We start from the raw sequence: 144,179 nt of genomic DNA, 5'->3' as shown, positions 1-144,179 counted from the left end.
CCTTTACAAGCTACGCGGTGAGAATCTGGAACTCAGCCTCTGCTCCGGACCACCCCCTCCCTCTTCCCAGTCCTTCAAAACTGACCTCAAAGTTCTCCTCCTGCAAAGACACTTCCAACCTTAATATAAACCCTCTCTATTGTCTGAAGGAAGTCTTTACATTATAGGAAATTCTGTTCTCCATGCCCGTAGAAGTGCCTTCCCAGTGTGTTCCTGTGTTTTGAGTGTCTGCCATTTATTGCACTTTTATACCTCTACTTGTACTTTGTACTCTTTTGTAACTTGCACACATGTCACTTTTCCTCTTGTAACGTATTGTTTGCTACCTCTTGTATTTTCTTTGCTTTTGATACATGCACAATTATCACCATTGCCTCATGTAACATAACGTTTGCTCTTGTTTTCAGAGTGTCTGCCATTTATTGCAGTATTTTACCTCATGTGACATCCATCAGAGAGCTGCGTGAATAATTACCTGGTAATCCCCTCAGCACAATGCAAACACCCACCCGAAATAGGTACCCAGTGAGTTCACACCGTTCGCATCGCCCTAACCTGCTCAAGGTTCATGTGACCTCAGTGACAGTCACAGCGACTGGATCACTGTTGCTCTAGGGTGTGCTGCTTCGTAGGCCTGCCCGCAAGACTGGAGATGAACTTCAGTATGGATTGTGGTGGACAGGCCTTCAAGGTTAACCCACAATTGACACCACTAGGGTACACCTGCTTGTGCTAAGACATCAAGCCTTCTAAGGTCTAGTGGGGCCTTCTACGGTCTAGCATGGGAATGTGCTCCCTCAGTACAGTGGTGTGGTGGACTGGTCATGAATGCAGAACCCAGTTCCCCAGTTCCAAATTCCACAGCTCTGGCCATAGTGCCACATCCCCACTGAACACCATACTTGCCCACTGAGAGAAACTCGCACTGCCTTCAGCTATAACCTAATTGTGCCCGCTATAAACACTTGGATGTGGCTCAATTCAAATTATGCACTTGATAAGAGTAATATGATGCCTAAAAAAAAATTAAAAAAAGCAACCACTCAAAGGGAATGCAAAGCATGTGAAATGTAAGCAGAAACAACATGGTTACCTAAACGATCTCTCACTAACTATTCAGAAACCAGCGAGTGTTTTCACCTGAAAAGTTATGGACATGACTAGAGGGCCCTGAAGGGAACCGTTTCACAGTCCATTGCTTACATCCTTAAAAAACGTAAGCAGTATGGTATAAAAAGACCACATCCATAAACACAGAGCCATGTTACACATTGTGTTTTCCAATCCACCCATCAACCAGGTATTGCAGTACCTCCAGGAATGGTGCACTCTCCCAACCTGGAAACAACAATGCTCTTCAAAGAAAGACGAGAAAATGAAAGTAGCACTTCACTGGCAAACTCTGGAAAGTGATGCTGGTGTATTTGGATGTAAAAAATAACAATCTGGCCACTTTGCAACCCCTCTGTCTTGCTATTAGTTAGGCATTTAATTCTCATATAAGAAATTCTATTTCTCTACATGCTGCTGCACTTTGGATTTGAAAAATTAAAAAGAAGGGCATTTCTCGGCATTTTTGGATCCATTTCACAGGGAAGCAACTAGAAAGACGAGCGTTTTTCAAATTTGGATCCATTTCACAGGGAAGCAACAACAGGCACACACGAACGAAGCTGAGCCTCGTGGCATGCCTGGGCATACCAAATTGCCCCCACCCTAAACCAAACCCACCGATGCAAAAATCATGCTGCTGCACTTTGGATTTGAAAAATTAAAAAGAAGGGCATTTCTCTGCATTTTTGGATCCATTTCACAGGGAAGCAACTAGAAAGACGAGTGTTTTTCAAATTTGAATCCATTTCACAGGGAAGCAACAACAGGCACACACGAACGAAGCCGAACCTCGTAGCATGCCTGGGCATACCAAAGTGCCCCCACCCTAACCCAAACCCACCGATGCAAAAAAAACCCTCCCCAGCCCCAAAACTCACCTTTACTCTCCGACGCGCAGGAAGCAAATGGCTTCCTGCACCTCGGAGAGCAAAGGGGAAACCTCCAATGACGTCAGCGCGGCTCGCACGCTGACGTCATTGATGACGCAGGGGGGCGGGGGGAGGCAGGGGAAGGTCTTCCCCTGCCTTCCCAGTAAAAAAAAAAAGATCGACCACTCACGGGGGGAGCGCCAGCGCTTCCCCCGTGGGTGGGTGCCATGACGAGCTGGACTCGTCATGGGCACAGCGCGACTGTGCTCCATGACGAGTCCAGCTCTTCATGGGCACAGAAGGGGCCATGAAATTCCAGCGTGATAGAAATGATTATCTTAACGGAAGAATCTACACCTTCTCGAAAAAATTCAATAACATTCGCCGTCAGCAACTATCTTCCTCAGCAGAGAACTCTTCACGCATTAGTGATCCAAGTGAATTGGATTTGAGTTCTGAAATAGAATTAGACCCCGAAGGAGCGGCAAGAGGCAATATGAACCGCAGAGCACCTATCCAGGAGTTCGGTTTTTTACGTCTAGAATGGATTATGAGCCTAAGACCAACCAGGCAAGATCAAACAAAGACTGCAAATCAAAAAGAAGGAGAAGGAAAGACCGGAGATGGGGTAAACACAACACAAAAAACTGCAAAATTGGCATACAGAAGGAACAGACGCAGATGATGGCACAGACTGAAACCGATAACACAGTAATCAATTTATCGATCATGGATTTAACGCCAGATGAGAAAAGGATTTTATCTTTAGGATTATCTTATTGTACAAACACGAACTTTGAGTATACCCAAACAGGATAGATGTACACCAGTTCACACGCAAGCTCAAACTGCGTAAACATTTCTTCAATACAATGAGGAATGATACAGAAAATGAGACACAAAGTACAACCGTTGCCGCTACAGGTACTCTTTCTGTGGCAGATATGAGCCTCTTGCAAGGTCTAGTAGAATTGGATCATGAAGAAACATCAAGCCAAATATCACCTTTGGAAGTGGCAATCAGATCAGATATAGACATATATGGCACCATAAGCACTCCTTTCAAACCAAGATCCCTCTTTTCTACCATGATGCCCAAAGATGGAATTGACATGTTTACTGATAAAGTAACCAAAGACCTCAAAGAACTGGCTCTCATGAGTAGCAGAGAGTTCATCAAGACCAAACACAATCAAAGGACAGAATATACCAATCTAGTGCAGAAAATCAAACAAAGAACTGATATTGTGGTGCGTTGGTCAGATAAAGGGGGCAACATAGTCCTATGGCCATTGGAGATGTATAACAAGGAAGCCATGACACAGTTGCAGGATAAAAACTGTTATTGCCGGATTAGTGCCACACACACTATTGGAGTAAAAGAAAAATTCCATGCAGCACTATATGAGTGGAAAGGTATAGGACTGATCACCAAACACGAAATGGAAGATTACCCTGTAACACCTCAGCTATACCTCATTTCTAAAATTCATAAGGACCCTCACTGCCCCCCTGGAAGACCGATCATTCCTGCCATTGGGGGACTGTTTGAAAATACTAGCAGATTCATTGACTTCTTTCTTCAGCCATATGTTCACGAACTGCCAGCCTATATCAAAGATACAGGTGATTTTCTGACAAAGATCTACGACTCTGCATGGAATGAAAATGATGTATTTATGATATTAGACGTACAAAGTCTATATACCAGCATTGCACACAGGGATGGCCTGAATGCTATGAAATTCTATCTAGGTAAAAGAGGCATAGAGTTACACCAACACACCAAAATGATGTTACAAATGGCAGAATGGTGTTTAGACAACAACATTTTCCTCTTTGATAGATTATTCTATAAACAAATACAAGGCCCAGCCATGGGTACTTGCTTCGCCCCCAGTTATGCTAATTTGCATATGGGCTGGTGGGAGGAGCAAGTACTCATGACAACACACTACAAGCCTATGTCTGAAAATGTGATGATTTACGTCAGGTACATAGACGATATATTCATTCTATGGCAAGGTACTGAAACAAGTGCTAGGAATTTTGCTAATGAAATCAATGACAACGGTTTGAACCTCACATTCACATGTACAACCAGTAAGGAGACAATTAAATTCCTGGACTTGGAACTGTACATAGAACATGACAAAATACAATCTAGGACTGTTAGAAAACCAACATCTGGCAATGCAATTTTGCATGCCAGTAGTTTTCATCCTAATAAGCTAAAAGAGAGCATACCTTATGCAGAATGTCTTAGGATGAAACGTAACTGCAGCACATCAGCAGGCCTTAGTGAAGCGACAAAAGGTCTCTTTCAGACACTGAGTAGCAGAGGTTATGACAAAGAGACGCTGTATAAGGCAGAGAAGAAGTGTGCCAACATCAAGAGGGAAGATCTTGTGGTCTCCTTCTACGCGGATGACCTCCTGGTCTTCATTAAAGATGTGGCGCACATCTCCGGGGACCTGGAGCGAGTCCTAACGGAATTTGCTGCGCTCTCGGTCTACGGGTGAACGCGGCCAAATCGTGCCTTTATCCGTTCCGCGCTGATGCTCTGGATCCCCAGTATCGCCTGGGGGGTGTGCCTGTCAAGTGGCGACCGGACACCTTCCGTTACCTGGGCATCCAAGTGTATAGGCAACCAGCTGACTTGGTGGAGGGCAACCTGGGCAGGGCGGTCACGGCTGTCAGAGCCCAGATGCGTTTTTGGGGTACCCTCCCTCTCGCGGTCACAGGGCGCATTGCCTTAGTCAAAATGGTGGCTCTGCCCAGGCTCCTCTACTATTTTGCTAACCTGCCAGTCTACATCCCGGCATCCTTCTTTGCCACCCTGGAGCGCTCACTCCGGGACTTTGTGTGTGGTACTGCATGCCACAGAGTGGCACTATCCAAGTTATACCTTCCTACGGGTCAGGGGGGCCTCGCGATGCCGTGCTTTGCGCATTATTACCTAGCAGCACAGCTACAATGGGTGGCCAGGTGGTTGGCCGATAGAGAGAGAGACGATACGGCGTCCGCGGAGCCACCTCTCCCTCTGGCGGATATCATTGCATCGTTCCACCCGACTGCCAGAGTGGTCAAGCCGGGGCCCCTCCTTGTGGCAGTGGCCTACAAATGTTATCGGCGTGCCCTTTACTTGACTTGGTTGAGTGTCCCTTACGCCCCCGCCATGCCGATTGAGGGTTCCCCTAGTAAGCGGAGGATACTACCCTCGGCGGAGCTTGCAGAATGGCACGCGGTGGATATTTGCACATTGGGGGACCTCTACCGCGATGGTGCGTTTATCCCATTTGCCCAATTGGCGGAGGAGACGGGGTTGCCAGTCGGACAATTTCTCTGTCACCGCTCTCTAATAACGACATTGGCGAGCCGGTGGGGAGCTCTTCAGGAGGAACCGGCGCAGCACCTCATGATGCAATACCTACATGTCATGGGACGGGGGAGCCATATGATACGTTGGTTCGCAGCCTCCCTGCGTACACAGGTGGCGACCGACTTGTCTCCATTGCGTCGTAAATGGGAAGCGGACTTGGACCGCCCCATGGCTGACAAAGAATGGAGTAATGCGCTAAGGGGGCCGACGCGGGTTGCCAGAAACATGCGGTTTCGCCAAATTCAATATTTCATACTACACAGAGCATATCTTACTCCCGACTCTATAAATCAGTATTTCACTTGCGCGGATGCAAGCTGCCCACGCTGCAAGGCTCTGGATGCTGGGCTGGTGCACATGTTGTGGAGCTGTCCGGAACTGGACACGTATTGGCGGACGGTGCATGGAGCATTAAGTAAATGCACTGGCCAACTGGCACCGCGGGAATGGCCGGCTTGCTTGCTGCACCTATTTCGTAGAACCCGCCCCACGAAGGTTGCCTCTCGGTTTTTCGATCTGGGTTTGGTGGTGGCTAAGCGGTTGCTCACCAAGCGCTGGAAGGCGGCTGAGCCCCCCCGAGCGCAAGCATGGCGAAGGTCCCTGCTGGTATGGGCGGGGGCGGAGGGTACGGCCCTTTTGCGGGAGGAAACGCTGGGCCTCAGGCGCACACCTATAGCGAACCAATGGGGCACACATTTGCAGATCCTGATGCAGCTAGACGGGGACGCCCTGGGACTCTGTGGGGCGCGCGTTGAGGTGGCACTCCCTGAGGAGGGGGGGAGCAGAGGTGAATATTGCGGAGGTCTTTGCTGAATCAGGGGTGTGTGGGGAAACTGCGAATTGCCATTAATGGAACTGTTTGTACCAGGGGATGGGGAACTGGTGGGGGGGTCGGGTCGGGGAGGAACCTTGGGGATCTTATGGTAACAGACCGAAACTGCTGCTGCTGTTATGCTGGGGCCCTTGTTGTTTTGCGTCTTTCCTCTTATTGTTTAATGGAACTGTTTAGACAATGGTGTTGGTTCAGAGATCCATAAGATTCATCTTTCCTAGCACACGGGTGCGGCGCTTGCTCCTGTTGTTTACCATGCTCATGATTGGGGGTGTATCATCAGATTTGCTGACTCATTGCCCGTAAGGTAATTCATGTGTACTATGTGCTATGTCTATATTAACAAAATGCCAATAAACAGATTTCATAATAATAAGAGGGAAGATCTTGTGCAATCTGTATCTCAAAAAAGCAAACAAAATGAGAAAAAAGATACAAACACATCACCCAGACTCATTACAGGGTACAACACCTACCACAATAACATACGTAAGATATTGCTCAAACATTAGCCCTTGGTTCGCAGTGACCCCGTTATAGGTGGCACTTGCATTAAACCCCCTCATACTACTTTCAGACGAGCAAAGTCTATGCGCCAAGAGCTAGTCTGCAACGCACCAGTGCTTGACAAAGGAGCCGGCTGGCTCAAACCGCAAAGGGGCTTTTTCAAATGCTTTAAATGTAAAGCATGCAGATATGGCGTGAACACCCGAAGCATTTCTTTACCACTCAGAAATACCCCATTTGAAATATGTGGTAGTTACTCTTGTAAGACGGATTTTGCGGTATATGTCCTGCGCTGCACTTGCAATAAAATGTACGTTGGTAGTACAATACACCCCGTACATGAACGGATTTTGCAACATCTGAGAGCGATTAACCATGATGATCCAGAATACCCAGTCGCAAGACACATAAACACTTTCCATGGCGGTAAAACAGAAGAACTTTCTTTTTTTGTAATTGACAATGTCCCCAAAAACATCAGAGGTGTAAATAGACAACTGTCTCTTAGAAAATTACAATCTCGTTATAAAATACTACTGGACAGTAAAATCCCAAATGGGATGAACGCGGATGAGGCCTTAAATGTACATCTTTAGGTACCAGCCGCTTGTCCTGTACCTTAACCCTGTCCGTAGCGTTAGGTTCTCACTTGCTAATTTCTTTTTAATGCTAGTTATAGGGCACTTTAACACTTTAGTTATTTTTTTTCAATTAAGATTTCTTTGATGATGATTTATTTTATTGCAGCACCGGCACATGCATATAGAGACTATTGTATTTCAGCATATTAGTTTCACGAAGACATCATTCAGGGCCCACATGGGCGATATCACCAGTCAGCTGCTTTTCTGGGAAAAACCTGTTACATACAGAGACAGTCACTAAACCTGGCGCGACCAGGGCTCCCGCATTTAGTAATTGCACTAGCATTAGGGGTACTAATTATTGCACTGTAACATGCCCTCTTGAGTGTGTTAAGTATTGGCACAATCTATATACATCGTGCACTCAGCACTATTACAAAGGTTGAACAAAGCAGCTGAAATATATTTATATATATATATTGTTTCTGACCTAATGTTCTTCATAACAATTGTATCGAATTTCAAGCGAATTTGCATGTAAGAATGAATGACGGTATCTGCTCATCACCTTTTTATGACACTTCCTTATTTGATACACTACAAAATTCCTCTTTCTTCATTTTATGTTTTCACAGCAATGATTATATATAAATCTTCATTGATATATGCATACTAATTGTTGGAACTAAGCAGGATTAGCGACAGCAACACGACAATGTTTGTATATATAGATGTGTTTCTTTTCATTTTTCATCATTATACAACAGTATGGTTGACATACCTGAAATGTTTTTTATGTCTATGATCAGTAGCCAGTTGCTGTGACAACCAGCCCAACCAGTGCCCTTGTGAAGTACATATAACTTGTCAAACGCTGAGATGCCTGATGTAGTGAGCAAGGCGGCAAGACCGCCGAAATGCGTCTATGCCATCGTAACGGAATAAATATTTTTCTTTGATTCATTTACCCACGGAGTCAGCGCCTGTTTTCTTACCCCTGACCAGGACTGGTACATATATATATATATATATATATATATATATATATATATATATATATATATATATATATATATATATATATATATATATATATATATATATATACATGTCTCGCGATGATTTTGAAGAGCGCTACATGGACGCATTATAAGTCCCAAGCGTACCTCCCAGTGGGCGACGCAGTTGCTTTACATGTGCAAAGACTCATGGTACTGGTAGTTCTGTGCAAATTAGTCCCACATGGGAGTTCTCCAAGACCCCAATTTCATAAAATATTAAAATCCAAGTGGATTGATGAGTGTCCCACCGCACATTGCAACGCGCTTCTCCACCCTCCAAGCAGGTCTCACTGTCCAGGCTAGTGACTCCACATCGGCGTCGCCACAGGTCCGCTACCGCGGCAGTGCTTCTGCCACGACCAGGCCGGCCGTTAAATGTAGAAGAAAGAGGTTGCCCATGCTCAGCGAAGCACACACAAGTGAGTATTCCATCCTTTTATTGGAGGTTGCGTTACAACAGGCAGGAGACATCCAGAGCAGTTAATTCACCTTACGCGTTTCGGGCACACGCCCTTGATCACAGGTGTCTCGCGATGATTTTGAAGAGCGCTACATGGACGCATTATAAACCCAAGCGTACCTCCCAGTGGGCGTCGCAGTTGCTTTACATGTTGTAACGCAACCTCCAATAAAAGGATGGAATACGTAGTTTATTGTAAAATAAATATATAAAAAAAATAATAATACATACATAACTTAGCATTTAAAAAACCGTACAAATTCACTGAAAAAACCATAGGTTTCACACACGTTATAGTTAGGAATTAGCATTTAAAAAACCTTGCAAATTCACTTAAAAAACCATAGGTTTCACACATGTGATAGTTAGGTGGATATTTCACTCGTAAAAAACCAATGAAATTCCCCCGTTATAGTTAGTTCAGATAACTATAACTCGCGCGCCCGCAATCCACTGCTGATGACGTCACATATTACATCACTCATGACATGGTCAGTGGCATCACTCATGACATCACTGATGACATCATCCTTGTGATAGAGTGGCGGTCGCGCGAGTTATAGTTATCTGAACTAACTATAACGGGGGAAGTTCATTGGTTTTTTACGAGTGAAATATCCACCTAACTATAACATGTGTGAAACCTATGGTTTTTTAATATATATATTACCTACTGGCGGTCGCCAGTAGGTAGTTATAGTTAGGACCCCTTTTCCATAGGAAATCTGCAACATTCTATTTTGAATAACTTTGGCGCCGGTCGATGAATCCTCGCGAATTTCTCAAAATAGGTGGGGCGCTACGCTCCGCTCCTACCCTGAAAGTCTCGGGGGGATTCGTCAAGCGGGGGCTGAGATAAAAGGGGGGTCCCAAAACGCATTTTTCCCATGCATTTTTCCATAGGACCTTTAGACAGAGCTACAGCCCGAACGGCTGAACAGAATTACTAGAAATTTGGCAGAGAGGTAGTCCCTATGTCAAGGAAGTGCCTTTTGTAGGTTTGGTGTAAATCTGTTCAGTAGATTCTGAGAAAATAGCCTTTAAATCAATATATATATCTGAGCCCGCTTACGGTACGCTTACCGTACGCTTACCGTACGCGTACGGTGGCGTGCGCGAGCGCGATTCTGATTGGCTCTTAGATCTTAGTAAACATTCGAATCGGCCGAAACCAGGAAGCGGCGTCCGCCATTTTGTCTCTCGCACTGAGTGTTATTTATCAAACATGATGCCCAAAAACATGTTACGGGCTGTTTTGACAACTCCCTCCCACATAGTCATGTTGAGGGAGTCCCCAAACATCCCCCAAGAGCAAAAACGGTTTTATTTTTTTTTCGGCAATTTCGCCGAGTACGCTTACCGTACGCTTACCGTAAGCGTACGGTAAAAAATAGAAATAAAAAAAACACTATCCACACTTACCCCACCCCCTGTGCTTTTGGTGGCCGTAGGCCACTAAATGTACAGGGCTTATTACATCAGTAAAAAAACTATATTTTGGCAACATGAAATTATAAAATCGAAATAAAAAAACCACTATCCACATTGACCCCACCCCCTGTGCTTTTGGTGGCCGAAGGCCACCAAATGTACAGGGCTTATTAAAGTTGATAAAAACCGTGCACGGAACGCACTGCGTTAAGTGGGCGCGCACGCCTCGAATGGCGTAAAGTAACTTAGCATTTAAAAAACCGTACAAATTCACTGAAAAAACCATAGGTTTCACACACGTTATAGTTAGGAATTAGCATTTAAAAAACCTTGCAAATTCACTGAAAAAACCATAGGTTTCACACATGTTATAGTTAGCGGAAATTTTACTGATAAAAAACCAATGAAATTGCCCCGTTATAGTTAGTGCTGGCAACTATAACTCACGCGACCGCAATCTTCTGCTGATGACATATGTGTCTTTATAAAAAAAAATATTTGTAATATATGTATAGCTAAAAATGTATGGAAGAAGACATGGGCAAATAAGTGTCTAAATACAGTATTAGCATCAGCAGAGGATTGCGGTCGCGTGAGTTATAGTTGCCAGCACTAACTATAACGGGGCAATTTCATTGGTTTTTTATCAGTAAAATTTCCGCTAACTATAACATGTGTGAAACCTATGGTTTTTTCAGTGAATATATATATATATATATATATATATATTGGGTAAAGGGCCTTATGAACCATTCAAAGGGCCTTGAACCGGCATCTCATAACAACAAGAAGCCTGTGTAACTGTAACTGGCCAAGTAAAGATAAGATGCTGTCAAACTTACTCCTCCCAATAATCAAACTAGTTTTTGCATTCTGAAAAAGTTGTAACCTCATTCTAAGGTCATCTGGAAGTCCAACATAGAGATCATTGTAGTAGTCCAGTCGGCTTAAAATCAGGACTTGCAGCTACAACTGTCAAGAGTGGAAGTGAATAAAAGGGAGGACCGTCTTTAATTGTTTCATTAGAAGGAAGCAGGTAGACATAAGCTTATTAATCTGATATTCAAATGAGAGTTTGCTGTCAAATAGCACACCCAGATTGCGGGCAGTAGATTCTGGCTCTCTACATTCTTTTAACAACTGTCCCCACATATAGAGGACCAGAGTGAGGGATTATCAAATATCAAAACCTCAGTTATATCTTAATCTAGTCAGAGAGAATTGGCATTCACCAGCTAGCTACCTAAATCAAACAGCCTTTAGACTCCTGGAGATGGGAAATGAGGCCCTCCATGCAGAAGATTATTTGGATATCATCTGCAGAGCCATAAAATTGAAAGGCAAAAATGGCAATCATATCTGCCAGGGAAGCAACAAATGTAAAAAGAGTGGGACTGAGAGCAGACGCATGAGGAACACCACAGGCAATATCTTTAAAATCTGCAAAAAAAGTTGCCATCTGGACTGCCTGAGTTCGATTTTCCAGAAAGCACTCAAACCATCTGGGTGGCTTGTCTCTCAGGCCAATAGCAAATAACATTTTCAGTAAAATAGCCTAAAAAAACGTATCGAAGGTGGCTGACAAACCAAGAAGGATGAGTGTCGCTGAACTTCGTCTATGAAAATTATATGGGTGTGTCAATGGTAGCTGCCATAAATACATTTTCAGTGCTAAGACAAAATATGAATCCAGATTCGTGCTTATTAAATACACAATTTCGTTCACTGTAAGAAGCTAGGTCTGTATTTACCCAGCTCGCCAGAATTTTTGAAAAAAGCTGAGGAAAAGAAATAGGTCGATAATTAGAGGAAATGCTGGCATCTAGAGTCTCTTTTTTAGGAAAGGAGTACCCAATACTGATTTACAAAAAGCAGGTACCACACCCCTCTATAAGGAGTTTTTATACATAACAGTTATCAAAGGAGAGAAAAGGGATGCTAGCTCCTTAAAACTCCTCATGGGACAAGGGTCAAGAGGAGACCATGACCAATTTATAGAGATTTTAGAGATCACCATCTCCTCTGTGATTAGTTTAAAATCTGACCAACAATTAAAAGAGTGAGCACCTTGATCCAGTCTAGCTTCAGATTCCCCTGTCGGGGTGAATGTTGATAAAATGAAAGACATTTTATTCTGAATAAATCCGCCAGTTCTGAGCAAAGCATTTGTGTTGGGGGAGCGTTGGGTAGATGCTGCATACTTTTTACCAGAGAGTTGTAGACCGCAAAAGGCTCTCTGGTTGGGTTGCTTGGTATAATAATTTTGTTATGATAATAGCTACACCTACACCTGTTAAGCTGACTGGAGTGGGAATAGCAAATCTAACCCCTCCAAATTCTAACACTTTCCCTACTGTTGCTTGGACTAAAGTGGGAACAGTAAATTTAAACCCTTCGAAGTCCAATGCTTTCCCTGCTGTTGAAAGGACTGGAGTGGGAATAGTAAATCTAACCTGTCCGAACTCCAACACTTTCCATACTGCTGTGCTGTTTGTAGTAGGAATAGTAAATCTTTCCCCTCCTAGTCCTAAATCCAACACTTTCCTTACTGTTGCAGTGCCTGGAGTGGGAACAATAGAGGTAACCCCCCTGAAGTCCCACAGTTTCCCTACTGATGCTCTGACTTGAGTAGGAATAGTAAATGTAACCCCTTCAAAGTCTAACGCTTTCTCTACTGTCGCTTAGACTGGAGTGGGAATAGTAAATTTAGCCCCTCCAAAGTCCAAGACTTTCCCTACTGTTGAGCTGACTGGAGTAGAAATAGTAAATCTAAACCCTCCTACATGCAACACTGTCCCTACTGTTGTGCTGTTTGAAGTCGGAATAACAAATTTAACCCCTCCAATGTCAAACAATTTCCCTACTCTTGCATAAATTTGAGTGGGAATAGTATATTTAATATTCCAAGACTACAATACTTTTCCTATTATTGGTCACAGATTTAAAAAAAAATATATTTTCATGTTTTAGTTTTATATTTTTTGTTCACTTTTAATTTAAAAATAAATTAATAATACTTTTGTAGTTGTGTGTTTTTTTTTAATTCTTTTATTTATTTGGTTATTTAATTAATATTTGGTTATTGAATTATTAATATTTTGTAAATTGTATTTAATATACGTGTGTGTGTTTATATAAGTATATATGTATATGTAGTTTTAAGTATTAGTGGAATTTATGCAGTTTACATTATATTAATGTTATATTAAAAAATGTTAAAGATCGATTACTTAAAACTATATGTATATTTTAAACAAATTATATTTGTGTACATTTTGGGCTATAGTAGTGTTAAATGACATTTTATTACCAATATTTCTGTACTTGCCATTATAAGTAAAGGGACATAATATTTTGGTAAAATATATTTTTGATACAATATGTGTCAAGCAATGTAGTTTACCTCAATATCATGTCAGTGTTCCCTATTGCAAATAGGACTAAAGTAAGGCAAAGTCAAAGACAGGAAGAAAACTCAAAAAGAATGTGTCAAAGTTGAACTATCTGAATTGAAAGTATGCGTAAAGCGATCTGCACTGCCCATGAACACCTAAAAGACACTGAAGAATGAAATACATGTCAAAGTCTGGAAGGCTGCCCATCTGTTAGACCTGGCATCCTTGGTGTGGTTTCCCCTGACCTTTTTGCCTTCTGACCTCCTGTCACTAACTTTACTTAGAAGTCGCTAATAAAGTGTACTGCATGTGCCCAAGACCTGTAAATTAAATGTCACTAGTGGGCCTGCAGCATTGATTGTGCCAGCCACTTAAGTAGCCCTTTAAACATGTATCAGAGCCTCTATGTGCAGTTTTAAACTGTCATGTTGGCCTGGCAAGTAAACCCTCTTGCCAGGCCCAGACCTCAATTTTTATGCATATACGTCACCCCTAAGGTAGGCCCAGGGCAGCTCAAGGGCAGGGTGCAGTGTATTTAAAAAGTTGGACATGTACTTTTAAGTTTTGCATGTCCAGGTAGTGGAAAACATTTCTTTTTTACTGCTGCAAGGCCTATTCCTTTCATAGGTTAGCATTAGGATAATCTTATGACATCTTACAAGTGTCATTTCCAATTGGGAAGAGATGAAACCCCCAAGTTTGGTGTCTCTTGAACCACAATTTAAAATCCTAACTTATGCTAAAGTTAGATTTTATATTGTAATTCTGAAACTGCTACTTTTAGAAAGTTGGCATTTTATTATTTTAGCCATTTGGTGCCTTTAGCCTATCTCTTAATACACGTCTGAGGTGGGTGGCAGCTGGGCTTTGTGCATTCCCTCCGGACAGTCACACACAAAGGGAGCTTAGGTGTGTCTCACGGGCCATCCACATTCTAATGGGCCATCCTGGGCATGATGGGATGGAAGAGCTGACACTTACACCTGAATGAGCTAGGGTCTGTCCCACACAAAGGGCTGCATACCCCTCTGTAGTGAGTCTGGAGCCAGGGCAGGGCCTCTGTGCACTTCAAAGGCCTCTCTTTGAAGTCTACCCACTTCAAAGGCACAACTGGGTATAAGCACTGGACCTCTGACACCACCAACTCAGTACACTTCTGGGCCTGTGGATACTTTACCAGGAAGAAGGACTGCTGTGCTGCTAAAAGGACTGTCACTCTGATGGACTGTGCTGGACTCCTGCTCTACTGTGCTGACCTCCTGCCTGCTGCCCTCTTGCCTGGGAGTGAGAAGGAATGGAACAGCATCTCTCTACCACTTGCCTCCTGTTGGAAGTCTCAGGGACATCCAAGACTTCACTACACTCATCAACAGCACCTGTACACTGCCATCTGAGAGTCTTGCACGCCAAGTGGTACCAATCCTGTCCTGGGCACTTGGAAGTTGGTTTGAATTGATGCAACTTCAAAAATCTGCATCACCATTGTTGTGCAGCTCAGAACTGGCGTCTCTCCTTCAACGCTGATGCATCACTGCTGCTGCCAGGATTGAGGACATCAAATCGCCAACTGCTCAGCTCGACGATGAAGCTTCGCTTATATCAGAGGAGTTTTACGACAACACATCACCAATTTGCGTGGCTCAGAACTGATGCATCATGTATATCTCTAGGATCGACACATCGCCTCCCTTGCTCCTTGCATCTCATCTTCGACATCGACTCAACCATGAACCAAGGTACTGTTTCAGCAGGTCAAGGCTGGCACCTGTATTCAACCCGCACTCCATTGCAGTCAGCCTGAACGTTTAGATTTGAGCCGGTCTAGCACGACCAGATAGCATCGGTTGGCCTTTTATGCTATTGAAACACTATATTTCATGATATTCTTTAAAAATTCATAACTCTGGTTATACTTAGTGGATTTTTGTAATTTTACTCCTGTTGTATTTTAATAAATAAACTTTTATTTTTCTAACCAGGTGTGGTATATTCATGTGTTGTGTATTCATTGTTTTACTGTATTAAGTGTTTCAAGCCTGCATGCTCTGTGCCAAGCTAGAAGGGATAAGCACAGGTTTATTTAGGGTGCAAATTTGACTTACCCTGACTAGGATTGTGGTTCCTGCTTGGACAGGGTGAATACCTCTGTTAACCAGAAACCCAATTTCTAACATTGTTGTTTAGTGGTGAGGATAGGACTTGTGTTTGTGCAGTGCCTTACAGTAATTTGGTGTACACTACCAAACCAAACCTAAGACCAATTGTAGTCAATTCTCTCGGATTGGCATTTAAAAAGTCTCTATTGTTCCTGATTGGCATTTTATATTATTTTCTAAAATCCTCTCTCTAACTGGAGGTTTGACAGCTGCACCTGCAAAAATGGACTTTAAGCTGGCCAACCTGGAAGGTTCCACTGTTGACCAGCTCAATGAATTTTGCAAGGGAGTTGCGGCAAAGAACTCCACCAGAAAGGTAGAGCTGCAAAAGGTACCGAGTGCCTGGGCAGAAGTTTGTGCTGCTTTGAATGTCGCCTCAGAGGAGGATGAGGTACTGTATCAGGATTCAGAACTAGACCAGGACTCAGAGGAGGGTCTTAGCTAAATGTGGAGTAGGGGGGCTGCATCCTTCGACAATTGGAGATTCCACCCCGGGCAGGGAGCAGTGTGTCATTCAGAGACAGAGCTGGAGGACAGGAGGGAGGAGATAAAGCTAAAATTGGAGCTTGCCAAATTAAAAATAGAGGCAGAACAAAAGAGATTGACTATGGAGGAGAGGATTGCTTTGTAGCGCTTGATTCATTAGAAGAGCCTTAAGGAGCTGGACCAAACGTTTAGGCAGGCAGAGGCCAGCAGAGATGGTGGCAGCATTTATTCATTGCCCTCTGACAGGAGGGTCCACATTTTCAAAGGTCTGGTGCATGAATTTGTGGTGGGAGACAACATGGTTAGATGGTATGAGGTTTATGATATTGCTTTGCTAATGCACAAGGTCCCTGAGGGTAGTTGGGGGAGCTAGTCTGTGGAGGCATATCCCTAGTGAGGGAAGCGACACTAGCCCTAGAGAAGGAATACAGGATATGCCCCCCCCCATGAAAGAAGCCCTGATCAGAAAGTTTGGTCTGACTCATGACATTCAGGGAAAGTCAGAAACTATCCCAACAGGCATGGGTGGATTGTGGGTAAAGGGCAGTGAAATAAAGGATTATTGGTGGCTATATAACTTGATTGAACAGGAGTACATGTTCAGTCTTTGTTTTGCTGATCTGCACAGACACCTTGTTGGCAGTATACTCACTGACCCCAGGGAGCTTGCTAAGGATTCAAACTATTGGGTCAGCACCAGGGATGACAGGAAGGTATCGGGGGAGATCACCAAATGGTGGGCAGGGTCCTCACCAGAAGACGGAGGGGGAACAAAAGCAAGGAGTTCTCTAAAGGGCCCAAAATAGTTATTTGTGTCAGGACTCCCATCTCCCTAATGAGAAGAAAAAGAAATTGTTTCCTGACAGTAGGTCTGCAGGTAAGGTAACCCCTAAGTGCTTTTATTGTCAACAGGAAGGGCACTACAAGGGAGATGCTAAGTGTTGCAAGGGGGCACAGTCCCCCACCAGTGGGGAGCCACTGGGGTTTGCTAGTGTAGTGCTTGAGAGAAGATTGTCCCAGGTAGTTTGGGGGACAGCTTCAAAGCAGATAGTCCCTAATGTGTCCCATCAAGTTGTTGTAGCTGACAACCGTGAGAGGCACTACCCAGTGGCTCTAGTTCCCTTTGAATGGGGGGGGGGTTTCAGGTTCCTTGAGGGTAGCTGTGAATCCATTCATGCCTGTGGATTGTCTGCTTGGCAATGACCTGGAGTATACCGCCTGGAAGGAGGCGGAGCACAGGTCCCACTTTGAGATGTTAAGATTGCCTGAGTGGGTGCGCCTTCCCACACGGTCCATGGCAGCCCGAGAGGGTAGTCAAGAGAACCTGGAGCCTGGAAGAATGGCCCAGGTGCCTATCAAAAAGAAGAAGGGGTGTGGGAAACCCACTCCTGAGACTCTCATGGTCCAGAAGGATGCTGACCCTGAGGGGAATGCCCCGGAACCAACATGGGAGGATGTTGCCAAACTGAGGAACCTGTCTGAGCTATCCAACTGACAGCAGGAAAGGGGTCCCACCAGGGAGGAGTTCTGCAAGGCACAGAGAGAATGCCCTTCTCTTGTGGGTCTTTGGCAGCAGGCTGAGACCCAGGCAGCTGGTGATGCCTCTGGTAAACACCTGATTTACTGGGAGAATGGTCTCCTGTATAGTGAGCCTAAGGCTCCTGAGCCTGGTGCACCCCATGTGTTGGTGGTTCCCCAGTGCTACAGGGTCTTCCTTCTGAGGCTGGTTCATGATGTACTCCTGGCAGATCATTTGGGGCAAGACATGAGCTTTGACAGGCTTGTTACCCACTTCTTTTGGCCTCAAATGAGGAAGGCCCCAGATGCGTTCAGTAGGTTCTACTTCTGTCCTACCCACCAGGTGAGTGGCATGTCAGTGGGGTAGTGCAAGGCCCACCTGCAACCTTTTCCTGTCATTGGCACTCCCTTTGAGAGGGTGGGCATCTCCATTACTGGGCCTCTGGACCCCAAGACAGCCATGGGCAACAGATTAGTTCAGGTCTTGGTGGACCATGTCACCCAATATCCAGAAGCTATCCCTCTGAGGATGATGACTGCACCTGCTGTGGCCAGGACACTAATTGAGAACTTTATCTGCTTGGGTTTCCCCAAGGAGGTGGTATCTGACCAAGGTACCATCTTTTTGTCAGGGTACATGAGGACAATGTGGAAGGAGTGCGGGATAACCTAGAAGTTGTCCACTCCTTACCACCCACAAACCAATGGGCTTGTTGAAAGGTTCAGCAGGACCCTGAAAGGCATGATTATGGGACTGCGAGAGCGCATGAGGCAAAAATGGGACATCCTTCTGCCGTGCCTTTTGTTTACTTATAGGGAGGTACCACAGAAGGGGGTTGGTTTTAGCCCCTTTGAACTTCTATTTGGGCACTATGTGAGAGGGTCTCTTGTTTGGTAAAGGAGGGCTGAGAGCAAGCTCCTGGGAGAGCCCCCCAGGATGTGTTCAGCTGCAAGATGACCCTCCGGAACCAGACAGCGTGCTTCTGGAACCTCGCACAGGAAAATCTGGAAGCCAGCCAGAGGGTATGAAATGCTGGTATGACAAGAATGCCACTCTGGTTGAGTTTCAGCCTGGCCAAAATGTGTGGGCGATGGAGCCCGTATAACCCCGGGCCCTGCAAGTCTGCTGGTTTGGGTCTTATGAGGTGAAGGAGCGCAAGAGCGATGTCACCTAGTTGGTGGATCTCAAGACTCTTAGAAACCCTTTGAGGGTCCTTCATGTCAATCTCCTAAAGCCCTACTTCGTAAAGTCCAAGCTTACCATGTTCCTGGTCACTGATGATGGGATGGAAGAGGAGAGTGAACCTCTCCCCAACCTCCTTTCTTTCAAGGAGCAGTATGGGTCAGTGTAGAGTGTCAGCCTCTACCCTAAAGTGACTCTAGACCAACATAGAGACTGCTGCCAGTTACTGGGGCAGTTTGTCTCTTTGTTCTCCCTTACCCCAGGACTCACTACATGGTGTACCCATGATATTAATACTGGAGACAGCACACCTGTAAAGAACAAAATGTACAGGCTGTCTGATAAGTTGAGAGCCAGAATAGAGGAGGAGGTCTCCAAGATACTGGCGTTGGGGGTTATTGAGCCCTCAAACAGCCCTTGGTCCAGCCCAATGTTGCTTGTTCCCAGAGCTGATAAGCTCACAGTTTGTCTTTGAGCTGCCAAGTTTCTCAGCGCATTTGACTCAACGTCTGGGTACAGGCAGATATCCTTGACCACAGGGGCTAAGGAGCGGTCTGTTTTCTCTACACCAGAAGGGCACTTCCAGTTCTGTGTCATGCCCTTCGGGTTAAAGAACGCCCCAGCCACCTTACAGAGGATGGTCAACCATGTCCTGGGTGGGTTGGAGAACTTCAGTGTCGCCTACCTAGATCACATTGCGGTCTTCATCTCTAGCTGGGAGAACCACCTATGCCACCTCAAGCAAGTGCTTCAGGCTCTGCAGAGTGCAAGTCTGACTATCAAAGCCAGAAGGTTCTCACTTCTGGGTTCAGACAGACCACATACCCCTCAGCTGGTTGATGCAGATGAGGGGTGAGAATCTAAAACTTTTGAGCTGGGCCAGCTTCCTACAGGGAATGGACTTTACAGTGGAACACCATCCTGGAACAGACCACGCCAATGCTGATGGTCTCTCCAGGTTAATCAGTCTTAGTGAAGAAAACTTCCAAGGGGTTGGGAAGCTCTCCCCACTTTCAGCTAGGGGGGACACGTGTTAGACCTGGCATCCTTAGTATGGTTTCACCTGACTTTTTTGCTCTCTGAATTCCTGTTTTGCTGACTTCATTTGTGCTGGCTTTAGAACTCTGGGCACTTTACCACTACTAACCAGTGCTAAAGTACATGTACTCACTACTTAAAACACGGTAGCATTGGCTTACCCACAATTGGCATATTTAATTTACTTATAAGTCCTGGTAAAGTGGACTACATGTGCCTAGGGCCTGTAAATTAAATGCTATTAGTGGGCCTGCAGCAATAACGGTGCCATCAACTTAAGTAGCCTATTAAACATGTCTCAGGCCGGCCACTGCGGAGCCTGTGTGTGCAGTTTTAAACTGCCATGTCAACCTGGCAAGTTAACCCTCTGGCCAGGCCCAGACCTTCCTTTTTAGTACATATAAGTCACCCTAAGTTAGCCCTGGACAGTCAAAGAGCAGGGTGCAATGTATTAAAAAAGTTGGACATGTACTTTTAAGTACATGTTCAGGTAGTGATAAACTCTTAAATTAATTTTTCACTACTGCAAGGCCTATCTCACCCATAGGTTAACATTGGTATTACCTTATTCCAGCTTACAAGTATAATTTTCCTATTGGGAAGAGATGAGACCCCCAAGTTTGGTGTCTCTGGAATCACAATTTAAAATCTTAACTTATGATGAAGTTCGATTTTAAATTGTAATTCTGAACATGCCACATTTATAAAGTTGGTATTTTGTTACTTTAGCCATTTAGTGCCTTCAGCCTGTCTCTGAATACACGTCTAGGGTGAGTGACAGCCAGGCTTTGTGCATTCCCTCCAGACAGCCACATACAAAGGGAGTTCAGGTATCATTGATAGGCTATCCATAGCCTGATGGGCCATCCTGGGCAGAATGAGAGGGAGGAGCTGAGGCATACACCTGAATGGGCTGGGGTTTGTCCCCACACAAAGGGCTGTATACCCCCCCTGTAGTGAGTCTGGAGCCAGGGCAGGAAGGGCAGGGACTCTGTGCACTTCAAGGACCTCTTGGAAGTCTCCCCACTTCAAAGGCACAACTGGGTATAAGTTATGGACGTCTGACACCACCAACTCAGTACACTTCTGGGCCTGTGGATACTCTGCCAGTGTAGGAGAGTGCCCTTTTTGACATGGTCATCCTCACTTTTTCCCCTAGTATTGATGCTTTATGACTAAAAGTGCTCTGGGTCCCTGCTACCCAGGTCCCCCGTGCCAGTCCTCTTTCCCTTCAAACAAGTAAAATGTTCAATCGTTACCCAATTGGCAAGGATGTTAGCTCCCCTGTAAGCCTCTAATAAATGGTACTCCTGGTACCTAGGACATGGGTACTATAGAGGGTCCCTAAGGGCTGCAACATATATTATGCTACCCTAGGGACCCACACACAAATTGCACACAGACTACCACTGCAGACTGCGTTAAATGGTGCAAACCATTCTGAAAACATGACATGGCACACTCCCTGTGTGCCATGCCCATGTGTACTGCGTATAATATATGTAAGTCACCCCTACAGCAGGCCTTAGAGCCCTAAGGCAAGGTTCATTATATTGTATGTGAGGGCATATCTGCATGAGCAGATTGGCCCATGTGATGTCTGGTTCCATTACTAGATATTGCAAGTGAGCAGGCAGCCATCTTACAGACATGTAGTGGGCACTGGTCATTATGAGTTATCCAGCTACATGATGGCTGCACTGAAACCAATGGTGTTTGGTATAAAACACCTTGTCTTCATAAATCAACAAGTCAGTGTTAGATTTATTACGACATGCATCCAGAGGGCAACTTAGAGGTACCTCCTGAACCCTACCAGTCCTTTAGTGTGCTGGCTGAATGGGCTATTTCAGCCTGCCACCACAGACCAGTTACTGACACCCTGCTCGGGAGAGCCAACACTCTCAGAGGTCAGAAACAATACCTTCTCCAGAGGAAGGTGATCACACCTCCTCCAGCAGGATGGCTAGTGAATTAGCACACCAAGACCAGAGGCTTCAAACTCTCTGCCACCTTTGACATGTGACCCTTGCTTCCTCCAGACCTGGAGAATGCCACTATCTACCCTAGGGCCCAGCCACTCAGTAGGCTAGACACACACCGAAGGTGGGCCACCTAAAGTGGGCACGTGAAGAAGTGTTACACCATCTTGTTTTTGGCAAAACTAGGAACTCTGGCTCAGGTTTTTGCCCACTTTCCACAGGTTGTAGTCATATAGGGAGTGTAGTCATCTGAGTGGTAGGTAGGGGTGAGCAGAGCTTGCAGAGCTGTACATAAAAACTCTGTGTGATTCTGCTGAGTTCTGCTAGCGGGCGGAGTGGGTCATTTGGTGCTAACCGATTGTGGCATTAACCTACTATTCTCCTGTTTAATGATACAATAATTAACATTAAACAGACCCTGACATGATAGGGACTGGGCATCCGGTCAGGACTGACACTTACCTTGGGTTTGTATTTCCCTCCTGCCTGTGCCTCGGATTTCTCTTGGGCTGCCGTTCCAAACTGGGACATCATTGGACGGGCGCCGCTGTGGTATTTTCGGCACTCCAGTGACAAACTGCTTCAGCCACATACCCTGAAGTAAAGGAAAGACAATTTCCCAGAAGCTGTTCAAGGTTAAGGTTCCTATTTGTTGCGTTTCAAGCCTCATTGCGATGTTGAGGCATACAGTACAGATACAGAGAAAGGGGTGCACACCGCGGTCTCACACTACAGAGAGCAGACAAACGTTGACAGCACCTGAAGCCTCTCCCATAGCTGCAGCTAGAATCTTTCCTATGCCTCCTGCGTTACACGTGTATTTATTTTGTTGTTAGTGGAATGAAATAAGTAACACGTTTTACCCAGTCGGCTGATTGGGAGATCATCACCCTAGTGTGTTCCCAGCTTCTTGGGAAAATTCACGAGATATTTCCCAACTGTGTTGTGTTCCACCCTTGATCGACCTGAAAGTAAACAACATGTTGCAACAATGAGAAAGGCCGCAGTGTGAGTGAAAACTATTTTCAGATTCTGCACTTTGCACAAAGGCTTTCTCTGTCGTTACCGCTATGGCTGCATCGCCCACAAACCCTGCATCTATGCACATGCATACTTAAAACATGTCGACAGTCACTTTAATGTGCCAATGTAACCTCTCATTCTGATAATACTTTTAAGAACATTGGGCACTCCTTTTCTCCATTTCAGAAGATGAAAGACTGTTCCAGCCCCCACCAAGATTCGAACTAGTGATTCCCAGGTCTCTCAAATATGCATTTTGACTCCTATTTTGCTTGTGAGGGGGGCTCCGAGCCCGTGCCTTGTTTTGGTGACTGCTCCGGTCTGCCCTTCTGTGTCTTGGTGTCAGGAGGAGGTGAGATAACGACAAAAAAGCGAGATGTTGTGGGTTATAAAAAGTCAGCTATTGTTTTGTAGCAAACAAATTAGTAGCAATACCCCTTATGAAAACAAACATAAAAGTGTGGTCGTATATATTAGATGGTCAGACTGTACCCGCCCATTAGATGTCACTTCTTGTAAGAGATAATGCCTGCAACATTTATGTAGAATGTGCTCTGTTGAAATACTGCTGAGTAAGGTTTGCGGTTACACTTCCCTCGTAAAAGAAAAGGGCAAACTTTATCATAATTTGTATTTATAAATGGAAATTTAGATAAATGTGTACTGCTGTTACTTTGATGATACTGTGATGGTACGTTATAAATCATGTGTTGCTCTACGCTCAGCGCTGTGAAGCAGTGGTACGGCAATCCACAGCACTTTATAAAACCTCCATATAAATCAGTGAGATTTATTTGGAGGTTTCAAAGAATGTAATTCAACTACTTCCAGACTGGACAGATGTATTTTGTTTGTGACTTTTACGAGTAAATAAATAACATGTTGAATTTTTGTGCTATATTTTTTTTGTCTCATACTCGAAGCACAGTATTCTTTACACTGATATAAAACCACGGGGGCTGGAGCGTTTGCATCCAGGATGGGATCCGCCGCGATGCAGTGTTTCTCCGGTGAATTAAAGAATGCTTGCGCTCCTCAGTGCCCAGTACATCTGCTTCTGCAGCCTGCTGCCTAATGAAATTTTAGGTATGTGCCGGTGCTGGCATGCCAGTAAATTCTGTTCTGCGGCGGTTAGCTGAGTTTTTGGTGAACTCAGCATTCCAAGTGGAGCGCAGAGTCGCTAAAGCTTCACAAACTCCTCCAATGGAGCGGTGTGTGCCACTCACCCCTAGGAGTAGGTAGCACATTGGCTACTAGCTTACACCCCCCTTAACGCACCTAAATTCAGTATTTAGCTGGCCCCTTGACACCAGGAATGCAGGTTCATCTACCTGGGAACAGAAGAAGGACAAAGAAAAGCCAACAATGCCATTTTGGTGAGTTGCAGTCTACCTGTGCCCCAGGTTGCAGTGAAGCAGCAGAGCCCAGGAAGTGGTTGAGAGGCAGACTAGTGCGGTCTCTTTCCCAACAATTTAAAAAATGATTTTTCCTACCTGTGATTGCATCATTTTTTTAATTTTACTGTCTTTGCCTTTGGTTGTTACAGTTTAAAATTGTAGTTTTAACCTGCCCGTGATTGGATACTTTATCACCTGTTTTGTGTTTAAACTTGTGGATATTCCTTGCCTGTAACAGTCTCCATTTTAACCTGTTGAATTGTAGGATCAGCAGTCTTAACTCTGTTGTTTTTTCCCTCTCATTCCCCGTGGCTATCAGTTTTTCCCTCTGTTTTTCTCCCTTGCTCTGTGCTAAGACCTGTATGTTAAGCAGTCCACCCCCGGCTTCCATTTTGTGTTACAAGTGGGTCAAAACGCACCTCCCGCTCCCCCCCTAGCAACGGGGATATTTCTACATCAGAGAGAGAACAGGGGGTGCTCTGAGACAGCAGTAATCTGCTGTTTAAGCTGTGTTTAAAAGGGACTGTGCACTTTGTTTTTTGTCCAGGAGAGGGAGTAAAGTTTTACACAAACAGTATTGTTAGAGGACAAGTATGTTAGGCTCTTACCTGCAGAAGTCCAAAGTGTTGATTGAGCCTGTCTGTCTTCTAGGAGATTTCTGGATAGAGGATCAGCTCCCAACTCTCTGGACAGCTAACCTTGTCTGAGGTCGCTGGGACCTTATATAGTCTGCTATTGGTTGGTACATGTGTACACTGATTGGTGGTTGTATCTGGTGTTTCTATTGGATTAGGGTTAGTGTCCTCATTGGTTGGGTATTTGAGGGTTCTGATTGGTTTCTGGGCCTGTGACTCAATCGCTGTAGGGTTGGGACTAGGGCTACGGTTAGGATTTCTAGTGGAAGTAAGGACTAGGGCTTCCTGTGTCATTGGTTGTTGGGACTAGGGTGGGACTAGGGCTAGGGTTAGGCATTCGATTGGAAGTATGGACTAGGGCTTCCTGTGTCATTGGTTGCTTGGACTTGGGTTGGGACTACTGGTAGGGGTAGGGCCTCTATTGGACGTAGAGATCAGGGTATTTTAAACTGATTGGGTACTTGGACTAGGGCTAAGATTGGCTGTAAAGCCTTGGTCTCCTATTGGTTCTAGATTTTAGGGCTAGTGTTGTGATTGAATAGTGTTAGGGCTAGGGTTTCCATTGGCTGAAGGGGTCACCTGATTAACAGGGCTATGAAAGCCCAAGGCTTAGTGCATCTCAGCCCGGGCATTGAGGCTAAGGGCAGAGAGGACAAGGGCAGTTGCCTGTTTGAGCCTGTTTGAGACTGGTCGGGACTAGGGCCAGAAATGCTGCCTATTTTCCCATTCAGTAATACCCAGCCCACACGATCCACATCCACAAACAGAGCAACACACTCACCACACCAAATGTACACCACACACTTACTACAAACCAACACTATGCACAAATCCATGTCTCAGCACCCACTACAAAACCAGACAAACCACACTTATGCACCCTTCTATCCAAGCTACCACACATTTCTGCCATCACCTACAAACAGTACACAACTCTATCCTATACCACAAACCAATCCACTCATCACTAACACAACCCCATTCCACACCATACTTAACTACATCCCATTCAGATACACACTCCCTACTCTAATTACTCCAAACAGACCACTTTTTATCACTAACAAACATATAATCAGCAATCCATCATTTGTCCAAACAACACCCTCCTCTTCCTTCTACCATAATAACACAAACGCACAACACATACAGTGCATGACACCATACTTTTCAACTCTTGCAACAAACCAGTCTAAGACAAACGCTCTTACCTCTACTTCATTCCCTCCTACACAACACATACACTTTACTCATAAACACATCACCACCCCTTCTAACTTACAACCTCCTCTCACAAACAATACTATATAAACAAATCCATTGCATGAAGCAAATACACCTGCACCTCTTTTCACTACTCCTCAAAAACAAAACATATCAAGCACACCAACACAACAAGATCTTCCAAGCGCAATACTGCATAATACTTACCATCACAAAATACAAACATACACCCACCTTTCAAACCACACAAAGGAACAAACACCAATACCAAGCTTTTTCTCTTCCACCACACCTAACACAGATACAGCACCACATCAACTCTCTTCCAAACGCCTCTCATCCATTGGACAATTTAGAATCTTACTACAAGACTCACATGCTGCACCACCACCCCTGACTCATACACCTGCCGCCCTAAACACACGCAAACAATATAAGCGACGTGTCACACCTCACAACTTTGCTTCCCCATGTCTACTGTACAACTATGTTACACCACGCAAACAACACAGCACACCAACTTACTCTCAAACACCATCTCCACCACCTACACACCCATCAAAATGCCTTCTTAGCATGCTGGATGTGGAACATGATACAGAAGAGCTACACAATTGCTATCTAACACAGCTAATACCAGCACTAAAAACACAGCTGCTATAAAACCCACACAAATACTAATCACTCACTATCACTAAAGCCCATTCTCTAAACTGTCTACTAATAAATTCTCGATCCCTCCCTAAAAACAAATAGCACATCTACGACCTTCTCACCGATGCAAAACCAGACATACTATTTGTAACTGAATCATGGTTAGGAGTTGATATGGCTCCAGTCCTGCATGAAGCCATTCCTCTAGGCTATCAAACGATCACCCAGTAGTATAGGCAAAAAAGGAGGTGGTCTAGCTGTTGTGTTCAGGCAAACATTACATATCACTAAAGTTGATGACATCAACATAAAGAATTGTGAGGCTCTTCACACCAGATGCATTCCTACACCGTCTTCCTCCTATAACTTCCTGCTCCTTCACAAACCTCCACCTAGCAAGGCGACATTCCCAGACGCACTTCTAGACACAGTTTCAAACCTGATAACAATACACTCCAACCTATGCATTCTGGGTGACCTCAACATTTGGTTTTGACAAACCCCATTTGACCCATCCAAAAAACAATAATCATTGGCCTAGACGCACTAAACCTGCATCAGATTGTTCATAAACCCACACACACATCACTGGACATATCCTATATGTTATTTTTGCTAATACCGAACTAGTTACCTTTCAAACTATAACTCTAGTCACATAGTCAGACCACCACTTGCTTGTGTTCTAACATAAAACAACACTAAGCGACTCACCTAAAACTAACTTACATCCAGCCACCTATCGACCGTGGAACAAACTCCATTTGGAACACTTAGAAACACAACTAACATGCAGTAAAAATCTGGAAACAATACATTCTGTTAAAAAACTATATGAGTGGTTACAGGAAGCTTTTGACATCCTGATACCACTCAAAACCACACAACAGAACAAAAGAAAAAAAGCACCTTGAAGAAACCTAGAGATGAAAGACATAAAAAAACAAATTAGAAAGCTGCAACATACCTGGCTCAAAACACACGCCAAACAAGACAAACTTCACCCACAGAAAAGTAACAGATTATACAAATCAGCTATCAAAAAAGCTAAGAAAGGGTATTATTCAGACATAATTCAAAATGCTAAATGAGCAAATAAAGAATTCTATAAAATACGCAATGAATTTCACAAACCAAATTACCTGGAAGGAACTTGTTCTGTTACTCAAGATTTCACAGACAAACTGGCAAATCATTACACTGACAAAGCAGACATGTTGGACTCGTACTTAAAACAGAGACAAAGCACCAGCACTAACCCTTTGACAAAACAACAATCCAAGAATACTTAACCCAGCCTCTCCGTTCCTTCCAACACAACTCACACGATGAATTTATGGCCCTGGTCAAAGCAAGCAGGCCTGCCGGCAGCCCTTCTGACCCGTGTCCACCACAAACTTTCAAGACGATTCTTTTAACAACCTCTGCTGCCACTCCAGTAAGAAGAATCATCAACGATTCCTTAACTACCTGAATATTTCCAGAACAACTCAAAAAGTCATACATATGCCCTTTACTGAAGAAAACAAACTTGGACCCGCTGAACCCTGACAATTACAGACCCATTACAAATGGACCTTTCCTGGGCAAACTGATAGAAAGAGCAGCGTTCGCCCAGATGTCACAATTCATTGAAGAGAATGACGTACTTTCAGACTTCCAAACAGGTTTCTGTCCGGGAAGAGGCACAGAATCTGCACTCCTTGCCGTCTGAGATGTCCTGAAGAACACAGTAGACCGCAAAGGGGTTGCTGCGCTTCTCGTCTTGGACCTCTCAGCTGCCTTTGACACGGTTGACCATGACACTCTGAAACAAAGACTTTATGAAGGCAGCATAGAGGGGACTGCTCTAGACTGGATCGCGTCCTACCTTCGAAACAGAACTAATGTCATCCATACCCCACCTTTTTCATCCAAACCATACTCCACAAAAGCAGGGGTCCCTCAAGGCTCTATCATCTCGCCCATGCTTTTCAACATCTACATGAAGTCAATACCAGTACTGATCAATCAATTTCACCTCACGTGCTATAAACTATGCAGATGACACACAAATACTCCTTCAACTGGAATTCCCCAAAGATATTGGAAACTCCTACATTTTCAGTTGTCTCAGAGCCGTGGATCAGTGGATGACTTGGAGCCACCTCAAATTGAATGCTTCCAAAACGGAAATATTCACGTGTGGCGATTGGAAACATTATGACCCACTTGCCGCCTGGCCTGATGAACTAGGATCACCACCTAAAGTATGGAAGGAAGTAAGAAACCTCAGAATGAACATGAACTCCAAGTTGTCGAAGAATGCCCAAGTGGACAAACTAGCAAGATCAAGCTTTGTCACTATAAAAATGCTGCAACATATTTTCCCTCATTTGGGATTTCCACACAAGGTCCAAGCTACCATCTCCCTTGTTCTGCCCAAACTCGATTACGCCAATAGCCTTTACCATGGATCACCTTTAACGACCATGAAAAGACTACAATGGATTCAGAACTCGGCTGCCAGACTACACTTGCATATCAAACCGCGAGACCACATCTCAACTGCCTTGAAAGTCCTGCATTGGTTACCGGTTGCCAGAAGATCCTTGTTCAAGCTTCTTTGTATCACCCACAAAGCAATACATGGAATGGGACCGCTCTTCATCAGAAAATAAATCACCAAATACATTCAACAAAGGAACCTCCACTCTAAAATGACACCTCGCCTCAAAATCCCAACATACAAGAAAAAAAACGTGGGTGGCACATCCTTCTCTGTTCAAGCAGCCAAACTATGGAACTCTTTACCCCCCAACATAAGGTCCACGGACAGCCACCTTATCTTCAGAAAACTGCTCAAGAATTGTCTCTTCCCCACATCAGCACCATACGCAAACAGAAATTTACAGCATATCCCTCTGTATATAATTATTTATTTTCACTATAAATATGTACCTATCTTTGTGTATTGCTTTTCTATGAACAAGTAGAATAATTATGTTAAAAAAATAATAATAAAGTACAATAAAACACGAAAACTGAAGTTTATCTGGTGCATCTTTGATCTACATGTACTTCTTCCATTTTGCATCTATGTACCTTCCATGTACTTGTTACTTTCCTCCTGAAAAGCATATTCAATGCACTCCCCTATTTCTCATCTTGTACCTCTATCAATATCTTTAATCTACATATACCTACCCCCTTTCTGCATCTATATACTTTCAATGTACTTATGGATCTATATATGTATCACTTTCTTCTAATTAAGCATATCCAATGCACTAGCCTATTTCTCACCCTATACTTCTCTCAATATATCTTCTAACCCAACTTTCTGAATCATCTCAAACTTCTTTCTACTACTCTTTCCAATGCACTACCCTATTTTGTCACCCTATATATCTATCAATATATCCTCTACACACTCTCTCTCAATTATCCCAAACCCCATACCACTACTATGATCCCAAAATAACCCTTTCTAGACTCTCCCTTACTCTACCCCTCCTTGCATCATCTGACACCTCTTTTACTATACCGATCCCGAAAACAAACCGTTATAAACTCTTCCCTCTGAATCTTCCCCTCCACAACCCCTTTTTACTCACCCAAAAGCCTCCTCCTACTGCTATGACCTCCAAAGAAAAAAGAAACAATTAATATCCTTCACTCTCCTATCCCTCCACTATCCTTTTCCATCAAAATAACAGACTAACATTTCACTTCTCAAATTTCATATTCCACTGTACTAATTCACCACTAATACTGTATGGGTCCCAGAGTAGCATACTACTCACCAAAAAGCACTTCAACACTTCATCAGAGATAAGCAAGCGCTATATAAATGCAAAACTTTTTCCCTCTTTTATCCTTCCGCTACCTTTCTCTATCCAACTGAATAACACATCTACCACTCAAACTACTTTCATATTTCACTATGCTAATTTTCAACACTAATCCTTAATGGGTTCCGGAGTAGCATGCTACTTGCTAATCAAGCACTTCAACATTAGGGTTACAAGCGCTATATAAATTTAAAGTTTTTCCCTTTTCTACCCCTCCCCAACCCTTCTCAATCCAAATAACTGACTAACATATCAACCACTCAAATTACTTTCATATTTCACTATACTAACTCAACACTAATCCTTATGGGTAGTGTGCTACTTACCAAAAAAAGGGAAAAAAGCATTTTAAACCCCATCTGGGGTAGCAAGCACTATATAAATACAAACCTCTTTCCCTCTTCTATCCTGCTACTACCCTTCTATATCCAAATAACTGAATAACATATCCACCACTCAAATTTCTTCATATTTCACTATACTAATTTTCAACACTAATCCTTTTGTGGGGTCTGGAGTAGCGTGCTAGTCACCAGAAAAGCACTTCAACACCCCTTCAGGGGTAACAAGTGCTATAGGAATGCAAACCTTTCTCCCCCTTATATCCCTCTGCTATCCTTCTCACTCCAAATAACTGACTAATATCCACCACTCAAATTACTTTCATATTTCACAATACTAACTCAACACTAATCCTTATGGGTTCCAGAGTAGTGTGCTACTTACCAAAAAAGAAATGAAAAAAAGTGCTTCAAACCCCATCAGAGGTAGCAAGCGCTATATAAATACAAACCTCTTTCCCTATTCTATCTTGCTGCTACCCTTCTCTATCCAAATAACTGAATAAGATATCCACCACTCAAATTTCTTCATATTTCACTTTACTAATTTTCAACACTAATCTCCTTTTATGGGTTCTGGAGTAGCGTGCTACTCACCAGAAAAGTGCTTCAACACCCCTTCAGGGGTAACAAGCGCTATATGAATGCAAACCATTCTCCCCCTTATATCCCTCTCCTATCCTTCTCACTCCAAATACCTGACTACTATCCACCACTCAAATTACTTTCATATTTCACCATACTAATTCACCACTAATCCTTTATGGGCTTCCGGAGTAGCATGTACTGCCCAAACATCCCAACAAAAAAATGGCGCTTCAACACCCCATCAGTGGTAACAAGCGCTATGTGTATACAAACCTTTTTTCCTCTTCTATCCTTCCGTTATCCCTTTGAATCCAAATAAATGACTAACCTATCCACCACTTTAATTACTTTCTTATTTCACTATACTAATTCAACACTAATCCTTTATGTGTCCCGGAGTAGCGTGCTACTCACCTAAAAATCACGTTGACGCCTCGTTAGGGGTAGTAAACACTCTATAAATGCAAATACAATACAATACAATCTTGTTTTCTCTCCCTTTCCAGGTCGCCGACTCCAGCGACATATCGGACAAAACACTTCTGCACCTGAGCCCCCTGGCCATGGTCCACGTAAACCAACTGTGTCTTCATGCTCCAGAAACCCTCAAGAGCCGAGCCTCCCTTTGGGTTCTGTTAGACTTGTCTCCCAGTTCCCACTTGCAGCCTTTCATTTTGCAGGTACTTCTCCAACTACCAACACAACCAGCACCTCTGTACCTGGACATACCAGGGCAGATAAAACCAAACTGTTGGTGGTTGCTTGGACCTTGTCCTCTAAGCCCCTTAAATCCAGGAAAAGAACCTTGTAAACCGTTTACATGTATTTTTATGCAGTGAATGTTTCTCTCATAGGATAACATTACCAAGTTTGAGGCATATAACTCAAAAAACGGCATTCAACTATATTTTCTATTACTATAAAAATTCCAATCTCAGAAAGTACTTACCTGTTCCAGGTGATCTTGGTGTCTAAAATTATAGAAAGATCTGGTTGTATGACATTACCACACCTTCCTTCACAACACGTACTTCTACCACGCATTTACATTCATTCGCACTAGATACACCTTCACCACGCATTCCACTACCACGCATACTTTTACCACGCTTGCTTCCTCTGAAAAATTCTATCACAGTGTAACACTGCCACCTACTGTTCAAAATGTATACATTAACTCTTAATACATTTTTTAATTCCATTTGTTCTGGACACATTTGTTAGTATTTGAACATGTTATGTTTTTGGGAAGAGACCCCCAAACCACCTTGTTTAATTATACTCAAATGCGTGGTTTCGTCTTGCGTTGTAAAGACTTGCATGCTAACAGTCTTTATGATCTAAAACATGTGTGGAAAATTTACTACACAGTAAAAACTTCAGAGTGAAGGCTGTTTCCCGAAAAATCTGTGTTATGTTTCTAAATTGGTCTACAATTTCTTTTTGAGTGTGTTTCATTTATTGACTCTGTGTGTACAACAAATGCTCAACATGCCTCTCTAATAAGACTAAGCTGCTCGTCCACACTATCACTAGAAGAGCTCTTGGGTTTATTAAAGTTAGCCCCTATAAACCAATAACGGGCTTCTGGACTATTTGCATGGTGTACCCCTACTTTTGGTACACTACGTAAATAGCCAGCTTCCTACAGCTAGGAAGAAGGACTGCTGTGCTGCTGAAAAGACTGTTACTTGGCTGGACTCTGCTGGACTCCTGCTCTACTGTGCTGACCTGCTGTCAGCTGCCCTCTTGCCTGGGGGTGAGAAGGACTGGACCTGATCTCTCCACTACTTGAACCTAGAGTTCCTCAAAACAGCTTCTGGAGTCTGCCATCTGGGAGTCTTGCACTGCAAAAGTGGTGCTAATAAAGTCCTGGTCCCTTGGAAGTGGGTTTGAAGTGCTGCAACTGCAAAAACCCACACATCGCTGTCATTGCACGACTTGGAACCGGCGCATCTCCTTTAATGCTGACTCATTGTTGCTGCTGCAGGATCGAGGTCATTGCATCGCTGACTGCTTGGATCAATGCTGAAGCATCGCCTACATGAGAGAGGCTTGCTGCCGATGTATCTCCGATTTGGGCGGCTCGGAACTGAACTCCTGGATCGATGCCGATGCATTGCTCCTCGCATTTCATCCTCAACGTTGATGCAACCCAAAACCAAGTCAGTGGGCAAAGTCTGGTCCCTGTATCCAACCGGCACTCCATCGTGGTCAGTCTGAACTTCTGGATTTGACCCTTTCTATTGCGACCAGATTGCCCTGGTTGGCGATTTATGCTTTTAAGCACTACATTTCAAGATATTCTTTAAAAATTCACAACTCTGGCTTCACTGATTAGATTTTTGATGTTTTGGTCTTGTTTTGTTGAATACATTAATTTCTATTCTTCTAACCAGGTGAGGTATATTTATGTATGGTGTTATCACTGTTTTCCTGTATTAAGTGTTGCACAAATACTTTACATCTTGCCTCTTAAGTTAAGCCTGACTGCTCTGTGCCAATCTACCAGGGGGGACCGCAGGTTAATTTAGGGTGTATATCTGACTTACCCTAACTAGGTTTGTTGTTCCTGCTTGGACAGGGTGCATAACTCTGCCAACCAGAAATCCAATTTATAGAACCACCAATACTTAAAAACGTTGAAGCCGGAAAGGGAATTAATCTCTGCCCGAAATATTGAAGCTTCAAAGACGTACAACTGGCCAAAATCAGATTTTACATTTAATTAACAACATGGAGAGGGCACCCTCTCAGCCAGTATAGCATTTGATCCGGTGGATGCTGTAGCTCAACATGGACTGACCGACGTGCTCCAGACAGCAGGTTTTTTCGCGCTGCATCCCGCCTGGGGATGCTGTACTTCTTTACCTCTGAGATGACTAGACAGATTAAAAAAAATAAGTTTTGCCTTGAAGAAGCCCTGGGCTGCCGGCCACTGGGTGAAACACATATCGGCTGTTTGTTGCTCTCACCTGCATTCTAAAAAATAATAAGCCAAAGGATCAGATTGCAACGATCATTTTGCTATATTTTGCATACTGAAGAATAATATTACAACAACAGACTGTGCCATTTCGTGTCTCCGGCACGCTATTTGTACTTTGGGGATTACATCAACCCTGAGACTCAAGATAATTCATGTAGGCCCATGTTTATCCACTCTGTGTGAACATTAACTCCATATTAGGTGGTTCCTTGGTGAAACCACCGCTTCGGGATGTGCCATAGCCACAATTGGGTCCTGACTAGTTGTGCGTGAACCCTGATAGCACCCACTACCTCCTATACCTAATTAACATGGACTGAGTCTGATCGAGGAGGCAGCAGGAAAGGAGCATGGTCTTGTGCCGCTAAGCACCTGGAATCAAACAATTTACAGGGTGGTGTGAGACGGTGGATGTGGCTGCATTTGCTAGATGCCAGGCTTGAAGCATGAAGGACCGTGCACCATGAGGCCAAAAGAGCCCTTCTCTGCAATCCAAGAGCATCTGTCAGGCATGCTGTACAGGAGAGAAGCATAGTGGAGAACAGGGATCGATCCACTTGCTGGCTGATAGATAGGAGGGATGGTGTGGCCAAATGGCCTGGAATACCACAAGCATGGAGCCTGGGTCAGCAGCAAAGTGAGGTGGTATTGGCCCAGAAGAAAGATATAATAGGTGAAGTGGCGGGCCTTTCCTCTGCCCCTGCCTCCATGGGCAATAACAAATTTGTAAAAGCCTAAAACGGAAAGTAAGCAGCAGGGTGAGGAGTTGGTCAGGCAGAGCGGCCTGGCATATGGAGATCCCAAAATCTTGGCTGGCAGTAAGGTGCCTTACCCCTCGCCAGCCTTTGTAGGTAATACATACATGCCAATAGACACAATTCAGACTTTATTTTGACTGTCTCTCGCCTGGAATTGCCTCTGCTTCAATAGAATGCAATGGGTGAAATACATCCTCCCAATAATGATTTTTTTTAAATCTCCAAACTTCTAAAATGTTGACATGTATAATGAAAGGTTGAAAATCCCAAACAATATAAGCTAGTGTAAGTGAATGAATTTCGATTTCAACCAGCAATTGGTGAGAAAAGACGTGTACAATTCTCTGCCTTAGTGGATACAAATGAAAAACCAAATTGCTTGAGAAGTGTAAAACCTGATATAAACAGTCTGACAATCCAAGAAAAACCGTTATGTTAAAGAACAAAACAAGCAAACACAAAGCAACTCTATCATGCAGTATACAGTGGTGAAGAATACAATGCAGAGAAATACGTGGCAAATGCACCTCCAAAATAGCCTAAAGGAAGTAGAAGCTCAAGAGGTGCTCTAGAAACAAAATTAAACTCAGGATCAATTGAAGTTAATTTCATTGTAAAAACTAGGCTAAGTCTAAACCGAAGAGGTAAAAACCCCAATAACAGAAATGAAGCTGCTGAGGGATAACATACAACAATGTAATTGTTAACCAGGACACTTGTGGACAGGGCAGAACGTGCAGAACGGTGCTCTAGAAGCGATTCCTTGGCTTCCAGGAATGGGCAGAGGGACCATCCCTAGAGCAATAGATTCTCTAAAAACTGAACCACAGGGACCTTCAATGCTAAACTTGGGCCAGGGGGTGTTGGTGGGGCCAACTGGCACCCATTTTTGGGGACCTGTGCTTATTTTTCTGCACCTGACATTTATTTACCAAGAGCATGAGAAGGAAAAACAAACAAAGTAGTAAGGAGGAGGAAGAGAAAGATGGGAAAAACTTCACAAATGGATAAAACAGGGACCGACGAGTGAGATAAAGGGGCAAGGAGTGTCTTGTACTGGATTAAGATGGTTTGAGGTTAATTCAGCACTATGCAGCCTTGGTATTCTGTGAGCTAACATTTAACTGCACCAGACTCAGGCTTCCAGCCTTTCAAGCAGAGCTCTGGGCATGGACACTCATTCTTTTACATATTAAGCACTGCCCCATACTTTCCTCAATGTTCACTGTGGAAAGAGTACACAGAAAGCCTCCCCCCCCCAAGTACTGCCAACAGCTCCTCCCAGAGCTTTGATAGGGAGATACGTCAAAAACTGGGACAGGGTTTCATTCTTCAAATGGTTAGAAAATCAAATGCATTCTATTATGAAAATAAAATAATTGCCATCATTGGAAGTTGGGCAGGGCCGGACTGGGAACCACAACCGGCCCTGGCAAAGTGCTCGGCCGCCCCACCCCGGGTTGCTGCCGAGCTCTTTGCCAGTGCCGTTTTTCCGCCGATTTTGTTACAGGGCCGATTTTGCAGCTACGCTGCAAAATCGGCCCTGTAACAGAAACGGCCCCCAGGGGCCCAAAAGCGGCCCCCACACGTGCGGCACACCAGGGGATTGCCCGGTGCCCGCTACAGCCAGTCCGGCCCTGAAGTTGGGTTACTACTGGTAGAGGGGGTGAAACCCTACTCAAGCAGAAGCCACAGTTTCTGTCAGGGTGAAGTTCAAAGCAAAACCCAAAAGAACCTGTGATTAGCCCTCTGGGAGTTTGGAACAAAAGCAGTCAGACTTAACTTAGAAGAAATGTGTAAAGTATTGTATTTTATTTATTTATTCATTTATTGATATAGCGCAAACTTGACCTAAGGGCTTCAGAGCACTTCACAGTGTTTGCATAGTAGCAATTAAGTAATGTGCAAATTGGGGTAGGCATACAGACATATTGGCAGTAGTAAGTGAAACATATGAAGGGTTTAAGATCAGTAGATGATATATTTTTGAGGTAGAAACATCATATAGGAATACATATTGTTTTAACAGCGCCTTGTAGCAGTACATATTGGAGTAGGCCTAAAAATATAATGGCAGCATGTAAGCGAAACATATGAAGACATTAGGATCCATCGCTGATACGTTTTTGAGGTAGAAACAGCATATGTGTGTGTGTGTGTGAGAGAGTGTGTGTGTGTGAGAGAGTGTGTGTGAGTGTGCGTGTGCGTGCGTGTGTGTGTGTGTGTGTGTGTGTGTATATATAAATATATATATATTACCTACTGGCGGTCGCCAGTAGGTAGTTATAGTTAGAACCTAGTTTCTATAGGAAAAGAGTTTGTTGATTTGCCAATAACTTTGGCGTCCTTTGACGAATCTTCACAAAATTCTCCCCCAAAAACGTCTCTCCAGGTCAGCTCCTATCCTGAAACTGTGGGGGTGATTTGTCAAGCGGGGCTCAGAAATAAGTGCGGTCCCAAAACGCAGTTTCCCCATGTTAATTTCTATAGGAAATTTTGAGACAGGCTACAGCTTGAACTGCTGAATGGAATTACCCCAAATTTGGCAAAAAGGTAGTGCTTGATTCAGAAAGTGACCTTTTTTTTTAAATGGTGTAAATCCGTTCAGCAGTTGCTGAGAAATTCAAAAAATAAAAGTTTTGATGTCGATGGCCGCGGTGGATTCGCAAACTCTCCCGACCACGAGCTTTATTCTAATTGGCTGTCAACACTGAAAACCAGGAAGTGTTGGCAGCCATCTTGTGACTCAGTAGAACCAAGTCACAAGAAAACAGTGAAAAAAATGTTTAAAAACAAGAAAAGGGGGCAGGGTAGAAACACCCTGACCCCCTAGGCCTGCTCAGGTGGTCCCACAAGGACCCCCAGGGGCTTGCTTAAAATTATGTGCGGGCGGGCACTCGGCCCTCCCACAGCCCCGGGGACCACTATCCCCTGAGGCTTCCTTTTTAATGTTGGGGGCCTCCAAGTCCCTCCCAAGCCCTGGGGACCACCACCCCCGGGGCTTTTATTAATTATTCGCAGGGGACACACGGTTCCCCTGCTGCCCCGGGGAACGCCACCCCTGAGGCTTTTTTAATAAAATAAACGGACCTGTGAGGGGGGTCTCGAGCCCCCCCAAACACCTCGGGTACCACCACCTCCCTGGGGCACTAATATGCAAATGAGGGGGTCCGTTACGGACCCCTGAGCCCCGGGGACCACCACCTCCCTGGAGCTGTGCACTTGGTGGGAGGGGGGCCACGCAGCCCCCCTCCCTCCTGCAGTGTCCTGGGGTGCCCACCCCCGGGACACTGCTGTTTGCTATGGCAGGGCAGGAGCCGTGCGGTTCCCGCCCTGTCATAGCACACTGGTTTGTATCTTGTAAGCGAGAGCAGGTTTCCTGCTCTCGCTTGCAAAATCGAAACCAAATTGGTTTTCCACAAAGGGAGCTGCATGTTATCAGCTCGCCTTGTGGAAAAGCAATGCCGGCTCCCGCAGGAGGTGGGGAGCCTGCGGGAACGTGGTGGAATTGGGGTCCCCCCACGGTCCCCAACAGATAGGGCCAGCCGGGAGATGGGGTCCCCGGGGCCAGAAGTGGCCTGGGTGGTGGGCTACGCGGCCCCCTCCCCTAAAAAAGAAGAAAAGAAAGGCAGGCCGGCCCGGGGGATGGGACCCCTGGGGCCATAAAAATAAATTTTAAAAAGAATGGGCAGGCCCTGGGGGATGGGATCCCTGGGGCCAGAAGTGGCCCGGGAGGGGGCCACGTGGCCCCATTCACACAAAAAATAAATAAAGGCCGGCCTTGGGGGATGGGGTCCCCGGGGCCAATAGAGGCCTCAGGAGGGGGGGCCATGCAGCCCCCCTTCATAAAAAAATAAATGTGGGCATGCCCCGGGCTGGAATCGGCCATGGTAGAGGGGCCACGTGGCCCCCTTCCCAGTCAGATTTTTTAAAAAATGTTTTAAAAGGGGTCAGGCCCTAGGCGATGGGGTCCCCAGGGCCTCAAAAAAGTAAAATGAAGCGGGGCCACACAGCCCCCCCCCCCCCCTTCTAAAAAAATAAATAAAAAAATAGATCGGCATCGTGCCGGAGGTCCTGCCCCCTCCCAGCAACATTCTGCAAACACGCCCTGTGGCGCGTTTTAAGTTGGGGAATTAATTCCCCTTCAATACTGGGGTCCCTGGGGGCCAACTAGCCCTCCAGGTACCTCCATTATGCACTGCAGGGCTGCCTTGCAGAGAGGTGGTCCGAGACCACGCTCTTTTTACACCTCTCCGCAACGCAGCTCTGTGACACTTGCTGGAGGTACCTGGTGGGCTAGTTAAACCCCAGGGACCCTCAGGACTCAAGGGGATTTAATCCCCCAATTTACAATGCGCCAGGCGGCGCGTTTGCACAGTGGTGCTGGGAGGGGGTGTGGCCTGATTTGACAAGTGTGCAAACGTGCCCTGTGGTGCATTTTAAATTGAAGGATTAAGTCTCCGTCAATCCTAAGGGTCCTTGGGGAACAACTAGCCCACCAGGTACCTCCAGTAAGCGCCTGGGAGCTGCGCTGCAGAGTGGTGGTCCAATGCCACGCCCCTTTTTTACACCACTCTACAACGCAACTCTGTGGCACTTACTGGAGGTAGCTGGTGGGCTAGTTGGCCCTCAGGGATCCTCAGGATTCAAGGAGACTTAATCACCCAACTTACAACATGCCACAGGGCGCGTTTGCACACTTGTCACATCAGGCCCCGCTCCCCTCCCTGCACCACAGTGCAAACGTGCCCTGTGGCACATTTTAAGTTGGGGGATTAATTCCCCTTCAATCCTGAGGGTCCCTGGGGGCCAACTAGTCCACCAGGAACCTCTTGTAAATGCCACAGGGGTGCGTTGCAGGGAGGTGCTCCGAGGCCACGCCCCTTTTTACACCACTCTGCAAATGCAGCTTCTGGTGCACTGCTGGTGGGGCGATGAGGTCCTCTTGTGTCCTGAGGACCTCAAGACACAAGTGGACTTCATCCTCTGTGCAGCAGTGTGCCAGAAGCCACGTTTGCAGTGTGGTGTAAAAAGGAGTGTGGCCTCAGAACACCTCTCTGAGGGCTACTTGGCCACCAGGGACCTTCAAGATTCAAGGGGACTTAATAGGGATGTAATAGTTAGAAATTAGCATTTAAAAAACCCTTGAAATTCACTGAAAAAACCATAGGTTTCAGGTACGTTACAGTTAGAAATTAACATTTAAAAAACCTTAGAATTTCACTGAAAAAACCATAGGTTTCAGGGACATTATAGTTAGCTGGACATTTCACTCTTACAAAATCATAGAAATTCCACAGTTATAGTTAGTTCAGCTAACTATAACTCGCGCCCCCGCAATGCACTGCTGATGACGTCAAATATTACAAAATTCATGACATGGTCAGTGACATCACTTATGACATCACTGATGACATCATCCATGTGATAATCTGAAGCACCTCCTCACACCCTACTATAACCATTCATACACCTACTCTACAATACAGACTACCATTTTTGAAACCATAGACACACCAATACCAGTTACTACATACCCACTCAATGATTCCTAGGTCTTCACACACATCCACTCATTCACCCATACAGTCACTCATACATGCAGTCACTCATTAATACAACACTATCACATGTACTCGCTGCAGGATCCAAGCAGAGCCGCCCCTGTGACACATGGCGGGAGTGCGGTACGGGTGGCCTGGAGGCTGCTTTGTTGATGGTTAGTGCGGTGTTCATTGGCTCCTTCTGCAAAGAACTTTTACTAAAGACACTGCGGCAGACGCCCCACTTGGGTTTTATAAATTATAATTGGACTGCAATACCCAGAATGCTACAGCTAATTAATCTCACCTGAGGCAGACTTCCTGTTAAAAATAAAAGGTGGACACTTCCTTGCAGCCCATCTGTTTGCCGCATTGTTTCTTAAGTGATCCATGAGGAAGGGAGAATTCCCGAAACGCGTCGGATCAGTGGCATCGAGGGGGCATGTGTGCTGAGTGCCGCTTACCTGACAAGAGCCTTTATCCTTTCTGCCCATGAGTGCCAGCCACGTGGGTTCTTTCTTTTTTCAAAATAATATGTGGTCATAACCCGGCCACGGTGTGGCACCGCTGCAGGATCCAAGCAGAGCCGCCCCTGTGACACATGGCGGGAGTGCGGTGCGGATGGCCTGGAGGCTGCTTTGTTGATGGTTAGTGCGGTCTTCATTGGCTCCTTCTGCAAATAACTTTTACTAAAGACACTGCGGCAGACGCCCCACTTGGTTTTTATAAATTATAATTGGACTGCAATACCCAGAATGCTACAGCTAATAATCTCACCTGAGGCAGACTTCCTTTTAAAAATAAAAGGTGGACACTTCCTTGCAGCCCATTTGTTTGCCGCATTGTTTCTTAAGTGATCCATGAGGAAGGGAGAATTCCCGAAACGCGTTGGATCAGTGGCATCGAGGGGGCATGTGTGCTGAGTGCCGCTTACCTGACAAGAGCCTTTATCCTTTCTGCCTGTGAGTGCCAGCCACGTGGGTTCTTTCTTTTTTCAAAATATATATATATATATTATCTACTGACAGTCGCCAGTAGATAGTTATAGTTAAGACCTATTTTCCATAGGAAATCCGCAACATTCTATTGGGAATATCTTGCCAATAGACACACTTCAGACTTTATTTTGGCTGTCTCTTGCCTGGAATTGCCTCTGCTTCAATAGAATGCAATGGGTGAAATACATCCTCCCAATAATGATTTTTTTTAAATCTCCAAACTTCTAAAATGTTGACATGTATAATGAAAGGTTGAAAATCCCAAACAATATAAGCTAGTGTAAGTGAATGAATTTCGATTTCAACCAGCAATTGGTGAGAAAAGACGTGTACAATTCTCTGCCTTAGTGGATACAAATGAAAAACCAAATTGCTTGAGAAGTGTAAAACCTGATATAAACAGTCTGACAATCCAAGAAAAACCGTTATGGTAAAGAACAAAACAAGCAAACACAAAGCAACTCTATCATGCAGTATACAGTGGTGAAGAATACAATGCAGAGAAATACGTGGCAAATGCACCTCCAAAATAGCCTAAAGGAAGTAGAAGCTCAAGAGGTGCTCTAGAAACAAAATTAAACTCAGGATCAATTGAAGTTAATTTCATTGTAAAAACTAGGCTAAGTCTAAACGGAAGAGGTAAATATCCCAATAACAGAAATGAAGCTGCTGAGGGATAACATACAACAATGTATTTGTTAACCAGGACACTTGTGGACAGGGCAGAACGTGCAGAACGGTGCTCTAGAAGCGATTCCTTGGCTTCCAGGAATGGGCAGAGGGACCATCACTAGAGCAATAGATTCTCTAAAAACTGAACCACAGGGACCTTCAATGCTTAACTTGGGCCAGGGGGTGTTGGGGCCAACTGGCACCCATTTTTGGGGACCTGTGCTTATTTTTCTGCATCTGACATTTATTTACCAGGAGCAGGAGAAGGAAAAACAAAAAAGTAGTAAGGAGGAGGAAGAGAAAGATGGAAACAACTTCACAAATGGATAAAACAGGGACCGACGAGTGAGATAAAGGGGCAAGGAGTGTCTTGTACTGGATTAAGATGGTTTGAGGTTAATTCAGCACTATGCAGCCTTGGTATTCTGTGAGCTAACATTTAACTGCACCAGACTCAGGCTTCCAGCCTTCCAAGCAGAGCTCTGGGTATGGACACTCATTCTTTTACATATTAAGCACTGCCCCATACTTTCCTCAATGTTCACTGTGGAAAGAGTACACAGAAAGCCTCCCCCCCCCCCAAGTACTGCCAACAGCTACTCCCAGAGCTTTGATAGGGAGATACGTCAACAACTGGGACAGGGTTTCATTCTTCAAATGGTTAGAAAATCAAATGCATTCTATTATGAAAATAAAATAATTGCCATCATTGGAAGTTGGGCAGGGCCGGACTGGGAACCACAACCGGCCCTGGCAAAGTGCTCGGCCGCCCCACCCCGGGTTGCTGCCGAGCTCTTTGCCAGTGCCGTTTTTCTGCCGATTTTGTTACAGGGCCGATTTTGCAGCTGCGCTGCAACACCGGCCTTGTAACAGAAACGGCCCCCAGGGGCCCAAAAGCAGCCCCCACACGTGCGGCGCACCGGGGATTGCCCGGTGCCCGCTACAGCCAGTCCGGCCCTGAAGTTGGGTTACTACTGGTAGAGTGGGGTAAAACCCTACTCAAGCAGAAGCCACAGATTTCTGTCAGGGTGAAGTTCAAAGCAAAACCCAAAAGAACCTGTGCTTAGCCCTCTGGGCGTTTGGAACAAAAGCAGTCAGACTTAACTTAGAAGAAATGTGTAAAGTATTGTATTTTATTTATTTATTCATTTATTCATATAGCGCAAACTTGACCTAAGGGCTTCAGAGCACTTCACAGTGTTTGCATAATAGCAATTAAGTAATAAGCAAATTGGGGTAGGCATACAGACATATTGGCAGTAGTAAGTGAAACATATGAAGGGTTTAGGATCAGTAGATGATATATTTTTGAGGTAGAAACATCATATAGAAATACATATTGTTTTAACAGCGCCTTGTAGCAGTACATATTGGAGTAGGCCTAAAAATATGATGGCAGCATGTAAGCGAAACATAGGAAGACATTAGGATCCATCGCTGATACGTTTTTGAGGTAGAAACAGCATATGTGTGTGTGTGTGTGAGAGAGAGTGTGTGTGTGTGAGAGAGTGTGTGTGAGTGTGAGTGTGAGTGTGCGTGTGTGTGTGCGTGTGAGTGTGCGTGTGCGTGTGCGTGTGTGTGTGTGTGTGTGTGTGTGTGTATTTAGATATATATATATATATATTACCTACTGGCGGTCGCCAGTAGGTAGTTATAGTTAGAACCTAGTTTCCATAGGAAAAGAGTTTGTTGATTTGCCAATAATTTTGGCGTCCTTTGACGAATCTTCACAAAATTCTCCCCCAAAAACGTCTCTCCAGGTCAGCTCCTATCCTGAAACTATGGGGGTGGTTTGTCAAGCGGGGCTGAGAAAAAAGTGGGTTCCCAAAACGCGGTTTCCCCATGTTAATTTCTATAGGAAATTTTGAGACAGGCTACAGCTTGAACTGCTGAATGGAATTACCCCAAATTTGGCAAAAAGGTAGTGCTTGATTCAGAAAGTGACCTTTTTTTTTAAATGGTGTAAATCCGTTTAGCAGTTGCTGAGAAATTCAAAAAATAAAAGTTTTGATATCTATGGCCGGGGTGGATTCGCAAACTCTCCCGACCACGAGCTTTATTCTAATTGGCTGTCAACACTCCAAACCAGGAAGTGTTGGCAGCCATCTTGTGACTCAGTAGAACCAAGTCACAAGAAAACAGTGAAAAAAATGTTTAAAAACAAGAAAAGGGGGCAGGGTAGAAACACCCTGACCCCCTAGGCCTGCTCAGGGGGTCCCACAAGGACCCCCAGGGGCTTGCTTAAAATTGTGTGCGGGCAGGCACTCGGCCCTCCCACGGCCCCAGGGACTGCTATCCCCGGGGGCTTCCTTTTTAATGTGTGGGGGCCTCCAAGTCCCTCCCCAGCCCTGGGGACCACCACCCCTGGGGATTTTATTAATTATTCGCGGGGGACACACGGTTCCCCTGCTGCCCCGGGGAACAGCACCCCTGAGGCTTTTTAAATAAAATAAACGGACCTGTGTGGGGGGGCTCCAGCCCCCCCAAACACCTCGGGTACCACCACCTCCCCGGGGCACTAGTATGCAAATGCGGGGGTCCGTTACGGACCACCGAGCCCCGGGGACCACCACCTCCCCAGAGCTGTGCACTAGGTGGGAGGGGGGCCACGCAGCCCCCCTCCCTCCTGCAGTGTCCTGGGGTGCCCACCCCCGGGACACTGCTGTTTGCTATGGTAGGGCAGGAGCCATGCGGTTCCCGCCCTGTCATAACACACTGGTTTGTATCTTGTAAGCGAGAGCAGGTTTCCTGCTCTCGCTTGCAAAATCGAAAGCAAATTGGTTTTCCACAAAGGGAGCTGCATGTTATCAGCTCCCCTTGTGGAAAAGCAATGCCGGCTCCCGCAGGAGGCGGGGAGCCTGCGGGAACGTGGGGGAATTGGGGTCCCCCCACCGTCCCCAACAGATAGAGCCAGCCCGGGGGATGGGTTCCCCGGGGCCAGAAGTGGCCCGGGTGGTGGGCTAAGTGGCCCCCCTCCCCTAAAAAAAAGAAAAGAAAGGCAGGCCGGCCCGGGGGATGGGACCCCTGGGGCCATGAAAATAAATTTAAAAAAGAATGGCCAGGCCCTGGGGGATGGGATCCCTGGGGCCAGAAGTGGCCCGGGAGGGGGGCCACGTGGCCCCATTCACACAAAAAATAAATAAAGGCCGGCCTTGGGGGATGGGGTCCCCGGGGCCAATAGAGGCCTCAGGAGGGGGGGCCATGCAGCCCCCCTTCATAAAAAAATAAATGTGGGCATGCCCCGGGCTGGAATCGGCCATGGTAGAGGGGCCACGTGGCCCCCTTCCCAGTCAGATTTTTTAAAAAATGTTTTAAAAGGGGTCAGGCCCTAGGCGATGGGGTCCCCAGGGCCTCAAAAAAGTAAAATGAAGCGGGGCCACACAGCCCCCCCCCCCCCTTCTAAAAAAAAAAAAAAAAAAATAGATCCGCATCGTGCCGGAGGTCCTGCCCCCTCCCAGCAACATTCTGCAAACACGCCCTGTGGCGCGTTTTAAGTTGGGGAATTAATTCCCCTTCAATACTGGGGTCCCTGGGGGCCAACTAGCCCTCCAGGTACCTCCATTATGCACTGCAGGGCTGCCTTGCAGAGAGGTGGTCCGAGACCACGCTCTTTTTACACCTCTCCGCAACGCAGCTCTGTGACACTTGCTGGAGGTACCTGGTGGGCTAGTTAAACCCCAGGGACCCTCAGGACTCAAGGGGATTTAATCCCCCAATTTACAATGCGCCAGGCGGCGCGTTTGCACAGTGGTGCTGGGAGGGGGTGTGGCCTGATTTGACAAGTGTGCAAACGTGCCCTGTGGTGCATTTTAAATTGAAGGATTAAGTCTCCGTCAATCCTAAGGGTCCTTGGGGAACAACTAGCCCACCAGGTACCTCCAGTAAGCGCCTGGGAGCTGCGCTGCAGAGTGGTGGTCCAATGCCACGCCCCTTTTTTACACCACTCTACAACGCAACTCTGTGGCACTTACTGGAGGTAGCTGGTGGGCTAGTTGGCCCTCAGGGATCCTCAGGATTCAAGGAGACTTAATCACCCAACTTACAACATGCCACAGGGCGCGTTTGCACACTTGTCACATCAGGCCCCGCTCCCCTCCCTGCACCACAGTGCAAACGTGCCCTGTGGCACATTTTAAGTTGGGGGATTAATTCCCCTTCAATCCTGAGGGTCCCTGGGGGCCAACTAGTCCACCAGGAACCTCTTGTAAATGCCACAGGGGTGCGTTGCAGGGAGGTGCTCCGAGGCCACGCCCCTTTTTACACCACTCTGCAAATGCAGCTTCTGGTGCACTGCTGGTGGGGCGATGAGGTCCTCTTGTGTCCTGAGGACCTCAAGACACAAGTGGACTTCATCCTCTGTGCAGCAGTGTGCCAGAAGCCACGTTTGCAGTGTGGTGTAAAAAGGAGTGTGGCCTCAGAACACCTCTCTGAGGGCTACTTGGCCACCAGGGACCTTCAAGATTCAAGGGGACTTAATAGGGATGTAATAGTTAGAAATTAGCATTTAAAAAACCCTTGAAATTCACTGAAAAAACCATAGGTTTCAGGTACGTTACAGTTAGAAATTAACATTTAAAAAACCTTAGAATTTCACTGAAAAAACCATAGGTTTCAGGGACATTATAGTTAGCTGGACATTTCACTCTTACAAAATCATAGAAATTCCACAGTTATAGTTAGTTCAGCTAACTATAACTCGCGCCCCCGCAATGCACTGCTGATGACGTCAAATATTACAAAATTCATGACATGGTCAGTGACATCACTTATGACATCACTGATGACATCATCCATGTGATAATCTGAAGCACCTCCTCACACCCTACTATAACCATTCATACACCTACTCTACAATACAGACTACCATTTTTGAAACCATAGACACACCAATACCAGTTACTACATACCCACTCAATGATTCCTAGGTCTTCACACACATCCACTCATTCACCCATACAGTCACTCATACATGCAGTCACTCATTAATACAACACTATCACATGTACTCGCTGCAGGATCCAAGCAGAGCCGCCCCTGTGACACATGGCGGGAGTGCGGTACGGGTGGCCTGGAGGCTGATTTGTTGATGGTTAGTGCGGTGTTCATTGGCTCCTTCTGCAAAGAACTTTTACTAAAGACACTGCGGCAGACGCCCCACTTGGGTTTTATAAATTATAATTGGACTGCAATACCCAGAATGCTACAGCTAATTAATCTCACCTGAGGCAGACTTCCTGTTAAAAATAAAAGGTGGACACTTCCTTGCAGCCCATCTGTTTGCCGCATTGTTTCTTAAGTGATCCATGAGGAAGGGAGAATTCCCGAAACGCGTCGGATCAGTGGCATCGAGGGGGCATGTGTGCTGAGTGCCGCTTACCTGACAAGAGCCTTTATCCTTTCTGCCCATGAGTGCCAGCCACGTGGGTTCTTTCTTTTTTCAAAATAATATGTGGTCATAACCTGGCCACGGTGTGGCACCGCTGCAGGATCCAAGCAGAGCCGCCCCTGTGACACATGGCGGGAGTGCGGTGCGGATGGCCTGGAGGCTGCTTTGTTGATGGTTAGTGCGGTCTTCATTGGCTCCTTCTGCAAATAACTTTTACTAAAGACACTGCGGCAGACGCCCCACTTGGTTTTTATAAATTATAATTGGACTGCAATACCCAGAATGCTACAGCTAATAATCTCACCTGAGGCAGACTTCCTTTTAAAAATAAAAGGTGGACACTTCCTTGCAGCCCATTTGTTTGCCGCATTGTTTCTTAAGTGATCCATGAGGAAGGGAGAATTCCCGAAACGCGTTGGATCAGTGGCATCGAGGGGGCATGTGTGCTGAGTGCCGCTTACCTGACAAGAGCCTTTATCCTTTCTGCCTGTGAGTGCCAGCCACGTGGGTTCTTTCTTTTTTCAAAATATATATATATATATTATCTACTGACAGTCGCCAGTAGATAGTTATAGTTAAGACCTATTTTCCATAGGAAATCCGCAACATTCTATTGGGAATATCTTGCCAATAGACACACTTCAGACTTTATTTTGGCTGTCTCTTGCCTGGAATTGCCTCTGCTTCAATAGAATGCAATGGGTGAAATACATCCTCCCAATAATGATTTTTTTTAAATCTCCAAACTTCTAAAATGTTGACATGTATAATGAAAGGTTGAAAATCCCAAACAATATAAGCTAGTGTAAGTGAATGAATTTCGATTTCAACCAGCAATTGGTGAGAAAAGACGTGTACAATTCTCTGCCTTAGTGGATACAAATGAAAAACCAAATTGCTTGAGAAGTGTAAAACCTGATATAAACAGTCTGACAATCCAAGAAAAACCGTTATGGTAAAGAACAAAACAAGCAAACACAAAGCAACTCTATCATGCAGTATACAGTGGTGAAGAATACAATGCAGAGAAATACGTGGCAAATGCACCTCCAAAATAGCCTAAAGGAAGTAGAAGCTCAAGAGGTGCTCTAGAAACAAAATTAAACTCAGGATCAATTGAAGTTAATTTCATTGTAAAAACTAGGCTAAGTCTAAACGGAAGAGGTAAATATCCCAATAACAGAAATGAAGCTGCTGAGGGATAACATACAACAATGTATTTGTTAACCAGGACACTTGTGGACAGGGCAGAACGTGCAGAACGGTGCTCTAGAAGCGATTCCTTGGCTTCCAGGAATGGGCAGAGGGACCATCACTAGAGCAATAGATTCTCTAAAAACTGAACCACAGGGACCTTCAATGCTTAACTTGGGCCAGGGGGTGTTGGGGCCAACTGGCACCCATTTTTGGGGACCTGTGCTTATTTTTCTGCATCTGACATTTATTTACCAGGAGCAGGAGAAGGAAAAACAAAAAAGTAGTAAGGAGGAGGAAGAGAAAGATGGAAACAACTTCACAAATGGATAAAAAAGGGACCGACGAGTGAGATAAAGGGGCAAGGAGTGTCTTGTACTGGATTAAGATGGTTTGAGGTTAATTCAGCACTATGCAGCCTTGGTATTCTGTGAGCTAACATTTAACTGCACCAGACTCAGGCTTCCAGCCTTCCAAGCAGAGCTCTGGGTATGGACACTCATTCTTTTACATATTAAGCACTGCCCCATACTTTCCTCAATGTTCACTGTGGAAAGAGTACACAGAAAGCCTCCCCCCCCCCCAAGTACTGCCAACAGCTACTCCCAGAGCTTTGATAGGGAGATACGTCAACAACTGGGACAGGGTTTCATTCTTCAAATGGTTAGAAAATCAAATGCATTCTATTATGAAAATAAAATAATTGCCATCATTGGAAGTTGGGCAGGGCCGGACTGGGAACCACAACCGGCCCTGGCAAAGTGCTCGGCCGCCCCACCCCGGGTTGCTGCCGAGCTCTTTGCCAGTGCCGTTTTTCTGCCGATTTTGTTACAGGGCCGATTTTGCAGCTGCGCTGCAACACCGGCCTTGTAACAGAAACGGCCCCCAGGGGCCCAAAAGCAGCCCCCACACGTGCGGCGCACCGGGGATTGCCCGGTGCCCGCTACAGCCAGTCCGGCCCTGAAGTTGGGTTACTACTGGTAGAGTGGGGTAAAACCCTACTCAAGCAGAAGCCACAGATTTCTGTCAGGGTGAAGTTCAAAGCAAAACCCAAAAGAACCTGTGCTTAGCCCTCTGGGCGTTTGGAACAAAAGCAGTCAGACTTAACTTAGAAGAAATGTGTAAAGTATTGTATTTTATTTATTTATTCATTTATTCATATAGCGCAAACTTGACCTAAGGGCTTCAGAGCACTTCACAGTGTTTGCATAATAGCAATTAAGTAATAAGCAAATTGGGGTAGGCATACAGACATATTGGCAGTAGTAAGTGAAACATATGAAGGGTTTAGGATCAGTAGATGATATATTTTTGAGGTAGAAACATCATATAGAAATACATATTGTTTTAACAGCGCCTTGTAGCAGTACATATTGGAGTAGGCCTAAAAATATGATGGCAGCATGTAAGCGAAACATAGGAAGACATTAGGATCCATCGCTGATACGTTTTTGAGGTAGAAACAGCATATGTGTGTGTGTGTGTGAGAGAGAGTGTGTGTGTGTGAGAGAGTGTGTGTGAGTGTGAGTGTGAGTGTGCGTGTGTGTGTGCGTGTGAGTGTGCGTGTGCGTGTGCGTGTGCGTGTGTGTGTGTGTGTGTGTGTATTTAGATATATATATATATATATTACCTACTGGCGGTCGCCAGTAGGTAGTTATAGTTAGAACCTAGTTTCCATAGGAAAAGAGTTTGTTGATTTGCCAATAATTTTGGCGTCCTTTGACGAATCTTCACAAAATTCTCCCCCAAAAACGTCTCTCCAGGTCAGCTCCTATCCTGAAACTATGGGGGTGGTTTGTCAAGCGGGGCTGAGAAAAAAGTGGGTTCCCAAAACGCGGTTTCCCCATGTTAATTTCTATAGGAAATTTTGAGACAGACTACAGCTTGAACTGCTGAATGGAATTACCCCAAATTTGGCAAAAAGGTAGTGCTTGATTCAGAAAGTGACCTTTTTTTTTAAATGGTGTAAATCCGTTTAGCAGTTGCTGAGAAATTCAAAAAATAAAAGTTTTGATATCTATGGCCGGGGTGGATTCGCAAACTCTCCCGACCACGAGCTTTATTCTAATTGGCTGTCAACACTCCAAACCAGGAAGTGTTGGCAGCCATCTTGTGACTCAGTAGAACCAAGTCACAAGAAAACAGTGAAAAAAATGTTTAAAAACAAGAAAAGGGGGCAGGGTAGAAACACCCTGACCCCCTAGGCCTGCTCAGGGGGTCCCACAAGGACCCCCAGGGGCTTGCTTAAAATTGTGTGCGGGCAGGTACTCGGCCCTCCCACGGCCCCAGGGACTGCTATCCCCGGGGGCTTCCTTTTTAATGTGTGGGGGCCTCCAAGTCCCTCCCCAGCCCTGGGGACCACCACCCCTGGGGATTTTATTAATTATTCGCGGGGGACACACGGTTCCCCTGCTGCCCCGGGGAACAGCACCCCTGAGGCTTTTTAAATAAAATAAACGGACCTGTGTGGGGGGGCTCCAGCCCCCCCAAACACCTCGGGTACCACCACCTCCCCGGGGCACTAGTATGCAAATGCGGGGGTCCGTTACGGACCACCGAGCCCCGGGGACCACCACCTCCCCAGAGCTGTGCACTAGGTGGGAGGGGGGCCACGCAGCCCCCCTCCCTCCTGCAGTGTCCTGGGGTGCCCACCCCCGGGACACTGCTGTTTGCTATGGTAGGGCAGGAGCCATGCGGTTCCCGCCCTGTCATAACACACTGGTTTGTATCTTGTAAGCGAGAGCAGGTTTCCTGCTCTCGCTTGCAAAATCGAAAGCAAATTGGTTTTCCACAAAGGGAGCTGCATGTTATCAGCTCCCCTTGTGGAAAAGCAATGCCGGCTCCCGCAGGAGGCGGGGAGCCTGCGGGAACGTGGGGGAATTGGGGTCCCCCCACCGTCCCCAACAGATAGAGCCAGCCCGGGGGATGGGTTCCCCGGGGCCAGAAGTGGCCCGGGTGGTGGGCTAAGTGGCCCCCCTCCCCTAAAAAAAAGAAAAGAAAGGCAGGCCGGCCCGGGGGATGGGACCCCTGGGGCCATGAAAATAAATTTAAAAAAGAATGGCCAGGCCCTGGGGGATGGGATCCCTGGGGCCAGAAGTGGCCCGGGAGGGGGGCCACGTGGCCCCATTCACACAAAAAATAAATAAAGGCCGGCCTTGGGGGATGGGGTCCCCGGGGCCAATAGAGGCCTCAGGAGGGGGGGCCATGCAGCCCCCCTTCATAAAAAAATAAATGTGGGCATGCCCCGGGCTGGAATCGGCCATGGTAGAGGGGCCACGTGGCCCCCTTCCCAGTCAGATTTTTTAAAAAATGTTTTAAAAGGGGTCAGGCCCTAGGCGATGGGGTCCCCAGGGCCTCAAAAAAGTAAAATGAAGCGGGGCCACACAGCCCCCCCCCCCCCCCTTCTAAAAAAAAAAAAAAAAAAATAGATCCGCATCGTGCCGGAGGTCCTGCCCCCTCCCAGCAACATTCTGCAAACACGCCCTGTGGCGCGTTTTAAGTTGGGGAATTAATTCCCCTTCAATACTGGGGTCCCTGGGGGCCAACTAGCCCTCCAGGTACCTCCATTATGCACTGCAGGGCTGCCTTGCAGAGAGGTGGTCCGAGACCACGCTCTTTTTACACCTCTCCGCAACGCAGCTCTGTGACACTTGCTGGAGGTACCTGGTGGGCTAGTTAAACCCCAGGGACCCTCAGGACTCAAGGGGATTTAATCCCCCAATTTACAATGCGCCAGGCGGCGCGTTTGCACAGTGGTGCTGGGAGGGGGTGTGGCCTGATTTGACAAGTGTGCAAACGTGCCCTGTGGTGCATTTTAAATTGAAGGATTAAGTCTCCGTCAATCCTAAGGGTCCTTGGGGAACAACTAGCCCACCAGGTACCTCCAGTAAGCGCCTGGGAGCTGCGCTGCAGAGTGGTGGTCCAATGCCACGCCCCTTTTTTACACCACTCTACAACGCAACTCTGTGGCACTTACTGGAGGTAGCTGGTGGGCTAGTTGGCCCTCAGGGATCCTCAGGATTCAAGGAGACTTAATCACCCAACTTACAACATGCCACAGGGCGCGTTTGCACACTTGTCACATCAGGCCCCGCTCCCCTCCCTGCACCACAGTGCAAACGTGCCCTGTGGCACATTTTAAGTTGGGGGATTAATTCCCCTTCAATCCTGAGGGTCCCTGGGGGCCAACTAGTCCACCAGGAACCTCTTGTAAATGCCACAGGGGTGCGTTGCAGGGAGGTGCTCCGAGGCCACGCCCCTTTTTACACCACTCTGCAAATGCAGCTTCTGGTGCACTGCTGGTGGGGCGATGAGGTCCTCTTGTGTCCTGAGGACCTCAAGACACAAGTGGACTTCATCCTCTGTGCAGCAGTGTGCCAGAAGCCACGTTTGCAGTGTGGTGTAAAAAGGAGTGTGGCCTCAGAACACCTCTCTGAGGGCTACTTGGCCACCAGGGACCTTCAAGATTCAAGGGGACTTAATAGGGATGTAATAGTTAGAAATTAGCATTTAAAAAACCCTTGAAATTCACTGAAAAAACCATAGGTTTCAGGTACGTTACAGTTAGAAATTAACATTTAAAAAACCTTAGAATTTCACTGAAAAAACCATAGGTTTCAGGGACATTATAGTTAGCTGGACATTTCACTCTTACAAAATCATAGAAATTCCACAGTTATAGTTAGTTCAGCTAACTATAACTCGCGCCCCCGCAATGCACTGCTGATGACGTCAAATATTACAAAATTCATGACATGGTCAGTGACATCACTTATGACATCACTGATGACATCATCCATGTGATAATCTGAAGCACCTCCTCACACCCTACTATAACCATTCATACACCTACTCTACAATACAGACTACCATTTTTGAAACCATAGACACACCAATACCAGTTACTACATACCCACTCAATGATTCCTAGGTCTTCACACACATCCACTCATTCACCCATACAGTCACTCATACATGCAGTCACTCATTAATACAACACTATCACATGTACTCGCTGCAGGATCCAAGCAGAGCCGCCCCTGTGACACATGGCGGGAGTGCGGTACGGGTGGCCTGGAGGCTGCTTTGTTGATGGTTAGTGCGGTGTTCATTGGCTCCTTCTGCAAAGAACTTTTACTAAAGACACTGCGGCAGACGCCCCACTTGGGTTTTATAAATTATAATTGGACTGCAATACCCAGAATGCTACAGCTAATTAATCTCACCTGAGGCAGACTTCCTGTTAAAAATAAAAGGTGGACACTTCCTTGCAGCCCATCTGTTTGCCGCATTGTTTCTTAAGTGATCCATGAGGAAGGGAGAATTCCCGAAACGCGTCGGATCAGTGGCATCGAGGGGGCATGTGTGCTGAGTGCCGCTTACCTGACAAGAGCCTTTATCCTTTCTGCCCATGAGTGCCAGCCACGTGGGTTCTTTCTTTTTTCAAAATAATATGTGGTCATAACCTGGCCACGGTGTGGCACCGCTGCAGGATCCAAGCAGAGCCGCCCCTGTGAGACATGGCGGGAGTGCGGTGCGGATGGCCTGGAGGCTGCTTTGTTGATGGTTAGTGCGGTCTTCATTGGCTCCTTCTGCAAATAACTTTTACTAAAGACACTGCGGCAGACGCCCCACTTGGTTTTTATAAATTATAATTGGACTGCAATACCCAGAATGCTACAGCTAATAATCTCACCTGAGGCAGACTTCCTTTTAAAAATAAAAGGTGGACACTTCCTTGCAGCCCATTTGTTTGCCGCATTGTTTCTTAAGTGATCCATGAGGAAGGGAGAATTCCCGAAACGCGTTGGATCAGTGGCATCGAGGGGGCATGTGTGCTGAGTGCCGCTTACCTGACAAGAGCCTTTATCCTTTCTGCCTGTGAGTGCCAGCCACGTGGGTTCTTTCTTTTTTCAAAATATATATATATATATTATCTACTGACAGTCGCCAGTAGATAGTTATAGTTAAGACCTATTTTCCATAGGAAATCCGCAACATTCTATTGGGAATATCTTGCCAATAGACACACTTCAGACTTTATTTTGGCTGTCTCTTGCCTGGAATTGCCTCTGCTTCAATAGAATGCAATGGGTGAAATACATCCTCCCAATAATGATTTTTTTTAAATCTCCAAACTTCTAAAATGTTGACATGTATAATGAAAGGTTGAAAATCCCAAACAATATAAGCTAGTGTAAGTGAATGAATTTCGATTTCAACCAGCAATTGGTGAGAAAAGACGTGTACAATTCTCTGCCTTAGTGGATACAAATGAAAAACCAAATTGCTTGAGAAGTGTAAAACCTGATATAAACAGTCTGACAATCCAAGAAAAACCGTTATGGTAAAGAACAAAACAAGCAAACACAAAGCAACTCTATCATGCAGTATACAGTGGTGAAGAATACAATGCAGAGAAATACGTGGCAAATGCACCTCCAAAATAGCCTAAAGGAAGTAGAAGCTCAAGAGGTGCTCTAGAAACAAAATTAAACTCAGGATCAATTGAAGTTAATTTCATTGTAAAAACTAGGCTAAGTCTAAACGGAAGAGGTAAATATCCCAATAACAGAAATGAAGCTGCTGAGGGATAACATACAACAATGTATTTGTTAACCAGGACACTTGTGGACAGGGCAGAACGTGCAGAACGGTGCTCTAGAAGCGATTCCTTGGCTTCCAGGAATGGGCAGAGGGACCATCACTAGAGCAATAGATTCTCTAAAAACTGAACCACAGGGACCTTCAATGCTTAACTTGGGCCAGGGGGTGTTGGGGCCAACTGGCACCCATTTTTGGGGACCTGTGCTTATTTTTCTGCATCTGACATTTATTTACCAGGAGCAGGAGAAGGAAAAACAAAAAAGTAGTAAGGAGGAGGAAGAGAAAGATGGAAACAACTTCACAAATGGATAAAAAAGGGACCGACGAGTGAGATAAAGGGGCAAGGAGTGTCTTGTACTGGATTAAGATGGTTTGAGGTTAATTCAGCACTATGCAGCCTTGGTATTCTGTGAGCTAACATTTAACTGCACCAGACTCAGGCTTCCAGCCTTCCAAGCAGAGCTCTGGGTATGGACACTCATTCTTTTACATATTAAGCACTGCCCCATACTTTCCTCAATGTTCACTGTGGAAAGAGTACACAGAAAGCCTCCCCCCCCCCCAAGTACTGCCAACAGCTACTCCCAGAGCTTTGATAGGGAGATACGTCAACAACTGGGACAGGGTTTCATTCTTCAAATGGTTAGAAAATCAAATGCATTCTATTATGAAAATAAAATAATTGCCATCATTGGAAGTTGGGCAGGGCCGGACTGGGAACCACAACCGGCCCTGGCAAAGTGCTCGGCCGCCCCACCCCGGGTTGCTGCCGAGCTCTTTGCCAGTGCCGTTTTTCTGCCGATTTTGTTACAGGGCCGATTTTGCAGCTGCGCTGCAACACCGGCCTTGTAACAGAAACGGCCCCCAGGGGCCCAAAAGCAGCCCCCACACGTGCGGCGCACCGGGGATTGCCCGGTGCCCGCTACAGCCAGTCCGGCCCTGAAGTTGGGTTACTACTGGTAGAGTGGGGTAAAACCCTACTCAAGCAGAAGCCACAGATTTCTGTCAGGGTGAAGTTCAAAGCAAAACCCAAAAGAACCTGTGCTTAGCCCTCTGGGCGTTTGGAACAAAAGCAGTCAGACTTAACTTAGAAGAAATGTGTAAAGTATTGTATTTTATTTATTTATTCATTTATTCATATAGCGCAAACTTGACCTAAGGGCTTCAGAGCACTTCACAGTGTTTGCATAATAGCAATTAAGTAATAAGCAAATTGGGGTAGGCATACAGACATATTGGCAGTAGTAAGTGAAACATATGAAGGGTTTAGGATCAGTAGATGATATATTTTTGAGGTAGAAACATCATATAGAAATACATATTGTTTTAACAGCGCCTTGTAGCAGTACATATTGGAGTAGGCCTAAAAATATGATGGCAGCATGTAAGCGAAACATAGGAAGACATTAGGATCCATCGCTGATACGTTTTTGAGGTAGAAACAGCATATGTGTGTGTGTGTGTGAGAGAGAGTGTGTGTGTGTGAGAGAGTGTGTGTGAGTGTGAGTGTGAGTGTGCGTGTGTGTGTGCGTGTGAGTGTGCGTGTGCGTGTGTGTGTGTGTGTGTGTGTGTGTGTATTTAGATATATATATATATATATTACCTACTGGCGGTCGCCAGTAGGTAGTTATAGTTAGAACCTAGTTTCCATAGGAAAAGAGTTTGTTGATTTGCCAATAATTTTGGCGTCCTTTGACGAATCTTCACAAAATTCTCCCCCAAAAACGTCTCTCCAGGTCAGCTCCTATCCTGAAACTATGGGGGTGGTTTGTCAAGCGGGGCTGAGAAAAAAGTGGGTTCCCAAAACGCGGTTTCCCCATGTTAATTTCTATAGGAAATTTTGAGACAGGCTACAGCTTGAACTGCTGAATGGAATTACCCCAAATTTGGCAAAAAGGTAGTGCTTGATTCAGAAAGTGACCTTTTTTTTTAAATGGTGTAAATCCGTTTAGCAGTTGCTGAGAAATTCAAAAAATAAAAGTTTTGATATCTATGGCCGGGGTGGATTCGCAAACTCTCCCGACCACGAGCTTTATTCTAATTGGCTGTCAACACTCCAAACCAGGAAGTGTTGGCAGCCATCTTGTGACTCAGTAGAACCAAGTCACAAGAAAACAGTGAAAAAAATGTTTAAAAACAAGAAAAGGGGGTAGGGTAGAAACACCCTGACCCCCTAGGCCTGCTCAGGGGGTCCCACAAGGACCCCCAGGGGCTTGCTTAAAATTGTGTGCGGGCAGGCACTCGGCCCTCCCACGGCCCCAGGGACTGCTATCCCCGGGGGCTTCCTTTTTAATGTGTGGGGGCCTCCAAGTCCCTCCCAAGCCCTGGGGACCACCACCCCTGGGGATTTTATTAATTATTCGCGGGGGACACACGGTTCCCCTGCTGCCCCGGGGAACAGCACCCCTGAGGCTTTTTAAATAAAATAAACGGACCTGTGTGGGGGGGCTCCAGCCCCCCCAAACACCTCGGGTACCACCACCTCCCCGGGGCACTAGTATGCAAATGCGGGGGTCCGTTACGGACCACCGAGCCCCGGGGACCACCACCTCCCCAGAGCTGTGCACTAGGTGGGAGGGGGGCCACGCAGCCCCCCTCCCTCCTGCAGTGTCCTGGGGTGCCCACCCCCGGGACACTGCTGTTTGCTATGGTAGGGCAGGAGCCATGCGGTTCCCGCCCTGTCATAACACACTGGTTTGTATCTTGTAAGCGAGAGCAGGTTTCCTGCTCTCGCTTGCAAAATCGAAAGCAAATTGGTTTTCCACAAAGGGAACTGCATGTTATCAGCTCCCCTTGTGGAAAAGCAATGCCGGCTCCCGCAGGAGGCGGGGAGCCTGCGGGAACGTGGGGGAATTGGGGTCCCCCCACCGTCCCCAACAGATAGGGCCAGCCCGGGGGATGGGTTCCCCGGGGCCAGAAGTGGCCCGGGTGGTGGGCTAAGTGGCCCCCCTCCCCTAAAAAAAAGAAAAGAAAGGCAGGCCGGCCCGGGGGATGGGACCCCTGGGGCCATGAAAATAAATTTAAAAAAGAATGGCCAGGCCCTGGGGGATGGGATCCCCGGGGCCAATAGAGGCCTCAGGAGGGGGGGCCATGCAGCCCCCCTTCATAAAAAAATAAATGTGGGCATGCCCCGGGCTGGAATCGGCCATGGTAGAGGGGCCACGTGGCCCCCTTCCCAGTCAGATTTTTTAAAAAATGTTTTAAAAGGGGTCAGGCCCTAGGCGATGGGGTCCCCAGGGCCTCAAAAAAGTAAAATGAAGCGGGGCCACACAGCCCCCCCCCCCCTTCTAAAAAAAAAAATAAAAAAATAGATCGGCATCGTGCCGGAGGTCCTGCCCCCTCCCAGCAACATTCTGCAAACACGCCCTGTGGCGCGTTTTAAGTTGGGGAATTAATTCCCCTTCAATACTGGGGTCCCTGGGGGCCAACTAGCCCTCCAGGTACCTCCATTATGCACTGCAGGGCTGCCTTGCAGAGAGGTGGTCCGAGACCACGCTCTTTTTACACCTCTCCGCAACGCAGCTCTGTGACACTTGCTGGAGGTACCTGGTGGGCTAGTTAAACCCCAGGGACCCTCAGGACTCAAGGGGATTTAATCCCCCAATTTACAATGCGCCAGGCGGCGCGTTTGCACAGTGGTGCTGGGAGGGGGTGTGGCCTGATTTGACAAGTGTGCAAACGTGCCCTGTGGTGCATTTTAAATTGAAGGATTAAGTCTCCGTCAATCCTAAGGGTCCTTGGGGAACAACTAGCCCACCAGGTACCTCCAGTAAGCGCCTGAGAGCTGCGCTGCAGAGTGGTGGTCCAATGCCACGCCCCTTTTTTACACCACTCTACAACGCAACTCTGTGGCACTTACTGGAGGTAGCTGGTGGGCTAGTTGGCCCTCAGGGATCCTCAGGATTCAAGGAGACTTAATCACCCAACTTACAACATGCCACAGGGCGCGTTTGCACACTTGTCACATCAGGCCCCGCTCCCCTCCCTGCACCACAGTGCAAACGTGCCCTGTGGCACATTTTAAGTTGGGGGATTAATTCCCCTTCAATCCTGAGGGTCCCTGGGGGCCAACTAGTCCACCAGGAACCTCTTGTAAATGCCACAGGGGTGCGTTGCAGGGAGGTGCTCCGAGGCCACGCCCCTTTTTACACCACTCTGCAAATGCAGCTTCTGGTGCACTGCTGGTGGGGCGATGAGGTCCTCTTGTGTCCTGAGGACCTCAAGACACAAGTGGACTTCATCCTCTGTGCAGCAGTGTGCCAGAAGCCACGTTTGCAGTGTGGTGTAAAAAGGAGTGTGGCCTCAGAACACCTCTCTGAGGGCTACTTGGCCACCAGGGACCTTCAAGATTCAAGGGGACTTAATAGGGATGTAATAGTTAGAAATTAGCATTTAAAAAACCCTTGAAATTCACTGAAAAAACCATAGGTTTCAGGTACGTTACAGTTAGAAATTAACATTTAAAAAACCTTAGAATTTCACTGAAAAAACCATAGGTTTCAGGGACATTATAGTTAGCTGGACATTTCACTCTTACAAAATCATAGAAATTCCACAGTTATAGTTAGTTCAGCTAACTATAACTCGCGCCCCCGCAATGCACTGCTGATGACGTCAAATATTACAAAATTCATGACATGGTCAGTGACATCACTTATGACATCACTGATGACATCATCCATGTGATAATCTGAAGCACCTCCTCACACCCTACTATAACCATTCATACACCTACTCTACAATACAGACTACCATTTTTGAAACCATAGACACACCAATACCAGTTACTACATACCCACTCAATGATTCCTAGGTCTTCACACACATCCACTCATTCACCCATACAGTCACTCATACATGCAGTCACTCATTAATACAACACTATCACATGTACTCGCTGCAGGATCCAAGCAGAGCCGCCCCTGTGACACATGGCGGGAGTGCGGTACGGGTGGCCTGGAGGCTGCTTTGTTGATGGTTAGTGCGGTGTTCATTGGCTCCTTCTGCAAAGAACTTTTACTAAAGACACTGCGGCAGACGCCCCACTTGGGTTTTATAAATTATAATTGGACTGCAATACCCAGAATGCTACAGCTAATTAATCTCACCTGAGGCAGACTTCCTGTTAAAAATAAAAGGTGGACACTTCCTTGCAGCCCATCTGTTTGCCGCATTGTTTCTTAAGTGATCCATGAGGAAGGGAGAATTCCCGAAACGCGTCGGATCAGTGGCATCGAGGGGGCATGTGTGCTGAGTGCCGCTTACCTGACAAGAGCCTTTATCCTTTCTGCCCATGAGTGCCAGCCACGTGGGTTCTTTCTTTTTTCAAAATAATATGTGGTCATAACCCGGCCACGGTGTGGCACCGCTGCAGGATCCAAGCAGAGCCGCCCCTGTGACACATGGCGGGAGTGCGGTGCGGATGGCCTGGAGGCTGCTTTGTTGATGGTTAGTGCGGTCTTCATTGGCTCCTTCTGCAAATAACTTTTACTAAAGACACTGCGGCAGACGCCCCACTTGGTTTTTATAAATTATAATTGGACTGCAATACCCAGAATGCTACAGCTAATAATCTCACCTGAGGCAGACTTCCTTTTAAAAATAAAAGGTGGACACTTCCTTGCAGCCCATTTGTTTGCCGCATTGTTTCTTAAGTGATCCATGAGGAAGGGAGAATTCCCGAAACGCGTTGGATCAGTGGCATCGAGGGGGCATGTGTGCTGAGTGCCGCTTACCTGACAAGAGCCTTTATCCTTTCTGCCTGTGAGTGCCAGCCACGTGGGTTCTTTCTTTTTTCAAAATATATATATATATATATTATCTACTGACAGTCGCCAGTAGATAGTTATAGTTAAGACCTATTTTCCATAGGAAATCCGCAACATTCTATTGGGAATATCTTGCCAATAGACACACTTCAGACTTTATTTTGGCTGTCTCTTGCCTGGAATTGCCTCTGCTTCAATAGAATGCAATGGGTGAAATACATCCTCCCAATAATGATTTTTTTTAAATCTCCAAACTTCTAAAATGTTGACATGTATAATGAAAGGTTGAAAATCCCAAACAATATAAGCTAGTGTAAGTGAATGAATTTCGATTTCAACCAGCAATTGGTGAGAAAAGACGTGTACAATTCTCTGCCTTAGTGGATACAAATGAAAAACCAAATTGCTTGAGAAGTGTAAAACCTGATATAAACAGTCTGACAATCCAAGAAAAACCGTTATGGTAAAGAACAAAACAAGCAAACACAAAGCAACTCTATCATGCAGTATACAGTGGTGAAGAATACAATGCAGAGAAATACGTGGCAAATGCACCTCCAAAATAGCCTAAAGGAAGTAGAAGCTCAAGAGGTGCTCTAGAAACAAAATTAAACTCAGGATCAATTGAAGTTAATTTCATTGTAAAAACTAGGCTAAGTCTAAACGGAAGAGGTAAATATCCCAATAACAGAAATGAAGCTGCTGAGGGATAACATACAACAATGTATTTGTTAACCAGGACACTTGTGGACAGGGCAGAACGTGCAGAACGGTGCTCTAGAAGCGATTCCTTGGCTTCCAGGAATGGGCAGAGGGACCATCACTAGAGCAATAGATTCTCTAAAAACTGAACCACAGGGACCTTCAATGCTTAACTTGGGCCAGGGGGTGTTGGGGCCAACTGGCACCCATTTTTGGGGACCTGTGCTTATTTTTCTGCATCTGACATTTATTTACCAGGAGCAGGAGAAGGAAAAACAAAAAAGTAGTAAGGAGGAGGAAGAGAAAGATGGAAACAACTTCACAAATGGATAAAACAGGGACCGACAAGTGAGATAAAGGGGCAAGGAGTGTCTTGTACTGGATTAAGATGGTTTGAGGTTAATTCAGCACTATGCAGCCTTGGTATTCTGTGAGCTAACATTTAACTGCACCAGACTCAGGCTTCCAGCCTTCCAAGCAGAGCTCTGGGTATGGACACTCATTCTTTTACATATTAAGCACTGCCCCATACTTTCCTCAATGTTCACTGTGGAAAGAGTACACAGAAAGCCTCCCCCCCCCCCAAGTACTGCCAACAGCTACTCCCAGAGCTTTGATAGGGAGATACGTCAACAACTGGGACAGGGTTTCATTCTTCAAATGGTTAGAAAATCAAATGCATTCTATTATGAAAATAAAATAATTGCCATCATTGGAAGTTGGGCAGGGCCGGACTGGGAACCACAACCGGCCCTGGCAAAGTGCTCGGCCGCCCCACCCCGGGTTGCTGCCGAGCTCTTTGCCAGTGCCGTTTTTCTGCCGATTTTGTTACAGGGCCGATTTTGCAGCTGCGCTGCAACACCGGCCTTGTAACAGAAACGGCCCCCAGGGGCCCAAAAGCAGCCCCCACACGTGCGGCGCACCGGGGATTGCCCGGTGACCGCTACAGCCAGTCCGGCCCTGAAGTTGGGTTACTACTGGTAGAGTGGGGTAAAACCCTACTCAAGCAGAAGCCACAGATTTCTGTCAGGGTGAAGTTCAAAGCAAAACCCAAAAGAACCTGTGCTTAGCCCTCTGGGCGTTTGGAACAAAAGCAGTCAGACTTAACTTAGAAGAAATGTGTAAAGTATTGTATTTTATTTATTTATTCATTTATTCATATAGCGCAAACTTGACCTAAGGGCTTCAGAGCACTTCACAGTGTTTGCATAATAGCAATTAAGTAATAAGCAAATTGGGGTAGGCATACAGACATATTGGCAGTAGTAAGTGAAACATATGAAGGGTTTAGGATCAGTAGATGATATATTTTTGAGGTAGAAACATCATATAGAAATACATATTGTTTTAACAGCGCCTTGTAGCAGTACATATTGGAGTAGGCCTAAAAATATAATGGCAGCATGTAAGCGAAACATAGGAAGACATTAGGATCCATCGCTGATACGTTTTTGAGGTAGAAACAGCATATGTGTGTGTGTGTGTGAGAGAGAGTGTGTGTGTGTGTGTGTGAGAGAGTGTGTGTGAGTGTGAGTGTGAGTGTGCGTGTGTGTGTGCGTGTGAGTGTGCGTGTGCGTGTGTGTGTGTGTGTGTGTGTGTGTATTTAGATATATATATATATATATTACCTACTGGCGGTCGCCAGTAGGTAGTTATAGTTAGAACCTAGTTTCCATAGGAAAAGAGTTTGTTGATTTGCCAATAATTTTGGCGTCCTTTGACGAATCTTCACAAAATTCTCCCCCAAAAACGTCTCTCCAGGTCAGCTCCTATCCTGAAACTATGGGGGTGGTTTGTCAAGCGGGGCTGAGAAAAAAGTGGGTTCCCAAAACGCGGTTTCCCCATGTTAATTTCTATAGGAAATTTTGAGACAGGCTACAGCTTGAACTGCTGAATGGAATTACCCCAAATTTGGCAAAAAGGTAGTGCTTGATTCAGAAAGTGACCTTTTTTTTTAAATGGTGTAAATCCGTTTAGCAGTTGCTGAGAAATTCAAAAAATAAAAGTTTTGATATCTATGGCCGGGGTGGATTCGCAAACTCTCCCGACCACGAGCTTTATTCTAATTGGCTGTCAACACTCCAAACCAGGTAGTGTTGGCAGCCATCTTGTGACTCAGTAGAACCAAGTCACAAGAAAACAGTGAAAAAAATGTTTAAAAACAAGAAAAGGGGGCAGGGTAGAAACACCCTGACCCCCTAGGCCTGCTCAGGGGGTCCCACAAGGACCCCCAGGGGCTTGCTTAAAATTGTGTGCGGGCAGGCACTCGGCCCTCCCACGGCCCCAGGGACTGCTATCCCCGGGGGCTTCCTTTTTAATGTGTGGGGGCCTCCAAGTCCCTCCCAAGCCCTGGGGACCACCACCCCTGGGGATTTTATTAATTATTCGCGGGGGACACACGGTTCCCCTGCTGCCCCGGGGAACAGCACCCCTGAGGCTTTTTAAATAAAATAAACGGACCTGTGTGGGGGGGCTCCAGCCCCCCCAAACACCTCGGGTACCACCACCTCCCCGGGGCACTAGTATGCAAATGCGGGGGTCCGTTACGGACCACCGAGCCCCGGGGACCACCACCTCCCCAGAGCTGTGCACTAGGTGGGAGGGGGGCCACGCAGCCCCCCTCCCTCCTGCAGTGTCCTGGGGTGCCCACCCCCGGGACACTGCTGTTTGCTATGGTAGGGCAGGAGCCATGCGGTTCCCGCCCTGTCATAACACACTGGTTTGTATCTTGTAAGCGAGAGCAGGTTTCCTGCTCTCGCTTGCAAAATCGAAAGCAAATTGGTTTTCCACAAAGGGAGCTGCATGTTATCAGCTCCCCTTGTGGAAAAGCAATGCCGGCTCCCGCAGGAGGCGGGGAGCCTGCGGGAACGTGGGGGAATTGGGGTCCCCCCACCGTCCCCAACAGATAGGGCCAGCCCGGGGGATGGGTTCCCTGGGGCCAGAAGTGGCCCGGGTGGTGGGCTAAGTGGCCCCCCTCCCCTAAAAAAAAGAAAAGAAAGGCAGGCCGGCCCGGGGGATGGGACCCCTGGGGCCATGAAAATAAATTTAAAAAAGAATGGCCAGGCCCTGGGGGATGGGATCCCTGGGGCCAGAAGTGGCCCGGGAGGGGGGCCACGTGGCCCCATTCACACAAAAAATAAATAAAGGCCGGCCTTGGGGGATGGGGTCCCCGGGGCCAATAGAGGCCTCAGGAGGGGGGGCCATGCAGCCCCCTTCCCATTCAGATTTTTAAACAAATTTTTTAAAAGGGGTCAGGCCCTAGGGGATGGGGTCCCCAGGGCCCAAAAAAAGTAAAAAGAAGGGGGGCCACAAAGCCCCCCTTCTAAAAGAGAAATAAAAAAATAGATTGGCATCGTGCCGGAGGTCCCGCCCCCTCCCTGCACCACAGTGCAAACGTGCCCTGTGGTGTGTTTTAAGTTGGGGAATTAATTCCCCTTCAACACTGGGGGTCCCAGGTGAAGGACTGGGCTATTCTAAGGCCCAGCGGTGCCAGGGGACAACACCTGAAACCTTCGTGGGTTACCTGTTCCGGCGTACAAAACACAGAGACACGGGACACTTTTGGCGGCGTCAAAGATCAGCGTTTATTACTGCAGGGATACAGAAGTCGCAAGAAGTACACAACGTGTAGGTTCTGGGAGACTGCTTCAAATTGTACAAGTGGATCGCTCCTTTTATACACATTTTCGTCATTGCACAACATGACGAACAAAGGTTACAACTCAGTTCCCACAATAAACTTCAAGAGGGTCACATTCATGTTTCAGAAACCCGGAACATAATTACATCAGCATTGCCGGTTCCCAACTGTAAAAGCACACTATCCCCACATTAAGCACATTCCATTCTGGCTGTAAACGAATTAGGAGAAAGGACAGGAACAGATGCAAAGGAAGAACAAGGATGCACAACAGATTGGAAAAGAGTGTAAAGAGCAATATCGGAAACTCGATTGCAGGATCAAAGGACTCGTGCCTAATGCATGCATGACTGAAACAATACACCGGCACGGCAAGATGACCCTCGAGCGGAGCCATCTGCCTTTGCCGTGTCATCCCCCTCATCATAAAGACACCTTCAAAGGAACACGTGTCCTCCATGAAAGCTCGGGAATCCCAGGGTCACGACGCGGACAACGTCCGTTCGCTGGCTACTTGAGGGCAAGAAACAAAATGGATGCCGTATCTAAGATGGAACCCGTGGGTTCAGATGGACATACCCAGAAATGAGATGAACCGTACATAGTAGCGTAGCGAAAACGCGTACACCCACTAAACTCGTCATTTGCGGTTCGTAGATACCAAACTCGTCCATATTCGAACACACCCAAAAAGTGCCATTACGATTCTCACAGAACCTCAGACGCTCCTTTTTCCCTCATGTAGGCAAGCACTAGTCGATATCAGAATCGATTTCGATATTCATCAAATCGTTTAGTTGTTGCTGGAACATCATTCTATCCATCAATGTCTCCTTGGTAACAGATGGCCGTCTTATACACGTTGTGGCACAAAGACCACATAAGGCAGGACCACACTGCACACAAAGACAACACGTGAACAAAAACTCTACAACAACCCCTATGATCATCAGAATCTTCCAACCCCAAGTTGATATCAGGCCCCAAAACCATCCTAGAAGTGTCCAACCACCTTCGTCCACGTGTATGGACTCGGAGATCTTATGTAACTTCGAGATGGCTTGGTAAACAGTTGGAGCGTTGTCAGGGATGAAAATGCAACAACTCGAATGGATCACTTTGCACACACCACCTCTATCTGCTAGAACAACATCTAGAACCATACGGTTCTGCAACATCATAAGTCTATCCGCCTGAAGTTCTGCTGTTAGATTACCAAGAGCACTCGCAGTTATGTTAGCAGTCGACTCTACCACACGGGTCAACTGTCTCAGGTTCCTACTATTAACCATAGGTCCCCAAAACGACAAGAAACCCTTAAAGAAGTCTCCTGCTTCTTGACCGGCAGTGTCTTCTTTACTAATAACGCCTCTCACAACTCTAGTCTTGTGATAGTCTGAGGCAACTGTGAAAGTCGGTGGCAAAAGATTTGCAATATAACAGGTACCCGAGAAGTCACGGGGCAACCATGTATATGCACGCTCATAACATACGAAATAGGTACCCTTGGCAGTCAGGAAAACAGGGGAAGAGAGCGTTGGTAAAACATACGTATCAGTACAAGCACTTTCCCCAAGTTGTGCTCTCGGATTTCGACCAAGACCTTTCAAGCAGAAGTTACCGAGGTGAGGTACGATCCATATTGGAGACGAGCTCCTAAGTTGTCTATCACCCACTGACATACTATACTCAGCCTTACTCAGATCTTTATAGGCTTGCACCTCTTCCTCTGGAATAAGCGATGCATCAAAAATATCTCTATCTAAATCAGCAATCGCTATCGCCAAAGGCTTGTGGTACGGACCAGGACCAAAGTTTGCAGAACGTGGCTCTCGACTGGGGTTGGAATCTAGTGCACTACGGAACTTAGTTTGGAATGCTCGAGCGGACCTTTGGGAGCTATAAGGGAGAACCAAGTACGGAATACCCCTATCCATGGTATGTGGCATTAACCCGCACACCCAACAATTGGTAGTATTCACCACCAACTGATGCTGATGTAGGAGTTGAACGAAGGAATTATTCATGAATTCCGCACGCCTAACCTGTTCATGTTGGGGCAGAGGATGAAAGGAATGTGGAGAAACAGTGGTGACAGCACTTAATTTAGGAGAAAAAGTAGGTGAAATGGAAGGCAATAACGATTGTATTCCAAAATACACTCCACCCACCAACAGCATAGATACAGTCAGAAACAGCAGGAATACCTGAAACAAAAAACATTTAGTTCGTATAATCTTATGCAATTTTGATCTTTGCGCCGACATCCTTTCTTCTTCCAACAGCTTAGAGAATGCCATCCTCTAAAAACCGTCCGTGACGTCCTTGACGCACTTCGTTCTGAGTAGCGATTATCAATTCCCAGGAGTTCCCAGGAGTCGACAAAAGTAACCAACCTAGTGTCAGGAACCTGCTAAACAGAAAGGAGTACCCGCACGGCCCTACGGTTAACCCGGATGATAGGTTTCCCTAAACAAACACTCAACTTAATAAAAATCTCTCAGCTGTAAAGAGTACACATAAAAAGAAACTCAAAAATCAGAAAAGGATGTAATTGTTCATAATGTTCGTGGCAACAATAAAGGAAAAGATGAGGGAAAATGTATTAGTCTTTGTTACGTGGGCGAAGAAAATATCGATTTCTTCCAGATCGAGTCTGCTCCTCAAATAATTGTTCAACTGGTGTAACAGTGTTCAGTCGATCAGATGACAATGCAGACCTTGAGTTCTCCAAAACTGATGACTCAACAGATGTGTCTGGCTGCGATGAATTGTCTCTTACAGGTTGAGCATCACTGAACGGCACAAAGCATAGTGGGGTCTCAGTTTCCGTTGCCGCAATACCAGTTCTCACCCAACTGTCTACTGGTAAAGGGATCGGGACTTTCTTGGTATGAGTGGCGTGAACCCAGTTCTTTCTGCTTTCCAACCGAACTGCAGTCCTTGTCGCCAGTAGCACTTGGTAGGGTCCCACGAATCTCGGCTCCAGGTTACGCTTTCTGCCGAAATTACGGGTAACAACCCAGTCACCCGGTTGAAGCCGATGTCCAGGACCCTCTGTCTGTGCCGGTAAAGCTTCAAAGACCTGTTGATGAATTAACCTTAGTTTAGCAGTCAGATCATGAAGATAATCAATTAACATTGGATACTCAAGACTGTCAAAGGCCTTAGGCCTCGGACTCCTCAAATGTTTGCAGGGCGGCCGAACACAATCTCATATTCGCTGAGCCCTACTCGAGAGTGCACAGTCGCTCTGGTCGATAAGAGAGCCAGAGGCAAGGCATCGGGCCATGACAAACCAGTCGTAGCTTGTATCTTTGCAAGTTTCAGAGTACCATTGTACCCCTCAACCAAACCCGTTGCCTGGGGATGATTGGCGCTATGGAATTTCTGTCGAATTCCAAGGCCCTTACACACACTCTGCATCACACTTCCCACAAACTCGCTTCCATTATCTGACCACACAATCCGTGGCATTCCATACCGAGGAAAGTATTCCTTCAGTAGGACTTTCGCGGTGGACAGGGCAGTATTGTCCTTAAGAGGATAGGCCTCGATCCATCTGGAGAACGCACAGACCACAACCAAAACATACTTCAGATTGTTGCATCTCTCCATATGGATGAAGTCCAGTTGGATAACCTCAAAGGGACAGGCAGGAGGAGCAAAATGACCAGGTGGAGTGGGGGTGCCCTTGCCAGGATTATGCATCAAACACACCATACAACTCTTAACCACTCTCTCGGCACATTTAGCAATACCATCGTTCTTCCATACAGGGGACAATAACTTACATATACCTTTCGCACTAATGTGTGACAAACCATGAGCCATAGTCACAACAGCTAGCACATATGCATCCGGTAACATCCACCTCTGATATTCTGACAAGTCAACCCAACATCCATGCGTGTCTAACTTCCCCGTGCTTTCTTTCCACTTAATCTTTTCAGTTTCAGTGGCCTCATTCTGAATTGCTTTCACGCTCTCAACAGTGTCTTCACACATACCAGTCTCCGTCGGCCACCTCACTGAACTCGTAACATACATTCGGGTTGCAAGGTTCTTAGCCGTTTCTTTAGCAATCTCATCCGCAAATGCATTACCACGACCAACGTCATCCGTAACCTTTCGATGCGCACTACATTTAATGATCGCCACTTGTTTAGGCAATGTAAGTGCATCCAAAAGATCGCTCACGAGCTCTCCGTGTTGGATCTTCGCACCATGCGATGTCATAAATCCTCTTTCTCTCCACAGTCGACCAAAACTATGTGCAACACCAAATGCATACTGACTGTCGGTAAACACATTCACTCGCTTTCCCTTAGATAAAACACACGCTCTTGTCAGCGCAATCAATTCTGCCGCTTGCGCTGAGTTTTGGCTCAATCTCGCAGTTTCCACAACCGTGTTCAATGTCACTACAGCATACGCAGTCGTCACATCACCATTCGGCAACTTAAAACATGAACCATCAACATACAAAGTGCCATCGGGATCTGTCAATGGAGTGTTTTTCAGGTCCACACGACCCTTCGTTTCTTCCTCAGTTCGTAAATAACAATCATGTGGTGGTACATCATCTGATTCCATATTAATCGGCAACAATGTCGCCGGATTCAGCACATTACAACGCTTGATCTGTATATGACTTGCCAAAAGCGTCAACTCATATCCGGACAACCTTGCACTCGTCAGATGTTGAGTCTTTGTCCGATGCATGCGGAACCATCACTATGAGCATATTATCCATGACCAGACCTGCGGATTGTCGAATAGACACCGCAGCTGCCGCTGTCGCTCTCAAGCAACTTGGCAACGCTCTAGCTACCGGGTCTAAGGTCGAGGAAAAGTATGCACATGGACGCTGCTTACCACCAAATTGTTGCGTCAAAACACTCAACGCACAACCTTCTCTCTCGTGAACGTATAATGTAAACGGCTTACTGTAATCAGGAGTACCTAACACAGGAGCCGAACACAACGCATCACGCAGTTCAGAAAAACTTTTCTGACATTCTTCCGTCCATGGCAAAGGAGTCGAAACATCCTTGCACGTGAGAGCTATCAATGGCTTCGCTAACAGTGAAAAATTCGGAATCCACTGCCTGCAGTATGACGTGATACCTAGAAAGGCACGCACATCTCTCTGAGTTGTTGGCACAGTCATTCGAGCAATTGCTGCGATTCTTTCAGGGGTCACCCGTCTTCCCGCCTTTGACAATAAGTGACCTAAATAGGTTACTTCTTGACAACAATATTGTAATTTAGAAGGTGACACTTTGTGATGTAGGTCACATAGATGCTGTAACAGTGATACTGTAGCAGTTCTGCAAATCTGTTCAGTGTCAGCAGCTACTAACAGATCATCAACGTACTGAATCAAGGCCGCACCAGCCGGTAACACAAACGCATCAAGTTGACTCTTAAGAGCTTGGCTGTAGATCGATGGACTCTCACAGTAGCCCTGAGGTGCGCGTTTGAACCTGAAGCTGCGACCACCTAATGAGAAACCAAATAGATCTCTGCTTTCCTCAGCAATTGGAATGCTAAAGAAGGCATTCTTCAGATCAATTACCGAAAACAATGACGCAGAGGCTGGAATCAGAGTCAGCAAAGCCGTAATGTCAGGCACCACAGGAAACTGTGGAATAACAATTTCATTTACCTCCCGTAAATCAATAACAAAACGATACACAGGGGGCTTGGATGGATCAGTTCGTTTCAAAATAGGTAACACAGGACTATTACACACATTACCCCGAGTTTCTTCAATAACATCTTTATCGATCAAATCATAAATGATCGCTAATAATGCTCGTTCTCCATCAAGGGAGATACGATACTGGGGAATGCGTGGCAGTCGCACGTTGGATTTCAATTGAACAACATAAGGTGGTATATCCAGCAGGCCCACATCATTGGGACCTGTTGCCCACAAAGACTCAGGAAGAGAACTCAATTCCGGTGGGAGCTTATCAGTCGACAAGTACATGGGAGAGATCACTCTCTGACCCAACGTAAGCTCCACTCCCGCAGGAGAACAGTACAAAGTCGCATATAACCGCTTCAACAAATCCAGGCCCAAAAGATTCTCACCACACCCAGTAGTCAAAATCAAAGGAGCATCTAACTCACAAGACCCAATTGTAAGAGGCAAAGGGCTAGAAACTGGATTGCTAACGGGGGCGCCAGAGAATCCAACGGAAACATTAGTTAAGCCAGACAAAGGCGCGCCAGGGAGTTTCGAATGCATGATGGAACTTTTAGCTGCACCAGTGTCCAACAGAAAAGGCTCAATTACGCCCGATGTGGCAACTGCGACATAAGGCCCTCTCTGATCAACCGGAACTGATACTACTCCCCTTCTTTGTCCAAGGCTGTCCTAGTAACTACCGTCAGCATCAGCATCATGCTCGACATAATAGTCGTCCACATGATACTGTGCAGATCTACCAGACGATGGATCGTGCCAATCAAAGCAATTTTGCGAGTCTGATGAAGTGGCAAAACGCTCAGTCTGATTCTGAGTAACACCACGACCTCTACCACGTGATGCCTGTTGAGGACCACTACGACCTCCTCGAGCCGAAACACCATTGTTGCGGTCGCGCAAAACTGGACAATTAAACTTCAGATGGCCCTCACCCCTACAATATGCGCATTGATTATACCCCAACGCAGAGCGAAGTGGAGAAGAGGTGGTACGCAACTGTGATCTCGAAAACTGCGATTGTAATCGATGTGGCTGTTGCGAGTCATTTTGATTCGAGCGCGGAGGATACGCTTGCTGCAGCAAGACCTTAGTTTTAAGATCTTTTGTTTTCTTATCTGCGCGCTCGCTTTCTTCCTTCTCTCTATTTTCGTAGTACTGGGCCGTGGCTAATATCTGAGCAGTGGTAGAAATGGCCCATGAACTTTCGGAATTCTTCAACTTGCTGCTTAGTTCAGGCAACAGAATCGACACGAATTTATCAACGAACAAACGCTGACCTCCCTCAGAACTCATATCCTGACCACTATGATCGATAAATGCCTCCTCAAATCTCGTAAAGAAATCGGAGACACTCTTGTCCTTCTTTTGTTTGCACGCAGACAATTTGTCCCAATTAACGCGTATTGCTGGCATAAGTGTCTTCATAAGAGTAATTATCCTCTGGGGCAGATTCTCAATGATCTGTTCAGGTTTAGCCCCACCGATTTGCCGTCCGTCAGCCGCCGCAAGAGCAGCCCAATCACCGCCTAACTCAGCTACGTGATTCTCTTGACGGATTTTCGCCCAAATCGGTTGAGGCACTACATTACCAAACAACATGTCAATATCGGCAAGGTTCATAATAGTAGCATCCACTAATTGGGACAACTCCTTGTAATAACCTGCAGGATTCTTGCGGGGGTCAGGCAAAGTCTGCTTTACCTGCAAAACTTCTGATCGCTTCCACGGGAGGTGTATCCAGACTCTCTGAAAGTGTGGTAGAACAGCAGGATTAGCAGCAGGATCACCTGGCATCCATACTGGGGGAACTTCCCGCATAGGATACTGACCAGGTTGAGCCAACCGCTCCTCAGTGTCGTCCTTAAACAATGTGCGAGGTTGCACTGTAAATCGAAAAGATAACAACCGCTCTAAAGCACGGCGAACATTATCGCCCACAATCATACCAGTCGAAAACTGATTCCGAAGCTCAGTCATCTCGGGCGGTACATTGTCAACCTCCTCATTATCCCACTCTTCTCTCAAGAACTTACACATTTCCTCGAACACGAATCTTTGTGTGGGCTCATTGAATTGGGAAAATGTCTCAAAAACTATACGCGAAGTGTACTTCGCAGGATGCCTAATCCATTTACGCGCCATTTTCACTAACGACTCACGTTCCCTACCATCAGGAATTTGACTGCGCCTCTGAGCGACATCAGAAAGATCAGACCCGAGTATTGGTCCGAAAAGTGGAGAATAGAGATTAGCGACAGCATTAAATATACGACTACGAACAGAAGGAGAAGAAGAAGGAAGCACAGGAGCAACGACATTAGGAGTAAACGCAGAAATAGTAGCGGTAGTCGGGATAACGGGAGTAGTAGCAAGATGGGGCTGATGAGACACTGACAAAGGGGCAGTAGGAAAAAGAGCGGGCAAAGGAGGATGAATAATTTGTGGCACAAGAGGATTTGGAAGAACAGGAGGAGCGACGGGCTGACCAGCAGCCGCCAGAACAACAGGTTGAGGAACAGGAGGAATCGCAGGACCCACAGTATCTGGTGCATAAGGAGGTGGTGATTTCAATAGATAAGACAGTATGGGATCTTCTATCGCGTCTTCTCCCGTCTTATCAGAACTAGACTGTAAAACCGGATAACATTTATCCACCGCCATATGATGCAGTCTAGCCGAAACTTCCTGCTCCTTCTCATCTTTGTCTCGCTGATACTGTTCTGCATTTTGCATCACCGTTATAACACCTTCTATCTTATTTTTCTTCAGTTGTTTGATTTCTTTCTGCTTGGCCTCTTTACGCCATAACCGAAAGGAATCAAACATGGCCGGCCTAACCTTCTTTTTAAACAATTTAGCTTCAAGATTATCCAATATTGTAGTTTCGAAACTACCATGTGATGGCCAACTAAGAACACCATCGTTTTTAGTATAACGAATCCAATAGTCATTGTATACAATAGGACCTACTCCATGACGACTATAGAGCTCATAAATTGGAGTTCCAACTGGAGGTATCGGACATGAATCCTCCAATCGGGAATCCGTGCTGCAACATTTAAGAAAACCAAACAAAGTACTACGGCCAGGCATCGTGCACACTAACCAAGTTTACAAACTTCAAGGGCTATCGAAGTACGATGTCCTCGCAAAAAATGCAAGACCCTCGGTTTTGGCAATTGCAATCGTCAAATAAACCCAACAACTAAGAACCAACAAATAAGAGCCACAAATGCAATGGAACCATGCAAACAACCAAGTTTAACCAAGAACTCTGGGAGCGACCCACAAATACTTAACTGAAAGAGCAATGGCGTCACCAGGAAGGCCCGTCTATCGTCTCGCCATACAAAGGACTACGCCAGGCGCCAAAACAGGTCGACAGTCAGGGCATCAGTCCGTCGCAGCCGTCAGGAGGCGGGAATCTTCGCGGGAAAAGTCTTCGGGCCACTTATTTCGACAACTGGATCGATGAAGCGGGGTGCACCTTCCCTCGGAGATTTCACACGAAGTTCCTCACGATCGTCAGGCTTCGGACCGGTACCGCTGATGTCGCCCCACGTTGGGCGCCAACTGAAGGACTGGGCTATTCTAAGGCCCAGCGGTGCCAGGGGACAACACCTGAAACCTTCGTGGGTTACCTGTTCCGGCGTACAAAACACAGAGACACGGGACACTTCCGGCGGCGTCAAAGATCAGCGTTTATTACTGCAGGGATACCGAAGTCGCAAGAAGTACACAACGTGTAGGTTCTGGGAGACTGCTTCAAATTGTACAAGTGGATCGCTCCTTTTATACACATTTTCGTCATTGCACAACATGACGAACAAAGGTTACAACTCAGTTCCCACAATAAACTTCAAGAGGGTCGCATTCATGTTTCAGAAACCCGGAACATAATTACATCAGCATTGCCGGTTCCCAACTGTAAAAGCACACTATCCCCACATTAAGCACATTCCATTCTGGCTGTAAACGAATTAGGAGAAAGGACAGGAACAGATGCAAAGGAAGAACAAGGATGCACAACAGATTGGAAAAGAGTGTAAAGAGCAATATTGGAAACTCGATTGCAGGATCAAAGGACTCGTGCCTAATGCATGCATGACTGAAACAATACACCGGCACGTCAAGATGACCCTCGAGCGGAGCCATCTGCCTTTGCCGTGTCATCCCCCTCATCATAAAGACACCTTCAAAGGAACACGTGTCCTCCATGAAAGCTCGGGAATCCCAGGGTCACGACGCGGACAACGTCCGTTCGCTGGCTACTTGAGGGCAAGAAACAAAATGGATGCCGTATCTAAGATGGAACCCGTGGGTTCAGATGGACATACCCAGAAATGAGATGAACCGTACATAGTAGCGTAGCGAAAACGCGTACACCCACTAAACTCGTCATTTGCGGTTCGTAGATACCAAACTCGTCCATATTCGAACACACCCAAAAAGTGCCATTACGATTCTCACAGAACCTCACAGGGGGCCAACTAGCCCACCAGGTACCTCCATTATGCACTGCAGGGCTGCCTTGCAGAGAGGTGGTCTGAGACCACGCCCTTTTTACACCTCTCTGCAACGCAGCTCTGTGGCACTTGCTGGAGGTACCTGGTGGGCTAGTTAAACCCCAGGGACCCTCAGGACTCAAGGGGATTTAATCCCCCAATTTACAATGCGCCAGGGGGCGCGTTTGCACAGTGGTGCTGGGAGGGGGCGTGGCCTGATTTGACAAGTGTGCAAACGTGCCCTGTGGCGCGTTTTAAATTGAAGGATTAAGTCCCCTTCAATCCTAAGGGTCCTTGGGGACCAACTAGCCCACCAGGTACCTCCAGTAAGCACCTGGGAGCTGCGTTGCAGAGTGGTGGTCCAATGCCATGCCCCCTTTTTCCACCACTCTGCAACGCAGCTCTGTGGCGCTTACTGGAGGTAGCTGGTGGGCTAGTTGGCCCTCAGGGACCCTCAGGATTGAAGGAGACTTAATCACCCAACTTACAACATGCCACAGGGCGCGTTTGCACACTTGTCACATCAGGCCCCGCTCCCCTCCCTGCACCACAGTGCAAACGTGCCCTGTGGCACATTTTAAGTTGGGGGATTAATTCCCCTTCAATCCTGAGGGTCCCTGGGGGCCAACTAGTCCACCAGGTACCTCTTGTGAATGCCACAGGGGTGCTTTGCAGGGAGGTGCTCCGAGGCCACGCCCCTTTTTACACCACTATGCAAATGCAGCTTCTGGTGCACTGCTGGTGGGGCGATGAGGTCCTCTTGTGTCCTGAGGACCTCAAGACACAAGTGGACTTCATCCTCTGTGCAGCAGTGTGCCAGAAGCCACGTTTGCAGTGTGGTGTAAAAAGGGGTGTGGCCTCAGAACACCTCTCTGAGGGCTACTTGGCCACCAGGGACCTTCAGGATTCAAGGGGACTTAATAGGGATGTCATAGTTAGAAATTAGCATTTAAAAAACCCTTGAAATTCACTGAAAAAACCATAGGTTTCAGGTACGTTACAGTTAGAAATTAACATTTAAAAAACCTTAGAAATTCACTGAAAAAACCATAGGTTTCAGGGACATTATAGTTAGCTGGACATTTCACTCTTACAAAATCATAGAAATTCCACAGTTATAGTTAGGTCAGCTAACTATAACTCGCGCCCCCGCAATGCACTGCTGATGACGTCACATATTACAAAATTCATGACATGGTCAGTGACATCACTGATGACATCACTGATTACATCATCCACGTGATAATCTGAAGCACCTCCTCACACCCCAATATAACCATTCATACACCTACTCTACAATACAGACTACCATTTTTGAAACCATAGACACACCAATACCAGTTACTACATACCCACTCAATGATTCCTAGGTCTTCACACACATCCACTCATTCACCCATACAGTCACTCATACATGCAGTCACTCATTAATACAACACTATCACATGTACTCGCTGCAGGATCCAAGCAGAGCCGCCCCTGTGACACATGGCGGGAGTGTGGTACGGGTGACCTGGAGGCTGCTTTGTTGATGGTTAGTGCAGTGTTCATTGGCTCCTTCTGCAAAGAACTTTTACTAAAGACACTGCGGCAGACGCCTCACTTGGGTTTTACAAATTATAATTAGACTGCAATACCCAGAATGCTACAGCTAATTAATCTCACCTGAGGGAGACTTGCACTGTAAATCGAAAAGATAACAACCGCTCTAAAGCACGGCGAACATTATCGCCCACAATCATACCAGTCGAAAACTGATTCCGAAGCTCAGTCATCTCGGGCGGTACATTGTCAACCTCCTCATTATCCCACTCTTCTCTCAAGAACTTACACATTTCCTCGAACACGAATCTTTGTGTGGGCTCATTGAATTGGGAAAATGTCTCAAAAACTATACGCGAAGTGTACTTCGCAGGATGCCTAATCCATTTACGCGCCATTTTCACTAACGACTCACGTTCCCTACCATCAGGAATTTGACTGCGCCTCTGAGCGACATCAGAAAGATCAGACCCGAGTATTGGTCCGAAAAGTGGAGAATAGAGATTAGCGACAGCATTAAATATACGACTACGAACAGAAGGAGAAGAAGAAGGAAGCACAGGAGCAACGACATTAGGAGTAAACGCAGAAATAGTAGCGGTAGTCGGGATAACGGGAGTAGTAGCAAGATGGGGCTGATGAGACACTGACAAAGGGGCAGTAGGAAAAAGAGCGGGCAAAGGAGGATGAATAATTTGTGGCACAAGAGGATTTGGAAGAACAGGAGGAGCGACGGGCTGACCAGCAGCCGCCAGAACAACAGGTTGAGGAACAGGAGGAATCGCAGGACCCACAGTATCTGGTGCATAAGGAGGTGGTGATTTCAATAGATAAGACAGTATGGGATCTTCTATCGCGTCTTCTCCCGTCTTATCAGAACTAGACGGTAAAACCGGATAACATTTATCCACCGCCATATGATGCAGTCTAGCCGAAACTTCCTGCTCCTTCTCATCTTTGTCTCGCTGATACTGTTCTGCATTTTGCATCACCGTTATAACACCTTCTATCTTATTTTTCTTCAGTTGTTTGATTTCTTTCTGCTTGGCCTCTTTACGCCATAACCGAAAGGAATCAAACATGGCCGGCCTAACCTTCTTTTTAAACAATTTAGCTTCAAGATTATCCAATATTGTAGTTTCGAAACTACCATGTGATGGCCAACTAAGAACACCATCGTTTTTAGTATAACGAATCCAATAGTCATTGTATACAATAGGACCTACTCCATGACGACTATAGAGCTCATAAATTGGAGTTCCAACTGGAGGTATCGGACATGAATCCTCCAATCGGGAATCCGTGCTGCAACATTTAAGAAAACCAAACAAAGTACTACGGCCAGGCATCGTGCACACTAACCGAGTTTACAAACTTCAAGGGCTATCGAAGTACGATGTCCTCGCAAAAAATGCAAGACCCTCGGTTTTGGCAATTGCAATCGTCAAATAAACCCAACAACTAAGAACCAACAAATAAGAGCCACAAATGCAATGGAACCATGCAAACAACCAAGTTTAACCAAGAACTCTGGGAGCGACCCACAAATACTTAACTGAAAGAGCAATGGCGTCACCAGGAAGGCCCGTCTATCGTCTCGCCATACAAAGGACTACGCCAGGCGCCAAAACAGGTCGACAGTCAGGGCATCAGTCCGTCGCAGCCGTCAGGAGGCGGAAATCTTCGCGGGAAAAGTCTTCGGGCCACTTATTTCGACAACTGGATCGATGAAGCGGGGTGCACCTTCCCTCGGAGATTTCACACGAAGTTCCTCACGATCGTCAGGCTTCGGACCGGTACCGCTGATGTCGCCCCACATTGGGCGCCAACTGAAGGACTGGGCTATTCTAAGGCCCAGCGGTGCCAGGGGACAACACCTGAAACCTTCGTGGGTTACCTGTTCCGGCGTACAAAACACAGAGACACGGGACACTTCCGGCGGCGTCAAAGATCAGCGTTTATTACTGCAGGGATACCGAAGTCGCAAGAAGTACACAACGTGTAGGTTCTGGGAGACTGCTTCAAATTGTACAAGTGGATCGCTCCTTTTATACACATTTTCGTCATTGCACAACATGACGAACAAAGGTTACAACTCAGTTCCCACAATAAACTTCAAGAGGGTCGCATTCATGTTTCAGAAACCCGGAACATAATTACATCAGCATTGCCGGTTCCCAACTGTAAAAGCACACTATCCCCACATTAAGCACATTCCATTCTGGCTGTAAACGAATTAGGAGAAAGGACAGGAACAGATGAAAAGGAAGAACAAGGATGCACAACAGATTGGAAAAGAGTGTAAAGAGCAATATTGGAAACTCGATTGCAGGATCAAAGGACTCGTGCCTAATGCATGCATGACTGAAACAATACACCGGCACGTCAAGATGACCCTCGAGCGGAGCCATCTGCCTTTGCCGTGTCATCCCCCTCATCATAAAGACACCTTCAAAGGAACACGTGTCCTCCATGAAAGCTCGGGAATCCCAGGATCACGACGCGGACAACGTCCGTTCGCTGGCTACTTGAGGGCAAGAAACAAAATGGATGCCGTATCTAAGATGGAACCCGTGGGTTCAGATGGACATACCCAGAAATGAGATGAACCGTACATAGTAGCGTAGCGAAAACGCGTACACCCACTAAACTCGTCATTTGCGGTTCGTAGATACCAAACTCGTCCATATTCGAACACACCCAAAAAGTGCCATTACGATTCTCACGGAACCTCACAGGGGGCCAACTAGCCCACCAGGTACCTCCATTATGCACTGCAGGGCTGCCTTGCAGAGAGGTGGTCTGAGACCACGCCCTTTTTACACCTCTCTGCAACGCAGCTCTGTGGCACTTGCTGGAGGTACCTGGTGGGCTAGTTAAACCCCAGGGACCCTCAGGACTCAAGGGGATTTAATCCCCCAATTTACAATGCGCCAGGGGGCGCGTTTGCACAGTGGTGCTGGGAGGGGGCGTGGCCTGATTTGACAAGTGTGCAAACGTGCCCTGTGGCGCGTTTTAAATTGAAGGATTAAGTCCCCTTCAATCCTAAGGGTCCTTGGGGACCAACTAGCCCACCAGGTACCTCCAGTAAGCACCTGGGAGCTGCGTTGCAGAGTGGTGGTCCAATGCCATGCCCCCTTTTTCCACCACTCTGCAACGCAGCTCTGTGGCGCTTACTGGAGGTAGCTGGTGGGCTAGTTGGCCCTCAGGGACCCTCAGGATTGAAGGAGACTTAATCACCCAACTTACAACATGCCACAGGGCGCGTTTGCACACTTGTCACATCAGGCCCCGCTCCCCTCCCTGCACCACAGTGCAAACGTGCCCTGTGGCACATTTTAAGTTGGGGGATTAATTCCCCTTCAATCCTGAGGGTCCCTGGGGGCCAACTAGTCCACCAGGTACCTCTTGTGAATGCCACAGGGGTGCTTTGCAGGGAGGTGCTCCGAGGCCACGCCCCTTTTTACACCACTATGCAACTGCAGCTTCTGGTGCACTGCTGGTGGGGCGATGAGGTCCTCTTGTGTCCTGAGGACCTCAAGACACAAGTGGACTTCATCCTCTGTGCAGCAGTGTGCCAGAAGCCACGTTTGCAGTGTGGTGTAAAAAGGGGTGTGGCCTCAGAACACCTCTCTGAGGGCTACTTGGCCACCAGGGACCTTCAGGATTCAAGGGGACTTAATAGGGATGTCATAGTTAGAAATTAGCATTTAAAAAACCCTTGAAATTCACTGAAAAAACCATAGGTTTCAGGTACGTTACAGTTAGAAATTAACATTTAAAAAACCTTAGAAATTCACTGAAAAAACCATAGGTTTCAGGGACATTATAGTTAGCTGGACATTTCACTCTTACAAAATCATAGAAATTCCACAGTTATAGTTAGGTCAGCTAACTATAACTCGCGCCCCCGCAATGCACTGCTGATGACGTCACATATTACAAAATTCATGACATGGTCAGTGACATCACTGATGACATCACTGATTACATCATCCACGTGATAATCTGAAGCACCTCCTCACACCCTAATATAACCATTCATACACCTACTCTACAATACAGACTACCATTTTTGAAACCATAGACACACCAATACCAGTTACTACATACCCACTCAATGATTCCTAGGTCTTCACACACATCCACTCATTCACCCATACAGTCACTCATACATGCAGTCACTCATTAATACAACACTATCACATGTACTCGCTGCAGGATCCAAGCAGAGCCGCCCCTGTGACACATGGCGGGAGTGTGGTACGGGTGACCTGGAGGCTGCTTTGTTGATGGTTAGTGCAGTGTTCATTGGCTCCTTCTGCAAAGAACTTTTACTAAAGACACTGCGGCAGACGCCTCACTTGGGTTTTACAAATTATAATTAGACTGCAATACCCAGAATGCTACAGCTAATTAATCTCACCTGAGGGAGACTTCCTGTTAAAAATAAAAGGTGGACACTTCCTTGCAGCCCATCTGTTTGCCGCATTGTTTCTTAAGTGATCCATGAGGAAGGGAGAAATCCCGAAACGCGTCGGATTAGTGGCATCGAGGGGGCATGTGTGCTGAGTGCCGCTTACTTGACAAGAGCCTTTATCCTTTCTGCCCGTGAGTGCCAGCCACGTGGGTTCTTTCTTTTTTCAGAATAATATGTGGTCATAACCCGGCCACGGCGTGGCACCGCTGCAGGATCCAAGCAGAGCCGCCCCTGTGACACATGGCGGGAGTGCGGTGAGGATGGCCTGGAGGCTGCTTTGTTGATGGTTAGTGCGGTGTTCATTGGCTCGTTCTGCAAATAACTTTTACTAAAGACACTGCGGCAGACGCCCCACTTGGGTTTTATAAACTATAATTGGACTGCAATACCCAGAATGCTACAGCTAATTAATCTCACCTGAGGCAGACTTCCTTTTAAAAATAAAAGGTGGACACTTCCTTGCAGCCCATTTGTTTGCCACATTGTTTCTTAAGTGATCCATGAGGAAGGGAGAATTCCCGAAACGCGTTGGATCAGTGGCATCGAGGGGGCGTGTGTGCTGAGTGCCCCTTACCTGACAAGAGCCTTTATCCTTTCTGCCCGTGAGTGCCAGCCACGTGGGTTCTTTCTTTTTTCATAATATATATATATATTATCTACTGGCGGTCGCCAGTAGATAGTTATAGTTAGGACCTATTTTCCATAGGAAATCCGCAAAATGTTTTGGGGAATATCTTCGGCGCCGATTGACGAATCTTAGCAAAATTTTCCAAACTTTTGGCCCAGCTCCGCTCCGCTCCTACCCTGAACGTTTTGCGGTGATCCGTGAAGCGGGGGCCGAGAAAAAAGGGGGGTCCCTAAACGCGTTTTCCCCATGAAATTTCCCATAGGATCTGTTGTCGCAGCTACAGCCCGAACCGCTGAACGGAATGACACCAAATTTGGCAATGAGGTAGTCCTCAGTTCGGACTCGTGCCTTTTGCATATTTGGTGTGAATCTGTTCAGTAGTTCCTGAGGAAATTAGGGTAAAAAAGTGTTAGACCTGTCAGCCCTTTGGGTGGTCCCTCCTCATCATTATTTATTTTGTCCCACTTTTGCCTCAAACCCTGTTTGAATTTTTCCTTTTTGGGAACCACCAGACTTTTTCGTGTTGCTACAGATTCAGGGAGCCATTTTAGCTACCCCTGAAACTTCTGTCTGAGGGCCTGGAGCACAAAATGGTGGCCACCTGTGACATCACCAGCATCCACTGGAACCTACCAGCACCTTCCAGAACATTCCAGGAGATTCCAGAACTCTGTGACAGTTGGAGACCGTTTAGAATGTTGGGAGGATAAGAGAGGCAGTTGGCAGTTGGAGCTGGCAGTTGGCACCTGACTGGTGAAGAGAGAGGAGCACAACAGCGAAGGAGGAAGGAGTGAAGCAGCAGGGGTGGAAACTTGTGCCTGGAGTGGGGTCCATAAACCCACCCTTGATACTTGTCCCTACTGATGGATCCCAGCCTATAGCCCTGTGTGGGAAGAAGACAGAAGAAAACCATCCTAAGGACCTGGACAGCAGGAACAGGCCTTAGAACCAAGAAAACAGCAAGATTCTGACCTGAGAACTGGTTTCCCTGGAGTCCGGCGTCGAGTAGCCTGAAGACCTGGAGCCCGAGGTGGAGAAGCGGCGCTGACTGAAGTAGCAGACGTCGTACCCGGAGCCGCCTGAGGTCGTGAGAGGGCGCCGACGGGGGTCGAGAGGAATACCAGCGGTCGAGGAGGAAGTGAACCGAGGTCGAGCGAGCGGCGTCATCGGAGGAGTGAAGTCCGCCCTCCGGAGTCGTCGGAGACCGAGGTAGAGGAGCACCGGAGGTCGGGAGTGAGGATCGCACTCCGGAGTCGCCCGGAGCCTGTGAGGAGGAGCACCGGAGGTCGGGGGTGAGGATCGCACCCCGGAGTCGCCGGAAGTCGACATCGAGGCCAGGCCGGCCGACGTCATCGGAGCCGAGAGCGCCATCGGACCGGAGCCGCCCGAAGTCGACATCGTGAAGAGACTGCCCGACGCCGTCGAATCGGAGGTCGAGATCGAACCGAGGCCACCGACATCGGACCGGAACCGCCTGCCGGCGTCGTCAAAGAACTGACATTGTGCCGAGGCCGCCGAGACCGAACCGGAACCGCCTCACGGCGTCGACACGACTCCAGCGGCGTCGGAACATCAGAAAAAGGGCAGTAAGTGGAGTAGAGGGCGCCTAAGGCCCTGCGGAGACCTGAGAGACTGCTCTAAGGGGCTAGGGAGGTGCTGAAACCAACCTGACTGTGCAAGGGGTGAACTGGGACTAACCTAGAGAGGTTGTGTGGAGAAGGAAAGCCAAGGCATTGGTATTTCCCCCCTTTGATCTACCTCAGTTTAGGCCTCAGCCTTGTCCCAGCCAGGGAGTAGCCTCCCCCTCAAGCCTTCCACAACCCTACAAGCTGTGCCTGGGCCAAATCAGCCCTTAAGAAGTGAAGTGTCATCTGATTATATGAGGGGTGCTGTATACTTGTAATTATTTATTGGGGATACTGTATTTATTGAATTTTTATCTATTTATTGCTGCACTATATTTATAGGTCCACAGGACTGGATGGTGTACAATATTTATTGGTACAGTATTTATTGCCTCAAAGTATTTAATTGTCTGTATATATTGCACTTGTATTTATGCCCTGTTATTTATGATCACCCCTATTTATTTCATCAAACAGCAAATATTTATTTGACCTGCACTATTTAAGATTTGTAAATTGTGATTGACTTATTTATTTTTCCAATCAGCAACTAAGAGAAAAAGATAAAGAAGAATATTTTCATAATTTTTACGGTGTAGAGTCGTTTTTGGAACGGATGCACGCATGGTTATTGTATGGGTATATTGTATGCTTAGCACTGCGCCTGTTTCCTGACCACTCGAGCCAAGCTACCACAGTGTGTTCGGGGAGTCCACCACCACCCTGCGGAGTGGGAGTGGGCTGTTTCCAACAAAAAGTTAGTGATATCTATGGCCGCGGAGGATCCGCGGACCGTACCCGCACCGTAAGTGCATCCTCCCTGAATGGAGCGCGCACCCTCCCGATCGCACGCTGAATGCTAATTGGCTGTCGAGCGTCTCTCTACATTCGAAACCAGGAACTGTTGGCGGCCGTTTTCTGCCTCGGTAGAAGCGAGGCTGAAGATGGAAGGGGAATAAGTGTGTAAAAGATATAAAGGGGGCAGAGTAGAAATACTCTGACCCTCTACATCTGCTTAGGGGGTCCCAAAAGGACCCCCTGTGGCCCCCCTTTTTTTTAAAAACAAAAGCGGCGAATGCGCGCACAGTGCGCGCATTCTATCGCGTTGGATGAACGGATTCTCTCGCGGTGGGTTCGCAGATCCAAGGAAAAAAAAATGAAATTGTTGGGAGATAAAGATTAGGCTTAAGTGTTTTGTTCTTGAGTGGCTCTAAAAAGAGCCGTTGTGTTCATTGAGAGTTTTTGGTACTTATAAGTAAGTACCTATCCAGAGTCTAAAGTTGTTGAGGAAGACTCTGTTTCCTTCATCAGTAAAGTGTACTCCATCTCTCCTATACATCTCTTGCATATGAAAGTGCAGATTGTTACTGTAAATGGACCCCATTCTGTAGTCTCGGAGAAAAGCAGAAACAGATTTATTCACATGTTTCCTAGCTTCTCAATCTGTGGACAAAAATGATCGGACCAGTTCCATTTCTTCCTTTGGCATATGTTAGAATACACAAAGGCAGTTTTAGGGAAAAGTGAAATCAGTTGTGCAAAGGTGTCCTTCATAAGCATTTCCAGACCTACCCCAGTCAAAGTGCATAGGTCATTGCCACCACAGTGCACTATTATGAGGTCAGGGTGTTGGATTTGCATGAAGGATTTCACCAATGGCATCAATTGGTGCCACTTTAACCCTCTCTGTCCAATCCATTTAATGTCTACATTTGGCAAACCCAGGTCTTTGTGAATGCCTTTGTTTTCTGCATACCTTTGGCTCCAGAAAATGTAGCTGTGTCCCACAATCCACACTGTAAGCATCTTGTAAGGAGGTCTGGATGCACTCAGATGGTCTCTGTAAATGAAATGGCAGTTTGGAAAGTAAGATGTTTCTAAAATGGTGGCTAAGATGCAATTTTGAAAAAAGACAAGAAATCATTGGTTGTTTGACAACCTTCTACACTGAAAGGTAGGGTGCATATTTCTGTTTTTTAAACGCATGATTCTTATTGGTTAAAAAAAGTGCATGAAAGGAACATTATATATGATAAGCTGATATGTTGAGAAGTCAAGCACACTTGCTGTTTTGATTAGCAACATTGTGTGTGCTGAACTTGTGACCTGTGTGCTCAGTACAGTGTTCCATGGCCTGTTTCTATGGTAACGGGCAGAAGGCAGATTGGGGGAAAGGTTGAAGTTTATGTCATTTGGAAAGGGTTGAAATGTTTAACCAATAGAAATGTGTGTTTGCTTTTGAATTTATGTGGGAAGGAATGTGATTTGATGTTTACATGTATATGTGTGGAAAATGAGAGGGAAACTTTGCCATTCTTTGGTTCTGCACAGTGCAGAGATTCTGTATTAGAAAAGCTGGTGTGTGACTGATATCTGGTGTGTGACTGATATACTTCTTAATCTACAAAACATCTTGAAAGGTGAGTTATTTAATTGTGAGGGGATGTATGTAGACTATTTTTATTTTAATCAGACTAATGTATTTTTTCTGCTAAAGTGTAGGGAGTATTTTTTTTCTCTACAATCTTATTGACAGTGTGTGTGCATGTGGAAACCATTTTGTGATAAGGATTTGTGTTTTTTCATGTGTTTGTAGACAGATAACTATGCAGTTCTTATATTTTGGTAGATTTAGAAACCACTTATTGTTTATGAATTTGTGAAATGAGTTATGTTTCTGCAGTAAAATGTAGTACTCCTTGTAGATGAAGAAATGTGTTTTGGTATAGTGCAAGGGATAGTGTTGTTTGTCTGGAATCACACACAGAGCCTGTGTGCATTTGGGAACCACTGTGGAAAAGCGTTTGGTAACATCGTGCATTTGCTGACAGATAACTGTTTTGAAACCCGTCATGTTGTCAAGTTTTAGTTGCATTAGAAGACCGTTATGGCTTATGCTTTCATTAAATGAGTTAGGTATTGACAGTAAAGTGTAGTCGTGAAATATGTAGATTGGGTGCAGTTCCCTTACCACTTCCAGTGTAGTGAATGAGTTTTGGTAAACTCCTAGGGATACTGGTGCTTGTCTAGAATCACATTGTGAGTCTTTGTGCATTTGGGAACCACTGTGAAAGAAGCGTTTGGTAACATTGTGTATTTGCTGACAGAAAACTGTTTTAAAACTTGTCATGTTGTCAAGTTTTAGTAGCATTAGAAGCCAGTCTTTGCTTATGTGTTGATTAAATGAGTCAGGCATTGACACTAAAGAGCAGTCGTGAAATATGTAGATTGTGTGCAGTTCCCTTATCACTTCCAGTGAAGTGAATGAGTTTTGGTAAACTCCTAGGAATGCTGGTGCTTGTCTAGAATCACACTGTGAGTCTGTGTGCATTTGGGTAAGGATTGTGAGAGAAGCATTTGGTAACATCGTTTATTTACTGGCAGATAACTGTTTTAAAACCTGTCATATTGTCAAGTTTTAGTAGCATTAGAAGCCAGTCTTTGCTTATGTGTTGATTAAATGAGTCAGGCACTGACACTAAAGTGTAGTCGTGAAATATGTCGATTGTGTGCAGTTCCTTTACCAGTTCCAGTGTAGTGAATGAGTTTTGGTAAACTCCTAGGGATAGTGGTGCTTGTCTAGAATCACACTGTGAGTCTGTGTGCATTTGGGAACCACTGTCAGAGAAGCGTTTGGTAACATCGTGCTTTTGCTGACAGAAAACTGTTTTGAAATCTGTCATGTTGTGAAGTTGTAGTAGCATTAGAAGCCAGTCTTTGCTTATATGTTGATTAAATGATTCATGCCTTGACACTGATGTGCTGTACTTAAATATGTAGATTGTGTGCAGTCCCCTTACCCCTTCCACAGTAGTGAATGAGTTTTGGTAAAGTCCTAGGATAGTGTTGATTGTCTAAAATCACACTGTGAGTCTGTGTGCATTTGGGAACCACTGTCAGAGAAGCGTTTGGTAACATCGTGCATTTGCTGATAGAAAACGGTTTTGAAACCTGTCATGTTGTCAAGTTTTAGTAGCATTAGAAGCCAGTCTTTGCTAATGTGTTGATTAAATGAGTCAGGCATTGACACTAAAGGGTAGTCGTGAAATATGTAGATTGTGTGCAGTTCCCTTACCTCTTCCACTTTAGTGAATGAGTTTTGGTAAACTCCTAGGGATAGTGGTGCTTGTCTAGAATCACACTGTGAGTCTGTGTGCATTTGGGAACCACTGTCAGAGAAGCGTTTGGTAACATCGTGCATTTGCTGACAGAAAACTGTTTTGAAACCTGTCATGTTGTCAAGTTTTAGTAGTATTACAAGCCAGTCTTTGCTTATGTGTTCATTAACCCCTTCGATGCGGCGCCGATTCCCGCTCAGCGCTGACCGTTTCTTGCGCGGGCGTGGTCATGACGGAACGGTTCCGTCATGAGCACAGCTCAACCGACGCTCATGACGGAACCGTTCCGTCATGAGCGCCGAAGGGGTTAAATGAGTCAACATAATATAAACAATGGTTCCATAGGGAAACAATTAATTTCAATCGCAATAAATCAAAAACCACAGCATTTATAAATCAATTGAATAATCAATATTAAACAAAGGATCACAATTTTAGATACAACAATTTATTCTTTGTGTTTTCAGTTAAGTATCAACTCATTCAAAGATAAACAAAATCCTATACAAGGAATGAAAAAAGGCTGTATATACAATATTTTTGAAAAACGACGCAGTGACCAAGTGAATAAAGTGACTTAGTGCAATGGGTGAACGTGTAGATATTTACAGTATATGCACGTATTTTCTAAATAAAACCAAAATATATACAAAATTTCTTATTATGAAAAGTCCTCAGCTTCCTCGTGGATATGTAATAAACCTTGTAAAGCACATGTCCTATTTTTTTGTTATAAACAAGGAAATCCGATTCATAAGGGACTGTAGAACCGTCGACGGTTCGACCCTACATCAAACAATAGTTGTAAATAGTCATATCGGGTCTTCTTCAGGACACAGGAGGTGTATAACAGCCTAAGGTGTAGGTGATGGTACAGATGACCCCACAAATATCACAGTTGCCACTTGTAGTCAATCAAAGGGGAACGGGCTCGTAAAGGGTCTTGGCTGCATTGGGGTTCCTCTTAATCTAGCAGGTTAATATCTTCTTTGTTCTCTCTGTCTTTATTCTTATCGCTTCAATTAGCGGGACTTTCTTTGAAATACTGGCTTCAAAGTTGAAACTTTGCGTATACCACTTCAAAAATAGACGCAGCCATCAGGACACGAATTCAACTGATGCTCTTCGGTTATTTCTCTCACTCAATGGGGTTCAATTTATTTGAAGCAGCAAGGCTTATGTGTTGATTAAATGAGTCAGGCATTGACACTAAAGTGTAGTCGTGAAATATGTAGATTGTGTGCAGTTCCCTTACCTCTTCTACTGTAGTGAATGAGTTTTGGTAAACTCCTAGGGATAGTGGTGCTTGTCTAGAATCACACTGTGAGTCTGTGTGCATTTGGGAACCACTGTCAGAGAAACGTTTGGTAACATCGTGCATTTGCTGACAGAAAACTGTTTTGAAACCTGTCATGTTGTCAAGTTTTAGTAGCATTAGAAGCCAGTCTTTGCTTATGTGTTGATTAAATGAGTCAGGCATTGACACTAAAGTGTAGTCGTGAAATATGTAGATTGTGTGCAGTTCCCTTATCACTTCCACTGTAATGAATGAGTTTTGGTAAACTCCTAGGGATAGTGGTGCTTGTCTAGAATCACACTGTGAGTCTGTGTGCATTTGGGAACCACTGTCAGAAAAGCGTTTGGTAACATTGTGCATTTGCTGACAGAAAACTGTTTTGAAACCTGTCATGTTGTCAAGTTTTAGTAGCATTAGAAGTCAGTCTTTGCTTATGCGTTGATAAAATGAGTCATGCTTTGACACTAAAGTACGCTACCATGTAGTATTGTCTTTACTGCCCCAGAACTGAAAATGTAATATGTTTACCCAGGCACTGTCCTAGAAGTAGTCTGATGATTTAGTCAGTTTCTAAGTACTTATGTTGTGAACCATTCATTACCAAATAGACTGCTTCAAATGTCCATGCAGTATGCATGTAGTTCTCTAACCACCAACACAGTTGTTTTTCACACCTTCAATTCTCTAGACAGTTTCCATACACTTCCAGGAAACACCCTATCACTCTCTTTGTAGTCTTCTAGTGACCCATTCAGCACCATGTAGTAATTCGTTCACTGTGCCAAAACCCAAACATTTATAAATTCACCAAGACACTCTCTTTCCAGTACTCTAATGATTCAGTTACTGTCTAAGTATTCATGCACTGAGCCAGGACTTAGCACATGGACTGCTTCAAACCCCTATGCACTATGCATGCCGTCTTTTAACCACCTAGAGATTTGTCTTTTATACTTTCAATTCCCTAGTCAATATCCATATAGTCCAGCAAACATCTTGTCACTCCCTTTGCAGTCTTTTGTGACCTTTTTAGTACCAAGTGCTAATTCATTCCCTGTGCGAAAAGTCTACCAGTTATAAATTCATCCAGGCAGTCTCCTTGCTGTAGTCTAATCATTCAGTCAGTACCCAAGTACTCATGCAGTGAGTCGGGCCTTAGCACATGGACTGCTTTAAATGCCTATCCAGTATGCATTCAGTTCTCTAATGAGCTACACAGTTGTCTTTCGCAGCTTAAATTCCCCAGTTAGTATTCACACACTTCTAGCAAACACCCTGTTACTCACCCAGTGTGTCTCTTTTTAGTACTTTAATCATTCAGTTAGTTAGCATGAAGTCTTTATGGGCCATATGTAGGAAGCCCAATACCGGTCGGTAACCGCCGATTTCCGGTAATTATCCCGTTACCGACCGGTATTCAAGCTTTTGGTATGTAGGGGGCACATTTCAGGATTCGGTAATTTACCGAATCGGTAAAATTACTGAATCGGTAATTTTACCGATTCGGTAAATACCGAATCCTGAAATGATATGTAGGGGGAGTGTGTGGATGTTGTGGGGATTCGTTATTTACCACCAACTAAAAGTTGGTGGTAAATGACGAATAGCTGGAAAAAAGCATTTCTTTGCACTTTGAAGTGTGCAATGTGGCAGACATACATGCCCTTAGGGCATGTATGTGTGAAACATGTGCACACATGCAGGAATCAGGGGTGCAACAGGGTGTCACTGTGACACCCTGCCACCCTTGATTGTGCTTCCCCCATTACCGAATCGGTATTTACCGATTCGGTAATGGTAACTGGCTTCCCATTGATTCCTATGGGCCTCCTGGCCCATAGGAATCAATGGGAAGCCAGTTACCATTACCGAATCGGTAAATACCGATTCTAAATTACCGATTCTAAATTCTAAATTCTAAATTCTAAATTCTAAATTACCGATTCTAAATTACCGACCCATTCCGATTCGGTAAAAATTACCGATGGATTACCTACATAGCATTTACCACTTTATAAATACTGAATCGGTAAAATTCGGTATTTATGAAGTGGTAAATGTTAGGCTACCTACATAAGGCCCTAAGTGAGGTAGGCTTTAGGGCATGAACTGCTTCAAAGTAGTATGCATTATGTATGTAGTGTTTTAATCATCGTCACACTTGTGGTTCAGGGCTATAGTTTTTTAGTCTGTTTTTATATAAAATGTGTATGTACAGTAATGGAATATTGTAAATTTGAAAGTTATTAATATACATTTATTGTAGAGAATGCTGCAACTTCAAATAATTTTTTAAATAAGAAAAAAAATCTAAATAAGAGGAAAAGTAAAAAAGCAAATTTTCAGTCAAAGGAGATAAAGTATGGTAAAAGAAGACAAAATCAGTATAAGGAATTACGCAAAAAAATATTTTACAAGAGAGTAGTGCATAATTTGCTGAAAGATGTAAATAAATATAAAAAGAGAGCTTTATTTTATAAAAAGAAGAAGCATATTGAAAGCATTGTGGAAAAGGCTTTTGAAGTAAAAAGGAAACTGTTTATTTTAGTGTTAAAGTGTTAAACAGAATTCGATCACTAGATAAATCAATATATGTAATGAAGGCCAAAAGTAGTAGGAAAAGAGTTATGAAAAAAAAAAACTGTGATTTTTTTGGGGAGAATGGAAACACAGTTCTAGTTCAGAGCCTTTTTTTAATGAAGAGAGTTATTCACTAAGTGAAAAATTATTGTATGCAGTTGACACCAGTGGTAGAGGTTATGAGGTTAGTGATGGTTGTCCAATGGAGAAAGAGAAAATGGTTGAAAGAAATGCAGAAGAAGTGATAGCTGATGAAGTTTTAGGGAGACGTGCTAAAAACCCTGTGTACACTTGGGATTGCAGTAGTGTTTGTAGTGTACGACAGGAATCTATTGAAAAATTATGTCGTTTTTTACGAGTCTATACTAAAAAAAGTGTAAAACAAAAGATTAAGCTGTTGCAAGGACTAGACCCTTGCAGAGTGAGAAAACATACTGGTTTGCAAGGTCATTCTCTGGCTTGTCTTTCTAGGAAAATTTGTGAAAGTGTTTTTCACCATTTCAGAATGCTGGCAGTACATCATACTCAAATGCGGAAGTTAGTGAGAAGGTTGTATTATGCAAAAAGTCCAGCACTAAAGTTAAGTGAGTTGAACAGTGCTCTTTTGCATGGGTCAGTTTCAGATGTGAAGCAGGTCTGTGAGGATATTGAGTTTTGTTACTTTGGGCCTCAGCAAGAGAGTGAAGAAACTGACACATTAGTAGAACAAAATGTTGAAGACAATGTAGAACCTGTAATTACAGAACAATTTGAGGATGAAATGACAAAGTTTAAGGTAATTTCAGGTGAAAGACCAAATGTTTCTTGTATTTGTTGTCGGCGAAGTCACTATAAAAATCAGACTAGGGGTGTCAATCTGTATTTAAAAAGTGAAATAGAAGATAATGATAAGTGGATGGAATTTGCAACTTATTTGTTGGTAGAGGATTGTTTTGATTTGGGATGTGAGCAGTGTATTTGCAAATATTGTTATAATAAATTAGATGTGAATAAAATGCCTGCTAGAGCTGTTCATAATAATCTAGAGTTGGTTGCTATTCCTCCAGAGCTGATAGATTTAAATACGTATGAGTCTATTCTGATACAATGTGTTCACCCATTTCAGGCTATTGTTCGTATGGAGCCCAAAACAAGTAAATTACCTCCATCTGAGTTGCAAAGAGGATTGAAAGGAAGAGTTGTGTATTTACCATTAGATTTAAGGGAAAATGTTGAAACTATTGGTGTAGATCATGCAGAAAATGAGCCACTAGTCATTCTAGTTAATGGTGTTCCTTTTAAGAATAAGAAATTCTGGCAAGAGTTAGTGGATGTTAGAAAAGTGCAAAAGGCATCATTGTATCTGATAAAAAATAATGAGTACTATAGAAATGTTGCCATTACCACATTAACTATGCTTGTTTGTTTCGACGCTAGCCATGATTTACCAATTAGCGACGTGGTGTTGATAGATTTATTGATTTTACCATCACAACTCTCTTTCTGTTCGTGCATATCTTGCGCCGTGTATTATCACGGATTAGCGTGGCTTTCCTTCTGTAATTTTAAACCAACAATTGCAGTCACAGGAGCCCTTCTAATTTTTCTTGGCAGTTTATAGAGTTTGACACTAGGGTAGAAGGCAAGGTGCATTTTTGTTATAATGAAGTGACCCGAAGACTCATGTACCTTTATTTTTTCTTTAGGTCCTTACTCACTTGGGCTACTCACCCCTGTGTAACTCGTCCAATTAGTGACCATTACATGTTTTTTTCCCGTACAGCCGGGACGGAATTATAACCGGCGGAGAGGTGAGCCGGTGTTTTCCTACTTTGCATTAACTGTAGTTTCTAGGCTATAGATTGTATTTATGCTTCACTGAGGTCTACACTTTTCTCCTATATGTCTAGATCCACTTACTGTTCACGTTGCGCCTGATGGTAAGATTCAGTAATTCCGTTTGACTTCCCCTCTATATGATCGGATTGTGTTCACACTTCTTTTTATCTGTCCACTACTATGTTTTTTTGTCTTTTCCTCATCCTCCATTCTCTTTTTCTTTTTCCCTTAAGAACCATATGCACTCTCTAGGATTGGCCCTTTTAGTCATGAGACGTTTTTAACTTGCTGTATCCGAATGAGTATTTAAGCTCATGTTTCACTAATAAATTTTGAATCCTTTTTTTCGGGCAATTTATGATCCTCAAGTATTCTTAAGATATATTCCTCTATGTACTGATTTGTAATTATTTATGTGTTCTCATGCAGATCTTTTCCACTGATTAATACTAGTTCTGAAATCTTTATGTCATATCCCTTGCTTTTGGGGTCTTTCCTTGGATCTGTCACAAAAATCCTTTTAATTTGGGTGACTGCGGTCGGTCACGGTGTCTGACGCTTATTATGCGACTTGTTTCCATGAGACATGCTGTAAATGTTGTGTGTCTACAACATATCTTTGTGTGTTTTTTTTAGCCCTGAAGAAGTCGTGGGTCTTACACCCGGACGAAACACGTGTTGGCTGGGCAACGGAATCATATTAAACCAAGAAAAAGAAACGTGTTGGATTTCTGTAATTTGTGTCTATACTGCTGTTCTTACCATTACTTCCTGTATTGATACAGTACTTACTCGTAACGTGTGCATGGGCATTCTATGTTGTTTCCTATTTTAGACTCCGGTCTACTGGAGGGGTTTAGGGTTTGTTTTCCCCTCGTCCTATTTGCACCGTTTTACTCTTCAGCTCCAAACCTCTACGTATACATTGTGGGCGCCATCGCATACCGTAAAACCTAAAACCCTGCATTAGTATTTCTGTACTATAGAAATGTGTTTGTTGGAGAAGAAGCAATAGATTTAGCAGAAGATAGTGAAACATTAAGTGGACAAATTGAAAAAGTGGACATGTCCAGATGTGAAGAGATCTATGAACATTACAGTGCACATCCACTTCATTCCAAAGAGGTGATGGGGAATACAATTGAGTTGTTTCAAATGAAAAAAGCAACAGGAAGTCCCATGAGTGTATGGGAAGAGAGTTTGGAAGCTCGTTGTTTCCCACAGTTGTTTCCAACACGAAAAGGTGGACGATATGATGAACGTCCTGTGCAGATTCCTGCATCTGAATATCGGACAACAAGATTATATGCAGATTATCCAAGATTTCGACAATGTATCCATTATATGTTTCATCTTCTGTTTCAATGTGACTTGTCTGGACTTTCATATGCAGTAAATCACGTTTTAAAAACTGGAATGCATCTGCAAAATGTAACTGCAAAGGATTTTATGGATAAAGTGCATCAGAGAGATGATCATTTAGAATCTCAGTTGATTAATCTGATGGCATGTCAGCGTGGGACTAATGAATATTGGTACCGTCGACATGGAGAACTGAATTGCATGCTACGGAACTTGGGAACTCCTACATGGTTTGTTACACTAAGCTGTGCTGAGTATGCTTGGGATGATTTACTTGAATTTCTTTGAGAGGCAAATTCCAATATAAATAATATTGAATTCAAGACACCTGGAGAATTGTGCTCTTTGGATCCTGTCAATGTATGCAGATATTTCAATCATAGATTTGAAGCTATGATGTCTTTCATCTGCAATAAAAAGAATCCTCCTCTTGGAGAAGTTGTAGATTTCTTTTGGAGAAAGGAGTATCAAGGAAGAGGTGCTCCTCACATACATATGTTGTTATGGGTCAAGGATGCCCCCAAATTTGGAATAGATTCAGATGAAAGTGTTTTGTCTTTCATTGAAGATTATGCTAAATGTGCTGTATCAAATAGCAGAGAAGACAAAAACTTAAAAGAACAAGTCTTACGATTTCAAAGCCATAGGTGTGGAAAATACTGTCGACGAAAGTACAAGTCAAAGGATAAGTTCTATACCAAATGTCGTTTTGGATTTCCACGTCCTGTATTAGCCAAAGGAAGAGTGAACAGTTTCATGTCAGCTGTACGACATACCATCACAAGAAAGTCTCCGAAAAACACCTACAACTTAAGAAGAAGCGAAGAATCAAAATTCATAAATGACTACAACCCAGTTATTTTATCCATGTGGAACACTAACATGGATATTCCGTATGTTGCGGACAATTCTATTGCTGTTGCTCTATATGTAACGTCTTACATTACTAAATCAGAAAAGACTGAATTGAAAGAAATGTGGGAAGAGATTGCTCACGAGAAGAGTCTAAGTAAGAAATTATACAGTTTCAGTTTGAAAATTTTATCGCATCGTGAAATTGGAGCATATGAGTGTTCAGATCGGTTATCATCTGCAAGTCTATATTCCAAAAGTAGAAGAATCGTTTGGGTGAGTCTAGGTCTTGCAGGAATGCGAAATCGGGTACTGAAATCTGTTCAAGAAATTGAATATTTAGCAGAAAATGACCCTGAAAGTACAGATATTTTGAAAACCAATATGTTGGACACATACTATCCAAAGAGTAGTCATCATCTTGAGAAAATGTGTCTCTATGAAGTGTTGCAAAACTACACTTTTAAACGGAATATTACAGAGAACATCAACGATGGAAAATATGGAGTGATTGGTTCTGAAGGATGTCTGGTGAAACAAAGGAAAGGAAATTTAATTAATCACAGAAAACTGAGTTGCGACACTGCTGACAAAAGGGAATTTTACTATTTAGCCCTTTTGCAAATGTTCAAACCATGGCGTTCTGAACTGGAATGACTTGGAGATTTTCCCAGCTATGAAGATTCATTTAATGCTTGTAAAGATAGCATACAATGCAGTGCTTTCACAAATTATGTGAAAATGTTGAATGATGAAATTGATCAAGAAGCTACAATTGCAGCTGAGATTGCTAGAGACAGTTCTCAAGACAGTCAAATTTCTGCTGCACTGAGTCAAGATCCACTTGGACACAATTGTTGAAAATGAAGCAGCGATTGCCATGAATGAGGTGGAAACAGCAATGTATCAAGCACAAGAAGATGCAATACAGTTAGGAAACTTGGAAGAGCAACTAAATGTTGAACAGAAACAAATATATCAGCAAGTGAAAGAGCAGATTGACCATGGATTACTTCATGAAAAGAAAGACTGCTCATGTACATCATTTCAACCTATCCGAATGTATGTGAGTGGTCAAGCTGGAACAGGAAAGAGTTGCTTAATTAAAGTAATTACAAGTTATCTGCAAAAAACAACTGAGTGGCATTTGTCTCGTGTTGTCACTGCTCCAACTGGGTTGGCAGCACATAACATTAAAGGAATTACTTTACATCTTTTACTAATGCTGCCAGTAGAGCATGAGAACAAATTGGAATACCACAAGCTATCTGGAGAAGCTTGTTGTGAAGTTTCAAGAGTGCTGAAGAAAATGAAACTTCTCATTATTGATGAGGTGAGCATGGTTTCAAACTTGATGCTTGACTTTGTGCATTTAAGAATGCAGCAAGGGGGGAGGAGCCTAGCGCTTGACCAAGATGGCCGCGTGAGCTTTGAGCTCCCGAGACCCACGCGCCCTCCGTCGACTATCCTGTCTTCAATCCTGTTTTATATGCACGGCATCTTGCAGATGACTCGTTATGGAGGAGATTGATGCTGCCCGAGTTCGGATCGCCCACCGGGAACCGGAGTTGTGCACGGCGGAAGATTGAGGCCTATCTCCGAGGGATGCCAGGGGCTGGCGTTGGCAGGATGCCCGACCTCTAATTGAACAACAGCGGCCAGGCGAGGTGTGAACTGTCGGACGGAGGACCCCGTCCTTTCACTTTCACTTTCTCGCCCATTGTCTGCCTTGGCCCGGGAGTGCTCTCGGCTGCTTTATTATCCTCTGGACGCTCTGCGCCCTACCCTGGCTGGCTATTGCAGATCTGACTTCTCCTGCTCCCTCTACCTGAGAGAGGGCCGTCTTTTTGCACCGGACTGCTTGGCGCCAGACATGTCGGGTAAAGCAGAGGTGGATCGGCTGAAACCCAAGGCTACCAGGCGGGGAGCCTATACTCAAGCCAATAATATGGATCGGTATGCCCAGCAGAAGGGGTCGACTGGTGGATCGAGCCAGTCGCTGGATGGACAGAAGACTGCCTCACCTCCGGCCTCGGAGCTCTCGTTGCAGGATGTCATGGGCGCGCTCGAAGGGATGCAGGCTTCGATTGGGAGACAGTTTGATGCCCTGGCGCACAAAGTGGATACCATCTTGGTGGATGTTAACCTGATCCGCGCGGATTTGGGCAAAACTAATGAACGGGTTAAAACCCTTGATCTCAAGACCACGGGCCTCGCTGATGATGTCTCGGAACTTCAGACTGAGGTTCGTAAGCTGCGGGCCGAGAGTGACCTCTCCGCCCGTAGGCTCGAGGACTTTGAGAGCCGGGCCAGGCGCAACAACGTGCGCATTATCGGGGTCCCGGAATCCTCGGACGAGATTTCTGTAGACCTTCTCGTGGAGGACTTGGTGCTTAACCATCTGAAGCCTAAGGGCCTTGGGAAGTTTTTCGCAGTTGAGCGAGCTCACAGAGTGCCGGGTGGGAGGCCCAAGGTGGGAGCTCCACCGAGACCGATTGTCGCCAGGCTCTTTCACTTCCGAGATCGGGACGCTATCCTGAAAGCATCGCGGGTGACGGGCCCGGTCCCTTTTCAGAACGCGTCGGTGAGTTTCTATCCTGACTTCACCCAGCTGGTGCAAAAGCAAAGGCAGAGTTTCCTGGGGGTGAAGAGACGGCTTCGGGAGAGGGACCTGAAGTATGCCATGCTTTTCCCTGCCAGATTACGTGTGGTGTATGAAGACCGAACTTTCTTCTTTGAGTCGCCTGCTATGGCCGGTGAATGGCTGGACGCTTTGCCCCGACGACGGACTGGCGAGGATGCTGCCGCAGACGGGGACAGTGGCGGGATGGGCAGGGTTGATGCCTTTGGAGCCGGACTGACTTGATTTGGTTCCGGATGATGACTTAAACTGATTGCAGTACAATACGGAGGGTTGCGGGAGGACGATGGGAGCTCTTTCCTCCCTCAGGGTACTTTTTGTAGATTTGGGTTTTGGTAGGGCGACAGGCACACTGCAAGTTGGGGGGGCTTTGTAAGCTGCAGCAGGGGTGCAGGGTGGGGGGATAGTTGGGATTTTGGGTTTGTTGTTGGGGGGTTTGTCTTTGCAAGGCGTAGTAATCATTGTCAGGATTGTTCCATGGTGGCTCTTCGGGTGTGGGGTGGGCCTCTTGGTGTGTGGGGATGGGGGTAGGGGTTTAAACGTTCTTAGCTGGAATGTTAATGGTTTGGGGGATCGCATTAAGCGGGGGGTAGTCTTGCAGTTCTTGAAACGGTCTTTGCCGGATGTCGTCCTACTGCAGGAGACACACCTTATAGGTAATACTTGCCATGCTCTTAATAGGAAAGGTTACAAATTCATAGCTCACTCGGGATTCTCCTCCGGCTCCAGGGGTGTGGGCATCCTAGTTAGAGCTTCACTACCGTTCGAGGTGAACTCCACCATTGTTGATGCTAGGGGGAGGTTTGTGGCGGTGGCGGGGAGGTGGGAAGGAAGAACACTGGTTTTGGTTTCGGTCTATGTCCCTCCTGCCCTGCAGGCCTCCACGTTTACAGATCTGGGTAGGGCCTTGTTGGACCTCCCGGAGGGTATGCTAGTGGTGGGGGGTGATTTCAATGCTGTCGGCTCTGGGCTGCTGGATAGGTACCCGCCCAGGGACACCGGGGGGGCTCAGAAGTGGCTTCCAGACTTTCTAGACACACTCGGCCTGGTAGACTGCTGGAGGCTCCGGCACCCCACACAGAGCCAATACACCTTCACCTCCGGGGCGCATGGTAGCCTCTCTAGGATTGATTACCTGCTCACTCTGGCTGCGCACGCTTCATTGGTATCTGAGGCCAGGCATATGGCGCGGGGCATATCTGATCATTCGCCAGTGTGGGTACGGTTGGATGACGGGCGCGAGGGAGGGGGCAGGGTTGCTCCTATTAACCCCTGGTACTTTCGTGACCCCAAGATGCGCAGTGCGCTGTTGAAGACAGTTGATCACTTTTTTAAGGACAACCAGGGGTCCGTTGACTCGGCCGTGTCGTTGTGGGAAGCATTTAAGACCGTGCTGAGAGGAGAGGCCCTCTCCTTGGTAGTGGCAGCCAAGCGGCGGAGAGATGGCGAGGTTATGCAGGTTGAGGAGGAGATCGCGGCTTTAGAGGTGGCCCTGGAGGGGGAGGTTACAGAGGCCTCACTGCATGAGCTGAGCTTGAAGCAAGCCGAATATAAGGACCTGGTGACGAATGCTGCCAAGACCCTCAGTAGGGAACAGCAGGGCCGCCTGTATGATGTTGGTGATAAGGCCGGGAAGCTCCTAGCTTGGCTGGACAAAAAAGAACGGGTTAATAGAGTGGTGCCGGAGCTGACGAGAGAGGGGGGAGAGGTGGTTGTTGACCCTGAGGGGATAGTACAGTGTTTTTCGGATTATTTCCGTATGGTTTATGCCTCAGTTTCGGATAGGCCGACCGAGGACTCGCTTGACCTCCTGCGGGACATCGCTCTGCCCTGCCTTTCTGACGTAGATAGAGATGACCTCGATGGAGACATAACGGTCGATGAGGTGGCGGGTGCCATCCGTGCGCTGAACTCGGGCAAGGCCTCAGGCCCTAATGGTTTGCCGATTGACTTGTATAAGCTGTTCCCGGATAGGGTTGCCCCTCACCTGCGCGCCATGTTTGTGGAGGCGCGGGGGGCGGGTCCCTTCCGTTGGATCAGAGACTGGCGACGATTGTTGTAATACACAAGGAGGGTAAACCCCGAGATAAGTGTGCCTCCTATCGGCCAATATCACTCCTTAATGCTGAGCCGAAAATTCTGGCTAAAATTCTGGCAGGCCGCTTGGTCAGGGTGCTCGGAGACTTGATCCATCCGGATCAATCCGGCTTTATCCGGCACCGTAACACTGCGTTGAACCTTCGGCGCCTCCATGGAGTGATTGCCAGGGCGGGCACGCTCCGAGAACCAGCTATTGTGGCATCTCTTGATGCCACGATGGCTTTTGATACGGTGGAATGGGCATATCTGTGGGCTGTGCTTGCCAAGTTCGGCTTTGGCCCTGGTTTTTTGAGCTGGGTGAGGTTGCTTTATGAGGGCCCCCTTGCGAGTGTTGTGGTAAACGGGCGGGCGTCGACTCCGTTCCAGCTTGGGAGGGGAACTCGGCAGGGGTGCCCCCTGTCGCCTTTGTTGTTCGCCCTTGCCCTCGAGCCGTTGGCGGCGTGGATACGCTGGCATCCGGATATACGTGGACTTAGGTGGTCGCCCGAGCACGAGGACCGTATATCGCTCTATGCCGATGACATCCTGTTATATCTCGCCTCGCCCAAGAACTCGCTTATAGTGGTTTGTGACGTTCTGATGTCCTTTGGCAGGAACTCGGGTCTCGTCATCAATTGGAGTAAATCGTCTTTGTATGTTTTGAGCGGCGAGGTTCCGCCTGTCCCGCGAACGTGTTCGATCCGGATCGCCCAGCAGGGCTTTGTGTACCTGGGGATTTTTATCTCCACTGACTCCACCCTGCGGTATGAGAGAAACCTGCTCCCCCCACTGGCGCGTTTGCGGCGGGATGTTGCGGGCTGGCGGAAGCTGCCACTCTCCCTCGTTGGGCGCGCCGCCTTGTTTAAAATGATGTCTCTCCCCCGGTTCCTCTACGCCTTGCAGAATACCCTTGATTGGGTACCGGCCAGTTACTTCCGGGAGGTTGAAAGCCTCCAACGATTGTTGTTGTGGGATGGACGGCCGCGCATAGCGATTGCTAAGTTGACGCTTCCGTGGTACGACGGGGGTATTGCGCTTCCGGACATTCGACGCTATTATTGGGCCACCCAGTTGAGCGCGATTAATCATGGTTTTTATGGTCCGGCTCTAAGCCCCGGCTATGCCATGGACCGATGGTTGCTGCGCGGCGGTAATTATCATAGAGCGTTGTACTCTCGGGCGCTGGATTCGTCCCTCACGGGGCCCACTGGGGTGGCGGTGCGCGTGTGGAGGTTGGCGACTGACTCGCTGGGCTGGAAGGATAGGCTCACCCTAGCTACCCCGTTGTTTGAATCTGAAAAATTGGGGAGGCTCTGGCATACGAAAGGTTTTGATAAATGGGACTTGATTGGAATCTCCAGGGTTGGAGATTTGCTGATTAAGGGGAGGGTGAAGTCCTTTGAAGAGCTGCAGCAGGAGTATGAGTTGGGGAAATCCGAGTTCTTCCGCTATGTCCAAGTGCGTCATGCCCTACGGTCAGTCCTCGTAGACAGTGAGAAGGTTCCTGAGTCCTCTCCATTGGAGGATCGGATCCTCGACGGCCATATGCCAGAGAGTACGATTTCTCTCATATATAAGAAATTGATAAATGTTCGGGCGGACCTGCTGTTGGGGCTGAGGGACCAGTGGACTAGGGACGGACTCGAACTGGATGACGAGGATTGGCAGTCTGCGGTCTCCTCTCCTAAGGAGGTCGCGATCCCATCACGTCTGAGGCTGGTGCAGCTCAAAATACTCCACAGAACCTATGTTACGGGGCCAAGGCTGGTTCATATGGGATTTTCTGAGGAGGGTTTATGTAGGAGGGGCTGCGGTATGGTGGGTACCTTTATGCATATCATTTGGGAATGTGGCGTTATCATGGAATTCTGGAGGAGAGTCCATACGGTGATGGGGGAGGTGACGGGCATTGTTATGCAGCCGGAGGCGCGGTGCTGTCTTCTGAATGTTTGGGGGCCTACCGATCACGATGAGGCACAGACCCTGTGGGTGACTCTGGGTAATATGGTGGCTAAGCGAGACATTGCGCGCCTGTGGGGCTCTGCGGGTCCCCCCACATTGACTGCGTGGAAAGAAAACATGGACTGGAGTATGCTAAGGGAAAAGACAGTATATTGTGCTAGAGGGCGCCCCCGGAAGTGGCACGCCATTTGGGGGCGGTGGAACCAGTATAGGGGGGGCATATGTCTTGCCCCTGATTTGGATCCCCCCGATGAACAGCTCTCTCCTTAACATTCTTTCCAGCTTTTGTATATGTATCTGATTGTTAGTTGACTTTTTGGGCCTCTGCTTTTCCCCCTTTTTCCTCTTAACACAGTATTGTGACTGTTAGACGAGGGGGGTCTGCTCTCCCCTGAGGGGCAATCACCAGTGGTACTCAGTGTCCTTCGCCTTGCTGGGGTTTTGTGTGAGTTTGTGTTTATTTAAAACAGAACCTTTTCTGCTTCTCCTTCTATGCACTGTGGACGTTTCTTTGTTCTGCTTTTTCAAAGCTGCCGAACCTCCGGGATGTCGGCTGAATAGCTGTGTCCATGTTTTTGACGAATAAAGGTTTTTCAAAAAAAAAAAAAAAAAAAAAAAGAATGCAGCAAATTCTTAAAACAGAGTATGACGTATTATTTGGAGGAAAACACGTCATAGTTTTTGGAGATCTACTGCAACTGACACCGGTAAAAGGACAACCGATATTTAAAACACTTGCCCATGAAGATACTAGAAAGTCTCTTGGCAGTGTTGGTAATGTGAACATTTGGAGTAATTTTGAATACAAAGAACTGACAACAAATATGCGACAGGCAAATGATGCTGAATATGGAAGTATTCTTCAAGATATAAGAATTGGAATTCTTTCAAAAAAAGGGAAAGAAGCTTTGGAGAGTCGATTACTTTGCAATGTCTTTCCAAATGAAAATGCAGTTGCTGCAAAACTGTGCATGGAAATTGCTAAAAATAAGTCAGTGATTTGCTTAATGCCAACACTGCGTGAGTGTTCAGTATTCAACGATGAATTATTAAAATTGGAAAATGAAGAAATTGTCAAAATGGAAGCCATCGATAAAATACTACATGAAGGAATCACTATTATTTTAACGGGTAAGTTGAGATCAAAACTAGATTGTTTAGAAAAAAAAATCTAAAACTGCTGTTTGGAAAAGACACTGTATGTGTGTGTAAACTGTCGGGTAATTTTAAGGCGTAATTTGGATGTAGAGAAAGGTTTAGTTAATGGTGCAATGGGCTAAGTGGTGGATTTTGTGAATTATCAGAAAAAAGAAGGAATTGAATTTTTAAAAATTAAATTTGATCAGATTGATGAAGTTAAAGAAATTGGTCGTTGTTCTGGTCGTTTTTTGCTTGTTAAAGATTTATATGTCCGTAGGAAACAATTTCCATTTTCTCTGGCATATGCAGTGACTATTCACAAATCTCAAGGATTAAGTGTAGACAGTGCATTGGTGAACATTGGATCTACTGTATTTAAAGAGGGTATGTCATATGTTGCTTTGTCGCGAGTCAGAACATTATCTGGTTTGTTTTTGATTGATTTTGATGAGACAAAGGTTACTGCAGATGCAAACTGTGTAAAAGAGTATGCTAGGTTAAGAAGGGTGTATGCTCCAAATTTAGGTCAATATCCTGTATTTGAAAAGCGTGTGGTTGGTCGAAAAAGAAGGTTAGAGAATATCTGTTCTGAAGGTATCAAGAAAAGAAAAGAACAAGATAATGTTGTGATTGCAGGTAAAAAGAAATTGGACACTGTTGAAGAGATTGTTGGTTATCAGTTTGAAAATAGTTCTGGTGTCAACTGCTATGCTAATGTAGTGGTCAATGTTGTTTTTTTATCTTAAAGATTTGCAAGAGGAAATTATGGAGAATCGGCAAAAAAGATTTTGTTCTCTGTTGCACTCTGTTTATGAAAAATTGACAACAGATAGAAGTACAATACAATCTGTTTCAGATGTTCGTAGTCTTTTGGATGTGTGTTCTGGTTCTACACAATTTACACAAAATATCCAACAAGATGCTCAGGAATTTTTAATGTATATGCTTACCATTTTTGAAAATAAAGGTGTAGAAATAGAATTTTTTTTTGGGCCTTTCTTACAAATGGGAACATCATTGTGAAAATTGCACGTATACATGTAGCACCAATGTAGACACTGAGAGATTTCTGTATTTAACATTACCAGACTGTAAATCAGTGGCTTTCAATAAATTAGTGAAAGGTGCAATTCAAAACATGGAGTGTAGCCAATGTAAATCAGAAATGTTATCCACATTATTGTTAACAAAATATGGAAAATACATAATTTTAATGATGCAACGTTGTACAGCTGATGGAAAAAAATTGGATACTTTAATAAAACAATTTGTAGCAGCACAAATATCAATATCAGGAAGGACTTTTGTAGCAATTGCAATAATTTTCCATGATGGTCCTTCCACCACATCTGGACAAAGTGACAAAGGCTGGACACTTTGTAATGATGTCTAGTTGGTTTTCAAACAACGTTTGCCTAGGGAATTACAAAATTCCTACCTAATATTTTTGAAGCCAAAGTTTTAGGAAGCTAATTCACTCTCTGAGGAATTTATTATTATAATTTAATAGAACAACCATTGGACAGTTTACATAAAGAAGAAGTGCAAAAATACCATTTGGCCTCAAGGAAAGGTATATTTTCGCATTATGGCCTTTTTGGTGGTCATTTATTCGGTGATGATTTTAATGTGGCAACATTTACAGTTTTTATAAATTAAAGTTATAAAATTTTGTAATCTGTAAGCATTTCATGTATGTATGATTTGTATTTTCTGGTATCTTTTAACAATCTTTCTGATTGTTTTTTTTTTGCCCGCTGTTAAGTGATGAGTACCATTGAAATCACTATTTCGAGTGAAATTCAATATATTCTGAGAACAGCAAAAAAGGCAAAAAAAATACTTTGTGGAAATTATGTTGTGTTGTAAAAAATGTATTATTATATGTTATAATTTTTATTTTATTTTCTTTCACAGATCCACATTTTTAAATGAGCAATTTTTAAGAATTTATATTTTAATGAAAAATAGGCAAAAATGAATTTTTTATTCCTATTACTGTGAAGGTAAGTTTAACTAAGTCTCAATATGCAGAATGAAGAGGCCTGCAAGAATCTACAAAGTTGAAACATGTTTCTTAAAACACTTTGTTTATGTAGTATTGAAATCTAACCATAATCAGATATCAAGTGACCTGCAAAAAAAGAGATTTGAGGGGTTCATAATATTTAATCTTTTTAGCTGTTGAAGGACCGCAATCATTTCAATCATTCTTCTTTGAACATCTTTGCAGTCAAAATTCTGTGCTTACCTTCTATCATTCGCAAGGAAATTTAAAAACGGAAATATGTCACTTTTTGTAACATAGTTATTGTGTAAGATACACTTTCATATTTTCAAAGAGAGGAAAAGGCACTCTGTGCACTTTTTATACTCCATGAAAATATAACCTCATCATGCAGACAACTTTCGGTTGAAAGGGTGTTCTATAAGTGTTGTGCATGATTGCACTTAATACTCATAGAACAAGACGCATGTCTAGATTTATTAGAGATCGTAAATCTCGATATGTGTGTGAATGGTGCACCATTCTACAATTGGTGTAGGAAAGCACAACAAAGAGAATTGTTTTAATTTCTCCACATTTTTATATCTTCAATGCATGCTGAAATGTTCAGCATACATTGAAGGAGAAAAATTCATTTTCTCATTGTTTTTCTACAGGAAGACACACCTTCCTGTACAAAAACAAACAGCACATGACACAGATATCCTGTTGTGCAAGGGTGCCTGTGTCGCCACATGGCTGCAGTTTAAGCAGCCGTGCAGAGAGAAGCATAGATTTGCAACATATTTATGTACATATGTTGCATCCCTGTGCTTTGGAAGTACTACAGCACACTACAATTAAAGAGGTTACTGTGTGATGCTGCAGCACTTCCTTATAGTTCTGCACTTATACATTCACCATACGCTACTAATGCATTCATTCAGTCAATTACATACTACACATACATTCATCTAAAATTTCACACACTAACACAGAAAATTAGCTCGTTTTTTAAACCAGGAAAGTTAGTTCTTACAAGAACTTTTTTCTTTTCTTCTTTCTTCTTTTATGTTTTTTTGGGGGTTTTCTGAACAATTTTGTGATTTTTTTGGTTTTTCTGAAAGAAAAAACAAAAAACAATACAGGAGAAACCAAACAATGATCTTCAGGGAACAGTAAATAAAATATGACTTTCCTGCCGGCGGCAGATGAGGTCGATTGACTGCTCGCCATAGCACAAAGTCTTATTGCACTTAGTGCAGAGCACTTTTAAAAACTGAAATTGAGGACGGATGTCCAAGGTTTGGTCTGAGGGATGCACTCTTGACGTGCTCGGCTGCGATGAGGTGGATGGCGCAGGAGCAGGAGTATCTGTCATCCGTCGGAACTCTTCACGTGCAAGATTGTTTGGATGAAGGCTCCTCATGTGCTTCATCATACTTGCCGTGCCACAATAGTATTTCTTGGTAGGATCCCCTCTCGATAAGACTCTTTTGCAAATCTTACATGTGACCAAGGTGGCATTGGTCTTATTCTGTCCTTCGGGAAAAGTAAAAAATTTCCACACCACTGAAGCAAAACGTTTTTTGTGTGGTTCCTCCGGCAAAGATTCATCCTCAGAGGTTTGAGGTGATGCAGGTGATGCCTGCTGCCCTGAAGCCATTTTTGGTTGCAAAAAGTTAGAACTAAGTGTATACTTAGTCTAAAAAAATCTTCTTCTCTCCAAAGAGATGGTTCTCCAAAGAAGCTCAAAGAAGAATGATTGAAATGGGTGGGGTCTTTCAATAGTTAGAAGAGGAAGTGTAATGAACCAATCAAATCTCTTTTTCTGCAGGTCACATGGGATCCGCGCACCGTGCGCTTACGCAGCACGCACCCAGCGCGCATCCGTGAAATTGAATTAAAAAGAAATATAGGATTAGATGTCAAAATATATTAGTTTTTAAGACTAGTTTAGAGTTTGTCTTCAATTAATATTCACACGCAATACATAAATATTTTTTTTTTAATGTTAAATACTTCGCGGGATCCCCGGACCTACCGCATCACGGACGCATATGACGCATCGCAGAAGCGCGTAGACGTTGCGTTACGTACATCGAATGTATCGCGTATAGGCTGGGAGTCGCGTACCGATCGCATAGCGATCGCGCACTAAACACGGACCCAACGCATACCATGCGCAGATGCTATCGCATACGGATCGTGAACGGTGCGCTTAGGGTGCGCGGATCCAAAAACGTTGAAAAAAATATATATCTGAAATAAAGTTTTGCACTTATAGTTAAAAAAATATTTTGAAAAATATAAAAAAATATGTTTGAAAAACCCATTAAGTTTAAATAATATTTTGTAATTTTTAAAAGAATTAATTGAAGAAATATGTTTAAAAGATGGTGATAAAAAAGCATTAAAAATAATTAATGAAATTGACACACTGAATTTGAAAAATATACAAATCCAATCAAAATCATTAAACATGATATCTTTAGAGATAAGTTATAGATAGGAATTAGCATTTAAAAAACCTTTGAAATTCAGTGAAAAAACCATAGGTTTCATGCACGTTATAGTTAGGAATGGGCATTTAAAAAACCTTTGAAATTCACTGAAAAAACCAAAGGTTTCAGGGGCGTTATAGTTAGGAATTGGCATTTAAAAAACCTTTGAAATTCACTGAAAAAACCATAGATTTCATGCATGTTATAGTTAGGAATTGGCATTTAAAAAACCTTAGAAATTCACTGAAAAAACCATAGGTTTCAGGGGCGTTATAGTTAGCTGGCCATTTCCCTCGTTCAAAACCCTAGAAATTCCCCTGTTATAGTTAGTTCAGCTAACTATAACTCGCGCACCCGCAATGCACTGCTAATGACGTCACATATTACATCACTCATGACATGGTCAGTGACATCACTGATGACATCACTGATGACATCTCAAATGACATCACTGATGACATCACTGATGATGTCATCTATGTGATAAATTAGTACACCTTCTCACACCCTAATATAACTTTTGATACACCAACTCAAAATTTCAGACGGCCATTTTGAAGACCATAGATACTCCAATACCAATAACTACATACCCACTCATTGACTCTTAGATCTACATGCACCTCCACTCACTCACCTGTACAGTCACTCATACTTAAGGTCACTCCGTACAAGACTATCATATGCATTTATACACATATATAGACCCTCATACACTGCCAATCATCCATTGAGGTACTGACACACCTAGTCAGTTGTGCAAATAATTAAATACAGGCCAATTGACTCACCTATACAGTTAAACACACTCAAGTTCACTTACTCATAAAAATCCTAAAAAAAATTGACACTCTTATTCAATTACTAGTACAAGCACACACTCATCCATACAGCCAGTCCCGCAATCACACACTCTCACATATAGATAGTTATTTACTCCTATACACATATACACTGTGTTTCACATATGTAGTTACTGTCACATGTACAACTGAGATATACATTCAATCACTAACACCCTTACATACACTCACCCAACCATACAGTCCATCACAGTTGCACTCTTAAAAGCATGTACCCATAGAATCACCCACTCACACATCTATGCACGGACTCACACACACCCCACCCACACATACACTCAGGCACCCATACAGATACTCAGACAACCAATCAATAACCCATAGAGACACTCATATTGCTATTCACAAAATCATGCAGCCGTTTATACACCAACAGATAGACAGATACAGACATTCACACAGTTTAGTCACTAGTCTGCAGTAAGATACATTTAATTACTCACTTATAGAGTCAGTTACGCACCTAGAAAATCACCCATTCACACACTTGTACACCCACTTATTCTTCAATAGGCCTTTCCCTATATATATTAAACATATTAAAACTGTTCAGAAACACATACTCAATGGATGACATCATCAGTGATGTCATCAGTGATGTCATTTGAGATGTCATCAGTGATATCACTGACCATGTCATGAGTGATGTAATATGTGACATCATCAGCAGTGCATTGCGGGGGCGCGAGTTATAGTTAGCTGAACTAACTATAACAGGGGAATATCTAGGGTTTTGTACGATGGAAATGTCCAGCTAACTATAACACCCCTGAAACCTATGTTTTTTTCAGTGAATATATATATATATATATATATATATATATATATATATATATATATATATATATATATATGTATATATATATATATATATATATATATATATCAGCTCCGAACTCATCTCCCGAAGGAAACAAGACGACCGCACACAATTTCAAGGGGTAAATTCGGTTTATTTCATCCCCCAAAAAAAGCGGGACAGGACGCGTTTCGGCGTTGCGCCTTTCTCCACTGGGAGTGGGAACGGGGTAAAAAGTGCATTTAAATAATCCAAGAAACATAGAAACAAGACAGCGATCTTAGCTGATGCGAGTATAGAGAAGGGACTAATACATTGTTACATCTCTCAGCGCCATCTTGAAATAAACGTAATAATTCAGAAGCCTGCCAAATAAATCATATGCGTATACATGTTTGCATTTTTGCGATCACTACATGATTAGCTCTGTATGAGTACTCGTTATAAATCATTATATAATAAGAAGAAACTTAATGAAAGTGTATGTATATACATATTTACATTTTGTGAATTCACTGCGTTATTAGGCTCTGTATGAGCATTTTACTAAATCCCATCATTTGTGCTGGAAAACAAATATTATGTTGAAACATGAAGGTTCATTGCAACATCATTAAATAATAAAGACAGAAGATGTCAACCAATATGAGAAAGCTCATTAATCTTCCCATGGCAACCTCATATATCTATAATTTTCAGATTATTGTTCAGTTCTGGCTGAAGAAATTAAAGAAACTGTCTAAAACAAATATCTCATTCCATTATCCAGGGTACACACATTGGTTGATTTCAATCTTATAAAGACCAGCTACTGGTTCAGGGTTTACGCAGTGTATATACGAAAAAAGGGGGGAAGACGGATAGTCAGAATAACCAACTCTACAAATTTGAGCCCTGTATGGACAGTTCGAAGCATAAGATATTGTCAAAATCTTAGACCTGTATAATTCATTCACTGATAATATTGTAATTGGAAGCTAATTGTATATCCATAATTAAACATTTGTTAAAAATGTGGTAGATTCACACAGCAGATCGCTATTTTATACCAACAAACTCATTAACAGGGAAGCATCAAATTCCACGGGCAGTAAATTATAACCTATCCTAAATGGATCGCTAGCTTCTCTTCTGTATTCAATGCTAAAGGGTCTTTTGTCTGTAAATCGACTATATATCGAGATTCTAGCCTACGTAATTTGAGCTCTCTATTGCCTCCCCGTCCATGTGCAGGTATGTGATCTATAAAGAAAAACCTCAGAAATGTTCTGTCACTTTGATGGAACTGGGCAAAATGTCTCGCCACAGGGTATGTGAAATCACGTTTATCTATGGCTCTAGCATGTTCCAGGATCCTGCGTTTGGCTGGATGTATTGTACTCCCTATGTAGCTCTTATTACAAGGGCAGACTATATATATATATATATATATATATTCACTGAAAAAAACCATAGGTTTCAGGCACGTTATAGTTAGAAAATAGCATTTAAAAAACCTTAGAAATTCACTGGAAAAAAACATAGGTTTTAGGGAAAGTTACAGTTAGTTGGACATTTCACTCATACGAAACCATAGAAATTCCCCCGTTATAATTAGTTCAGCTAACTATAACTCGCGCCCCCGCAATGCACTACTGATGACGTCACATATCACATCACTCATGACATGGTCAGAGACATCACTGATGACATCACTGATGACATCTCAAATGACATCACTGATGACATCACTGATGACATCATCCAGTGACTGTGTGTTTCTGTAAAGTTTAAATATGTTTAATATATATAGGGAAAGGCGTATTGAAGAATGAGTGGGTGTATAAGTGTCTGAATGGTTGATTTAGTAGGTGTGTGACTGACTCTATAAGTGAGTGATTAAACGTATCTTACTGAATGCATGGGTTAGTGACTAAACTGTGTGAATGTCTGTATCCGTCTGTCTATTGGTGTGTAAGTGGCTGCATGGGTTTGTGATAAGCTACATGACTGTCTATATGGGTTATTGATTGGTTGTCTGACTATCTGTATCGGTGCCTGAGTGTTTGTGTGTGTGGGGTGTGTGTGCATAGATATGTGAGTGGGTGATTCACTGGGTGCATGGTTTCAAGAAGCATCTGTGATGGACTGTATGGGTGGGTGAGTGTGTGTATGGGTGTGTTAGTGAGTGAATGTATATCTCATTAGTAAATGTGTGAGTATGCGAAAGGCAGTATATATGTGTGTTAGAGTATATAAATGGCTATAAGTGAGAGTGTGTGTTTAAGAGAGTACCTGTATGAATGAGTGTATGCTTGTATCAGTGATTGCATAAGAGCGTAAGAATGTGCTAGTATTTGTATGAGTAAGTGATCTGGTGTGTGTATAACTGTATAGGTGAGTAAATGAGAGTGTGATTAATTATTTGCATGACTGACTAGGTGTGTGAGTACCTCTATGGATGAGTGGTGGTGTGTGAGTGTCTATATAGATGTATGAGTGCATATGATAGTCCTGTACTGAGTGACCATAAGTATGAGTGATTGTATGGGTGAATGAGTGGATGTGTGTGCAGACCTAAGAATCAGTGAGTGGGTATGTCGATATTAGTGTTGGAGTGCCATTGGTTTTAATAATGGCCGTCTGTAATTTAGAGTGGGTGTATCAAAGGTTATATTAGGGTGTGAGAAGATGCATCAATTTATCACATGGATGATGTCATCAGTGATGTCATTTGAGATGTCATCAGTGATGTCATAAGTGATGTCACTGACCATGTCATGAGTTATGTAATATGTGACATCATCAGCAGTGCATTGCGGGGGCGCGAGTTATAGTTAGATGAACTAATTATAACGGGGGAATGTCTATGGTTTTGTACGAGTGAAATGTCCAACTAACTATAACTTTCCCTAAAACCTATGGTTTTTTCAGTGAATTTCTAAGGTTTTTTAAATACTAATTTCTAACTATAACGTGCCTGAAACCTATGGTTTTTTCAGTGAACTTCAAAGGTTTTTTAAATGCTAGTTTCTAACTATGCCTACAGAGGTAGGACATTTGATGAAAGAAGAAACAACGCATAGAAAGGAAAAAAAGAAATGCAGAAAGAAGCAACAGGAGTCCAAAAAGACGAAGAAAATTGCAGGAAGAAGTAAGGCGTTCAGAAAGAACCAACAGAGGAGCAGAAAGAGGCCTTGTTGCAAAATCATCCTGTGCCCACAACTTTTTCAGACGGGTACTGGTGGTAACTGACTAACCAGGCCTAGAGCCAGTGCTATGCTAAAAGACACTTAGAATACAGTGAAAACACCTACATACACTAGGGAACACTATGCGTTGGGGTACCCCTGTGATTAGCGTGACCTCCTCTGTAAGACCCTAGTACATAATAGGTTAGGGGGATTAAACCTACCTCTTAAAATGCACCACGGGGTGCATTTGCACACTGGTGAAGGGAGGGGGGCCGTTTTAAGTTAGGGGATAAAGTCCCCTTGAATCCTAAGGGTCCCTGGGGTCCAACTAGCCCACCAGGTACCTCCAGTAAGTGCCACAGAGCTGCATTGCAGAGCGGTGTAAAAAGGGGCATGGACTGGACCACCTCTCTGCAACGCAGCGCAGTGGCACTTACTGGAAACACCTGGTGAGCTAGTTGTCCCCAGAGGCCCTCAGAATTAAAGAGGGATTAATTCCCCAACTTTAAACGCGCCACAGGGCGTGTTTGCACACATCACCTCAAGCCCTGTCCCCTCCCTTCACCACTGTGTAAACACGCCCTGTGGCCGTTTTAAGTTGGGAGATTAAGTCCCCTTGAATCCTGAGGGTCCCTGGGGTCCAACAAGCTCACTAGGTACCTCGAGTAAGCGCCACAGAGCTGCGTTGCACAGAGGTGTAAAAAGGGGTGCGGCCTGAACCACCTCTCTGCAATGCAGGCCTGTGGCGCTTACTGGAGGTACCTGGTGGCCTAGTTGGCCCCAGAGGCCCTCAGGATTAAAGGGGACTTAATTCCCCAACTTAAAACGCACCCCAGGACGTGTTTGCACACATCACCTCTGGCCCCGCCCCCTCCCTTTACCACTGTGTAAAGGCACCCTGTGGCACGTTTTAAGTTGGGGGATAAAGTCGCCTTGAATCCTGAGGGTCCCTGGGGTCCAACTAGCCCACCAGGTACCTCCAGTAAGCGCCACAGAGCTGTGTTGCAGAGAGGTGTAGAAAGGGGCGTGGCCTGGACCACCTCTCTGTAATGCAGGACTGTGGCACTTACTGGAGGTACCTGGCGGGCTAGTTGGCCCCCAGGAGCCCTCAGGATTGAAGGGGAATTAATTCTCCAACTTAAAACGCGCCACAGGGCATTTTTGCACACATGTTACCTTAGGCCACGCCCCCTCCCTTCACCACTATGCAAACGAGCTCTGTGGCGCATTTTAATAAGTTGGGGGCTAAAGTCCCCTGAATCCTGAGGGTCCCTGGGGACCAACTAGCCCACGCAGTACCTACAGTAAACGCCACAGGGCTGCGTTGCAGAGAGGTGTGAAAAGGGGCATGGCCTGGACCACCTCTCAGCAACGCAGCCCTGTGGCGCTTACTGGAGGTACCTGGTGGGCTAGTTGGCCCCCAGGGACCCACAGTATTGAAGGGGAATTAATTCCCAATTTAAAATGCGCCACAGGGCGCGTTTGCAGAGTGTTGCTCGGAGGGGGCGGGGCCTCTGGCATGATCGCAGCTTTTTTTTTTTCTAGAAGGGGGGCTGTGTGTCCCCCCTTCTTTTCCCTTTTTGTGGGCCTTGGGGACCCCATCCCCCGGGGCCTGACCCCTTTAAGAAAAAACAAAAAATGAACGGGAAGGGGGCCGCTTGGGCCCCCCTCCCGTGGCCAATTCTGGCCCCGGGGACCCCATCCTCCGGGGCATAGCCACATTTTGATTATTTTTTTTATGTGGGGGGGCTGCGTGGCCCCCCTCCTGAGGCCTCGATTGGCCCCGGGGACCCCATCCCCCTGGGCCGGCCTTTTTTTATTATTATTAATTTATTTTTATTTTGGGGAGGGGCCACGTGGCCTCCCTCCCTGGCCACTTCTGGCCCCGGAGACCCCAACCCCGAGGCCTGGCCACTCGTTGGGGACCGTGGGGGGAGCCCCAATGCCCCCACGGTCCCTGCCGGCTCCCCGCGTCCTGCGGGAGCCAGCATTGCTTTTCCACATGGGGAGCTGCTAACATGCAGCTCCCTGTGTGGAAAAGCAATCTGGTTTGGATTTTGGAAGAGAGAGCAGGTTCCCTGCTCTCTCTTCCAAAATCCAAACCAGTGTTTGCTATGGGTTTTTTTTTTTTTTATCATCACACACAGGAAGTATCTTTAGCGAGATTAGGCCCTGGTGGGACCCTATTCATTTATCTTATCGTACGACAATCAACTCAGTAAGACTCTCATTCTTTCTTCTATTTCTCTTCTGTTAAGATATTCACTAGATAATTACTGGTCTGGTTATTGTATTTTCTTGTTTTTTCAGTTCCATTATTTCCTATACTCTATTGCTTTTCATACTTCTTTTTTCCCTTGTTCACTTATCACTGGTCTCACCTTGGTTATCATAGCACTTTGCTCTATTCTATTCACATTTGCACTTATTTCTCGGGTTTCTCTCTCTAGCCTGCGATCTTAAATGGAGGTTGGCTCTGACAGCACTTTTTTGTTATTAGAACAATATTATGTGAAGGAGCTCAGTGTTTTTTAGAAAAAATATAAAACAATTATGTTTATTTTTGTCCTTTATATGATATGTTTGTATATTTATAGGATAAAAGATATTGTGGCTCTCCTGATGAAGGCGCTCTGCTAGCGTCGAAACGCGCGTTGAGAACATCTCGGCCTCAGCCACTTTTGTTTGCTTTCTTATATTTGTATTTTGCTATTTATTGTACTATGTATGTGATTTGGTTCATTATTTGTGATGTATTGTCCATTTTGTCTGACATTTTTTGAATCGTACTTCTCAATGCAAAATTGTCTATCATCAATTTATTATCATTAATTCTATGCAATCTACACATAATAAAATGTATATATGTTTTTATTAATATTATGTACACTGTGTCCCCTTCTGCATTATTAGCATTTACTATTGCCTAATTTAGACTGCCTAGGTGTTTAAGTTCATATTGCCATGCTCGCCCTGTCATAGCAAACAGCAGTGTCCCGGGGGTGGGCACCCCGGGACACTGCTGTTTGCTTGCCCCCTTTTCCTGTTTTGCGCATTTTTTTTTCTGTTTTCTTGTGCCTCGGTTCTACTGAGGCACAAGATGGCTGCCAACACTTCCTGGTTTGGAGTGTTGACAGCCAATTAGCATGAAGCTTGTGATCAGGAGGGTGCGCGGATCCACCGCGGCCATAGATATCACTATCTTTATTTCTTAATTTCTCAAAAACTACTGAACGGATTTACACCATATTTAAAAAGGTCGCTATCTGAGCCAAGCAGTACCTTTTTGCCAAATTTGGTGTAATTCTGCTCAGCAGTTTTTGCTATAACCGTGTCTAAACTTTCCTATGGGAAATTGATTTTTTTAACTCTATTGTTTTATTCTCTCAGGAACTACTGAATGGATTTACACCATTTTTAAAAAAAGGTCTCTTTCTGAGCCAAGGGCTACCTTTTTGCAAAATTTGGTGTAATTCCGTTCAGCAGTTCAGGCTGTAGCCTGTTCCAAAATTTCCTATGGGAAATAACATGGAGAAAACATGTTTTGGGACCCCCATTTTTCTCGGCCTCCGCTTGACAAATCACCCCCAACCTTTCAGGATAGGAGCTGACCAGAGCGCCCCACCAGTTTTGAAAATTTCACGAAGATTTGTCACTCAGCGCCAAAGTTATTCGGAAAAGAATGTTACAAATTTCCTAAGGATAATAGGTCTTAACTATAACTACCTACTGGTGACCGCCAGTACGTAATATATATATATAATTTTGAACAGCGCATAGTAGAAATAGCACAATGCTGCACTGGGGATAAGAAAACATATATAATAACCATATTATAACAGTGGGTTGCAGCGGGCCGGTCGGAAGCTTTAGGAGGATGGGTTCCAGTATTTGTTGAGGAGAAGATGCTTCAAATGCTTCTTGAAGTGGTGGAAAGATTGATTGTCGCATAAGTCTTGAGGTAGCGTGTTCCAGATTCTGGGAGCATTTCCGGAAAGGGAGGAGGAGCGAGATTTTGCTTTCTTGAATTATGGCGGTATTAGGAGAAGACTCTTTGAGCTTTGTAGCAGTCTCTTTTGTCTAGCTTTTGATAGTTTATTTGAGAGGTATATTGGTTTATTCGTGTGGAGAGCTTCATGAGTAATGAATGCAGTTTTGAATATAGCTCTTGCCTCGCTTGGAAGCAAGTTGAGCTGCTTGAGAGCTGGAGTGATGTGGTCATATTGTATTTCTCTGATAGGAGCATGGCCGCCACGTGTTGCATTCAGAGGGGTTAGGTATGTTTTTGAGAAGCCCGTAATCGTTGCATTACCATAGTCCAGGTTGGGGAGGATGATGGCTTGCACCACAGTCTTTAGGTCCTCAATGGGTATGAAGGGTTTTACTCTTTTTTTTGCTGGTTCAGGATGTAGAAGGCGCTTTTTGCATAGCCATTTCATATGCCCCTTCATGCTTAAGTGGCTGTCGGGTGTGATTACCAGGGGTTTGACAGAGTTAGAGAAGGACAGTTGGCATGTTTAGAGCAGTGTTGAGCCAGCTAGCTATGGGAAAGGATTTTTCTTTGGATTGGATGAGGAGGAGTTCTGTTTTGCTGGGGTTGAGTTTGAGGTGGTTGCTGCTTAGCCAGGATTGAACTGTGTGTAGAGTGCTTTTTAGGTGCTAGATGTCTCTGACTGATGAGATTTATATGTAGAGTTGGGTGTCAGCCACATAGAGGTGATAGGCAATTTTAGCTTGTTTCAGGGTCACTGTGAGAGGTTCCATGTAGAGGCTGATTATGGCCAGAGACAGGGTTGACACTTGAGGGAGTGGCGCTGAAATTCAGATTTCGTTATTAAGTTTGGTTAGCTATGTGCACTTGTTTAGGAAAGAGGCAAACCACTGAAGAACAGTTCTGGTGACTAGGAGGATGTCAGGGTTGACAGGTCCAGGAGGACTCGGAGGCATGCCTGTCCTGCATCCAGAGATGAGTGAAGATCAGCTACGATTGTTCAATATAGCAGTCTCTGTACTGCAGCCTTACCTTGAACCTCGACTGAAAGGTGTTGTGTAAGTTGTATTTTTCAATGTGGGTGTTGGGTTGTGTATGCACACACTTTTCGATGGGTTCGATGAGGAGAGGTAGGTTAGTTATGTGGCTGCAATTATTAAGGTAATTTGTATTGGCATCCGTTTTTTTAATGAGTGGGGTTACTTGGCCTAGTTTGAGGGGATCCAGCATGGAGTCACTTGATAGGAAGGAGTTTATGATTTTTGCCCATATAGGGGGGATAATATGACTGAGCTTTTTTATAAGTGTCGCTGGGAGGTGGTCAGAGATGTACACCGTTAGTTTCTTGTTCGCAAGTATTTTGGGGACTTCTTCAAAGACATTGTTGAATTCAGACCAGGGAGCATTGTTTTTCAGTTGCAGGGAGTTGATGTTGGAGAGCTGTGTTGATGAGGAGGGGAGCTGTGTTGATCAGAGGGGGAGACAGCCTGCATTTGGAGGAGGGGTTTCGAGTGGGCCCATTCCACAGGGGACAAATTCTTCACAATGTTTGGTCAAGTTGCTAAGTTGCTAATTGCGTGTTGAGGTAAAGAGGATGTTTGGTGCCTGATAATGTTGAATAATTATTTGGGTATGTTCTTGGACCGGACCAGTTGTTCTTGGAAAATTGAGACATTTTCTCTGAAGATACGTTTTTTTTATTTCTGGCGTACAGCCCCGAGGATCGAGAGATTAGATTCCGATGGTTGTTGTCTCCAGATTCTTTCAGCTAAACGCAATAGGTGCCTTTCGTTGTTGAGGTTGCTATTGAACCAGGATCTTAAGGGGGTACTTCTTGTGGAATTGTGATGACCAAGAGTACGGAGCAGTGGTCGGACAATGTTTTGGGTAAGTGCCTTATATCTCGTGTCCATGATGTAACCTCCTCTGTTCCCACCCAGTAGTCAATTCGAGACCAACTATTATGGATCATAGAAGCATGTGTGGCCTCTCTATGCTGTGGGTATCACAACCTCCAGATATCCACCATTTTAGATTCAGACATAATATCTCGAAGCACATTTACAGCCTTTTTGTGTGGTTCTCTGGATGTGCCTGACCTATCCAGGTGTTCATTTAAGGAAAGATTGAGGTCTCCACCCCACAATAACGTCATTTCAGGTAGACTATTTATCATGCGCCAAATCGAATTATAGAATTCATGGTCATCACCATTTGGCCCGTATGTATTTATTATACTTATACGCTGCCCTCTAATATGTCCAGTTATGATAATGTAGCGACCAAAATTATCAGTTATTGTGATATCTATGTGAAATCCCGTCCCCTTCTTCACCATTATGAGCACACCTCTAGAGTAGGTGGAGTATGCTGAGCTTATTACCGTTTCTGCCCATCTGTTCCCCACCATACATTTGTGTGTTGGGTCTAAGTGAGACTCCTGCAACAGAGCAATATCTATTTAGAGTCTATCCAGATATGCAAAAACCTGTCATATCTTTTTCGGGTTGTTAAGTCCCCTGACGGTCCACGTTAAAGGATTAAGATGCGCTTTCTGTAGTCTATCTATGGTCCTTGGTGTGATTTATACACATGGTTTGTTCAAGCACATTACATGGAATGGTGTTGCTGAAGTTGACCATAACTTGCCTGAAGACGCAGTCAGCATTATTAGCACTCGTTAGAGTGGCAGTATATTTCAATCTCTGTAAGCTGCAAAACTATCCCCGAACCCAACCCCCCACCCACTTTGGCATCCCAATCACGCCAAAGACATACCCCATAGAACAGTTTCAACATAACAGGAAACTCTGTTTGGGAGCACCCTCATGGGGGGTTCCGCCGATTGAACGCGTCACCATCCAGCGGTGTGGATGGGGTCGGGTACTACGTGAGGAATCGAGTGCATATTGTGACATACAGTAAACACTCAGATGACAAGAAACATCAATTCATTGGCAACTCATAGGCGTATAACGTACCTCAGAGCCACAGGTCTATCTTAGCCATACATCATTTTACTGCTCTTTCTCGTGCGCACTTCTCATGATGCAACAAGAAAACAGTGTTTAGCATAACTTACCAACTATGTCAGCTGTTACTGAGACATGCGACTTTGATTTCTACAGCCCCTCCTAATATCCTATATCTAACAAATCTTCAAGTGAGCACAGAGTAGCTGTAATGCAACATCTCATCCACCGCTCTCCTAAGTATCAATAGCATAGCTATGCACAAAGGTACTTCTCGTGAGTAGCTGCAGGATTACTTCCGGGAATGAAAGGTATTGGGGAAAGCCCCCTGTCCTACCACCCGTTGAAGGGAACACACATTCCACCTGGTCCACCCCACTCAGATGAGGAAACCCCCGCCAATGTGACAGGGTGTCCACCCACTCAAAGGAGAGAGTTACGTGTCCCCATTTCCGGATCCAGGTGTGTGATCCACTGTCTGAAGTCTATTTGCAAGGATCCTCTGGGTGGGGCAGCACAGCAGCCATCTCGCCGTGCCAACATCAATGTTCTTTGCAGTAATGATTTAGTCCCGCAATTCAAGTAGGAAGTCTTGGTCAGATCTATCCTCTCATACTTCAGTCAGAATCCTGATCTGGTGCAGTATGACTGTGCGCCTTCTGCTTAGTGCTGATCTTTTTAATAAAGTCCTGCGCAGTTTTTGACGTCTGAAAAAAATTCACCCATCCATCATATGCTATCCGCAGTTTGGCAGGGTATAGCATTGCATACTCAATGCCCATTTCTCGGAGTTTCGATTTGGTTGGGTTGAATTCCTTACGCGCCGTCTGCACCGCCATGGTGAAGTCCGGGTAGAAGGATAGGCTATTTCCCTGATAATGAATTTGCTGTTTCTCCCTAGCCATCCGTAAAATTACATTGCGGTCCCTGTAATTTAGAACCCTGGCTACTATGGGCCATGGTAGGGCACCTGGTGGTGGCCTGGGTGCCAGTGCCCTGTGGTTCCTCTCTATTATCAATACCATGGAGAAACGGCTGTCTCCAAACACCTCTCGCAACATGTCTTCTACATACGTTTCCATCTTGCCCGTGGTTGTACTTTCGGGAACTCCCGCGATTTGGACGTTATTGCGGCGTGATCTCGCCTCTAAATACTCAGTCTTATATTTGATAACTTCCAGGATTTTCTCCATGTTCGCGCATTTCCGTGTCGTGCCACGAGATTCATCCTCCACCGCCGTGATGCGATCTTTTGCTGCGTCCAGGCGCTCACCCTGCTTGTCTAATTTAGTAGAAATACTATCCACTCGCTGAGTGAGTGAGTCTAGTTTTCCGTTGATCGCCTGGAGGCTTTGTTGTATGGCTTGCAGAGCGATTTCCATAGTTTTGTTCACTGATTGGTCTGGTTCTAACTCTGTGTCTGATTGCGCAGTCGCACCTTTTGTAGTACATTTGGCGTCAAAGTTTAGCTTCGACTGCTGCTGGTCCTGCTTTCCCATGATGAGGACAATTAATGCAGATTACATAGCACCAGTTTGCTTGTCTACCTGCTTCTACCCATCTGGAAGACTATTACGTGATAGATATGGGCTTCGTCGCGGCTTCACACCCCAGTATGTATGCAGTAGTCCACCGCTTGAGCCCACCTGAAATTGCCTGCGTCTCGCCTGTAGTTCAGGGGCAGAAGCACAAATCAGCCATGCCGCCTCAGGTCTCTAAGGCGCCAATATGCGCATTATATCTGGCAGTGCCAGGGAGGTGATTGGTCTTCCTTATAGTGTGCCATGGCGCTCCTTCCTTCCACAGGCGTCAGCAGGGCCGTGAACCCCAGGCCGCCTCTTCATTTTGGGATTAGTCATCTGGAGAAGCCAGCCAGCAGACACCATGAATCCCAGCCAGTATTTGCTGAGCAATGGGCGCTATGACACCCCCCTCTCCTAGCACAGACTCACGATGGCTCGGGCGCACCTTTGCTATTGGGCCAGTCTGGGACAGACGAGCGCGACAGGATCGCGGCAGCCACGGCGCTTCCCGCGTCAGCATTCGCCGGAGATTATCACGTTATTCACAGCAGGGCGCCCTCCGCGTGGTCACGTAATGTACAGTGGTGCGCTGCTCTCCCCCAGCACAAAGTGACTCTCCCCCTGTAAGCACCATCAGAGTCCGCCCTCAATTATCGCTTCTGGCCGTATAGTGCATCACTGCAGTCTGCAGGGTCCGCCATTTTACTATTCCTCTGCACAAGCCAGTATACCAGTACGCGTAGCTCCCCGGGGGCCTCTGCTCGCATTCCGCCGCTGTCACAGGCACTTATAAATGTCTCACCCGCTGCATGAATGGAGATTCTGGCCTTTCCTGCCACCGGGGAGCCGCGTAGATTCCAGTATCCACTCCGTATGGTCTACACACCGGGCGCCACCATTTTACTGTCGCCACGTTGACTCGCCGCTTCACCCCTTCTCCAGTAATCTACACACCTCTGCCTGTCTTCGTTCACCCACCGGGCCACAGCAGTCACATTCCGCCGTTCATGCCTCTAGATTCCGCACCGCATAACACCCGGTATGTTGTTTTAAAACTCCAGCTTTTTCCCCGACCGGCGGAGCTGCTTCAATAAGCGGCCATATCGCAGCGCGCCCTCTACCGCCCCCTAGTAACATTTGTTAATATAGTTTATCATCCATTCGACCAGATACATCATCAAAAATATTTGGTCCAAAAATAACATAGAAAACAACAATCAAAGTGCTAAAAAGGTTACTGTGTCGGTGCAGTGTTTCAGTGGCTCCTTTATCATTATTCTACCTTCTTCAGGACCAATAACTGGATATTAAGATAGTGTTTCTCTGGGGATATTGTATATAATATTAAGTGTTCTGTCTTATCTGAATAAAAACAATGACACTGTGTAACAATAAATCTTAAGGGGTGTAGTACAGAGTATCGTGTCTGAGTATTTGGTGTTAAATTGCTGCAATAAGGTCTATAAAACTCGAATAATGTAAAGAATCTACACTTAATAAGTAGAATATAAGGAGACACCTGCTTCTAACATGGTGGTATAAGGACAAGAACAGGCAGGCTAAAAAGATAAGGGTACGGATTGGTGTTCTGCTTGGGTTTTTGGATCAGATAGAACCAGCTCATCAGAGCCTCACTAACCCAGCCAGAACGTTACCCCCTCCCTAGAACCTATTTACAATCCTACAACCACATATATCTATCACCTAAGGACAGGGGATTCCTACTATGCATACCAAGATCTCATAAGTGGCGGCCTCGCGGTCCCATACGAACCCAGACCTCTCTGCCCATACGACAGTATCACAAGTGGCGGCCTCGCGGTCCCATACGAACCCAGACCTCTCTGCCCATAAGACAGTATCAGCACAATCGGCGGCCTCGCGATCCCCTACGAATCCAGACCTCTCTGCCCATACGACAGTATCACAAGTGGCGGCCTCGCGGTCCCATACGAACCCAGACCTCTCTGCCCATACGACAGTATCAGCACAATCGGCGGCCTCGTGATCCCCTACGAATCCAGACCTCTCTGCCCATACGACAGTATCACAAGTGGCGGCCTCGCGGTCCCATACGAACCCAGACCTCTCTGCCCATACAACAGTATCAGCACAATCGGCGGCCTCGCGATCCCCTACGAATCCAGACCTCTCTGCCCATACGACAGTATCACAAGTGGCGGCCTCGCGGTCCCATACGAACCCAGACCTCTCTACCCAGACGGCAGTCTCATACGACAGTTCATCCTATGATCACCATAACATACAAAAAGGGAATCAGTCTCACTATTCATCAGATCACACAAGGATTACCAGTTCGGGCATAGCCTGTTCTCAGGTTTGAGGGGCTCCTCTTTCCCTTATTCAGTTACCACTTACCTGATCAGGGTTAACATCTGTTCATGTAGCCGCAGCTGACTAGAAGAATAGGCTACCCTCTTATACAAGAACACACAGCACATGTTGGTTCACTACAAACTGGATACTTTATTACTCATTGCACATACAATCACATAACATTACGATATAACACATAACCTGCAAAGAAAAGTGAAAGATTAAGTTGTACACTCTAATAAGAAAGGGTCGACATCACCTTAGTAGTATGTAGCCTGCACTCAGTGGTCATCTAGGCTCCCTTCTCGTCTATGCCTCGGCTCGCCTGGAATCACCCTTCTCCGAGTCACTGGGACCTCTTCCTTATCGGCTACTCTCTCCTCTCTGGTTATTCTGTTAGGAAAGCATCTGTCTCTCAGTTCTTCTCCGCCTTCAAGATGGCGTCTGTCTTCCCTGGAATAAGTAGTAGCTTTACTGCTAACGGCTAGATGCCGCCTACGGACTGAACTTGTAACTGCCTCAGACTTTCACTAATATAGAGGTGCATTTCCTCATGGAAAATTCCGGCCCGTAACCTGCCGCCCACCAAATTCTTGTACCTCCCCGTACCAAGGACACGTTCCCAGCCGGCCGGCCTGATGTAGTGTCTTCGGCATGAAGAAAAATACAATCCTTCGATAAGGGCCGGCCTGAACCGGTTCTCTCCAAGCGAATAACACCTCATAACTAAAACATCACATTTGACCTAGAAGCATCCCAAGCTGCCGGAGCAGAAAGAAAGATGGAGTCTCTCCCGTTTGAGGCCTACCAGGCCTGCATTCAGCACGGCTCCATGAAATACCCTCACTACAGGACAGGTTATCCCTAATACTAACGAATCTATCCCCTAGGCTATATGTGCAAGCCCTGATCTATGGGGAAGAGCACAGAATCACGTCGAAGTGCCTAGTAAATAGGCTCCATCCACTACTCTAACCCTTAGGCTTGAATGGTAAGAGACTGAAGTCACATTCAATCACCTGTTAATACAAGAAGACCGGGAAAATCGAGCAGAACATTTCACCCTTGACTTCAGTCTATTATACATTCATTAAACAGAACTAACATCTGTGGAAGAATAATATGAAACAAGACTAACTGATCTATGTCTAGTACCAGGTGTGCAGAATTGAAGTAATGAAGGAATACACTGAATAAAGCAACAGATAGAAATCAAAATGCCGATAGCAATCAGAATACCTCCTAATATTTGACGTAACATATGCAAATCAGGTAACCAATTAAAGAGCCAGTCAAACCAGCCCTGGTCTATGTGTTTTCTAACTTCTTCTGTCAAGTCATGTAATTTGTCAATGTGAACCTGAATGGATTTTGTATGATCCGACAGGTTAAAACAATAAAGACCCTCAAAATCAAAACAATCGTGTCCATGTTTAAGCAAAAGATAATCAATAGCCGCTCGATTTTGTAAGATAGCCCTTCGTTCACCCTGGGCGTCTAATAGCATGTCAGACAGGATTGTAGAAGTATTATTGATGGATTTTACCATCCAGCAGGCCATTTTCCCAATAGATTTGGCATTATAAACTGCCAAAGCAGGAACACCAACAATTGAAATAGCCAGGCTAAGGTATTCAGACTTGGAATATAAATGCAAAGATGAGTCACAATCCTCTTGTAACCTCACTGTATCTCGGATCACACGAGAGTTGGCATTCGGATGTGAGGAAAACATGAGTAGGCTCAGTCTAGTAATGGCACAAGGGCCTCCAGAAATATTTGCGGGGATATATGGCCAGGAAGTATTACCACATGAGAAAAGCCATCCGGCAGGTAGTAACATCGTGCGATAGTGACTGGGGGTAACTACCATACTCTTACAAGTCATGTTGTTCTGAACAGAAGTACATGTTTTCGGTGTCCTTTGAAAGCACAAAGTTCGTTCATGAGCGGTGAATGAGGTGGCACCTTTCAATTTTAAACGCATACATTCAGAAATCGCACTAGGATCACAAGTAAGGAAAAAACATAAATCGCCTTGTGTGATATTATAGGTAACTATTTGGGACTGGACAGGCGGTATCGGGTCTGACAGTACAGTACACAAGGGGCAATACTCATGGGCAGCGAAATCGCCCAGAAGAACATTGGGACGAGCATTTGTTATATTAAAAATATGAGTCAGGGTCTCCAATGAAGCAGGGACAGCAACCAAACAGGTTGCCAATATATCAGTTACCGATCTCATCGGTGTCAAGCAGAAATGAGGGGTCTTCGTCACTTGCTTGGCCAATGTAACCCAAAAGTTTGGCGACGAATCCCACGCAGCGAAGGAACGCGACACTCGGGTTTTCAACTCATCCCGGGTTGATGGGATCCCTCCTCTCTCGTCGCACCAGCCCGAAAACAGTCCGACGCCGACACATCCTGCAGCAACAATCCAAAGAATGATCTGAAAGAGAATCAAATACAGGCATTATTCATTCTCGTAAGTAACATTTGTCAGCCGGGACTGCTTCCCAGCTATCTTTCCCTGGTCTCATAACTAAAATGGTGTTATCTTGACCGGTTGCAATGACCTCTGCTTGTTCAGGGGGATTCTTAGGCGACTGCACCCAAACTCTGGCCCCAGGATTATCTGTAGAGCCAAAACCTTTCTGGCCTCGTACAGTTAGCAACGTTGGGGCAGTGCCTTTTACCATCTCACCACTGAAGACAGGCATTATTAGCAATTGAGCCACTCGGTCAGTTTTATGTATCAGTAAGTCAACCTCACTGCTATTCAGCAGGAGCACCTTAATCTCTCCCTGATAATCACTATCAATGATTCCTCCAAGCACCTGAATGCCTTTTACAGCCAGCCCCGATCTAGGGGCGATTAATCCGAAATTTCCAGGTGGTATCTGAACACCAACACCTGTCTCAATGATGACTCGATCTTTACTTTTTATAATGGTGTCATCCATGGCATGCAAGTCTAAACCTGCCGATCCTGGGGTCGCTCTGCATGGAGCCAAAGCTCCGGGAGTAATCTCCCAGTACATCACAGTCTCTCTGATCTCGTTAGGTTTAGCATCAACATTCGGAGGAAACAAACGCATAAGTGGGGATTCAGCATTTAGAAAAGGACGGTTATTCAAAATCAATAGCGCTTGAGGCAAAAAATCTCGCCAATTCTTATACTTGTCATCTGTTAATTTGCGAAGTTGGTCTTTTAGCAGGCCATTCAACCTCTCCACAAGACCCGAGGCCTGTGGATAATATGGTATATGAAATACCCATTCAATATTGTTTTCCACACAGAATTCCTGTACCAATCTTCCACGAAAATGGGATGCATTATCAGATTGAATTTGGAATGGCACACCATAATACATCATAATCAATTCCAATGTTTTAATAGTATTCAATTGGGTAGCTTGCTTACAGGGAAGGGCCACCAACAGGCCACTGTATGTATCAACAATGGTGCAAACATATTGACAATTCCTACTCATAGGAAGTGGACCAATGTAATCAATCTGCCAAATTTAAGCGGGCAATTTCCCGCGATGTAAATGACCTTTAACAATTTGGGGCACTTTGCGCTGCCTGATATGCTGACAAATGGGACAATGTAGAATAACATTTTTAATTAAATCTAGGGGAATATAAATTCCTCGATCAGCAGCCCACCTGCTAGTGGCTTTCTCTCCAAAGTGTCCTGCTTTCTGGTGGGCCCATTTCGCCAATCCCGCAATATCAGAATCTTGCGTGTCCACCACTGCCTCAGCAATTTTAGATTTCTCATCTGCAATATTATGAAAGAATTTGTCAAGAGAGTCTATCGGGGTATGAGCATCCACATGGAAGATTGTAACAGTACTCTGTGGGAGCATTTCCCAAATCTCCTGCCATAATTCTTTTCCCCACAATTCCTTGGAATGGATTTTCCAACTATGGGAATGCCAAGTCGGTAACCAAACTGCCAGTCCATTGGCAGTAGACCAAGAATCGGTAAAAATATGACATGTGCCAGGTAACTCTTGTTTCAGAACTTGATAAACAGCATAGAGTTCAGCATATTGACTGCTCTTACCCTCACCAGTTGTACTCAGCAATTTTTGTGTGATCGGATTATAGGACACTGCCTTCCAATGCCGTTTCGTCCCTATGAACCTTGCTGAACCATCCGTAAACCAGACATGGTTTCTGTCCTCTGCAGACAAATCATCAAAAGGTTTACCCCACTTAACAGGAGACTCCTGTACTAAGGGTACGGAACATTCACTCTCAGTTTCAGTTGATGGCGCCCGTGCCACCTGCTCATGCAAAGATGCAACTCCTTTTTGTCCCACACGTGCCCTGTCTTGTATATACCATTTCCATTTAATCACACTCGCCTCTTGAGCGTGTCCAATTCGGTGACTTTTCGGCGAACTCATAACCCACTGCATGATAGGAATTTCAGGTCGCAAAACTATATCATGTCCCAAAGTCAATTGCTCGGTATCCACCAGAGCCCAATAACATGCAAGTAGCTGTTTCTCAAAAGGTGTATAACGCTCACCAGCATCAGGTAACTTTTTGGTCCAGAAACCTAACGGTACTCTACTCTGACCTTGTTTCTGCCACAAACTCCAATTCGCATAAAGGCCTTGTACAGACACATTCAAATCCACATCACCATCACATACAGGCCATAAATCCAGAGCATGCTGAATTGCTTCTTTTGCCAGACTGAACGCATCTTGCTGTGGTTTACCCCATTCAAATATATTCTTTTTACGAGTGACCTGGTACAAAGGGGCCAATGTTTGACTCAAATGAGGAATATGCTGGCGCCAAAATCCAAACAAACCAATGAAGCTTTGGGCTTCTTTCCTATTTCTCGGTATTGCAAAATCAAGAATTTTCTGTTTAACCTGAGGGATCACTTCTCGGTGCCCTTCATGCCAATTAATACCCACAAATTTCACAGCCTGGGATGGACCTTGTAATTTATCCGGGTTGATTTCCCAACCTTTCTCACGCAAGCACTCAATGACTCTATCCAATTGGGTCTGAACTTCTTCTTGTGATTCACCTTGGATCAAAATATCATCAATATAGTGACATATCTGAATTTGTGGATGAACTGGTACCTTAGCCAGATGCTCTGCCACCAGCCGGTGACATATCGTAGGACTATGCACATAGCCCTGAGGAAGACTTCTAAACGTCATCTGACGCCCGTTCCACGTAAAACTGAATTGTTCCTGACACTCAGGGGCAATCGGAATCGAAAAGAAAGCATTAGCGTTTTCAATGGATGCATACCATGTACCTGGATGTTTCTGGATTCTTTCAATTAGGGTAATAACATCCGGTACTGCAACAGTCAAAGAGGGTGTGTGTCTATTCAATTCTCGATAATCAACAGTCATGCGCCAAGAATTATCACTCTTACGTACAGGCCAAACAGGATTAATCCAAGCAGAAGTAACTGGGGTTATAACTCCTGCATCCACCAACTCCTGAATAGTGGTACTAATCTCTTCATGACCACCTGGAATACGATACTGCTTCTGACGAACCACTTTTGTCGCCTGGGGAACTTTTATGGGGGGCATTCTTAAACGACCAACCCGTACAGGCCTGGACGATATATAATGTTTAGTTCCAAATTGGTAACATCCATCATCTAAGTGCAAAGTCATTCCTTTCAAAATATCAATTCCAATTATGAATTCTAAGAGTGGCACCACTAATACAGAGTATTCTTTTCTAGGAATTCTACCTATTCTCATTTCAAGTAAGGTTTGAACTGCGGGAGTTTCCTTTCCACCTAATCCAGTAATTGTAAAAGGCTGACCTTTAAACTTCTTTGATTTTCCATGAATAAGAGTGGCCTCCGCTCCTGTATCTACCAATGCTCGGGCCCTTTGGATATTACGATGTCTCCAATAAATATCAATATCTACATAGGGTCTATTATCTCTGTGAGCCCATCTGTGTACTGGAGCTTGACCTATTTCCTAGTCCTTTTTATTGTGTTCTGTGTACCAGGATAAATCAGGATAAAGACTCTCACGGTTCCTAGGTATCGATACCTCCTGTTCATATCCATCTCCATTACGAAATGGATTACTGTTCCCTGCATTGTACTGCGGGTTTCGATCGGCCAATATGTGTCGATCCTCTCTCCTTCTCAACTCAGGGGATTGATCCCTATCATCTCTACGTCTGCTGTTAACATAATCATCTCTCCCCCTCTCTCTTTCCCCCTCTCTCTCCCTGTCTCTCTCACGACGGGGGGACAAATCACGCGCATAACGGCGATCATCACGACGATCAGAGCGCCCACGGCGGTCGTCATCACCGCTACCGTCAGAAAAACCACGATCACACTCAGTTGTCCGAACACGTCGGGCACCCTCCTTTCGATCCAAGCCACGTTTGCGAAACATTTCCCACAAACGAGAAGTAGTCTCACCATCAATGTCCTCCTTACGCACACCATCAGCCAGAAGAGCAAGAAACATATCACGTCTAGTAAATTTATTTTCACCAGGAGTACGAGTGTCAGGCCGGGACTGCCGTTCAGGTTTAAACCACTCACCCAAGTCACCGAGTTGGCGTACCGATTCCAGCACCACAGATAACATGTTACCAGTCTGATTAATCAATAAAGTCATCATGACCTGCTTATAAGCAACAGGGGAAGAACGAATAATACGATTCCGCACAGAAGATGTCAAGAAAGCATCAAGCAACCGGTCAGCAGTATTCAGAAAAATTGCCGTTTTCATCACCTCCTCTTTGAGACGTTGCGCAGCATCGCGCAAAGTATACCACGGTTTGTCATTCACAGGCCAGTCAGACTCAGTAGGATATTTTTTATTACAACCCTCAGTCGCCAATTGAAGCAAAGAAATTTGACCACCACCATTAAAGTTACGAAAATGATCCTGTACAGTAGAATCCGAACTCAAGGAACAAAACTTCAAACAATCGCCAGCATCCAACATAATGCCAGCAGCGCCCAGTTCATAAAGGCGCACCATCCATGTGAGCAAGGGCTCACCAACTCGCTGCCGAAATCGCTGCAAAATATCACTAATTTCTTGTTGAGTAAAATCCTGCAAAGAGTCTAAAGCAATACCATTCGGAGCACCGGGAGCCTGCTGCACCTTCCGTCGAAAAACTGGATGCGCCGAGACCGCGGGATGAGCATCACAAGGAGCTCGACCAGTACACGTAGAGGAACAATCAGTGGAAGAAGCATCGACCCCGCTCGAAGGACGAGCGCAATCACGGGGTGCACCATCAGAGGCGCAAGAAGCAGATTTACAAGCACGGCCGGAGCGAGAGGACTCGCGCTTGGCAGACTCCTCACCCAAGGAAGGAGAATCACTCGAGTTCCAGATATTACCATCCCATTCATCAGGATTCCAATCCAGTCCGGCTTTCGCCACGACCAGACGCACCTTCCGCGTCGAAACCCGACCACGCCGATTCTTGTATTTATAACGAGCAATTCGCACAGCCGCTCTCTCGGCAATAGTTTGGTACGTCTCAAGTTTGTCAGCAAGCAACTTATTTTGACACCGCAACAAAGTATGAGCATTCTGAATTTCAACAAAGTTCGCTTCCAAATCCTTATGCAAGTTCTGCAACTTCAACAACCTCTCATGGAGGATCCTGTACGCAGACAGAACAATCCAACCTCTGCGCCCTAAAACGGGAAGCTCATCACCCTTAGATACCGGCGCCTTCTGTAAGCAAGTAATCACATTAGCCGGCTCCGCCAGCTCCAAAAAAGAATTCCAATTCTCACTCAAACCAGTAGAATCAGCCCACTCACGGGCTAAGGCTTCATAAGGCGTTGAATCCCAGCCGGGAATATCAACGGGCAACTTAAAAGTAGATTTCGACTTTCTAGAAAACATCTTTGAAAAGAAAGAAAAAGAGAAGAAAAGAAAAAAAAAAAAAAAAAAGAGAAAAGAAAACTACACGCAGGTATATACAAATAATATAGAAACAAAACCACGCACACGCCGAAGACAAACACAATACAACCACAACGCACACAGGTTTCGTAAACGGTTCGTGACGCCAAATGTTCTGCTTGGGTTTTCGGATCAGAAAGAACCCGCTCATCAGAGCCTCACTAACCCAGCCAGAACGTTACCCCCTCCCTAGAACCTATTTACAATCCTACAACCACATATATCTATCACCTAAGGACAGGGGATTCCTACTATGCATACCAAGATCTCATAAGTGGCGGCCTCGCGGTCCCATACGAACCCAGACCTCTCTGCCCATACGACAGTATCACAAGTGGCGGCCTCGCGGTCCCATACGAACCCAGACCTCTCTGCCCATACGACAGTATCAGCACAATCGGCGGCCTCGCGATCCCCTACGAATCCAGACCTCTCTGCCCATACGACAGTATCACAAGTGGCAGCCTCGCGGTCCCATACGAACCCAGACCTCTCTGCCCATACGACAGTATCAGCACAATCGGCGGCCTCGCGATCCCCTACGAATCCAGACCTCTCTGCCCATACGACAGTATCACAAGTGGCGGCCTCGCGGTCCCATACGAACCCAGACCTCTCTGCCCATACGACAGTATCAGCACAATCGGCGGCCTCGCGATCCCCTACGAATCCAGACGTCTCTGCCCATACGACAGTATCACAAGTGGCGGCCTCGCGGTCCCATACGAACCCAGACGTCTCTGCCCATACGACAGTATCAGCACAATCGGCGGCCTCGCGATCCCCTACGAATCCAGACCTCTCTGCCCATACGACAGTATCACAAGTGGCGGCCTCGCGGTCCCATACGAACCCAGACCTCTCTACCCAGACGGCAGTCTCATACGACAGTTCATCCTATGATCACCATAACATACAAAAAGGGAATCAGTCTCACTATTCATCAGATCACACAAGGATTACCAGTTCGGGCATAGCCTGTTCTCAGGTTTGAGGGGCTCCTCTTTCCCTTATTCAGTTACCATTTACCTGATCAGGGTTAACATCTGTTCATGTAGCCGCAGCTGACTAGAAGAATAGGCTACCCTCTTATACAAGAACACACAGCACATGTTGGTTCACCACAAACTGGATACTTTATTACTCATTGCACATACAATCACATAACATTACGATATAACACATAACCTGCAAAGAAAAGTGAAAGATTAAGTTGTACACTCTAATAAGAAAGGGTCGACATCACCTTAGTAGTATGTAGCCTGCACTCAGTGGTCATCTAGGCTCCCTTCTCGTCTATGCCTCGGCTCGCCTGGAATCACCCTTCTCCGAGTCACTGGGACCTCTTCCTTATCGGCTACTCTCTCCTCTCTGGTTATTCTGTTAGGAAAGCATCTGTCTCTCAGTTCTTCTCCGCCTTCAAGATGGCGTCTGTCTTCCCTGGAATAAGTAGTAGCGTTACTGCTAACGGCTAGATGCCGCCTACGGACTGAACTTGTAACTGCCTCAGACTTTCACTAATATAGAGGTGCATTTCCTCATGGAAAATTCCGGCCCGTAACCTGCCGCCCACCAAATTCTTGTACCTCCCCGTACCAAGGACACGTTCCCAGCCGGCCGGCCTGATGTAGTGTCTTCGGCATGAAGAAAAATACAATCCTTCGATAAGGGCCGGCCTGAACCGGTTCTCTCCAAGCGAATAACACCTCATAACTAAAACATCACATTTGACCTAGAAGCATCCCAAGCTGCCGGAGCAGAAAGAAAGATGGAGTCTCTCCCGTTTGAGGCATTCAGCACGGCTCCATGAAATACCCTCACTACAGGACAGGTTATCCCTAATACTAACGAATCTATCCCCTAGGCTATATGTGCAAGCCCTGATCTATGGGGAAGAGCACAGAATCACGTCGAAGTGCCTAGTAAATAGGCTCCATCCACTACTCTAACCCTTAGGCTTGAATGGTAAGAGACTGAAGTCACATTCAATCACCTGTTAATACAAGAAGACCGGGAAAATCGAGCAGAACATTTGGATAGATAGGGGACCAATGGGATACCACAAACACAAGACCAGTAACACAAGAACATGAAGGCTAAATAGGTATGGGTAAGGTTTGGTTAGATAAGGGACCAATGGGAAAGTATCTTCCTGTGTAAATCAAGGATAGCAATAGGTCTCAGTTTTTCAAAATCAAGGAACAATGGTTTGCGTTCCTGATAGACCCTGATTTTAACAAGGTGAGCTCTAATTAGACAAAAATGATATCCAAGTAAGTAGCTCTTAACAGAGTACCAATGTAAATATGATTATATATGGTTTTAGAAACACAGGGCACCAAATTGGCAGCCTGCAAGATCTGTGTTGGATGAAAAACAAGTGTATACAACAAACGGTGTGAACCGCGCCGAACAGACAGGTGAGAATTTTTGTGATAAGCCAGACATAGGAAAATGTATAGTGCCTCTAAGGTAGAGAGCACATTAAAAATGAGAAACGGCCTTTACAACGCGGCTTCAAGCACGCACCCGGTTCCCCACAAGCTAAGCAAAGCTTGCCTTAACCACACATTTAAATAAAGACCTGTCCCTTTCTGCTTGACTTTGCATGCCACTTTAAGATGGCAATAGATTTGCCTCACGGTTGCCTTGGCTCCTCTTACACACGTCAAGCTTACATACTGGCTTCAGGTCTAGCACAGGAGTCTCAAAGACTTCCGTATATGGTAAACACCCGGCTCCTGTCTCCAATACCTTTGCAGACTTTTTGCCGGAAAAAGAGGAACCGAATTGTAAACTTCAACAGGTAAGATGTGGCTGAATCTAGATGTGATAACCATAGTATTTAGCATATGAGTGGGCCTAGCTAAAAGTAATAACAGCCAGGTATTATGTTATTTTTATTATGGGGCACTTTTTGATGCCCCACTATGAGACGAGGTTTTCAATAGAACCACTGATTATGGGGCTAGCCCAGCCTGGTATATCCGATCATGATATTTAGGCTCTGACACAATTTTTCTTCTTTTTCACTGGACGCCAACTCATATTGTGAGACTTACTAGGGAATACATATACACTTCCCTCTTTTTAACATAGAATGGCATATAAAAACTATTGTAACTACGATATGGACAGTTATCAGTAACAGCGTTTGCTGGTTCCTAATAATAGGAAATGAAAACTAGGCTCTTTAAATAAACTATGAACATTAAGAGCTACTTGGATTCTTGTTCCTGAGTACCCCTTTAAGCTGGTCACAATGGAGGTTTTCCATACCGTATGTATATACACACTGTATTTTATCGTCTTCCGGTACTCTTACTCGCTAAAAAAAAGTCCTCTCCATCTACCACGATATTCATTATCTAAACCTGCTAATTTGATCTGAACTCTAAGAATGGTGGAACTTACACAGCGCTGCTCTGGAGAAATGCTGGCTATTTTATTTAAACCGATTGTTGGTCAAAACTGCTGAATTTTGTAACAATTTAAACTGCTGAATAGTTATTTTAAATAACTCAAAAATCCATTGAATTTATTTTCTGCTGCTATTGTTGGGGAAAGCATATCCTTTAGGGCTGTAGCAAACCGCATCCATAGAGAGATAGTGTTACCCCTCCCTATCGTCGAGTGAAGGGGGAGCTGCTGGAGGTTGGCGCTCTAGTTGTTAGCTGTCCACATCTTCATATGGCAGCTGGGCTGCGGACGTGCAGGTGAGAGCATTGCTCTGGGGAAACGCTGGTTATTTTATGAAAACCGATTGTTGGTCAAAACATCTGAATAATAATAATTTTATAACAATTTTAACTGACAAATAACAATGTTAAGTAACTTGAAAATCCATTGGTTTAATTTTCTGCTGCTATTGTTGGGGGAAGCATATCCTTTAGGGCTGTAACAAACCGCAGCTATAGAAAGGTAGTGTTACCCCTCCCTATCATAGAGTGCAAGAGAGCTCCCAGAGGTTGGCGCTCTAGTTGTTAGCCATCCGTGTCTTTATGTGGCGGCTGGGGTGTGGGTGCACAGGCACACCAAAGGCAAGCCTGTCTATGCCTGTCGGTGCCCAAACTGAACCAGGGGCCAGGAACCATGCCCAAATTGGCCCCAAACAAGGTAAATACACAGCCAATCAGATGCTATTGCTCAAGCTACCTCCTGAGTTATGCTGCGCCCCTTTACTGAGAGTGGATAACCTGGGAGAGGGACATGAGGTATGTGCAACAGTGTAACTATGCACTAAAAATGCAGAAAAGACAGACTATAACAAAACAACCCGTACAAGTTAAAAATGAATTCTGGAAGCTGGGTTTAATTAACAGGAGATTTCTTATAAGACATAAAATAGAGATAAGGATCTTGCTGGAAGAGGGAGATTTGGATGTCTTGTTCATCAAGGAAACCTGGCCTAATGATAGTTCGACCCTGGATATTTTAATAGCCCTTCCACAGGGTTCCAAATACACAGACAGGACGGTATAGGAAAATTGGGAGTGGTATTGCCATTCCATTAAAGGAGTTCAAATGCGTTATTACTCCTCTTCGTATATATCAGATTGTGAGAGCTTTCAATTTGCCATCTCATTCTCCCCTATATGGACCTTTTCGGGAGCCTTAATCTATAGACCTCGAGGCACAAGCGCAAATTTTACAGATAATTTGGCGGACATTCTAGCTAGCCTAGCCATGAAGAAAACGCACATCACTGTCTTAGGTGACCTTAATATACTTCTCGACAAATCTAACATTCCTTACATTAAAAAATTGTTGCAGGCACCAGAGGCGATGCAATTAATACAACACGTAGCCTTCCCATCCCACTTGAAAGGGCATATCCTTGATCCTATATTTTCTAATCATCCTAAGATTCAAGTCTCCGCTCCAGTCCCTTTGCCATGGTCAGACCATCATTTTATTTCTTTCACGTTAACTAATACAGGCGCCCAAGAACATTCCAATATCACCCCCAATCCAGTGCAGAGTTGGTCTAAACTTTTCCCAGAAACATAGATTAAAATCCTATAAACCTCATCTCCAATTCTAAAAAGAAACTTACATGAGGTGTACACTTATTGGGAAAACTGGATCACTCAGTCACTGGATTAGTGTATTCCAAAAATTGGGACAAAGCCTGAACCAAATACTAAAAGAGCCCTTTGGTTTAACAGCCATCTAGTCTCCCTAAGGAAAGACTGTAAGAAACTGGAAAGGAAATGGAGCACTGATTACGACTCATCTTTAAAATTCACATATAAATCGACCATAAGGCTGTACCACAATGAAATTAAAAATCAACAGGTTCAATTTTTGGAGGAGAGGATAAACCAGGCTACAAATTCCCTTAAGAAACTTTTTAAGGTTGTCAAAGCTTTGACAACCCTAAACCAGGACACCATCCTCCCAGAATCCTCCAAGAAAAGATGCAATGTGATAGCGGTTTTCTTCCAGAAAAAGGTCATAGACATTTGCAACTCATTTCAAGGTGGTATTGGGGCAGATCAAATTCAAGCAGTATACTTTATGGTGACTCCAACTTTATCTGATTTAACTTCCTTTCCCCCTCTGAATGATGATACTGCATGGGCCCTTTTGAATAAAACGAAATATGGATCTCCTTCAGATCTGGCACCCTCCCCCCCCATGTTCTATCTAAAGGCATGGAGGCCATCCCCCCATTGTCAGTCAAAATTCTCAATTACTCATTAGAGTCAGGATTTGTCCCAAATATTTGGAAATATTCAATCATCACACTGCTGCTCAAGAATCCACATCTAGACCCGACATTGCTGAATAATTACTGTCTTATCTCACTGCTACCTTTCGTAGGAAAACTCCTAGAGAAATATGTAACCCAGGTGTTGTCTGATTTTTAGAAGACAATCATTGTCTTCACCCTACACAGATGGGCTTTCGGGCTCATCATAGCACAGAATCCGCCCTCCTGGTGGTTACTGAGGATCTCAAAAGCACACTTGACCAAGGTGGTCCAGCTACAGTTTTACACTTGGATCTGATCTCTGCTTTTGATACTGATCACGTCATCCAGTTAAACTGGCTCAGGGAGGTGAGGATCCAGGAAAAAGCCGGGGTGTGGCTCACATCCTTTTTAAATGATAGATCCTTTCAAGTCATGGAATCCATGTGTTTTTTCGAAAGTATGTCATCGGTATGTGGAGTGCCACAGGCCTCATCACTCAGCCCTACTCTATTTAATATTTACATGCGGCCACTGTCAGAAATTGTCCAGGAGTTCGGCCTGTCCATAGTTTCCTATGCAGACAACACGCAGCTGGTGGTCTCCTTTGACAATGGTGCAAATCTAGAACACCAACAACTGGCACCTTGTTTGGATAAAGTGGCTAACTAGATGACCAACTGCTGCTTGAAACAAAACGGTGATAAGACAAAGCTGATGATTCTAGGGAACAATGCTGTCCCCAGGTCTCTGCCTAGTTGGCCAAGTAGTATGGGAACCTCTCCAGTCTCCAATTCTTCTATTAAGAATTTTGGAATATGGATGAACAAAGCACTGACAATGGGCGAACAAGCAAAAAAGCTAGTGGGCACTTGTTCTGGACTACTTAGAATGATCAGGAAGGTCCTCGAGCTCATTACGGAGAGATTAAGGAAAACGGTAATCCAATCCATGGTAGTCTCCCCCCTTGATTATGGTAACTTCCTTTACCTGGGTTCTCAGAAATCTGTTATTAAGCGACTCCAAACTGTGCAGAATGCGGCAGCTAGGCTTCTTTGCAAAACTCCAAAGCAAGAAGCAGTAAGGAAGCACTTGAGACAGCTTCATTGGCTTCCTGTTGATGCTAGGATCAAATTCAAGGCCCTTTGCCTGACACATAAAGCAATAACAGAGGCCCCCCTAAAATAGAGGCCTGCTTCTGCCACATGTCTACACTAGAAGTCTAAGATCGTGCCAAGAATGCTTTCTTAGAACTACAAGAATTAAGAAACCAAGATGGGGTGGCAGATCTTTTACACATCTGGTCCCTAAACTTTGGAATGCCCTGCCCCGCGAATTAAGACTGTCAGATGAGGAATCTAGATTCAGGAAAAAGCCTAAGATATGGCTATTTCCCCAGTAACCTAACAGGCATGGTTCCCCGCCGCAGTGCTGGGAAACCCTCGAGCAGCACTGCACTTTATAAAACCTCTACCGAAGTAACTATATGATTCTAACTTAGTTAGAACCCTGCAAAGAAAAAACATAGGGCTTTACTAGATATATTAGTAAATATGATCAAGAAGACTTAATACCAATAGTGCATCTCTCCCTTATATCCCTTTATTAGGAAACTAAGCGTAGAGACACAGTTAAGGGTAAAAACATAGGACAATAGGGGAGAGGAGTTGGCCTAACAGCTAGGGCGCTTGAGCTCGGACCTGGGGAACAGGGTAGTAAGAATAACTAGAAGGGAGAACCTGCGCGAAGGACGGGACGTGGTGAGGTAAGTTGGGCAGGGGTTGGGGGTAGGTTTTAGTGAGGGGCCGGTTTTAAGGCACAGGTCGGGGGGATGAGGGGGGGAGGTTTTAAGGTCGGGGTTGGTATTAGGACTCAGGGCAAGGGGCTGAGATCGGGGGAGGTTTTAAGGTAGGAGGCAAAGTTTTAGGGCTCAGGGCAAGGGGGAAGTTTTCAGAGCAGGGGGATCAAGGTAGGTGGAGTCATGATAGTTTAAGGTTTGAGGGGTGGGGTCTTTTTTAGGACTCAGAGGGTAGGGTTATAGGGCATGGGCCAGAATATTAGGACTCAGGGCGGAGGGGCTGCAGTTTGAACTTTACCACACATCCCTTTACCAAACATGCCTTTACCACAAAATTGTGTGGTAAAGGCATGTGTGGTAAAGGAATGCATTGTTTGGATACATTCGTTGTTGAGGCTGCGAGGTAGAGGCACGCGTGGTTCAGCCATGCATGCCTCTGTCATAAAACCATTAAAAACTGACCTTATATGATATAGTTGAGTTACGAAATTGATTTTTACACTGTGCAGGTAATTGAAAATGCTGCTTTAAGGAGCAATTTATTGACTGCTTAGATTTGCATTATCATAGCTTCAGTCTTGCTCTGGGAAGGAAAGGAACAGTAGACTTGCCAAAGTTAGTTTACCCACTTGGAATTTGAGCTGCGGGCTTTCAAATAATAAAGTCTTAACTATTAGGTAATCAGACTAGTTAGGGTCCGACTTCTGGCTAGAGGCTACCCACGTAGACTGATAAGACATGCCTACAAAAGGGTGAAATGTTATAATCGAGAGGCACTACTAGCCGGTACCACCCGTACACCTAAGGATCAGGTGGTATGTGTTATAAATCACTCCCCATTGAATTACATGATCAAAAATATCATCATGAAAAATTGGAAAATCTTAAATAGTGATGAAAACAATACTCAATTGGAACAGCCATTGGTAGCATATCGCAGAAATCGCAATTTACGCGATCTTTTAGTACACACAAGACCAATCTCATCCAATGTATTACGTCAATCAACCATATTTGGTCTGCCAACTATTTTAGGCAACCACAAATGTGGCTCGTGTCATTAATGCGACAGTGCCATTGTGACAGACTCACTACAATATCAGGGAAGAACTGTTAAATTAAGATCTTTAACCAATTGTAGGAGTCATAACATTGTGTACATGCTAATCTGTCCTTCTGGACTAGCATACATTGGAGAGACTGCACAAGAGTTTCGAATCAGATATAGCGAACATAAATCAGCAATACGTACTAAGAAGATCACAGCCCCTCTTGTTCAACACTTTGTTGATAAAGACCACTTGGAACGTGATCTAAAGTGGGTAATTGTGGAGAAAATTCAGGGTAAAGCAGGGACACCTATGGACACCATTCGTAAACAACAGGAAACTTTTTGGATTTACACTTTTAATAGTGTTAAACAAGGTCTGAATCTGGACATACAATGGTATGTCACTCAACCTTGGTGATGGACTTCTTAATTCATCGCTAATATTCTGTATTGTGATGACTTTTATATATACTGAGCAACATTATGTGGATTAATTTCGTTTACTGAGCAACATTATGTGAATTTGGTTTGCTCGTTGTGCCACTATATATGTAATTTGGACTTTTGATATCTGGCCCTCATTGTGACTGTAATATGGATATGATATGGAAATATGACAAATAACAAACTCATGTCATAACACGTTCATATTTATCCCATAGCATTGTTGACGATTGTCTCCTCCTTGTGTAAAAATCCTTTTTAGTCACGCGAACCTCTAATAACTAAAATGACTCGGTTATAGATCTTAAATAATTATCTCTTTCTTATTAAGAGTGATATAATTCTAGAGTCATATGTATTGTGGTGACTTCCCTTTTAATGCTTATAGTAATCTCGTTGCAAAAATATCATTTACAACGTGCTCAACATTTTCTGATGGTCGTTTCCTTTTTGTGTTTGTCGAATGCATTTTTTACAGGCAGATTTACTTTTACAATTAGAATGGTGTGATTACAGATCCTAAAATATTTACCTCTTACCGACTATGAATGACACGATTTCTGAGTGGCATGTATTGCGGCGACTTTTGTAGTAATTTCGATAGCATTTTTTTTTTGTTAAAATATTATATACAACCTGCTCCTCGCTACACGATCGTTTATCCATCGGCATTATAGATGTATACTTGTGTGGAACCCGTTCCAAGATGGTGTATACTACGTTGGGTGGTTAGTCCTTTTTCCAATTTTACTTTAATCAGGTGGGCCACGCCTGCATCCAACACACTCAAATCCGATTGGTAGGTACCGATATATCAAGTCGAGGCTGATGACACAATGACGTATTGCCGTTCCGTACCGGTTGGCTCGCCCGGATGGTCCGAGAGGTTCAAATACCTGATACAAGCAAATAGGTAAGCTTTGCGCGTATACATTTCGAATAGGATTATCTAACCTCTGTAACCTCTTTGTGGGGTTCTGCTGGCCGTATCAGTATCTGCGTAGCTTGCGGTGGCATCTTTTCCCCTTTTTTTTCATTTTTACTTTTGGCGCTGCATCATTGTATGTTGGGACTCAGCAAATATGATCGCTGTTTCACAGCCTTCTTCCGTTTTTCTGACCAAATGGTAGCATTGTAATTACTCCCAGAGTGTCGGTAGACCGAGTGTGCGGTAATTTGTAAATAGACATCTTGAAAGACAACACAGGGGTTATCCCTGGGCTAACCATACAATTAAAATCTTGTTATATGACGGCGATTACTTGCTTGGTAGTTTACACATTGTGTTTTTTTATACGTATGTATACATAAAGGACATCGCAGTGTATATCTGTTGGGTGCTTTTTTAAAGAAAAGGTGCCTTCATAGTAGATAGGCAACGGGTAGATAGTGAAAAAAAGAAAAAAGAAAACCCAATACTTTGAATACATCGCTCAATACATACTCCGTGTCTCCTAAAATAGCAATTTGTTAGAAAATAAAATAATACATCACAGGAGCCTGCATCTACAGAATAACAAGTAGATTCTAAATATCCATCTTATTACTATTTTCAGTATTACGAGGATTAAAACACCGTACTGGCTTCTTGATCCATCGTGGAATACTTGGATACACAATAAGGAAGATTAATAACGTGCTGAGACTTTGGGAACTAAACAAATCTTGTTGACCTATGAAGATGGGCATTTAAAACAGTTTTTAACCAAAAGGTGACAAAAATATACTTACCCGTGATTACTCATTTTGATTTCTAATAATACCGAAACCTCAACAACAGCCCTTTGTATTTCCCCTATAGAGATGTCTGAAATTATCAACACTTAATACAAGATGGTACTATTGATTACTTCATAGACAGGAACTTACTGACAAGCAAGTAAGTCCTGTTCCAGTATAGATTTTAACATTGAATATGGGTAGTAGGTATTGCACATAGGGTGATTATCCTGGTTCTACACATGGTTTTCTATGTTGTTTTGGTGTTGGGACTTTATACACACCCACTTCTTTTGGGATCTTACCCACATGGATAAAGGCTATGTTTTTTATTCTGCTATTACTTTAAGTAGAATAACCTTACTTTCAGACTCTTTAATAGCAGTTATCCTTTTCTTTCTTTTTTTGAAAAATTATACAAACTGTCTATATTGGTCCTACTTAGTGATCGCCTAACATGTGAAGAAATCTCTTTCTCTTCTTTTAATAGGGTAATTTGGGCCTATTATTGATTTTATCTCTTTATGAATATATCTTTTTAGGTACTCCCTGGGCATTGCTGTTTTCGAATATATCCTTGGTACTGATTAAGGTGGCGCTTATGCCATCGAAACGCGTCGACCAGTGACCACTGACATCACCATCCTGCCTTTGCAGCTGTCTTGTTGGTCATAGGAGATTACTGTCTGTCCTATATCTCCTATCTTTACCAAAAAAACCTTCTTCTCTTTTTTTTTTTCTTTGAAATCTCTTGTTTGTGTACGAAAGTGGCATGATTGTGGAGTGATTTGGTGTGGATGTATATGAGATTGTGGGAAAACGAACATTTCTTCAGTGACTTGTTTTAGTGTGTCCTAGGGACTACTGTTTGAGAAAAGGTGATATAATGCACTACTATTGTGATGAATATAATCATTGATTGTTTAGTATAAAGAAAGTATAAAGTTAAATATTTTTGATAATGAAAAGAAATGTACTGAATCTTTTAAGAAAAAGAGTAATTATAAAATTAAAATAAAAATAACTAGTCTGATTGTGCAGTATCATTGTTTTTAGG

The sequence above is a fragment of the Triturus cristatus genome, chromosome 4_2 (genome assembly GCF_964204655.1).
Source record: "Triturus cristatus chromosome 4_2, aTriCri1.1, whole genome shotgun sequence".
NCBI lineage: Eukaryota > Metazoa > Chordata > Amphibia > Caudata > Salamandridae > Triturus > Triturus cristatus.
This window is presented reverse-complemented; position numbering follows the sequence as displayed.